General features: G+C 44.3%; 2 protein-coding genes across 2 annotated transcripts; one reads left to right on the forward strand and one right to left on the reverse strand.

Annotated features, from left to right (window-relative positions):
• Positions 1-217: 217 nt before the first annotated feature.
• On the forward strand, positions 218-66,703 carry LOC117356842 (akirin-2-like). Its single transcript, XM_033936604.1, has 5 exons — positions 218-707; positions 16,475-16,618; positions 40,410-40,559; positions 48,263-48,334; positions 65,997-66,703. The coding sequence occupies exons 1-5, from the start codon at positions 515-517 to the stop codon at positions 66,005-66,007; spliced, it is 570 nt and encodes a 189-aa protein (XP_033792495.1). The 5' UTR covers positions 218-514; the 3' UTR covers positions 66,008-66,703.
• An 18,819-nt stretch (positions 66,704-85,522) lies between these two features.
• Positions 85,523-120,041, reverse strand: LOC117357609 (akirin-2-like). The gene is made up of 5 exons (XM_033938441.1): positions 119,529-120,041; positions 110,770-110,913; positions 96,219-96,371; positions 91,138-91,209; positions 85,523-86,495 (listed from the first exon to the last, which is right to left on the reverse strand). Exons 1-5 carry the CDS (start codon positions 119,716-119,718, stop codon positions 86,485-86,487), a joined length of 570 nt encoding a protein of 189 aa, XP_033794332.1. The 5' UTR covers positions 119,719-120,041; the 3' UTR covers positions 85,523-86,484.
• Positions 120,042-144,179: the final 24,138 nt, after the last annotated feature.

Genomic DNA, 144,179 nt, shown 5'->3' on the forward strand with positions numbered 1-144,179 from the left:
ATACACACACACACTCTAGGACTCAACGATTTATTTTAATGTTTTTAGTTCCCTGGGAAAGATAAAGGTGAATTTAATGTAACCCGTTCTGGGCTCCTTTGGGAGGACGGGCTAAATAAATAAAATCCGATTCCAATAATAACTCCAATCCTGTTGTTGAGACACTACAAGTCCCGGCGGGCGTCAGAGTTGTGGCGCACGCGCAGTGGCAGCGTACGTTTGCTCCGGCGAAAGTCACAACGCGACGTTTTGCGTCAGGCCGCGAGCCACTTTCTCTTTAGCCAGCCACCCAGGAGGAAGCGTCCGATCGGGCAGAGCTCCGGGGTCCTCTTAGGACGGGGCTCGCGAGCGGGAGAGAGGAGGAGGAGCAGCAGCATTAGCTGCCCGTCCAGTGAGCGCGAGCTCGGTGCCGGCGGTTGGTGGTGAGGGGAGGCCTCGCTGTGGATTGGGAGTGAAGCGCCGCCGGCTCCCCGCTCCTCCTCCTCCTCCCTCGCTCTCGGGCCGCAGCGAGGCCATGGCTTGCGGTGCCACGCTGAAAAGGACTCTGGAGTTCGACCCGCTGCTGAGCCAGGCGTCCCCCAAGCGCCGGAGATGCGCGCCCCTGTCCGCGCCCAGCGCCGCCGCCGCCGCTGCTGCTTCGTCCCCGCAGAAGAGCCTCCGCCTGGAGCCCTCGCCCTTCGGCGACGTGGCCTCGCGGCTCACAGCCGGTGGGTAGGGGGGGGGGGTTCTCTTATCAAGCGGGGTTTTAATCTTCTTTCGTTTTCTGTTAAAAAGAATGGCACCGGTCTTGCAGCTTACTTTTGTGTCTTCATTGCGGAAATCACCCTGGCCGTCAGCTTTGAACAGCCTTGACAGCCAGAGCAGCTTCCCGAACCAGTGGGGCTCACCCAGCCAATTAGCCAACTGAATATGCATAGTTTAAAATTTGCATGCTGCAGATTCCTCGGTATGCAATTCTTTTATGCATATTCATTTAACACAAGCTCTGTACTCTTATCTTACTACCCAAATAAATGTGAGTGCTGTTTGCGCACTAGCATGTAACATTCTTTTACATAGTTTCCATTTTTCTTTTCTCTGTTAGTGGGTTTTTGTCAGACTGTTTTCTGTATTTTGATTAGTAATTGATTGACACTCCTTCCTTCTGGATTCCACTCTGCTGTCAATCAGGTTCTCAGGATATCCACTGGAGGCAGCACTCAACTGAAAGGAAGCTCTGGAACAAGAGAGCATAAGATGAAGTTCTGTGAGAGCTGCTATTCTCACATTACCCCTCTCAAGTCCCTTCATTTGCTTCCGTCCATTTCCGAATACAGCTAAAACTCTTGCTGACTTACAAATGCATTCACTCTGAAGCCCCCCAATATCTCACCTTACTTATATATCCCCCTATGCTTCCCCTTCTTATCTGCACCTTTCTCTTCCACTGCCAACTCCAGACTCCGTCCCTTCTTTCTTGCGGCACTGTATGCTTGGAACAGGCTGCCTCAATCAATATGTCGTGCTCCATCCCTAGCAGTATTCAAATCCAAACTAAAAGCCCACTTTTTGGAAAATGCTAGGGTCCACTTTGGGGATTAGCGCCCAAGAAAAGGATTTGGGTATCATTGTAGACAATACGATGAAACCTTCCGTCCAATGTGCGGCGGAGGTCAAAAAAGCAAACAGGATGCTGGGAATTATTACAAAAAGGGATGGTTAACAAGACTAAGAATGTTATAATGCCCCTGTATTGCTCCATGGTGCGACCTCATCTGGAGTATTGCATTCAATTCTGGTCTCCTTATCTCAAGAAAGATATAGTGGCACTAGAAAAGGTTCAAAGAAGAGCAACCAAGATAGTAAAGGGGATGGAACTCCTCTTGTATGAGGAAAGACTAAAACGATTAGGGCTGTTCAGCTGAGGGGAGATATGATTGAAGTCTACAAAATCCTGAGTGGAATACAGCGGGTACAAATGGATCGATTTTTCACTCCGTCAAAAATTACAAAGACTAGGAGGCACTCAGTGAAGTTACAGAGAAATACTTTTATAACCAATTGGAGGAAATTTTCACTTGGAGAATAGTTAAGCTCTGGAAAGCGTTGCTAGAGGATGTGGTAAGAGCGGATAGTGTAGCTGGTTTTAAGAAAGGTTTGGACAAGTTCCTGGAGGAAAAGTCTGTTATTGAGAAAGACACGGGGGAAGCCACTACTTGCCCTGTATCGGTAGCAAGGAATATTGCTACACCTTGGGTTTTGGCCAGGTACTAGTGACCTGGACTAGCCACCGTGAGAACGAGCTACTAGGCTTGATGAACCTAAGGCTAGTCTTATGTTCTTATGCTTTCAACTCTTAACTCCCACTCACTGCTGTCAGATACCTATACTCAGTGTATTATTTCCTCTACCATTATCTCATCAACCCTGAAATGTCCTGTCTAAATTAGATTGTAAGCTCTTCTGAGCAGGGACTGTCTATTGTATGTTAAAATGTACAGCGCTGGGTACGCCTTTCATCGCTATAGAAATAATAAATAGAAGTTCAGGAGGGAGACTCCAAGATGCATGGAATGCCTCCAGGTAGAGGTGGTGAAAATGAGGACTGTATATGAACTCAAAGCATGGGACCAACATTGGATCTATTATGGGGAGGAAGAGATAGCGGATGATATGGATGGGCCATATGACCTTTTATTTGTTTTCATTTTCTGTGTTTCTCTGTAATACTGAGACTCAAGCACTTAATGGTATGTGTATACCTAAATGTTGCATTTTAGCATGTAATTTATAGTATTTTTGTAAAGTTGCATTTGTAAATGTGGGGCACACAGAACACACGTGCATTTGAAAAGAGTAAACTTGGATATGCACATTTAACAAAAATGACAACATTTAAATCTCTTAAAAAGCTCCTTTTACAGAGCCATGATAGAAGTTTTTACTGTGGGCTGGTGAGGTAAACGCTCTAGTGTCAAAATATTTTATTTTGATTTCAAAGACCTTACGTTCTGGATTGTTAAAGTTTATTTTAGTATTCTCAAAACGAAGAACAAAAAGTCAGAGACTGCAGTGATGATGTACAGGACGCCAAGACTTTATTAAGCAATCATAAAACAGTTTGTTTCCAAAAGGACTGATAAGACCGGATCCAACATGGTCCGTGTTTCAAAGAAACACTCCTTCCTCAGGGGTCCAAACGCATGTCTGAACAAAATGACCTGATGGATAACAACTGAATAAAAGCGGTATTTGTTCCCTAACCTTTTATGTCATTAGACCTTCCTTTTTTGTTTATTTTTTTTTTTTTTAGAATTGTATTTAAGCCAATTGTTGTCGGCCCCTATTTCCCTAAATGTATTATTGTAATTAGTATTAATTGTTATGTTGTTTTGTTTTTTATTTTAACCTAATTCTTAACTTATGTAAATCGCATTGGATTTGGAGTATGCGAGTAAATCAAAGAATTTAAATAAACTTGAAATTTAAATAAACTTGAAACTCTTGTGCGATGCAGGGCCAAAAGGTATCACGCAAGAGCACTAATGGTTACTCACTGCTGTTTCCAGCTTTTATTCAGTTGTTATCCATCAGGTCATTTTGTTCTGGCATTTGTTTGGACCCCTGAAGAAGGAGTGTTTCTTTGAAACATGGACCATGTTGGGTCCGGTCTTATTACCGTATTTTCACGTAGATAACACGCACCCATGTAAAATGCGCACACGGGTATAGCGCGCGGGGAACACAAATCTATGTAAAATTATTATATACCGCGCACACGGGTATACCGCGCATGCCGCCCCGACTCTCAGTTCGCCGCCCCGACTCTCAGTTCGCCGCCCCGACTCTCTGTTCGCCTGCCCCGACTCTCCTTTCACCTGCCCCGACTTTCCGTCTGTCCCCTCTTGAATGTCTGCCTGTCCCCCCTTGAAGTCTTGTCCCTACCATGAAAGCCTGATCCCCCCCCCCGACACCCGATTCATCATCCGGAAGGACCGCTCACACCCCCACCGCTCGCACTCCCACCCCGATGGACCGCTTGCACTCCCACCCAAAGGACCGCTCGCACCCCCACAGCCTCCCCACCCTCCCCCATGGAGAAGCTGTCTACCTTGTTTCCAGATGCCAGTGAGCCCAGCTGCTTCCTCTGCCAGCGGTCCCGCCCCTTCTCTGAGCCCTGCGCTACACTGCTTCCTCTTCTGGTGGTCCCGCCCTTTCTCTGACGTCAGAGAAAGGGCGGGACCACCAGAAGAGGAAGCAGTGTAGCGCAGGGCTCAGAGAAGGGGCAGGACCGCCGGCAGAGGAAGCAGCTGGGCTCACTGGCATCCGGAAACAAGGTAGACAGCTTCTCCATGGGGGAGGGGGGGGAGGCTGTGGGGGTGCAAGCGGTCCTTCCGGATGATGAATCGGGCGTCGGGGGAGTGGGAACTATGTAAAAAAAATTTTATATAGCGCGCTCACGCGTATAACGCGCAAGGTTATGCACGGTTTGTAAAATCGTGTATAACGCGCGCGTTATATGCGTGAAAATACGGTAGTCCTTTTGGAAACAAACTGTTTTATTTGTTTTATGACTACTTAATAAAGTCTTGGCGTCCTGTACATCATCACTGCAGTCTCTGCTTTTTTTTGTTCTTCGTTTTGATATTTGACTGCGGTTAAGTTGGATTTTATGTTGTTGCCTTTTAGTATTCTCACCATAAAATCATTTGATGCAGCCAGTGGTGTAGCAAGGATGAGAGGCGCCCGGGGTGATGGCACCCCTCCACCTCCAAAAGCTCTTTCCCTGCATGCTGCTTTCCTTCCTACATACCTCTGTAACGTTCCTGGTGCAAGCAGGAACCCCCAACCTGCTTTCGTGCCAGCGTCGGCTCTTCCTAGGTGCTGGTCCAGGAAGTGACGTCAGAGGAAGAGCCAATGCTGGCGTGACAAGTTGAGGGTTACTGTTCATGCCAGGAACGTTACAGAGGTATGGGGAAAAGGAAATGGTGTGCATGTATGAAAGTGGGGGGGAGAGGAGAACAGGTGCCTGCGCCCTCACCAAGTCGGCACCTGGGGTGGACCACCCCCCCTTCTTACTACGCCACTGGATGCAGTGTTCTGGCTTGTTGAAGTGTTGTTCCACAGAAGTGATATCCTGGTTGGCTTTGCAATTTTTAATATCTTTGTAAATCAGTCCTAGTGTTTAGCATCTGTTTCTCCAATGTAGCACCCTTTTTTATGCTTCATGCATTGAATGATATACAGGTAGTCCCCGGGTTAAGAACAGGTTCCGGTTTTTAAACTGTTAAGTTGAATTTGTGTTTAACTCGGATCCTAGTATTCTTCCCACATTCTCTGCCTCCTTGAGGCCCCTCTTGCATCACTTTCCAACCATCCCACTGTTCCTCTCCACATCCACCACTACTCTCTCTCATCTCTCTTTTTGCTATGCATCTCTGCCTACTACTACTTATCATTTATATACATTACATTAGTTTCTTTTATTCCGCCAATACCTTGCAGTTCTAGGCAGATTACAAAAGGAAGAGATTCTGGTCATTTCCAGAAGATTACAGGGAAGCTGTTGGTTGTAACATTTGGATTATCTCAGGACAAGCAGGCAGGTATTCTCACTAGTGGGTGATGTCATCCGACAGAGCCCCGATGCGGACGTCTCACAAGCATACTTGCTTGAAGAAACTTCAGAAGTTTCGAGATGCCCGCACCGTGCATGCGCGAGTGCCTTCCCACCCGATGCTCCGGGCGTGTCTCCTCGGTTCTTTTCTTTCTGCGGAGCTGAGAAGTTTTGCTTCAATTCTCTGCGCTGAGTGAACCCGTGTTCTTGCCTTCTAGTACCGCAGTTTTGAGTTATTTTGCTCTTTATCATGTGTTTTATTCATTTTTTCCGGAGATTTGACCGGGTCGGCTGCGTGGCTGAGGCCCCGCTCCTTCGATCTCGCGGCGGAGCTTTTTCGGCCTATGTCCCGGCCGATTACCGGTTTTAAAAAGTGCAGCAAGTGCCAGCGTGCGATTTTGTTGACGGACCCGCATCGACGCTGCCTGCAGTGTCTTGGTCCAGAACATCTTCCGAAATCGTGCCGGCCTTGTTCCATTCTCACAGCACGTGCTTTTAAGCGTCGCTGTTTCCTGTGGGAGTCGATGTTCAAGATGGAAGCTGCTAAGGAACCTTCGGCTTCAACTTCGACCAGCGCTTCGCCTGTACCTGCGAAGTCGTCCTCTACTCCTGCTGCCTCGGGTCACTTGAAGCCAGCCTCCTTCGTCCCGGCTTCGACCCCGCCTCCTGCTCCAGTGCCTCTTTCGGTCTCCTCAGATCAGGTACCTCCTCGGACCATCCCTCCGGTGGTTATCAAAGTGCCGAAAGCTTCTAAGCCTAAGCACTCGACCACTCGGGACCGCGAAGACCGTTCAGGAGGTCCCACTTCAGGTGCGGCTCCCTCCTTGTCGGCTTCGCTGCGGTCGATCATGGAGGCCCAATTCATTGATATGACCACCATGGGGTCCAAGTGGCTGGCCACGATCCAGGGTGGGCGAGCCACCCCCTCCTCCTCCCCCTTGCCGCTCGCTCTCGCTGCTCGGGGAGGAGGAGCGGCGCTCGGAGGTCAGTTCATTGAGGCGTGCTTTGTTTAGTGACATGCCGCCTCTAGAAACTCATTCCCCCTCCGGGCGAGGAAATTTGGGATATTCCTTCGGGTAGTCGAAGCACTGAGCATCGCCAGGAAGAGTTTTTCCACACTCCCTATCAAGCATGGAATGCGGCTCGAGAGGCATCGGGCCATCCTCCTCTTCGCTCTACGGCCTCCAGCCCTATCTACTCCTTGGAGGCCTCTGGGGACCCGTCTAAGCATCGCCGGTCCAGATCTCCTTCGAGACACAGGGAGGGGCATCGTTCCAGGCATTCTTCGAGGCATTCCTGTAGGCATTCTACAGTCTCGCCTCAGAAGAAACTTCCTCGTGTGGGATATTCATCTTCGGATGTCTCCCCTCCTCCGGGCCCGGAGTACGAGGATCCTTATGGCTCTTTCTCGCCCTGCCGATCACAAGTCTCCTTGGATCCAGAGGCTTCGACTTCATCCAGCCCGTCCCGCCGGCCTGTGTTGGCGGACCAATTGTCTTTTTCATCTTTTCTTAGGCAGATGGCGGATGATCTCGACATCACCTTGGACTCTGGTTCCCGATACTCCAAGGAATACCTGGATACCATGCATCTGCCTCATCCTCCTGCCGAGTCTCTTCGTCTACCTCTGCACAGACTCCTCGACCAGACCTTCATGCGATGTTTTGAAACACCGTACTCTATTCCTGCCGTTCCTGGTAAGCTGGATGCCAGGTACCGCACGGTGCATCACAAGGGGTTTGAGGGCTCCCAGCTCTCTCATCAGTCCCTGTTGGTCGAGTCCTCCCTCAAAAGACCTCATCTGTCCCAGGTGTATGCCTCGGTGCCACCGGGCAGAGAGGGCCGGACTATGGATAAATTCGGGAGGCGCATCTACCAGAACTCGATGATGGCATCCAGAGTTCTCAATTACACTTTCCATTTTGCAACTTATTTGGAGTTCTTCCTGCCTGTGCTTCGGAAGTTTACACTTTACATTGAGTCTCAGGCTTGTTTTGAATTTGAGGAGGTGGTCGCCTCGCTGTCCCAGCTGCGCCTTCAACTGATGCAATCCTCCTATGATGCCTTCGAACTCTCGGCACGAGCTGCTGCCTGCTCCGTGGCCATGAGTCGTTTAGCCTGGCTTCGAACCATTGACATGGACCCGAACCTCCAGGACAGGCTTGCCAACGTTCCCTGTGCGGGTGCTGATTTGTTTGATGAATCTATTGAAACTGTGACGAAGAAGCTGTCGGACCATGAAAAATCTTTCCAGTCCATCCTTCGTCCCAAGCCTAAGCCTGCTCAGTCTCGTCCTTCTCGACCGCCCTTGATCTATCAGCGGCATTATACTCCCAGGCAGGCTCCTGCTACGAGACAACCAGCGAAGAGACAGCCTCCACAGAAGGCTCAGCAAAAACCTCAGCCTTCTGCTGTCCCTGTGGCTCCTCAGCCTTTTTGACTCTCTGTTAGGGAACATAACCAACATCGTTCTGCTATCCCCTGTCTTTCCCATTGGGGGTTGCCTCCATCATTTTTATCATCGATGGACGGCTATTACCACCGACCTTTGGGTCCTTACCATCATCAGGGAAGGATATTCTCTTCAGTTCCATCGGGTCCCCCCGGACCACCCTCCAAGAGAGTATCCTTCCAACTTGACCCAGACCACCCTTCTTCTTCAGGAAGCTCAGGCTTTGCTCCGGCTTCGGGCCATCGAGCCGGTCCCTATGGACCAACACAACCGGGGGTTTTACTCCCGGTACTTCCTTGTTCCGAAGAAGACGGGCGACCTGCGTCCAATTCTGGACCTCAGGGTCCTCAACAAGTTCCTGGTTAAGGAGAGATTTTGCATGCTGACCCTTGCTTCTCTCTACCCCCTCCTCGAGCAGAACGACTGGTTATGCTCTCTGGATCTCAAGGAGGCCTACACTCACATTCCCATTCATCCGGCCTCTCGCAAATTCCTCAGATTTCGGGTGGGACATCTACATCTGCAGTATCGAGTGCTTCCATTTGGCCTGTCTTCGTCTCCCAGAGTCTTCACAAAGTGTCTGGTGGTAGTAGCCGCTGCACTCCGGAACCAGGGTCTTCAGGTATTTCCCTACCTCGACGACTGGCTCATCAAGGCCACCTCGGCTCCTGGGGTCATCTCGGCGACCCTAACAATGATTTGGTTCCTGCAGAGTTTGGGTTTCGAGATCAACTTCCCCAAATCTCATCTGCAGCTTACCCAGTCTCTTCCCTTCATCGGGGCGGTTCTGGATACTATTCAACTCAGAGCATTCCTTCCTCCACAGTGCCTGGATGCTCTTCTTCATCTCTGCCAGTCAGTGTTTTCTCGCCCGTCCATCTCAGCGAGACACATGATGGTTCTCCTGGGCCACATGGCCTCTACAGTTCATGTGACTCCTTTTGCCAGACTTCACCTCAGGATTCCTCAGTGGACCCTGGCTTCTCAATGGACACAGGTGTCAGATCCTTTGACTCATCACATCATAGTCACTCCTACTCTTCAGCAGTCTCTACATTGGTGGATGACCTCTTCAAATCTATCCAGAGGTTTGCTGTTTCACACTCCTCCCCACCAAAAGGTTCTCACTACCGATTCCACGACCTATGCATGGGGAGCTCATCTGGACGGTCTTCGCACTCAGGGCTTCTGGACCAGTGCGGACCGGCTGTGCCATATCAATCTTCTGGAACTCAGGGCGATCTTCAATTCTCTTCAAGCGTTTCAACATCTGCTTCACGACATGGTGGTCCTCATTTGCACGGACAATCAGGTCGCCATGTATTATGTCAACTAGCAGGGGGGCACGGGCTCAGCCTCCCTCTGCCAGGAAGCTCTCAGAGTCTGGGATTGGGCGATTCGCCACAACACCTTCCTCAAAGCTGTCTACATTCAGGGGAAGGACAATGCCTTGGCGGACAACTTAAGTCGTCTCCTCCAGCCTCACGATTGGACCCTCCATTCCAGGCCCCTTCATCAGCTCTTCTCTCAGTGGGGGACGCCTCAGATAGACCTCTTTGCTGCCCCCCACAACTTCAAACTGCCTCAATTCTGCTCCAGGATCTACACTCCTCATCGCCTCGAGGCAGATGCCTTTCTGCTGGATTGGGGGAATCGCTTTCTGTATGCGTTTCCTCCATTTCCTCTCATTCAAAAGACTCTGGTCAAATTGAAATCCAACCATGCCACCATGATTCTGATAGCTCCTCGGTGGCCCAGACAGCCTTGGTACTCCCTTCTACTTCAAATCAGCAACAGGGAGCCGTTCCTTCTTCCAGTGTTTCCTTCACTGCTTACTCAGCAACAAGGATCTCTACTCCATCCCAACCTGCAGTCTCTCCACCTGACAGCTTGGTTCCTCTCAACGTGACTCCCCGTCAGTTTTCCAAGGCGGTGAGGGATGTGTTGGAGGCTTCCCGGAAGCCTGCTACTAGACAGTGCTACTCCCAAAAATGGACTAGATTTTCTACCTGGTGTGTTTCTAATCGTAAGGAGCCTCAGCGAGACTCCCTGTCTTCTGTTTTGGACTATCTTTTACACCTCTCTCATTCTGGCCTCAAGTCTACATCGATACGAGTCCATCTGAGTGCAATTGCGGCTTTCCATCAGCCTCTGCAAGGGAAACCTCTCTCTGCTCATTCTGTGGTTTCCAGATTTACGAAAGGACTTTTCCATGTCAATCCTCCTCTCAAACCTCCTCCAGTGGTTTGGAATCTCAACGTTGTCCTTTCCCAACTTATGAAACCTCCTTTTGAGCCTCTCAACAAGGCTCCGCTGAAGTTTCTCACTTGGAAAGTGGATTTTCTGGTTGCCCTCACTTCTGCTCGCAGGGTCAGTGAGCTTCAGGCCTTAGTGGCGGATCCACCTTTCACAGTATTCCATCATGACAAGGTGGTCCTTTGCACTTATCCGAAATTCCTGCCTAAGGTGGTCTCTGAATTTCATCTCAACCAATTCATAGTTCTTCCTGTGTTTTTTCCAAAGCCTCATTCTCACCCTGGAGAATCAGCTCTTCACACTCTGGACTGTAAATGTGCTTTGGCTTTCTACCTAGATCGCACCAAGCCACACAGAACTGCTCCTCAACTTTTCGTCTCCTTTGATCCGAACAAGTTGGGACGCCCTGTCTCGTAGCGTACCATCTCCAACTGGATAGCGGCTTGCATCTCTTTCTGCTATGCCCAGGCTGGATTACCCCTTCCCTGTAAAGTCACAGCCCATAAGGTCAGAGCAATGGCGGCCTCTATAGCCTTCCTCAGGTCCACACCGATTGAGGAGATTTGTAAGGCTGCCACTTGGTCCTTGGTTCATACATTCACCTCTCATTATTGTCTGGACACTTTCTCCAGACAGGATGGACAGTTTGGCCAAACGGTATTACAAAATTTATTCTCCTCAGTTGCCAACTCTCCCACCATCCCATTGAGGTTAGCTTGGAGGTCACCCACTAGTGAGAATACCTGCCTGCTTGTCCTGGGATAAAGCAATGTTACTTACCGTAACAATTGTTATCCAGGGACAGCAGGCAGCTATTCTCACGTCCCACCCATCTCCCCTGGGTTGGCTTCTCTGCTAGCTACCTGAACTGAGGAGACATGCCCGGAGCATCGGACGGGAAGGCACTCGCGCATGTGCGATGTGGGCATCTCGAAACTTCTGAAGTTTCTTCAAGCAAGTATGCTTGTGAGATGTCCGCATCGGGGCTCTGTCGGATGACATCACCACTAGTGAGAATAGCTGCCTGCTGTCCCTGGATAACAACTGTTACGGTAAGTAACATTGCTGTCTGGCGAGTATGGAACTCCTTACCACCTCATATTAGGGCTGAACAAAATTTAGATAAATTTAAGGGAAATCTAAAATGCTTCCTCTTCCAAGACGCATAGAGGAACCGAGACAAAGCCCCCAAAATGTAATCTTTTGTGTTTAAATATGTGTTTTTGGCTCGTCTTTTGTGGGTGTGCAAGAGGTCCTGGGCTTAAGCCTCAGAGGACCAGTGGGAAATAAAATTATTGTACAATCCCTCTGGAGGCTGAACTTGTGGGTTCTTGTATGTCTGATAGCTTCTGCTGCAGGGCTACTAAAACTTGTTCCCTTCCCTTTGGGCTAACTACCCAGGAGCTTCCTGTCATGCTCAGTTTTGATCCTGCAGCTTCTCTCCATGGTTGAAAGTCTCTTCTGCTCATGATTTGTTTTCAATTCCTAATTTTTTAAAATTTATTTCGCGTGTTGGCCCACGTGCTGTGGATCAACTCTGCGAGTGATCCTTCGGCGGGAGATCGTGGACATTTTAAATTTTGTCTGCTTCTGGAGGGTACTCTTTAAGCTTAACCTGTAATAAGCCCTCTGGACAGCCTGCAGATTGGATCGGGTCTCTGGGATCGGGAGCCATCTCTCTCCTGGTTTGTCTGCAAAGGAGTAGAGCACAGGCTGCTGCGGTTCCGTGGAGGTACGCCAGGATCGTAACCAGACCGCGTGTCTTCCTTAATTTCCTCGAGGGGGACCTGGTGGTTTTGATCTCTGGTGACAGGGAAGGTGAAGCGGTCAGAAGATCTGAAAAATCCAGTTTAATCAACTCCTGAGGTACTGAGATTCTGTGGGCGAGAGCTTGTCTCTGTCCTCTTCAGTCATCCCTTCTGACGCGGTGGAATCCCCAGAGAGATGCGCTGGGGGTGATGCTGCCTTGATTGGCAGCGGCACTCAGCAGTATGATGTGGTGGTTGAATCCGATTACTCTGACCAAAGGGCTCCCTCTGCGGGTCTTGGACAGGGTGATTCTGACTACAGACGCGAGTCTCCAGATGAGGAGCAGTTTGCACGTCTCTCCTGATCCAGGGCCATTGGATGCCGAGGGAGAGCAGATGGTCTATCAGTTGACGAGCTGCGAGCGATCCAGTTTGCTCTGCTGAGATTTCAAGGGAGTCTCCACTGGAAGGCTAAACGTGTATTCTTGGACAATGCGACCGCTGTTGCCTATGTCAACCGTCAAGGGGGCATGAGGAGTCCCATGCTTGGCTCGGATGCTCTTTGCTTGGACGGAATGTCATCATTTGGCTTTGTCTCTTTTGTGTTTAAATATGTGTTTTTGGATAGTCTTTTGTGGGTGTGCAAAAGATCCTGGGCTCAAGCCTCAGAGGACCAGTGGGAAATAAAATTAATGATAATGAAAGCCAAGAGTGGTTGCATAAAGAATATATTTTATGGGGCTTAATATTACAAATATAGAGTCTACAGTTAGGTTTAAAGCTGGTTCTATATGTGTATAAGGAAATTATGGGAGGATTTTCCCAGAGCAGAGAAAGCATGTGGTGTACCTGAATGAATGTGTGCCTGGGCTTGAATAGTGGGGTGTACAGAAGTAAATAAGGCGAAGAGAGAGATTAGGAAGGGTGGAGGCAGCCGGAGAGAAGGGGTAAACTAGAGTCCAGAGAGAAAGGAGGAGGCTTTTATAGGTTGAAATCTTGTTCTAAAACTAGCCTCTTGTTAGTTTCCAGTATTTCTCTGTGACATCTTTTGTTCCGTTCAAGTATGGTAGTTTAAACATATCTTCTTGATAAACAGTTCAGGCTAGCTGGATACTTAAGGTATGTGGATTCTCTGCAGGGGCTTTTAGGGTCTATCTGCACTAACATTCCAGAGTCAGAATGTTTAATATCCCAGAGACCTTTGCTGAACCTCTGGCTAGGCCATCTCACATGCTGACAAGCAGCATTTAGTTTCACTGTCTTCATTGCTTTGAAAAGAAGTTCTTTGTATTTCTTCTTAATTTCATCACTTTAAACCCAGTGCAGACAAAATTTTGTTCCATTAACTTGATATACTGCTTAACACAAGAAGTGCTAAAGCGGTTTACAGTAAACAGTATATACTGGAAAAAAAAGTTTACAAAAAAATATAAATGCATCAACAAAATAGCAATCAAAAAGTAAAGGCAAAATACATTTAACAGTTTTAATAGAGGTAACGGAGCAATTGAACATATCACTTTTCCATATAGTCCCCATGCAAAATGACGCATAAATGCAAATTTGCTGTATCGTTCAGCTAGCTGCAGAGAAGGTTTTTTGCCTGGTCCCAAGGCCAGGTGAGAGCACTGCTTCCTTCATCATCAGAAATGAATCTGCATCCTTGCAGCATCTCCTCCAGTGGACCAAAGATGTGATAATCGCTAGGTGCCAGATCTGAGCTATAAGGAGGTTGTGGAAGATGTTCAAACCCAAGCTGTTGCACTGTCTCTCATGCCGCTGCTGCTGTATGAGGACGTGCATTGCCATGGTGCAGAAAGACTGTTTTTGCCAACATGCCTCTTCTTTTGCTGTGAATTGCAGTTCATTTTGCAGCAATGCACAGTAATATTCACTGTTTGCCCATGCACTTGGAAATGCACCAGAATAGGCCCCTTGTCCCAAAAGAAGATTAACATGACTTTCTTGGAGGAGGCCTGACGTTTGAATTTCTTTTTCACTGAAGACTGATGTCTCTACTCCATACTTTGTCTCTTGCTCTCTGGATCGTAGTAATGCACCCATGTCTCATCGCTGGTGACAATTCTCTCCAAAATACTTGGATCTTTTTCATACTGTCTCAGGAACTGGGTTGCAACTGCCACATGTTGTTGCTTGTGCAGATCAGTAAGCTGTTTGTGATTCCCATCGTGCGCAAACTTTCCTGTATCCTAAGTCGTCATGCATTATAGCAAATGTAGATCCATAGATGATATCCAAATTTGCAGCCAACTGAGACACCGTTATCCGTTTGTCTTTTCTAATCAAGGCATCCGCCCTGTCAATATGCTCTTGTATGCACCATGTTGATAGGTGACCAGAATGACCTTCGTCAGATACACCTGTTCTTCCTGCTTTAAACCTTTTTATCCACTCAAAAACCTTTTGTTGATTCCTGGTTCTTTGTCCATGCTGAGTCAATATCCGATGGTGAATTTCCACATGTTTCACGCCCAAAGAGAGCGCACTTTTGTACTTTGTTTTTTGATGGTGCAGTCTTGCAATGGAGGATCCATGTTTCTGACCTTAGTGGCGGATCCACCTTTCACAGTATTTCATCATGACAAGGTGGTCCTTTGCACTCATCCGAAATTCCTGCCTAAAGTGGTCACTGAATTTCATCTCAACCAATCCATAGTTCTTCCTGTGTTTTTTCCAAAGCCTCATTCTCATCCTGGAGAATCAGCTCTTCACACTCTGGACTGTAAACGTGCTTTGGCTTTCTACCTGGATCGCACCAAGCCACACAGAACTGCTCCTCAACTTTTCGTCTCCTTTGATCCGAACAAGTTGGGACGACCTTTATCGAAGCGTACCATCTCCAACTGGATGGCGGCTTGCATCTCTTTCTGCTATGCCCAGGCTGGATTACCCCTTCCCTGTAAGGTCAGAGCATTGGCGGCCTCTGTAGCCTTCCTCAGATCGACACCGATTGAGGAGATTTGTAAGGCTGCCACTTGGTCCTCGGTTCATACATGCACCTCTCATTATTGTCTGGATACTTTCTCCAGACGGGGTGGACAGTTTGGCCAAACAGTGTTACAAAATTTATTCTCTTAAGTTGCCTACTCTCTCACCGTCCCATTGAGGTTAGCTTGGAGGTCACCCACTAGTGAGAATACCTGCCTGCTTGTCCTTGGATAAAGCAATGTTACTTACCGTCAGTGCTCCCTCTAAGCGGGCGGGTGTTGTGGGCAAAAGTTTTTACGCTGTGCGCTACAAATATCGGGCGCCAGCGCCAACTCGCCCGATTCTCCTCTCGCCGCCCTGCCATCTCCGTACGCCGTGCGCTGTGACGTGAAACTTGTGCGCTGCGATGCAATATTTTGTGCGCCAGCGCACGCCAGCGCAGCTTAGAGGGAACACTGCTTACCGTAACAGTTGTTATCCAGGAACAGCAGGCAGCTATTCTCACGTCCCACCCATCTCCCCTGGGTTGGCTTCTCTGCTAGCTACCTGAACTGAGGAGACATGCCCGGAGCATCGGACGGGAAGGCACTGGCGCATGCGCTGTACGGGCATCTCGAAACTTCTGAGTTTCTGCAAGCAAGTATGCTTGTGAGACGTCCGTATCGGGGCTCTGTCGGATGACATCACCCACTAGTGAGAATAGCTGCCTGCTGTCCCTGGATAACAACTGTTACGGTAAGTAACATTGCTGACTAGCTCTTTAAGCCCGTTACATTAACGGGTGCTAGAGACGCTTCCTCCCTTTCCCCTCGCACGGTCTCCCTCGTGATCAGGACGGGGTAGAGGGGGCTGCCGTCTGGGGCCAGCGGAGAGGAGCTAAGCAGATGGAGGAGTAGCAGCAGTCGCTGCCTATCGCAGCCTCCGTTCTACCTGGATTTCCTTTTTTATCTGCATCGGGAAGGTGGAGAGCGGCCTGCGAGGTTCGCTACAGCGGCTGGCGAACCTCAGCAGGCCGCTTTGAAGAGCAGTGGCAGCAGGAGGGAGGAGTCTGGAACATGCGCCCCAGCTAGCACAGGCGCCGTAAGGTGTGACACAGAAGCACACCTCACGCCACCAGGAATCACGATTTTTGAAAAGCGCATGCGCGCTTAGCCTTTTATTATTATGGATGATGGAAAATCCTAGAAGATTGCCATAATACTTGGAACTAATAGTGCTATTTATACCTGATTGTCCATCAAGGAAAGGGTGTTTTTGATCAAGGGTATTGAGAGTGATTAGGTTCATAATGAGTTAGTGTTACATACAGTTATTTGATATATTATTGATTCTGTACCGTTTTGAAGTGTCCATGCGATTCTGGCTTTGTGTCAGTTTGATTCTTTCTGTTTAATGTATGTGTCTGAAAATACTTTAAATAAAAATTAGAAAAAAGTGCTGAATTTATAAGTGTTTTCTATTCTTACTTTTTAGAACAAATTCTCTACAACATAAAGCAAGAGCATAAGCGCATACAGAAGAGGAAACATTTAGATAATACTTTCCAGCAGAGAGAACCTTGCTGTTTAAATGACTCACAGTCGCATGCTTTTCTTCATGGTGGACCATCTATTCCAGGTAATTGAACTTTGTAGAATGTCACTTTGCACTTGTCCACATTAAATTTCATCTGCCATTTGGGTGCACAGTCATCCAATTTCCTAAAGTCTTCCAGCAATTTTTCAGTCTGTAGGTGTTTTAATAGTTTTTGTGTCATCTGCGGAATTAATCATCTCACTTGTTCCGATTTCCAGATCATTTATAAATATGTTAAATAGTACTGTTCCCAGCACTATTCACTCTCCTTCATTGAGAAAAAGGGTCATTTAACTCTATGCTCTATTTTCTATCATTAACCAATTCCTGATCCAGAACAGAACATTGCCGTCTAAATTTTCTCAGGAGTGTCTCATGTGGGATTTTGTCAAAAACCTTCTGAAAATCTCGATACAATACATCAACCAGCTCACCTTTATTCATATGTTTACGTTCATACCTACAGCTTTGTGAGGCAAGACTTCCTTTTGCTGAATCCATTCTGACTCTGTCTCTAGGCTGAGTTCGATCCCAGCCTGCTCCTTGTGACTTAACCCTCCATTGCCCCAGATACCACTGTTACATTGTGAGCCTGCTGGGACAGATAAGGAAAATACTTAAGAGTACCTGATTACTATTCAATATGTTGTAAACCACTTTGAGAAAATGTTTTCATGGTTAACAGTGTTCTCCCCAGAAATTTTTTCCAGCCGGGTGGGGCGGGGCAGGATGGGGAAATTTGGTGGTGGGGAAAATTAAATGTGCACTATTTTTATTAGTTAATTGTTATTAATTGCTATTGTATTTTCCAATGCTCAATATGACTTTCTTTTTTAAGGTTTGACACTTAGGCAGTGTTCCAGTAGCATTTAAGCCACCCTTGAAAAAAGCAATGCGGATCCTCTTATTCCGAATAACTACTGACCAGTATCAAACTTTCCATTTCTTTCAAAACTACTGTACTTGAGAGAGTTGTATTGAACCAACTTCAAACTCCATGTTGAATCAGTTAATGCTTTGCATCCCCGGCAATCTGGTTTTTAAGACATAGCACAGAGACAGTAGTTCCTGCCTTAGGGCTCCTTATACAAAGCTTTGATAGCAATTCTGCCACAGCAAATGCACTGAAGCCCATAGGAATTGAATGGACTTTGATGCATTTGCCATGGGAGAATTGCTACTGTGGCTTTGTAAAATGGGCCCTTACTGAATGAACTCCATAGTTACCTAGACAAGTGTTTCTCAACTTCTTCAAACCAAGTACCCCCTAAGTCTAACAAATACCAACCGAGTACCCCCAGCCCAAGCTCCGCCCCTGACCCCAACCCCATTATAATAGTATTTACTAATTGTAATGCAATTTCTTCCATTCATTTTTCATGTACACACAATATAATCTTATTAATTCATAATGGTAACCACAAATTTTTTTTTAAAAAACCACACTGTATGCAGATATAAATGATAATTAACATTTTATTTGTTTTATTTTTCAAAGAGGTCAAGACAGATGACTTTAAATTACGCAATGTCACCTCAGTAACAACTATAGAAAAATAGACAAATACAATGCAAAATATAGCAGATATAAATTCTCAAAATGGACACATTTTGATCACTAAATTGAAAATAAAATCATTTTTCCTACCTTTGTTGTCTGGTGATTTCATGAGTCTCTGGTTGCACTTCCTTCTGATTGTGCATCCAATATTCTTTCTTTCTGCTTCCTGCACGCTTCCTCTCCTCCGGACCTCATTCCATTCCCCAGCCAACATCTCTCTGTCCCTTCATGAGTCCAACTTTTCTTCCTTTCTCCTCCACCCTGCACTGACAACATGTCTCCTCTCTGTTCTTCTCTCATTTTCTCCCTTGCTGCAAAGGGAGTGGGGAGAGATCCAGAGTGCATCTCTCCTAGTCCCTCTACTGCCACATCCAACATTTCTCTCTCCTTTCCCCCACTCCAACATCTCTTTCTCTCTGCTTCCTGAATGCTTCCTCTCCTCCAGTCCTCATCCCTTCCCCCAACCAACATCTCTCTCTCCATGAGTTCAACTTTTTATTATCTGCCCTCTCTCCCTTCTCCCGAGTGTGACATTTCTCCTTCCCTATCCATCTCTCATTCTCCATGAGTTCAACAGTTTCTGCCTCCTGCACGCTTCCTCTCCTCTGGATCTCATTCCCTTCCCCAACCAACATATCTCTCTGTCCCTCCATGAGTCCAACTTTTCTTCCTCTCTCCTCCACCCCTATTGGCAATATCTCCCTTTCTCTTCCTCCTCTGTTATAATTTTGCATCTCTCTGTTCTTCCTCAGGGTCTTCCCCCCCCCCACCTCTTGTCTCTTCTGTCTGCACCTCCCATAGTCTAGCACCTGCCTCATGTCATAGAAACGTGATGACAGATAAAGACCAAATGGTCCATCCAGTCTGTCCCTTTGGTCCAGGCCTCAGTCTTTCTTCTGCTTATAACCTCACCCCTTGCAACCCCCCCAAGTCCAGCATTTGTTCTCCTTTCTTCCAGGTCTTTCTCTGCCTCTCTCTCCTTCCTTCCTCCCTCCTTGGTCTAGAATCTTTCCACCTCTCTGCAGTCTTTCTCTCTCTTCCCTAAGTTCAACATCTGCCTCTCCCCCTTTGTTTCAGGTTTCTCCTTCTATCTTCCTTCTGCTAACATTTTGAGTCCTCCCACCTTTGTTCCAGGTCTTTCTGTCTCTCTCACTCTCTTTGACAATGTAACATTATCTCACTATGTCCTTGTTACAAGCCCCAGAACTGGACTAAGGTAGTTCCCTCAACTCATATAAGCTAGGCACCTTCCTTAGCTAGTAACAGAAGATGAGACCAAGAAAAACAAACAAACAAACTATAATGCTGTGAGCCATTCAATCTCTACCCCCCCCAAAAAAAAAGGTAAAAGATAGAAATTTTCAAGAAGGTATGCCACAAGCACAGAAAATCCCAACTTATCTGATAACTGAAAATCAACTGGAGTTTATGGCACGGTATCAGGAATTAAACTGAATAAATAGGTCTTCATATTCTTTCAAATGAAAACATTACAAGATACAGTACTCATTCGGGGACCGGACTCCCCTCCCCGCGAATCCTGCCATCTCTTCTCTCTTCATCTAGCTAGTCTAGACCTATCCCGCAAGGAAGCACGTCAACTGAGCACAAGACAAAAGCGCTCCAACAAAGCTGCGCCAACAATTCCTTCCTTCGGAAGGCCAAAACCGCTCAGTTAAACTGCGCGCAGGACCGGACCTTGTGGCAGTAGATACCTTGCAGTGGTGGATTGTTTTTGTCCCGGACCTGGTGGCGAAGGATACTGTTTTTGTCCCAGAACGATCCCACTACTTTTTTTCTCTGGCAGCCCTTCACCCATACCACAATTTCTCTCCCGCTGAGGCATCCTGCCTTGTCAGAAACAGGAACTGGCGTCAAAAGAGGGCGGGTCACCGGACAAGAAAAGCGGTGGGGCGTGTCATGGACGAGCAGCACTAAGGATCAATTGATTGACTGGCACATGCCTGTGACAACCTCCACCTGAAGCCAGATGCTACTTGTAGCAGTCGCCAGCCACACCCAAGTGCAAGAAAATAGCTGATGACTTTCCATGTTGCTGCATCAGTCCAGGCAGAGATATAATGCCGAGATGACAGCCGGGCGCTCGCCTAAATTAACTGGGCGGAGCGCCCGGCTAAAACGTGCTAGGGAGAACACTGGTTAATAAAACCAAATAAATATGGTAGTAATTTTATTCTTTGTCGCTTCTGTCCCTGAGATTGGTAGCATGGGTTCTTACTATTCTTTGGAATTGTGCTGGGTATTTACAACCTGGATTGGCCACTGCAAGAAGCAGGATACTGGGCTAGATGAACTATTGGTCTGCCCCAGTATGGCTGTAAGAAATGACTGTCAAAAGATACTGTATATTTCAGTATCCTTGGCATTAATTATATAGGAACAGCCATTCCCCTTCCGGATTCTATATGCAAGGTCTCGATTACAGCCATCTTGGATTTTTATCAGTCTTTTTTTCTAAGCTTAAATTCTGCTTCAAAACCCCTCAGTTTTGCTTAAAATCGGCAGGAATGGACTCCTCAGCCCCTAATCTGTTGAGCACATAAGAACATAAGAAATGCCTGCACCGGATCAGACCTGGGGTCCATCTAGTCCGGCGATCCGCACACGCGGAGGCCCAGCCAGGCACACCCTGGCGAATATAATGGTCACTCGTATCCCTCAATGTCTTCTGCAAGAAGATGTGCATCCAATTTTCCCTTAAATCCTAGAATGGTGGTTTCCTCCACCAGCTCTTTCGGGAGAGAGTTCCAGGCGTTCACTACTCGCTGCGTGAAGCAGAACTTTCTGACGTTTGTCCTGGCCGTGTCCCCTCTCAGCTTCAGGCCATGACCTCTGGTCCGAGATTGGGTTACATTTGCCAATGTGAATAACGCTGTTTCTTGTTCACCATCCTTTCCCCCTGCTGGTGAGTGAGCTTGCTCCATTATGTCGATCCCTTTTAGCAATTTAAAAGGCTCTATCAGATCCCCTCTCAGTCTTCTCTTCTCAAGGGTGAATAGTCCCAGTTTTCTGAGGCGATCTTTGTAGCTCAAGTTCTCCATACCTTTTACTAGCTTCGTCGCTTTCCTCTGCACCCTCTCCAGTAGTGTTATATCCTTCTTCAGGTATGGAGACCAGTGTTGGACACAGTATTCCAGGTGTGGTCTGACCATTGCTCTATAAAGCGGCATTATGACCTCCCTTGATCTACTCGTGATTCCTTTCTTTATCATGCCTAACATCCTGTTGGCTTTCTTTGCCGCCGCCGCCGCACATTGTTTGGATTGTGCTGGATTTCCGGCAGAAAAGCATTTGTGTGCCGCAGTGCACTGGGGAGGTGGTGGGAGCTTCAGATATCGCCACCTCTGGGTCCAGGATCTGGGAAGAAAATCCCACCAGATGTTCATTTTGGATGATGATGCCAAGTACCTGTTTACCAAGTCAGAGAACTCCTTTCGGCAATGACATTGATTCAGTGAGACCTAACCGCTGCCTCAGTGTGTGCGTTTTCTCCGGAGTTTGTTCAGCTCTTATGGAGAATGAATTCCATGGACCAAGCTCTTTTGATGCAGCAGGTCAGCGCGTCACCACCTTTGACACAGGTCTCTCCATTGCCAGAAGTCCCTCTGCAGGGCTCCTCTATGCCAACTGCCACAGATCCGGATTGCCTTAGCTTGCACACAGATACTATGCCTCTCTGGTTAGACAGGGTTTCCATTCTGGATGATGTTATCCTTGGCGGGTCATTTCAGCAGGATAACACTGAGAGTCCTGATATGGGCGAGGTCCCTTCTATCCACAGGCTCTTCAAATCTGTATCTGTCCACCATCTCATTACAGATGCCATGACAGAGCTCAACTTGGAATGTCGACCCTCCACATTGCAGTATTTGGTCATGACCCGTTCTAATGCTTTGACCTACTTTTTCCGGCACATCCGGAGCCCATGGGCCTGATTGTGGAGCAGTGAGAATACTCCCAAGAGTTCTTTTTGTCCGACTATAAAGCTATGTCTATCCTTTGGCTTCTGAATTTCAGCAGCTTTTTGAGCAGCCAAAGGTAGATTACCAAGTGCATGGCCCTCCCTAACTCTGTAGGTGTGATGCTTTAGATTCCCAGGATTAAGGAGTAGGCATTATTTTGAAAAAGCTTTTTGATGTGGCTTCCTCAGGTCTCGAGGCTGCTGCTGCAGCCTCTTTCATGGAGCATGCATGTCACACGAGATTGCGCCGGGTGCTCTTTGCAGAGGAGGATGCCTGTCCCTAGCTAGTGATAGAAGGCGTGGATTATGTGGCTGAGTTTATGCAGTGTCGACGCACCAGACTCTTTGGATTGAGGGGTTTTGATGCAGAATTCAAGCTTAGAAAAAAAGATCAATAAAAATCCAAGATGACTGTAAATTGAAATCTTACTTATAGAATCATCCAGGGACTACCAGAAAGAAGATTATCGAAGGTAAGAACATAATTTATTCCGTGTGTGTGTGAATCTGTGGGGTTATATGTCAGTTCTCTGTACCTGGGATTTTGGAAAATTTAAGGGAGAGGGTAGTTGTGGGGAATAGTTTTGGGAATAAGGCAATTTGTTGGGTGATCGGAGTGTTGAGAGATAGTTGTTTAGGGTGGGGTACTCTGTGGATGTGTGAGGTTTGGGGGTTTTTGTATGAAGGATTAGTTTTACAGGCTGGTTGTGCAGTTGCAGTGAGGTAGTTCTTGAGGTTATGGCAATTTTGCAAGGTGTGGTAGTTGGGGTTATAGGGCAGTTTACTGGGTGGTGTAGCAGTTGTGGAGGTAGTTTCTGGGTCTTTGGTTATTGCCCCAACCTAAATATGTGTTGGGGCAATAACCAAAACGGAGGATTCCAGAAGAAACTAGGTCAACACCAATAAGTCCAAACAACTTTATTGATTTAATTCAACACACAATTCAACATGGCCATGTTTTGATGTATTCAAAATAACCTAACTAAAATTAAGTAGTAATAAACATAAATATTTTGTGTATTGATAAATAAGCTTACCCTACTTTTTACAAAACTGTGCAAAGAGTATTTTTTTAGCACCGGTTGGAACGCTCTGCGCTACTCTGATGGTCATAGGAACTCTATAACTGTTGGAGCAGCGCAGAGCATTCAGCATGCTGGCCAGTGCTAAAAACCTCTTGGTGATTTTGTAAAGGGGTGGGTTAATAATTATTTGCTTTAATATCAACACATATGTCTTCATGATATGTAATATTTTTAATTTTATAATTCATATCATACACAGGTTAAAAAATCTCATGTACATCAATACGCATAAAAATAATTTAATATAAAAACTTGTTTTTAAACTGTTGACAAATCTTTCAGGAAAGAACTTAAAACCTTTCTATTCAAGAAATTTATCAAATGATCTAACTAAACCTGATTGACCCTCCACAGATCCCGATGCATACTACATATATTAACCATGTATTCTCCCTGGAAATGCCCAGACCAACTCTTGTAAACTGCCTAGAACTGAAAGGTATTGGCAGGATAGAAGACACCAATGTAATGTTTCTCATGAAGGTAAATTGTCCACAAGAGCAGTCTGTAAAGGATTTTTTCCTAGCAAAAAAACCCCAGTAGGGCAAAAAAGATTGCCCCCACGCAAAACCTACAAAGAAGCAAAGGAGTAGGTGTCTGACACAATGTCTTCCAGTCAATCAAAGAGTAGGGGCAAAGAGATGTTTCCAGCTGGGGTCTGTTTTGCTACTTGGGACCTGGGTTGGCCACTTTTGGAAACTGGGCTTGATGGACCTTTGGTCTGTCCCAATATGGCAATTCTTATGTCTTTAGTGAAGTTCAGTAGTGCAAAAATAGTCTTTTTTTTGTAATACTGAACTTCACTAAAGACATAAGAACATAGAACATAAGAACTAAACTTCAATAAAGACCCCAGTTGGAAATATCTCTTTATTCCTACTCTTGGATTCGCTGTTTTAGCAACGTACAGTATGCTTTCCATTTTCTTGTATAGCTCCTTACAATGCCTTCCATCCAATGTTAAGTTTTTAATAAAATTAAGTCTTTTTTATCCAATGTAAAGTTTAATCAGATCAAGACTCAACATGGAGCCATGTTTCGGCTGACACCTGTCTGCATCAGGAGTCACAAATTTTACAATGAAACAAAAGAACTGTATACTCTTAAGATGCAAACAATTAAATACAATCATAAAATTTTTAACAAGGGGGCGTGGCTTAACGCGAACACGAATGGACGTGTAATCGCAAAGCTCCTCTTCATCTAGGCACAGAATATAAAAAATTATTATTCCCTTCTGGATAATTTTATCAAAGAAATAATTACTAAAGAAGCGGAACATATGATAAATGAAATAACCTCTTCTGCTGAAGTTAAAACGAAGCCTGAGGTAATAGGAGCTGGAAAGGCAGAGTGCCGTTTTTTTTTCTTCAACGGTTTTATGAGACTTGAATTGCAGCGCTGAGACAGTGAAGCCTGCGAGTGAAAAGCTGAGAGAGAGGAATGCCGGCATTTGAATTGTGAGTCGCTAAGAACAGATAAAAGTCAGTTGCTTAGAGATAATTGAAATAGAAGAAGACTACTGGAGTGAGTGTTGCTCTCCTCTATCGTAGCTGTGACTGGGCTTGAGAGAGGAGAGCCAGAAGAAAGGATTGCCGGTTTTTTTTTAGCGCTAAAACGGCGTGATATTGAAGATAAGTGACTGACAGAGCTAATAAGATAAATCTGCAAAAAATATTTGACCTGCCGTGCCTGAAACCTAAAGGAAAGGAAGATAGAAAGGGATTGGCGGTTTGAAACAGACGCTGAACCCTGAGGGCAAAGAATCGGCGAATTTTTACTTTTTGCTGAAACAAAAGGAGATTGAGGAGAAAGTTTGCTGGAGCGACGGAAAAAAACTTAAGGTGAATAATACCAGCCTAATATTATGCTTGTTATGCCTAAACAAGAGTTGTTAATTCCTTCGTGTTGAAAACTGACTAACAGTAAGATGAGAAAACGCTGATCTTGTTCTGAGGCTGCTATTAATTGATTTAAGTGACGGTTTGATTTCTCCTGCCGGTGCTGAGTTGGAGCCCTAAGGGTGGAGAACGGAGGAGACTAATTTGTCCTTTGCTGATTTCTTTTTGTGAAGAAAAACAATTAAATCATCACGATATTGAGAAGGGCTGTTAAAAATTTAAACTGAAAAAAAAAAAAGAAAAAAAACCCGACTATAATCTGAAGCCTATTGTTAATTAAATTCCTGAGCTGTGACGGTTTTGAGATAGCCCTTTACAGTCGGTATTAACCCTGGGAGATCTACTAATTGCCTGAAGACACTGAAAAGAATGAAGGCAGTTTATTAAAAATATATTAGTCAACAAAAAGTTCTTACTTACTTTGATAAAGGACTACTATCTGTCAAAGAAAAAAGGAGAAGATAAAACTCCTTAAATTAAAAACTGATTCTGGTGAGAAGAATAGTGCCTATCAATCTAAAAGTAGAAAAGACTGAAAAAAAAAAAAAAAAAGCCCTCCTCTGCAGATTTTGATGAGAAATCCTGAGGGTAAGGAGCTGATTTCTCCTATTATATAGTGTGAAAAAAATTGGTGAAAATAATATCAATTGAAACTTCTCTCCAATGAAATTAAACTGATAACCTGAAGGAAAGGATTCAAAAATTCCAAAAATCTTATTGAATACTGAGAATTGTGATTGAAACAACAACATGGCAACTACCAGACAAAACAAAAATGAAACAGGCACGTCAGCAAAAAGACAAAAACAAGATCAAATAACACCAAGCAAGATCCCACTTCCAGCAGAAGAACCTGACATATTGAGTAAAGCAGAAGTCATGGAAGAACTAAGACAAATTAAACAAATGCTTAAGGAAACTGTAACCAATATGTCTGAAATGAAGGAAGAAATATTAAACATTCATAGACAAATGGAAAGTAATAACAAAAGAACAACTGAATTGGAATCTAGAATGAAGGTCATGGAACGTGAAGCAAACAGATGCAAAAATGATAATTTGGAATTGAATAAATTAAAAGATCAACTGGAAGACTATGAGAATAGAGGAAGAAGGAAAAACATTAAACTTTTTGGAATACAAGAAAATTTAGAAGGAAAAAATCCCATACTTTTTCTAGAAAATTTAATTCCAAAAATATTACAACTAGACTTGAAACAACCACTTGAAATAGAAAGGGCGCATAGGATCCCAGTTAAAAATACAGAAAATAAAGACAGGCCAAGACCAATAATTTTCAAAATGCTTAGATACCAACAAGCATTAGAAATATTAAATGCGGCAAAGAAAGACAAAAATCTAAATTATAAAGGATCTAGAATATGGTTCTTACCGGACTTTGCCAAAAATACAGCAAATAAAAGAAAGAGACTATTAGACATGAGACCTCAACTAAAAGAAAAAGGCTTTAAATATGGTCTATATTATCCAGCGAAAATGAGAGTATCATCTGGAGACAAATCCTTATATTTTGAGGATCCAGAAAAACTAAAAGCTTTTCTTTCTAAACCAGAACCTATGATATTTTAATATAAAATTTTAAGATGGTTTTGATGACTTTATGAAAAAATTATAAAAATATGAAATATTGAAATATCTGAAGAAAGAAAAATGATACAAAGAAAAGACAATAAAAACTTATAAGAAAGAAAGAGCAAGATATAGGAAAAACATTAACAACATACTAAATATATGTTTAAGATGAAATTTCATGATGTAAATAATAATACCAAAGAAAAATAAATTAAAAACTGTTAAATGGATAAAGATACATTAATGATATGTTATGAAAATATGACTAAAAATATTAAAGATAAATATAAATAGATAGAAGGGAAATTTGATTGAATATTGAATGCCTGGAGGGGAGGAAAAGATTTGGGTTACAGTTCCAATGTGTATCCTTAAGCAGCCATTGTATTGGGTGGGAAAGGGAGGGAAAAGGAGAGTATTTACTAGAAAGATTAAGGAAAAAATAAACAAGGGATTAGATACTTTAGGGGTAAATATGTGTGTCATGAAAAACAATTTTTGGATTCTAAATATGAAAGAAGAGGAGAAAAAGATTATAATGAGAAGTATTAAAATATATAATGTCTTTTAAGTTATATTCTATTAATGTCAATGGCCTGAATCACGTAATCAAAAGGAAAAAAAGTATTAACATTTTTAAAAAAGCAAAATGCGGATATTTACTGTCTGCAGGAGACCCATCTTAATAAAAAGGAATCACAGAAATTATCGGGTGGGTGGGTAAAAGAATGTCTTTTTGCTCCAGCAGAGGGTAAAAAGGCAGGGGTAGCAATTCTTATAAATAAAAAATGTATGGCCAATATTAAGATAAAAAATTCAGATCCACATGGAAGATGGATACATATTGAAATAAGTATGGGAAATGATGCCCTGACGTTGTTCAATATATATGCCCCTAATTCGAATCAAACAGAATTTTTTAAAAAATTACAGAATATGTTGTTACCACTGGCTGCTTCTAATTTAGTGGTGGCTGGAGATTTTAATGCTGTAATGGATCCATTATTGGATAAAAAACCAGGTAAAAGTATTAAATCTTTAGGTTTAGATAATTTGGTTCAATCATGTGATTTGAAAGATATATGGCGTATTCTTCATTTTAATGATCAGGAATTTTCATTTTGTTCACAGGTTCATAAATCATTTTCAAGAATAGATTATATTTTTGTTTCAACAAATAAAGTGCAACAGGTGATTAAAGCTTCCATAGATCCTATTATTATTTCGGATCATGCGGGAGTATGGATAGAAATACAATTAGATCAATTAGAGAATGGTAGACCTCTTTGGAGATTTGATAATGCATTGCTTGTGGATGACAAATTTTTGGAAAATTTTAAAACACAAATTAACGATTTCTTTCAAATAAATTTAGTGGAGGATACATCTATAGAGAATTTATGGGATGCATTTAAAGCAACTATGAGGGGTAATATTATATCATATTCAGCTTTTATTAGGAAACAGATTAAAATACAATATTTAGAAATAGAAAAAGAAATAAAAATATTAGAAGCTAAATTGATAAGTAAATGGGAATATGAAGTTTTGCAAGCTCTTTTGAAAGCAAAAGGTAAATATAATGAATTAAATTCAAAAATGATAAGAAGAGATTTGTTTTCCAAGCAAACAATGTATTATGGAAATTCTAATAAGGCGGGGAGATTATTGGCAAATTATCTTAAAGCAAAAAAAAGAAGAACTAATATTAATGGAATTAAAGATGATAATGGTATAATAACAAATCAAACAAATATAATAATAAAACAATTTTTAAAATTTTATAAGGACCTGTATTCTTCCGAACCTTATTTGGAGAGACAAAAAGATGGAAAAAATTTTTTAGACTTAATTAATGGACCTAAGGTTCCTGATCATATAAAACGGAGTTTAGATGAACCTATATCATTAAAAGAATTAGAAACAGCATTGAGATCTCTTAGAGTTGGATCCGCTCCAGGTGGTGATGGTTATACAGTAGAATTTTATAAAACATTTCAAAATATCCTTTCCCCACATTTACTAAATTTATATCAGACACAAATTACAAAAGGTAATATTAAAGGTACTATGGCTGAATCAATAATAATTGTTTTGCCTAAGCCAAATAAAGATCCTACTTTGGTTTCAAACTACAGGCCTATATCTTTGATAAATGTTGATAATAAACTTTTGGCGAAAATTTTGGCTTTGAGACTAGCCAAAGCTCTCCCACATATTATAGATATGCATCAAACGGGTTTCGTTGCTAAAAGACATTCCTCTAATAACTCTAGATTATTGTTTCACATGTTAAACTTATCAAAAAAAATGGATGAACCGGCTTTTACAGTTTCATTAGATGCTGAAAAAGCATTTGACAGGGTAGAATGGAATTTTATGTATCAGGCTTTAGAATGGTTTGGTATAGGTTCTGGATTTATACAAATGGTAAAAACATTGTATAGCTTCCCGATTGCAAGACTAAATATTAATAATAAGATTTCTGATGGTTTTCAATTGCAGAGGGGAGTTAGACAAGGTTGTCCTTTATCTCCTTTATTATTTGATGTTGTATTAGAACCCTTATTGTTAGCAATACAGCAAACGAGGGAGATACAAGGTATTCCATATTCAGATATGGAATATAAAATTTCGGCTTATGCTGACGATATTTTACTTTATTTGAGAAATCCAGAGTCTACCTTATCTTCTTTATTGGAATTAATTGATAAGTTTGGCAAATTTTCAGGTTATAAAATTAATTGGAATAAATCTGAAATTATACCCTTGAATGTTCATTGTGTAAAAGGATTATTTGATACTTTTCCATTTATATGGAAAGAAGAAGGATTTAAATATCTTGGCATTCAAGTTAAAAATACAATTGAAGATACAGTAAAAGAGAATGAAAAATATGTATTAAAAAAAGTTACGGAGTTATGTGAACAATGGAACCCATTACATATTTCTTGGTGGGGAAGAGTTCAAACTATTAAAATGATGATATTACCTGTAGTTTGCTACCAAATGAGTATGATACCTATTTATTTTCAGGGGTCCTTTTATAAAAAACTTAATAGTATTTTAATAAAATTTCTTTGGCTTGGTAAAACACCTAGAATAGCTTTAGTAACTTTGCAAAAATCAATTAAAGAGGGAGGGGTAAATTTTCCAAATTTCTATAGGTACCATCAAGCCTATATTCTACGTCAGGGTATGTATTGGATCCTCCCAGAACTTATGGATAATGCACCGGATTGGTTATATTTGGAATGGCGCCTTATGTTTCCCCTAAATTTAGTTCATTTGCCAAGTATTAACATACCTAGAAGATACAGAGAAAATAAAATATTAATGGATACTTGGAAAACATTGAGGTTTATTGATAAATTAACACCTATCCCAATAAATAAATCAACTAATCAATCTATATGGATAAACTCCAAGATCAAAATAGGCGGAGCTCAAATCCTTTGGAAGAACTGGATTATTGCAGGCATTAGATCTCTAGACGATGTTATTTCAGAAGGTAAACTGCTGGATTTTTCACAATTGCAACATAGATTTGGTCTTAATAAAAACACAAAGTTTTAAATGGTTGCAATTGAAGCAGGCCATTCAGGTTGGGTTCCCTGAATGGAAAACATTAAATAATCAATATAGTTTAAAGTTCTTATGTTTTCAAACAGACTTCCTAGGACATCAAGCCGCATTGTGGTATAAATTAATATCTGGATATTTGAATAAAAAACCAAAAAATGGTCTAAGAGATATTTGGAGCATTGAGATTGGACATCAGATTAATGCATCTCAATGGCCACTAATTTGGTCTTGGAGAATGGGATGTACAGTGTCAGCATCTATGAGACAAACTTGGTTCTTTTTATTACATAGAGCTTTTTGGACCCCTACACGTTTGCAAAAATTAGACAGTTCTAAGTCCAATAAATGCTGGCACTGTAATCTAGAACCAGGAACATTAGATCATTTATTGTATCATTGTCCCTATATTAAAACTTTTTGGAATTCAATTTGGCCACAAATTAATAAATTGATGGAAAATCATATTGCAATATCATATGATACAATATTATTTGGAATGATGATGAGAAAAAAAAGTCAAATTTCACCAGAAAATAACAAGCTTTTATTAATAATGACAGGGGTTGCCATTCAACATATAACCAATAATTGGAAAAATTATAATAACCTAAATTATACATTTTGGTGGAATACAATATGTCACATATTTAAAATGGAAAGAACAATAGCAATACAAAGAGGGACATATATCAAATTCATAAAAATATGGGGGCCATTGACAAAATACTGCAATGAATAAATATTAAGATTTCTCTTCTTCTTTTCTTCTTTTAAGTATCTTTTTTATGACGCACATAGAGGGGGGATAATGAAAATAATATTTACATAATATGTTATAATATGTTATACAATATGTATGAATGAAAAATAATAAAAGGGTGGGGGGAGGGAGAGGGGATATAAATATATTTAGAATATAATGTATTAGATATAAAAATGATATTGTGTATTTATTTAATTGTAATTTAATATTTTGTACATTTTATGTAAAATTTCAAAATTAAAAATATTATATTAAAGAAATAAAAGGGTGGGGGGAGGGAGAGGGGAAAAATCAAATTCAGATATATAATGTATTAGATATAAAAGTGATACTATGTATTTATCAATTGTATTTTAATATTTTGTACACTTTATGTAAAAATTGAAAATAAAAAATAATGGGAAAAAAAAAAATAATAAAATTTTTAACAAGTTACATAAAAATGTACCTTTATAACATATAAAAATTAAATGATCCCAACAAAAATGGGAAAACCTACAAAAATAAATCACTCATACTATAAAAAGTCCTGTGGAGTAACTATAAATAAGGAGGAGAAAGGACCCATGGAACAAGATATAAGGAATGCGTAATGAGACTGTAAACTGCATTAATTATATAATTAAGAGAGGACAACAAAGTGAAACTTATAAGCCAATAAATGTCATACATAATATGCTCGTAAAATCAACAGATGTTTAAATCCATTCAAGTACACAATACAGACACTCGGTATATAACCCATTTACAACTTAAATTCACATCAGTAAAACTGAACCAAAATGTAACACCCCCCCCCCCCAGAAACCTCCCCCTCTAAAAAAACACTGCTTATATCCAAAAAGGGGGCTAACAAACTTATTTTTAAAAAATGCTCATGTGCACCAAAAAACACAATATAAATACGTGGAGAGGCATAAATAAAAAAAAAAAAACGAGGTCTAAGTCCCCTTTTGGCATAAGGCTCTAAGCGCACAAAGTACGCAGCAGGGAAATGTCCATTCCCGAAAAAAACGTCCCAAATGTGGGGTTTTTTCGTGAATGGCCTACCTGTACGTTCAGCAGTTTAATTGCTCAAACCTTCACTACGTGTATGTTTAGAACACATTCCCGACCAAAAAAATCACCCCAGTCCCAAACCCAAGTAGAACCGTCCTCCCGCAACAATTGTGGCAGGAGAGATGCCCATTCTCTCCTGCCAGACACCCCCCCCAAACCCACGCAATCTTCACCAACAGGAGAGATGCCAAGTCTCTCCTGCCGGAACTCCCTCCCCCCCCCAAATCCATACGATCTTCACTGGCAGGAGGGATGCCCTGATCACGGCAGCCGCCCGATTTGGAACTTATACCTGTTTTGACTTTGTCTAAGTCAAAACGTATGAGTTCCGTCTGGCAACCTGTCAAACTTTTAGATTATGGCTGCCATACATCTAAGTCTAGGTCGGCCCACCTCCCACCCTATCCACTCTCTAAAATCGCCCCTTTTTGCTCTGGGCGCACAGAGACGGTGAAAAGGTCTAAGCTCGTTTTAGATATGTCTAAAACCAGTTTTATTTATCGGTACTTGGACAATCTGTCTTTTTTGATTGTCCAAGTACCGACTTAGGCCAATTTTTTTTACTTTTTATTTTTTATGAGCCCCTAAGCATACAAGTCACATAGCATGATTATAATAAGCCAAATCAGTAATAGTGAAGTATAAATATGGACAAACAGCTCCACTAAAAAAAACAGAGGATAGAAAAATATATATATCAGCTCATGCCAAAAATAAGTCATCTTAGTCCAATAAAACAGTGAAAAATTAAAAATGCTTAGTGATGATCATCTAGTCAACTGTAAATGCTAAATAATGTTTAAGTGTATAATCTATACTGATAAAAGTCAGATGAATGTCCATACCTAAGGCTATGGGGTAGAGACACAGCATTGCTACAAAGAACAGCAGCAATGCATGAACCTGCCAAAAAACTACAGTACTACATGGGGCTCTGGGTGGGGCACGTCGATTATTGTGTCGCAAGCTTGGGCTGGTGGCTCGTTAATGCATTATAAAATTTTGTGACTACCAAGTGAGCCCCCAAGGTTTTGGTGTTGGCGGGCTGATGTTTATCAACTGGCCTGCTGGGAAGCGAGGGATGCGAGGGGATCCAGTTACATCCTAAGGGCCGTAGTCTCATTTTGAATACCCTGTGAGTGTTGTGGTCTGCGACTGATGAGTTTTGCTTATGAGGGGGCTGGGCTTGTGGTGGGTCTTTGGATGGGGGTGCGGTGGGTGCAACGGAGATAATAATATAGCTTGTCTTGGGAACCATGTGCTCTTCTGGGATGGGATATTTTGAACTGGGGGGGGTACTTCGGAGCTTTGGGGGGGGGTTGCTACTGACCTTGAAGGTGTATTGTGGTGGGAGGCGGGGTATGTTCCTGGGTCCCATTGTGGAATAATGGTTCGGGGATTATCAGAACACAGATCACCGAGCCTTCTTGTGGTAGGCTTGCTGGTGCTGGGATGCATCTTCTGGGTGAGTAGTAGTAGGGGAGAGAGGGGTGGGTGGAAGTGGGGAGGGGGCTGTTGTTCATTGTTTTGTCATGTTCTTAGAAACATAGAAACATAGAAAAAAGCAGCAGAAAAGGGCTATAGCCCACCAAGACTGCCCATTCCAAGTATCCCCTCCCCTGAATTTACTCCCTTAAAGATCCCATGTGAGTATCCCATTTTCTCTTAAAATCCGTCACGCTGCTGGCCTTTATCACCTGGAGTGGGAGTCTGTTCCAATGATCCACTACTCTTTCGGTGGAGTTTTGTTCCTTGACAGTTTAATAAAATGTTTCAACACTAAACAGTAATAAATTTTAAGGAATGAAAACTTGGTATAAAAAAAATCCTCAGCAATTTGAAAATCTCTCGCTGTGCTTCTCAAAGAAGCATCCTGCAACAGCAAACGCCAGACGAAAAGGGAAGTACCCACATTAACAGCTATTATAAATTAACTTAAAGACTTTACCCAAGAAGCAAGTGTATATAATTTGCATATTGAGTAGAAAAAGAAACCTCATTAGCAGGATTAAAATTCTAAAAAAAAAAAAACTCATCATGATTTTGAATAAATACAATATAAGTATTCCATAAAGAAAATTTGTATGATTACCCTGATGTAAATGTTATAAGCTTATGGGGGTATATAACAATATTATTGCCAAATTGGTATTGTACAGTATTAGCAATCAGTAATACCATGTTGCCCTCTAAAAGGTAGAGCATTAAAAAACACCAGAGCATTTAAAAAATACAGTATCTATAATAATAATCCTCTTTAGCGCATATGCGCACTTAAGAGGCTGTGGGTAGCTGACAAGTGCTGTGGCCGGTGGCTTAAGCGCATGTGCCAACTTGGCGCACCAGAGAGCAAGATGAAGGCGATGCGGAGCAGCGCTGGCGGTGGCAGTGTCCGGTAGGGAACACGTCCACGACTCCCCCCTCCCGCACCAATCGCTGCCGCTCCTGTTTGAAGCGGCCTGCTGAAGTTCGCGGCTGGCTGTAGCGAACCTCGCAGGCCGCTCTCAACATGGAGCATGTTCCCTCTGACGCAATCGCGTCAAGAGGGAACATGCTACCATATGGAGAGCGGCCTGCGAGGTTCGCTACAGTCGGCCGTGAACCTAAGCAGGCCGCTTTGAACAGGAGCGGCAGCGGCGGCAGCAACCATGGATGGATGGAGGGAGGGGAAGAACGGGAGGGGAAGCAAAAAAAGAAGGGCTATGGAGCAGGCAGGAAAGGGGGCTGCTTTGGGGGGAGGGGTGTGCTGGGGGCAGACAGCAATCGGGGGGGAGGAACAGAAGGGAGGCCACAAGCAGGCAGGCATTGCACAACAGGGGGAGAGGAAAAGGGGGCTGCTTTGTGGGGATGGATGTGCTGGGGTCAGACAGCAATCATGGGGGGGAGGAATAGAAGGGGGCCACGGAGCAGGCAGACATTGCACAACGGGGAAAGGGGGCTGCTTTGGAGGGAGAGTTGTGATGGGGGCAGACAGCAATCATGGGGGGGAACAGAAGGGGGCCACGGAGCAGGCAGGCATGGCACAACCGGGGGGCAGGGGGAGAGGGAAAGGGCTGCTTTGGAGGGAGGGGTGTGCTGGGAGCAGACAGCAATTGGGGGGGAGGAACAGAAGTGGGGTCACGAAGCAGGCAGGCATTGCACAACAGGGGGAGAGGGAAAGGGGGCTGCTTTGGCAAGCAGGGGGGCCAGGGAGACAGACAGAAAGAAAGACGCACAGACAGGGGACCAGGGAGAGACACAGACACAAAGAATGACAGACAGCGTCCAGAGAGAGAGAGACAAATAAAAAACACAAAATCAGACATACAGACATCTACTCTAGCACCCGTTAGTGTAACGGGCTTAAACACTAGTGTTAATATAAACAATTATATAAAACACAAATCAAAACCATAAGTCTTAACTTTTAAAAGTGAAATAAAAAGAATACTTGTATGTAAATATCATGTCTGCATGGTCAAAAACCTATTACCAAAATAAGAATAAAAACATTAATATACAAAGCAGGGACATTCATTAATAGTTAGTATTTCCAATTGCCTAAGTGATCATCATTAATTTATTTTAATTTTTCACTGATGTTTTATTGGACTACTAACTTATTTTTGACAGGAGCTGATATAGTATTTTTTTATCCTCTCAGTGATTTTTTTTTTGTGAGTGTTTGTATCGTGTATTTGTATTTGTGATTTTATGAGCATATTGTGTATGACATTTAATGGCTTGTTTTTTCACTTTGTTGTTCTCTCTTAATTTTGGTATTTATGCGACGCCATGTTGAGTTTTGATCTGATTTAAACTTTACATTGAATAAAAAAAGACTTGATTTTATTAAACTTTTCATTTGTTGGAAGACATTGTGTTGACTACTAAGGATGCAATGTATGGGACAGGGCTTCTCCATTTTTCAAAATGGCAGCATCGAAGGCAGGAGGAGTGTGGGCATTGCTTAGAGGGGAGGGCTCAGTGGGTGCGACTGAACGCCAATAATTTTTTTGTTTGTTTGTTTTCATTCTGGTCATTTGACCACAAGCATGCATTATTTTGGTTTTGTAGATTTTGTTTAATATTTGGTACAATTAATTTATCATGCTAAAATAGATTCCTTAGCATCAAAAAAGATGAATCCAGAAACTGATGGATTATGTCCATCTACCAACAGATAAAAAGAGAGCAAATACTGAAACACCAGGAGCCTTGCCATCCTATATGAAAGAGTTCAGTTCTGTACTCTGTCAGCAGGAAATGGATGGTCTCCCATCTGCTTCTGGATTTTTTGCTGCAGCTCCTGTTCCTTTGGGGGGCTTCAGGCTCTTGCTAATGCTGGTCTTGAGATTTACCTGGTGGTTCCAGGTCACCCCCCTCTTTTGCTGCAAACTTTAATTTTTTTTTAATTTTTATAGTTTTCAATCGTTTACATTGTTAAAATAACAAAAGAAAAAAAGGCATTCATTCAACTTTAAACGTACACAATCAATTCCATACATAATTCTTTTCCAAGTCCACATTAATGGGGAGACATGCTATAATTTCAAAACAAAGTTATATAGGTAAAGAAAAGGAATAAATTCATGATCCATACTCATGGATCTCGATGCATTCCTTACTTAATAGGGTTTATTTAATTTGTGCTCTTATTCTCAGTAGTGGAACAAAACCACCCTTCATAAATAATAAATCATTTCTGATCTCTAGCAATTAAAAATTGTAATTGTATGGGTCCCAGAATACAAATTCAATGTCTTGTAACTTAACAAGTCTCCAATACTTCACCCAACCTCCGCAATATCCAACATCCCTCTCCACAAAATTACAAGTTGTTCCACATGCTCTCATATATTTCAAATCTGACAAAATGTGGCCTCAGGTACACCTCCACCCTTAGTAATGTTTTTATTCCTCATTGGCCCACATTCTTTTATTGCAGTTATTTAGGTAAACTTTTTTTTAAAACTTTTTAACTTTTTTATCCACCATAATCTTTTTAGAAGTTTTAGATGTTTCCTTCCTCCCATGACTAACACCCCTCCCCCATAGAGGGACTAGATCAATGTGGCCCATTCAACCTCAAAATTTAGGCCGTTTGGAGCCACCGTACCCAATCGGTGAATCCAGCCCTGCTTTTTAAAGTTTAAAACTTGTTCCATATTACCCTCCATCCCCCCCTCCACTGTTTCAATCACACACCATTTCATATCTTCAACTGTGTGTTGCTTACGTATCCAGTGGTGTACCAATGGTGCTTGCTCTTTCTGAGTAACTATACGAGATTTATGTTTATTCAATCTGGTTTTCACTGTCCTGCTGGTACGTCCTATATATATCGGTGAACAGGGGCAAACAATTGCATATATTACCCCTATAGTATTGCAGTTAGTGTTACATTTTGCCTTGATGGTATATCCCTTATTGGGAACTATCCAAATACTGCCCTCTATAGTTTTATTGCACCATTGGCATCGGCCGGTATGCAGATAAGTATCTTCCCCCCCTATTATTCCTATTCTTGTTAAGATGTAACCTTTGGCCTATAGTCTTACCCCTGTTGTAAGCTACCATTGGAAATTGTTTCAGAGGGGGGTATAGATCCAGGACATGCCAATACTTCCTCATAATCTGAATAAATTATCCTGCTATTGGTAAATATGGGATAACGCATACTAGACTATCCTGAGCATTCTCCTCTTCCCCTTCCCTTTTCTGTAATAAAAGTTCACGCTATGCAAAGCGTGCTCTCAAGTATGCCAATCTAATGGACTTCTTAGAGTAACCTTGTCAAACGCTTCTCCAGTGATCTGGCTTGAATTTTGTATTCATCAAGGGTGGCACATAACCTGCGTATTCTTAAAAATTGACTAACTGGCAGGTTGAACTTCAATTTATAGGGGTGAAAACTGTCAAAATGTAAAAATGTGTTCCTAGTGACAGGTTTTCTATAAAGTGTGGTAAAAAAAAAAAAACCTTCACCCAAATGTATAGACAAGTCCAAAATTGGAATCCATTCACGGCTGGAAGCCATAGTAAACTGGACTTGTCTATCTCTAGCATTTTGATATCAACAAATTCCAACATCTGCTGAGTGCCTTGCCACAAAAAGAATACGTCATCCAAAAATCTAGTCCATAATAATACCTTTTTAAAGTATTCCACCGTGTATATATATATATATATTTAGCCATAAAGAGGGTGGCCACCGAAGGCGCCAAAGTGGCCCCCATGGCCACCCCCTGGACTTGTTTGTAGAAGTCCCCTTGATATTGGAAATAATTTTCACAAATGACCAATACGGCCAAACATGAGAAAGTCAGTAGATATACGTTGGGGAATAGGTCTACTATCAAGGGTGGAGAGAATGAATTCCAGGGCCTGGTCCTGTGGTATTTGAGTGTATAAGGATGTGACAACTAATCGTGGGTCGGAATCACTACCGATTGCAATGTACGCAAAAAAATGAGAAGTGTCTTTCAAATAAGATTTAACCTTGGCAGCTTCCTTGTTTAGAAAAACATCGATAAATTTGGAAAGGGGTTCCAATACTGATTGACTAGTATTAATGATGGGCCTCCCAGGCAGGTTGCAGAGGGTTTTGTGTACCTTCGGGACAAACCGAATATTGGGGGTCCTTGGATATCTCTCAATAAGAAACACACATTCTTTTTTTGTAATCATCCCCTGTTTGTAGTGATCTTCTACCCATTGTATAATGTTCTGTTGTAACCTTTCTGTGGGGTTACTCCCCAATAGCTCATAGGCCACTCGGTCTTGTAACTGTCTTCTTGCCTCTTGATCATAATCTTTCGTATCCATAATAATCGTCACCGCCCCCCCCCCCCCCCCTTAATCTGCTTTAGTTATCATAGTGTCCCTGTTATGTGCTAGATCCAACATGCCTTGATATTGTGAACATGTAATATTGGCTTTATAATCTTTGGAAGTCTCACCCTCCTCAATCATTTGCACTTCTCCCAACATCAAATGGTTTGGATGACTGGATTCATTGGTCTGGGGGGACACCATCTAGATGGAGCTTTACAAATGGACCCCCCTATCTCTTCCATGTCCAAGTCTCATCTCGGAGATCCTCAAACTCCCCTCCCTCATGATCCTCCTCGGACCCAACCGTTGGCTGGTAAAAGAAAACTTTAGTTGCAACTTCCTGATGAATTTGTAAAAAAGCAATCTTTAATCTGAAAAAAATCAGTAGGCGAGACACCACAAAACCCAAACCCAATCAAGTAGGGCTAGCTGTTGTCCCGTCGGGACGTAAGAAGAGAGATTAATCACTGAAAAGTCCTATTTCGATCGGGGTCCTGACGTTCCCTTGGACCCCTGTTATGACCCTCTGCCCCACTGTAGTTGGCGACCGCTTCCCTCTCATTTGTGTATTCCTGACACAGTCTTCCCCGTCCCCCGATGGTTTACGTGAACAAGGAGGGTGTTACTGGACTCATCACTGTATCCATCTGTATCAGCAGATGAGCTATCAAATACTACTTTCATCCTTGATCCTCCCGGTGTGGGTTCTTTTATTCCAAGAATAAACCTTATCAGTCTGATAGTCTCTCTTATCTCTCCTCAACTTCCTAATTTTTAGTTTGTTTAATGTCCTCCCGGAATTGTGTCAGGGTTTTCTGTAGTTCCTCCCATTGTTTTTTATATTCATCCTGTTCCATATGTTCTTTAAGTGTCAATTCCACCATTCCAACTTTTGTGCATAGTTCTTTTTCAGTTGCCAACGTTGTTTCCACTAATAAAATCATCAAATCTCTTGAACAATGGTTAAGTATTGCAGTCCATTTATCTTGGAAAGATTTATCTGTGGTAACCATCTTGGGTTCCTTCAAGATGCGGCATTGGAAAGATTTATCTGTGGTAACCATCTGGGTTCCTTCAAGATGCGGCATTGGAAAGATTTATCTGTGGTAACCATCTTGGGTTCCTTCAAGATGCGGCTTGAAATATGAGAGCATGTGGAACAACTTGTAATTTTGTGGAGAGGGATGTTGGATATTGTGGAGGTTGGTGAAGTATTGGAGACTTGTGTTGTATAACTCCCAACTATTAATGAAACTGAGTTAAATAGTGCCATCTTTAGTGTGATTGTAACTTAACAAGACATTTACACGGAAATTTTAAATAAAACGATGCCTCGAGAGCTAAGACTCTAACTTTTAATTTCAAAAATTCTTTCCTCCTTAATTGAGTAGCTCTAGAGACATCTGGAAAAATCCTAACCAAGTCACCACAGAATTTCATTAATCAAAAGATCTGACTTTTATAAATTCTCTATTCCATTGTTCAAAGGCACCTCACCTGCATCATCACCACCGCTGAAAAAGGAGCAACCACTATTTACCCTAAGACAAGTTGGAATGATCTTCGAACGTTTGCTTAAAGAACGTGAAGAAAAAGTTCGTGAAGAATATGAAGACATTTTGACTACAAAACTTGCAGGTATGCTATGCAAAACAGGATATAAATTAGAGTAGTAGGATATATTGATTAACTGATAACCTAATTTTGCTTTTCTAAATTGAAGGTAAGTGCATTTAAATTAATCTGACAAGTAGAATTATAAATAGGTCTGCATTTTGATTAAAATTTTTAGTTGTTATTAATCGTGTGATTAAAGGTGGGTCATAGCTAGCAATCCTTGGAGGGGGAGGCACAGAAGGGGACTGGGCAGGAGCAATTCCTCAGTCACTAGTGTATGTACTATCTCTGACTTCATCATGGTGGGGCTAACATGGTTTCACAATAGTACCATTAGAAACAAGTTATCTTTAAAAGTTATCACCAAAATAGGGAAGATAGGGCATCCTGATAGGTTGCAGACTGATTTTAAAGATTGCAAATTATCGCTGTCAACTGCTGAGCAAGTTTATGTTTTATTAACATTTGATATACCGCTTAAGCATATTACAGATCTAAGCAGTTTACAATAAACAGATAAACTAGGAAAGGAACTCCAGGAAAGCTAGAGATAAAAGAAAGGATATATATATTATCATAAGTGGCTCAGGTTAGACTCATTGGCTGGAACTATGTACTAGATGCAGTTAAATAAAGAGAAGAAAGTGTAGAAGAAAATAAAATAAAGTCTTTGAAGATGAAGTCAACCTCTGCTTAATGGAGAGACAGTGCCCAAGATCAGATGCCATCAAATACTGCCATTTGAGACAGCTATGCAAGTCCACCGAGGCAGGAGGAGTCCAAATAGTTGAAGAAAGCATTCTGAAGAAAGAAGCCAGCCCACTGGAGATCCTTCGATGGAAGGTGCAGTGAACCAACCTCACCAGAGAATAACAGCTGGAGCAGAACTCCGCACTGCAGTGCCAAGAGATCTCCTCGATTGCCACAGGGTCCTTCAGTCAAGCGGGCCGGATCCCGAGCAGAATGACTGCATCGCTTTTGGCATGCAGGACTCATGTAGTCGATGTTGCTGCCGGTGATGAAGGTGTGGGGCAGCATTCCAGCGTTGGGAACCTAGATCTCTTTCTGCCTGCCGATTCTGCCAGCCTCCCCGATTCCTGCAGACTACAGCACTGAAAATAGTCTTGGTGGAGTATCATCTGTATGAGTTGACTAAGCACCCAATTGATTTAAAACATAACTACAAACTCTTAGTGCCAGGGACTGAACATATTGTCTCCAAATATAGTTAAAGAGACATTTAGACTTAAGTTAAATGTTTATGTTTATTGAGAACTTCTATACCACTACTAATGACTGGGGAGTCAATTCAGAGCAGTTTACATGAGCTTCTGTAGAGATGTTACCATATAGAGTTACAAAGAGTTTCTGCGAGGTGTTGCAATACATGGGCTTTCAGTTCTAATAGGAGTAAGTTGTGTAATTTATTTATCCAATGTCAAAAGGATGGATACCTTCTGTATTGCTTGCAGTGGCGTACCTAGGGTATGTGGCACCCGGGGCCCATCATTTTTTGACACCCCCCCCCCCCCCCTCATGTAAAATTTTTTTATTTTTTTTTTTTTGCAATAACCATGAAATGGAATAAATGGTCAGAATAGAAACAGGCAGTGAAAATTTTCTTTTTTTTTTTTTTTTTTTTTCCAAAGTATTTTTATTGAGAATGGCAAAAGGTCCAGACAAGCAACCATGGTCTGTACAGAAACTTATACATTATCAAAAAGAACACAGAATGAGAGTAACAGCAACAACAAGCATGAACAAGCCTCTCCCAAGAGAAAATTGCCAATGAGAGGCATAGCAATACACAACAAAAGGCCAAAACTAGGGGCAAGCAAACAAAACCACCCCAGAACCCACAAGAATAATAAGCCGGACTAGACCCTCAGCCATATTTTATAATGAAAAAACCCCCCACAAGCAACAACACCCAGACCGCTCACCAGACACACCAATCCGCACAACAAGCACCCAAGAAACACCCAGCCACCACCCAGACAAAACTACCAGACACACCTACCCCACCAAGCCCAGACCCAACCCCCCCTCCCCAGAGAGTGCAAGCGCAAAGTGGACCGTGAAAAGGGCAGCTGCAGAAGTGGAAAGCCCCAGATAAGTAGGTTAGCTAAAGAAAGCCCACAGATAGAAGAAATCAGGATAACAGAAGTTCCAACAAATGCTCCCACAGAAAATTTTCTTTTATTGAACCTCATTTATGTAACCATTATTCCAAACATAACATAACATAAATTATGTCTGAATTGTCATGACATCAGAAGTACATATGGAGTAGTTGCAGGTGATGCTTGGGACAGTTCTGATTATGTTAGTTTGGTTTTATGTGTTTTTTTAATAGAAGGGTTTTTATTTCTTTTTTTAAGGTTTTGTAGTTTGTGGTCGAGGTCAATAGGTTGTAGAGTTGGGGGTCAAGTGTTGCAGCTCGAATGGCTAGGAGGTTGTCGAACAGTTTTTTTCTTTTGACGTTTTTGGTTGGAGGGTGTGTGAATGGTGCGTGAGTTCTCCTATGTCTGTTTGAAGTGGATTGAATTATTTAGCTGAAGAAATTAGTTACCCCCCCCCCATTCCACACACATTAATTCTCTTCCATTTTTGTTCCCATTATAAAAAAACACTGATAAGTTCCCAGGAAAAAAAATACATTAAAATAAGAAGTGAAAACAAAGGCCCCTACAGATGAGAACATAACATAAGAATAGCCTAACTGGGTCACACCAATGGTCCATCATGCCCAGTAGCCCATTCTCATGGTAGCCAATAGTGCTGCCCGATTCAGAGAAAAATATTTCATTCGATCCGATTCACCCTGTTGAATCGATTTTTCGATTAGATTCACTGTTAATGACACCGCTTTTTAAGTTTAAACAAAGTATAACAATAAATTTCACAACAACAATAAATTTCACAAAGTACTTAAAAAAAAAAAAATCACATTTTTCCATTAAAGCAGTTCTGGAGACATTTGCTTGAACAGTCTTTTTTCCCAGTCCATAAGCAAGCAATATGAAAAAGATTTCCTTAATTATCTACTCAAACATTTTTGCTATTTACTTTCATTGTACCTATACTATTATTCAGTAGAAAAAATGGACTTAACTGTGCAGGAAATGAATCTCCTCATACACCCACCATATAGTGCAAAAATGTGCAAAGGTCTGTTTTTTTCTTTCGATCACTACATAGCCTAATGCCACACAAGCAGCGCTGTTACAAACATATTCTGAAGGTCAATGCTAAGGTTGACAAAGTTTCCTTCCTTGGACCAGAAGGAGATACTGACAAACCACTGGAAGAGATTCTAAAACAACTACCCAGAAATAACACCCAAAGACCCACTCAGTGTGTGAACCAGTTGAGTGGAGTGGACTAACTGGGGGTGGAAATGGGCCCAGAGTTTGCTCAGCAGAATTTCCCAGACTACCTCTTCCTCTCAACACACTGACATGCTACCACCACCACCAACACTAGGAACACTTCACCGAGTATGCCAGCAATGCTTATAAACTTTATAAAACACATTATTATATTTTCTTATAAAGCATATATTTTAACTGAACTCAGCCTTGCCATTCACAAAAATAGAAAAGTTCCCTTTTCAAGCTGTCTCATGTACACTTTTCAAATCTAACATATTGTAATCACAAAACAGAAAATAAAATTATTTTTTCTACCTTTTGTTCTCTGATCAATATTCAAATCTTGTTGGTCCCAGGCTCTTGTTGTCTTGCTTGCCAGGGTCTCCTTTCTCCGTGCTAACCATCCGTCTGCCATCTCTGTTCTCCCCTTCCGTTTCCCTTCCCTCTCCCGGAGATCTGGCATCTTTCCTTTTTTTTGTCTCCATCCACAGATTCACCTTTTCTCAACTCCCCACCACCCCAGGATCCACCATCTCTCCCTTTCTGTTCCCAACTATCCTCCTATCCAGTATCTCTATCCCCCCTCCACACCATCCCCTGTTTCCAAGTTCTCTCCCTTTCTGTTCCTTCCCTCCCTAAATCCCATTATGCACCATCTCTCTCCCACTCCTCTGTTTTTAGACCCATTATTTCTAACCCCCAAAGTCTGGCATATGCATGTATCTTTGAACCCCCCCTTCCCTCTCTCCCTCTGTGTACTTTTACACCAGGACCCCCCTCCCCCGAAGGTCTGTCCCCCCTCCGAAGGGCTACACCCCACCCCTGAAGACCTGCACCCCCCGAAGGACTTTACCTCCCACCCGAAGGTCTGTCCCCCTCTGAAGGCCTAAACCCCACCCCTGAAGGACTGCACCCCCCCCCCCGAAGGCCTGCACTCCCTTGAAGGTCTGCACCCCCCCGAAGGCCTGTCCCCCCCTTGAAGGCCTGTCCCACCCCCTTGTAGGCCTGTCCCCCCTTTAAGGCCTGCCTGCCTGCCTTTCCCCCCCTTGAAGGCCTGTCTCCCCCTTGAAGGCCTGCACCCCCCTTGAAGGCCTGCACCCCCCCTTGAAGGCCTGCTCCCCCCCCTTGAAGGCCTGTCCCCCCCCCTTGAAGGCCTGTCCCCCCCCCTTGTAGGCCTGTCCCCCCCCTTGTAGGCCTGTCCCCCCCCCCTTGTAGGCCTGTCCCCCCCCTTGAAGGCCTGCCTGCCTTTCCCCCCTTGAAGGTCTGCACCCCCCCGAAGGCCTGTCCCCCCCTTGAAGGCCTGCCCCCCCCCCTTGTAGGCCTGTCCCCCCTTTAAGGCCTGCCTGCCTGCCTTTCCCCCCCTTGAAGGCCTGTCTCCCCCTTGAAGGCCTGCCCCCCCCTTGAAGGCCTGCACCCCCCCCTTGAAGGCCTGTCCCCCCCCTTGTAGGCCTGTCCCCCCCCTTGTAGGCCTGTCCCCCCCCCCTTGTAGGCCTGTCCCCCCCTTGAAGGCCTGCCTGCCTTTCCCCCCTTGAAGGCCTGCACCCCCTTGAAGGTCTGCACCCCCCCAAAGGCCTACACCCCCCCCCGAAGGTCTGCACCCCCCTGAAGGCCTGCCTGCCCCCCTTGAATGTCTGCACCCCCCCCCGAAGGCCTGTCCCCCCTTGAAGGCCTGCCTGCCTGCCTGTCACCCCCCTCCCCCTTGAAAGCCTGCTTGCCTGCCCGCCCGCCCCACCCTGAAGGCCTGATGCCCCGACCCACCCCGAAGGACCGCTCGCCCCCCTGGCCTCCCCGCACCACCTATGAACAGCCGCAGCAGGATCGCGAAGTCAGCGTCGGGTACCAGCCCTAAGGGGGTGTTCCCGGCCTTGCCGTTCAGTCCCCCGCCACCCCCGAAGGACCGCTCGCCCCCCTGGCCTCCCCGCACCACCTATGAACAGCCGCAGCAGGATCGCGAAGTCAGCGTCAGCGATCCCTGCTGCTTCCTGCGCCACGGTCCCGCCCCTCCTCTGACGTCAGAGGAGGGGCGGGATCGCGTCGTAGGAAGCAGCGCAGGGATGCTGACGCTGACTTCGCGATCCTGCTGCGGCTGTTCATAGGTGGTGCGGGGAGGCCAGGGGGGCGAGCGGTCCTTCGGGGGTGGCGGGGGACTGAACGGCAAGGCCGGGAACACCCCCTTAGGGCTGGTACCCGGGGCGGCCCGCCCCCCCCCCGCCCCCCCCCCTAGGTACGCCACTGATTGCTTGATAGACCGGTATAGTTCCTTACGGATGGGTATTATACCTCACTGCTACCAGCAGGTGGAGACTTAGATCAAACTTGTATATCAGTACAGCTTCCCCTCTACTGATCCAGTCTTCCTTAGTCTCCGGTAGCAGAGTGGTAGGCTAAGTTCGGCTCCCCTCTTAGCACTGTTGGATTTTTGTGTTTGGACTCCTGGTTCTGGATAGAGCTTGGATGGATCCTGTTTGGGGATCCGTCTGACCTTGGGGGTGTTAAACCTGGTGGGTCTCATGCTGGGTCCCTCCCTCCACCTCCCCATATTTTTGTAGAGGTGCCTCAGCAGGCGGCCTGGCCCCCTGGTTGGTCAGCCCTCCAGCTTGAGAGCCACGGAGTCTGTTCTGATTGAAAAAAAAAAAAAATCTGGAGGTGTGCCAGTCTACAGGGTTCATTTCCCTGTACAACTGCCTGTTTATTTTGTGTTTTTCTCATCTAACGGGCACTTTTTTATCTCAGCTAGGGTGTTTTCCGGCACAATGAGCAGGCCGGAGCAGTGGGGCAGCCTTGTCGGCAGTGGTGGCAACCACTCATGATATGCCTCATGAGTCGGCTTCAGATCGCGGGGAAGCCCAGGCTTCCCCTAACACCCACGGTCTGGAAGAAAGGATTCCCTTACTGCCGGTCCGGCTGGGGATTCCTTTTTTGTGTCAGTTGGTTCCTCGGCCTCAGTGTCGGGAAAGTCCCAGGCTTTTCAGATGCGGTAGGCCGCAAGAACTCAGATTTTGACGGCTTCGGTCCATTTTCAGCGGGAACCTCCTCTTTCCTCTCAGTTACCTCAGGTGACCTTCCCCCTGTTCTGGTAATTCAGGGGGGTCCCCTGCTGGGGCAGGAAGTCCCTTGGGGCCAGGGTCCTTTCCCCCTGGATTTATGTTAGCACTTTGAAAATTTTATGTGCTGGTGGCAGGAGGTTCCGTATCCATTCCGGGGAAGGGGGGGGAGGTGTTTACCCTCGACATATTCCCCGGTGTAGCCCTACTCAGTTGCGGTTTTGCCCCCCTCCTCTCTCATCCAAATGCTCACAATCTAGCTAAAGTACCTGAGAAAACAATTATTAAATAGTAAAGATATAACAATTCAAATAATAAAAAAAATAAAAAGAATAACATTAAAGTAAATCAGAAACCTCAAACACCCAAAGTAGTCCAAGCAGGACAGAATAGAAGTCCAATTGGGCTCTAATCAGTGTAAGGCAACAGCAGGATACAATGGCCGAGAAGAACCCTCGATGATAGTCTATCACTGGCCGAAGATGATCTCTAGATCCCAACCGTGGGCAAGGGCTAAGAAAGGAGGAGGCAGGCACAGCTGATCCACCGACCACAGGGGCGTAGCACACAACATTCGTGGGCTCTCCCTTGACATCCTCTCCAACAACTGACCAGCAAACTCCAGTTCCCGATCCTCCTGTTCGGGGACAGGCCAACGGCTAGGCAAATGCTGATTTATGTTTTAAAACTGGTAGATAAGCCGCCCCATGGTATTGGCTGCGGCTTACCTTACCGGTACCTTTTTAAATCATCCCCCTCTTAAATACCTACCTAGCTGGACGGCTGCCTCCTCCAATCTCGTGGCCAGCGGTGCAGGGCAGGAGCGATCTTTTCGATCTCTAGCCTGTCCCTCGCCGCTTCCTGAATGGCTGCCGTCAGTTCTCAGGTCACAGTGTAGAAATCTGCCTGGCACTAATTCTAATTCCCAACTGTTGGAGTTGCCATTGTATCCCTCTCCTACCCATCCATAATCGGGACCCAGACCATAAGTCTGCTCTGTTTGTCTGTATTTGGGACACAGACTAGAAATCTGTCCAGTGCTGGCCTTCCATTATAATGTTCTCGCCTAGATGTTGAGCCATGCTTGTGGAGGGAATAGAAATGCAGAACCCACCCCGCCCCCCACCCCCAGTGTTTTGAAAATAAAGCTGATCATAATTAGGACATATTTTTGCCAAAGAGGTATCTTTTTTCCTTTATCTCTGAAGATAAAATAGTTCTGTCTGCACAGGGGGAAACAAGCTTTTAATGAATTAAGTTATGTAGCGAATGACTGTTTTGTCATTAATATTTCATTTCTCCATAGAACAATACGATACGTTTGTGAAGTTCACACACGATCAGATTATGCGACGATATGGAGAACAGCCTGCTAGTTGTAAGTATTTAAATTACTATAAGTACTTGCATGAATAAGAATTAGTGTGTTTAAAAACTATATTCACACCCCCTTGAAACTTTTGCCATTTCTTAGGGATCCTTTTACTAAGGCGCGCTACGCGCCAAAAACTAACACCAGCTCAATAGAGGCGTTAGCGTCTAGCGCGCGTGCTAAAACCGCTAGCGCAGCTTAGTAAAAGGAGCACAATAGCATTGCCCCCTCCCCCCCCCGTTTCTAAATCTGCTATTTGCCATCTTATTCTGGAACATATTCCATTATTGAACCAAGTTGTTAAAAGATTTGGGTTACATTTTCTAGATAACTCTTTCTTTTATTTAATATTTTGAACAGTAGATCAAAACCAGACAAACTGCAGATAGAAAACTTTTTTCCCAACAGCATAGATGGATGAAAATGGCCCAACTTCAAAACACAATTGACAAAGAAAGTAATCCAGTCAAGCATTTCTTAGTGGTGGGGAGGAGAGTTTCATTTTACAAAAATGACTGACGGATATCAAATTTACAGTGAGGATGTTGATATAATAATGGTTTAAGTGTTCCTCAGTGACAGGCCCAAATGTAGACCAGATTTTGGCTACCAGAATACTGACTAATTCGAGGGATGGTGACATCTCTCTCCAGTGTTGAAACAGCTACACTGGTTGCCTGTTATGTTTAGTTTTGAATACAAAATTTTCACAGTTATACATCATGTGAAATATGGAGAAGCACCATGGTATTTAATACAAGTTCTAAGTATTTGCCGGCATATAAGACGCTCTTTTTTCCCCTCAAAATAAACTTAAAATAAGGGGTGCATCTTGTACACAGACTAGTGTTTAAGCCTGTTACCCTAACGGGTGCTAGAGTAGATGTCTGTATGTCTGTTTTTGGGTTGGGTTTTTTTTTGTCTCTCTCTCTCCCTGGACGCTGTCTGTCTGTCATTCTTTGTGTCTGTGCGTCTTTCTTTCTGTCTGTCTCCCTGGCCCCCCTGCTTGCCAAAGCAGCCCCCTTTCCCTCTCCCCCTGTTGTCCAATGCCTGCCTGCTTCGTGGCCCCCTTTCCTGCCTGCTCCATAGCCCTTCTTTTTTCGCTTCCTCTCCCTCCATCCATCCATGGTTGCTGCCGCCGCTCCTGTTCCTGTTCAAAGCAGCCTGCTTAGGTTCGCGGCCGGCTGTAGCGAACCTCGCAGGCCGCTCTCCATATGGTAGCATGTTCCCTCTGATGTGATCGCGTTGGCGGGAACGTGCTCCATGTGGAGAGCAGCCTGCGAGGTTCGCTACAACCGGCCACGAACCTCAGCAGGCCACTTCAAACAGGTGCGGCAGCGGTTGGTGTGGGAGAGGGGAGTCGTGGACATGTTCCCTTCCGGACACTGCCGTTGCCAGCGCTGCTCCGCACCGCCTTCATCTTGCCCTCTGGTGCGCCAAGCTGGCACATGCGCTTAAGCCGCCAGCTTCGGACGGACACAGCACTTGTCAGCTACCCACAGCCTCTTAAGTGCGCATGTGCACTTAAGAAGATTATTATTATAGATAATCTAAATTATGAAATCTGAACCATGTCCGTCCTACCTCTTCTGCTGCCGGAATCCCTGTTGGTCCAGAGGTGCAGCGGGCAGGAGCGAGCTTTCTGTGCTCCTGCCCGGCTGCTAACCCGGTGGGTCGCTAACTTGGCCCTCCTGCTCGGCACTGAGCGGCTTCTTGACTGCACCTCTGGACCACCAGGGATTCCAGCAGCAGAAGAGGTAGGACAGATGGATGGACAGGGCAGGGAGGAGGGGACAGGATGGAAAGCCGGGAAGGGAGTTTTGAGCAGGACCTGGCAGAGAGGGGGCTGGGTGCAGAACCTGCCAGGGGAGGGGGCACTGTACCAGCACATAAGTATTTTTTTTCTTAAAAACTGGTTTTTAAAAGGAGGTGCGTCTTATACACCGGCAAATAAGATATTTAATAAATCATTCCATGCACTCACAATCAATAATGATGTTATCGTTTAAGCATACACAAGATGTACACTATATAAAAAAAAAAAAAATTTAAACCCATGGATGGCAACAATTTCTTTGGCTGGTCCTCGGTTATGGAATGCTCTGATGGTTCATTTATGCTATGTCAAGATCTGAAGTCTTTCAAAAAAAATCTCTGAAAACGCATTTATTTGTTAGAGCATTCTTTTAGACTAAACTACTAGAGGATGTTTAGTTTTAGTTTTCTGCTAAGTCTGTTTGATTATTTGTAAAGATGTGCTATTGTTTCATTCTGGAGTTGTGTATGTGATTATCCCAGGATAAGCAGGCAGCATATTATCAACATGTGAGTGACGTCATCTACAGAGCCCCCTAGCAGACGTTTTCACAAGCAGACTTGCTTGAAGACCTTCAAGCTTGCGATTGGCCCGCGCATGCGCGCGAGCCCCTCCCGCCCGACCTAGGGCATGCGTCTCCTCAGCGTGGCCTCAGTTCTATGTTTTCCGTGGAGCCAGAAGCACTGCTCCCTTGCTTCGCGCGATCTCATTGTCCCTCTTGCACTGCAGCTTTTTTATTTTCTTTCAGTTAAGTCGCTGTGCTCGCATCTTTATTTTCTTTATATTTTTCACGTTCGAATATTTTGACAGGGTTCCCCGGTCTTCGTCTGGCCGCCTGGCCTCGCGCGGTCATCTCTTCTCTTATGTCCCGGCCTCGTTCTGGGTTTAAAAACTGCACTTGATGCAACCGGGTTATCTCTATTACCGACCCTCATCGCTGGTGTGTAGAGTGCCTGGGTGCGGAGCACCGCGCTGAATCATGCCCTTGTTGCACGACTTTGCAACCGCGGGCTCTTCGTCGAAGGGTGGACAAGATTCTCCAGCTTTTTGGCCCCATGGATCCTGCGGAACAGGCCACGAGCTTGGCCTCGATGCCCTTGTTGGGTGTCCCGGTCTCGGCTCCTCCTGTTACTCCGGCTTCGGGTAAGTCTCCTCTTGCCTCCTCAGGTGTGCCGACAAAGAAGCCTACCTCTGAGTCTCATGTAAGCGCCGCCTCATCGGCGTCTTTGAGACATCATTCTAAGCATGCCTCCTCACGTAGGGAATACTCTTCCTCGAGGTTGCCCCTGAAGGAGTGCACTGCTGCACCTACGAGCCAACAGCCCTTGGTCTCTGTGCCTATGTTCGAGCTTTCCTTGGTGGTGAGCTAACTTGTCCCAACCTTGACGCCTCTGACCTCGGTCTCGACCCAGCCTCGGTCTGACCAGCCTGAGCGTCCTTCTCTCGGGGCCATGCCCGCAAGACTCGTCGAGTTCCCTCGAGCGACTCTTTCTCTCCCGACTCCCTGGTGACTTTTCGTGAGTCCAGGACGGTGCTTGCTTCTCGCCCACTACTTTGTCGAGGCTTGGCCTTCATTAAAAGCTCCGGTCTTCTCCGCCCCTTCGAGGCAGATCTCCGACCGCGAAACCTTCCAGGCACACGCTTATCCTAGAGTTGAAATCCAGTGTGCATTCCCCATCGAGGCAGATGCCTGTCTCTAAGGGATCTTCTTCGAAACTGGTGGAGGACTTTTCCTTTGCCCCGTCTTCTCTGAGGCTCAAACAGTTGATTCCTCGGACTCCAGGGTCCTCCCCGGTCCATCTTGCACGGGGCCGTTCCTCCACACACCCCTCCCCCCACCCCGCCCGACACTTTAGTTGAGCCTCTTCCATCTCCCATTCGCAGGATTCCGTGGCCCCGGCTCACTATTCGAGGGAAATCTCTCCCTCCTTCTCATCTGCCCTCAGATCTCGCTCGGGGTCTCCTCCAGAGGATGAGTCTTCTTCTCGACACTCCTCCTTTACTCATTTCATCTCTGCCATGGGTAGGGCCTTGAATCTGGACCTCCAGTCTGAGTCCCGTTATACCCAGGAATTTCTGGCGGAAATGGGAGTTGATCTTCAGTCCCGTGAGGCGCCTTGCTTGCCATTGCACCAGGTTCTCCAGTAAACATTTCTTCGGAACCTGGAGACCCCCTATGCGGTCACGGCCATTCCCTCCAAGATGGAATCTCGCTACCGGACCATCCCGGTTAAGGGGTTTGAGAGTTCTCAGCTCTCTCACCAGTCTTTGGTGGTTGAATCTTCCTTGAAGAAGTCCAACCCCTCAAAGGTTTACGCTGCCGTCCCTCCGGGAAGGGAGGACCGTACAATGGACAAATTTGGTCACTGTCTTTATCAAAATTTGACGATGGCGAACCGTGTCCCCTCAACTATAACTTTATCTTCATGTCCTACCTCCAGTTCTGTGTGGAAGCCCTCCACTCGTTCCAGGAGGATGTCCTGGAATCTTGGTGGCAAGAGTTTCATCTCCTTGAGGAGACCCTCTCCCAACTCCGCCTCTATATGTTTCAAGTGGCCTATGATGCCTTTGAATTGTCCTCGAGGGTCACGACATTTGTGATTGCCATGCGTCGCCTTGCTTGGCTCCGGATTGTCGACATGGATCCGAATCTCCAGGATCGTTTGGCCAATCTCCCTTGTGTGGGTAGTGAGCTGTTTGATGATTCCGTCGAGGAGGCCACTAAGCGCCTCTTGGAGCACAAACGGTCCTTTGCGTCTCTGGTGAGACTTAAGCCAAAGACCCCTCCGGCTCAGCAATACAAAATTCCTCTCCGGAGGTACCCGCAGAAATCTACTCCTGCGTTTTCTCGGCCTCCTTCGAAGCAGCCGCAATAACAGCAGCAAGCTAAGGCCCAGCCTTCAGCTCCGGCGAAGCCTGGACCGTCTTTTTGACAATTCCAGTCTGAGCCTTCGGGTTTCCTTCCTCCTGGAGCCCTCCCCCCTCCCCATTGGGGGTCGTCTACATCATTTCTACACCCTGTGGGTAAGTCTTACCACCAACAGTTGGGTGCTTTCCATCATCCGGGAAGGGTACTCCTTTCACTTCAGTCAAGTGCCCCCGGACCTTTCTCCAAGAAAGTTTCCTTCTGCCCAGTCTCAGCTGCCTCTCCTGCAGGAAGCTCAGGCCCTTCTTCGCCTTTGGGCGGTGGAAGAGGTTCCTCCGGACCAGTGGAATTCCGGATTTTACTCCCGGTACTTCCTGGTACCCAGGAAGATGGGGGATCTGCGTCCGATCCTGGACCTCCGTGCTCTGAACAAATTTCTGGTCAAGAAATGTTTCCGGATGCTCACCCTTCCCACCTTGTATCCCCTCTTAGACAAGGGGGACTGGCTGTGCTCACTGGACCTCAAGGAGGCGTACACGCACATTCCGATACACCCGGCCTCTCGCCAGTATCTGAGATTCCAGGTGGGGGATCTCCACCTCCAATATCTTGTCCTTCCCTTCAGCCTAGCGGCCTCTCCGAGGGTTTTCACGAAATGTCTCGTTGTGGTAGCTGCGGCCCTGCGTCTCCGAGGCCTGCAAGTGTTTCCCTACCTCGACAACTGGTTGATCAAGGCCTTGCGCCACGAAGTTCTGCGAGCAACGAATCATACAATCTCGCTCCTGCAGAGTCTTGGCTTTGAGGTGACCTTTCCCAAGTCCCACCTCTGTCCGTCCCAGTCTCTGGAATTCATCGGAGCGGTCCTGGACACGGTTTGTCTCCGCTTCTTCTTGCCTCGGCCTCATTGAGAGGCCCTTGTTAGCTTATGCTGGAAGGTGACCCATCTGTCCTCGGCCCTGGCTCGGCTCTTCATGGTCCTCCTTGGTCACATGGCCTCTTCGGTTCACGTGACTCCTTTTGCCAGACTTCACCTCCGTATTCCCCAATGGACTCTTGTGTTTCAGTGGAACCAGGATCGAGACCCGGTCTCTCGACTCATTGTCGTGACTCCTTTGTTGAAGAAGTCTCTCTGGTGGTGAATGCTCTCTTCCAATCTTTCTAGAGGTTTTCTGTTTCATGCCCCCCTTCCACATAAGGTCTTCACGGCGGACTCGTCGACCTATGCTTGATGGGCTCATCTGGACGGTCTTCGCACTCAGGGTCTTTGGTCCAGGGCCGACCGTCTTTGTCACATCAATCTGCTGGAGTTTCGAGCGATTTTTCTCGCCCTGAAGGCTTTTTGTCATCTGCTTCGCGACCGAGTGGTGCTGATCCGCATGGACAACCAGGTCGCTATGTATTATATCAACAAACAAGGCGGCACAGGGTCCCTGTCCCTGTGCTAGGAGGCGATGCGGCTCTGGGATTGGGCCATCCGCTGCAACATATTCCTTTGAGCAGTCTGCATTCAGGGCCAGCACAATTGTCTGGCGGACTGGTTGAGTCGTCTTCTGCAGCCTCACGAGTGGTCCATCCATTTGTTGACCCTGCGTCAGGTGTTTGCTCGTTGGGGGACTCCGGACGTCGATCTGTTCGCTTCCCCCCTCAATCACAAGTTGCCCCGCTTCTGCTCCAGGGTTTACACCCTTCTCAGGCTCGAGGCGGATGCTTTTCTGCTGGATTGGATAAACCTGTTTCTGTATGCGTTCCCTCCATTCCCTCTGATTCTGAAGACTCATCAGGCTCAAGTCCACGAGTGCCACCATGATTCTGATAGCTCCTCGGTGGCCCCGACAACTGTGGTTCTCCCTTCTGTTGTAACTCAGTTCCAGGGAGCCTCTTCTTCTGCCTGTTTTTCCTTCTCTGCTTACGCAGAGTCGAGGTTCTCTACTTCATCCCAACCTTCAGTCTCTGCACTTGACGGCTTGGTTCCTCGAGACTTAATGCTCTCGTTCCAGTTCTCACAGCCTGTGCTGGACGTCCTGGAGGCATCTCGGAAGGAGTCCACTCGCCAATGTTACCATCAGAAGTGGACCCGCTTTTCTTCCTGGTGTGCTTCTCGACAGCAGGAGCCGCTGTCCGCCTCCTTATCTGCTATCCTGGACTATCTGTTGCACTTGTCTGGCGCTGGACTCAAGTCCTCTTCGGTTCGTGTCCACCTTAGTGCCATTGCTGCTTTTCATCAACCGATTGACGGGAAGCCTATCTCTGTTCATCCTGTGGTTTCCCACTTCATGAAAGGCCTTTTCCACATTCACCCGCCCCTTAAACCTCCTCTGGTTGTTTGGGATCTTAATGTGGTTCTTGCTCACTTGATGAAACCCCTGTTCGAGCCGCTAGTGCAGGCTCACTTGAAGGTTGTGTTTCTTATTGCTCTCACTTCTGCCCGACGGGTAGTGAGCTTCAAGCCTTGGTAGCGGACCCGCCTTTCATTGTCTTCCATCATGATAAGGTGTTTCTACGTACCCATCCTAAGTTCTTGCCTAAGGCTGTTTCTGAGTTTCACATCAACCAATCCATTGTTCTTCCTGTGTTTTTTCCGAAGCCCCATTCTCACCCTGGAGAAGTGGCTCTGCATTCTCTTGACTGTAAGCATGCGCTGGCCTTCTACTTGAAGCGCACCGCTCCTCATCGTTCTGCTCCTCAGCTCTTTGTCTCCGATCCTAATCGCTTGGGTCGTTCTGTTTCTAAGCGGACCATTTCTAACTGGTTGGCCGCTTGTATTTCTTTCTGTTACACTCAGGCTGGTCTCTCCCTGCCGGGTCGAGTCACAGGCCACAAGGTCCGAGCGATGGCGGCGTCTGTTGCTTTCCTCCGCTCTACTCCACTTGAGGAAATCTGTAAAGCTGCCACTTGGTCCTCTGTTCATACGTTTACCTCGCACTACTGTCTGGATACTTTCTCCAGGCATGACGGCCATTTTGGCCAGTCCATATTGCAAAATCTGTTCTCCTAAATTGCCAACTCTCCCTCCATCCCATTCTGGTTAGCTTAGAGGTCTCCCACATGTAGAGAATATGCTGCCTGCTTGTCCTGGGATAAAGCACAGTTACTTACCGTAACAGGTGTTATCCAGGGACAGCAGGCAGATATTCTCGCAACCCACCCACCTCCCAGTGGTTGGCTTCTTTGCTAGCTATCTGAACTGAGGCCACACTAAGGAGACGCATGCCCTAGGTCGGGCGGAAGGGGCATGCGCGGGCCAATCGCAAGCTTGAATGTCTTCAAGCAAGTCTGCTTGCAAATACGTCCGCTAGGGGTCTCCATAGATGACGTCACCCACATGTTGAGAATATCTGCCTGCTGTCCCTGGATAACACCTGTTACGGTAAGTAACAGTGCTTTATTGTAATCCGCTTGGGTTATAAGTGGAACAGAAAATTTTTAAATAAATAAAAATATTAAATTAACCTTTTCTATAAAATAGGTGCCAAGTTCCTATGCATTAATGGCTGCTTAAATTGTATTGATGGTTCAGAAACAGTTAATGAGTTCAAAAAAAATTTTAAAGGCAGAATAACACTGTCTGGTCTGGGTTTACAATACCAAAATTAGATTAATCTTTGTGAATCAACCTTGTAGATATGAGGCCAATACTTAGCCAAAATCTCAATGTTCAAATTTAGCAGTGAGAATGTAGGAATGTTTTCCCCCCCTAAAATTGTATACAACTCTATATTGGAGAGGGTTTTTTTCTGTTATTGATAATGAATATGATTGTTGGGCAGACTGGATGTACCATGCGTGTCTTTATCTGCCGTTAATTACTAATTTACACAATATTGGAGGGTGACTAATGTTACACCGATTTTTAAAAAGAGTTCTGGGGTGATCTGAGAAATTACAGACCTGGGAAAAATAGTTGAAACTATAATTAAAAAAAATAAAATTACAGAACATGTAGACAAACATGGTTTAATGGGACAGAATCATCAGCATGGGTTCAGCCAAGGGAGGTCTTGCTTCATTTTTTTTGAATGTGTGAATAAACCCGTGGATATTAAAAAAGGTGGGTAAATCAAAAACTGTATGAAAATAGCAATGAAAATTAACAAAAAAAAGTAAAGATGGAATGAGTGTGGTGCAGTGGTTAAAGCTACAATCTCAGCACCCTGAGGTTGTAGGTTCAAACCCACGCTGCTTCTTGTGACCCTGGGCAAGTCACTTAATCCCCCCATAGCCCAGGCACATTAGATAGATTGTGAGCCTGCTGGGACAGGGAAAAATGCTTGAGCACCTGAATAAATTCATGGGAACCGTTCTGAGCTCCCCTAGGAGAACAGTATAGAAAATGGAATGAATGAATGAATAAATAAATAAAGGTGAGCTGGTTGTTATATATCTAGACTTCAGAAAGCTTTTGACAAAGTTATTCATTAGAGGTTGCAGCAAAAATTGAGTCATGGGATAGGAGGCAATGTTCAGACTGAAGATTTTTCGAAGTACAGAAGCCTGAAGCCAGGCTACCTTTGTCTGGCGGCAATGGAAACTGTTGCTATTCTGGAAGAAGAATAAGATTGAAGGTGAGTTCTTCTGACTTATTTAAATAAGGCAGCAATGAATGGAAAGACTGTCATTGCAGAAACTAAGGCCTGGTAAAGGGAGTGCTAGAAATGCAGAACTTGAAACTGATGAGCTGCGATTCTGGAAGTTAGCACTTGGAAAAACTTTACAGCCTATGGTGATTCTTGGCAGGGAGATACTGAGAGCAAGATTTGGAATGCTTGGTCTTGTTCATAATCCCCTTTAATACCTCCAAGATATAAGGGAGCAGTAGCTTTTCAAATGCTGATGCTGGATATACTTGGTATTTATTTTAAAAAATTTATATCCCGCTTATCAACTAAGCGGGTAACAGTTGATACATACATTACATTGCAAATTAATGCATTATTGAATAAAAAGCTCAATAAAAATTGTCAGCTTATCTTCAAATATTTTTATTTTATTTATTTTAAAAATTTCTATATCGTTTTAAGCTAAAACAGTTTACAAAAATGTTACATACATAAAATTTTATAACAAATAAAACAGATGAACACAAATAATAAAATCTTTCAGGAAAATCAGCGAACGGGGAAAATCACTACTTATAGAAACTTTTAAATAGTTTTCTAAATGTGCTCCAATCACTACATTTCTGTATTTGCCCAATGAAGGATTTCCACAATCTTACCCCTGCACAACAAAAGGTCATTATGTTGGTTTCCACATATTTTGGATTAACATTTGCTTTCAGAGTGCAATGAACTAGTCATCTTGTTCTTTAAAAATTCAGGGATCATACCGTATAAGAATTGATGACAAATCATCACTGCTTTATACTGAATTCTAAATGCAACTGGCAGCCAGTGTAACTGTCGAAGATAAGGTGTAATATGTTGATATCTCGATGTTCCCGTTATCAATCTGACCGCTGCATTTTGTACCACTTGCAATGCCCTGCTCTAGTACCACTTGCAATGCCCTGCTCTATTAGCTCCTAATCAATCATAGTAGTCCCTAGTATCTACTGTATTTTTCGCTCCATAAGACACACCTGATCATAAGATGCACCCACCTCTAGAGGAGGAAAATCCAAGAAAAAAAAAAATTCTGAACCAAATGGTGTGCCCTGTACCCTGTCCCCCCTCTGGTGGTCTAGTGGTAGGCTGGGACAGGGTAAAGGGCACATCTAGTGCTGCTCGAATCACAATTTGAATCGATTCACCGATTCAAATCAGGTGAACCTATTCAAATAGATTCAGTTTTTAAAAAAATCGGCCTCCCGATTCAATGACCGCCACCCCCCTTACCTTCCTAAAGCAGGAGCGGCAGCACTGCCTCTTGCTGGCTGTCCGCTGCCGCTCCTGCTTGAGGGGGGAGGGTCAGTCAGAAAGGCCTGCATCTTCCCCCAGCTTCCCCGCTCTTACCTTAAGGCTAATACGGTCAGCTCTGACGGGCAGGATCGCTGCAGAGAGAACGTGCCGCTGAGGACAATGGGCAGCTGCAGGGATCACTGTAGCACCAGGAATCCTGCAGGCTGGTGTATTAGCTGCTTAAAGTAAGTGCGGGGAAGCTGGGGGAACATACAGGCTTGCGGGGAGAGCAGGCCTTCGCGTCAGGGAGGTTGAGGAAGAGTGCCTTCGCGGCGGGGGAGCAGGCCTTCGGCAGGGAAGAGGAGGAAGAGTGCCTTCACAGCAGGGGGGGAGGGCAGGCCTTTGCAGGGGGAGCAGGCCTTCGTGGCGGGAAGGAGGAGGAAGAGTGCCTTCATGGCAGGAGGCAGGCCTGTGCAGAGGGAGGAGGAGGAAGAGTGCCTTCGCGGCAGGAGGCACGCCTGTGCAGAGGTAGGAGGAGGATGGAGTAAGAGAGGGGAGGGGATATGCCAGACCTGAGGTGAAGTGAATGGAAGAGAGAGACCAAAAAGAGGGAGAGGAAAGCAGAGGAGAGGTGCTGGACTAATGGAGAGAGGGAGAGAGAAATGCAAGACCACAAGGGGAAGGGTACAAGAGGGACAAGATACTGTTCCAAAGTAGGTGGGCAGGGTGCAGGATGGCAGGAGAGATAGTAGGAGAAAGCCTGTACCTATGGAAGGGGATACAGAAGGTAAGAGGTAAGGAAGAGAGAAAGAAGAAGCTGGATAAGGGGAGAGAAAAGATGCTGGGCATGGAGGGAACATAGGAACAGGGACACAAGGGGGACAGTACTGGAGATGAGAATAGGGACAGGACACAGAAGAGAGATGCTGGATGAAAGGGTAGTTGAGAAAAGGAGAGGTGGTGGATGGTGGGAGTCCATTGCTGCAACTGCGGAGGGATGGAGATGAACCAAAGGAAAGATGCCAGACCTCCGGGGGAGGAAAGGGAAACAGAAGGTGAGGACAGAGATGGAAGCTGGATGGTTAGCATGGAGAAAGAAGGAGAGCCTAATCAGAAGACAACCAGACCAACATGGGACCAGCATGATTTGAAAAATGACCAGACAACAAAAGGTAGGAAAAATAATTTTATTTTCTGTTTTGTGATTACAATATGTCAGATTTGAAATGTGTATCCTTCCAGAGCTGGTGTTAGACCGCGAACGTGAGCTAGGATTTAACAGAGAGGAAAAGTATTTTTTGTTTGTTTATTTTGTTTACACCACAGGACCAGTGTGGGTAGGAGAGGGCAAAGGTGGTGAAGAGGCTATAATATCCACCAGGATGTTAGGGAAAAAACCACCCAATTGGGCAGGAAAATCGAATCAAAAAATCGATTCAATAGGCTGAATCGAATCGAAATTTTTCCCCTGAATCGGGCAGCACTAGTGGGTACGTCTAATGGTAGGCAGCCCCAAGCCAGCCCTCCAGCCCCGCTCCAGGCCAGCCAACTAGCCCCAGGCCAACCAGCCAGCCCTAAGCAAGCCCCTCGTACCTTTTAAAATTGTGCCACCATCATTTCCAGCTGGCTTTGCTCCCTCCCTGCCTGTCGTGGCAGCCTTCACTCTTCTGGGCTCCTCATTTCCCGTCCAGCGATGAACAAATCAGCAGTGTGGCCGTTGGGAGCAAGCTTTATACTCTCCTGCTCGGCCCCTCGCTGCTTTCCGATTGGCTGCCGTAAGTTCTCGTGAGTCCCACGAGAACTTACGGCAGCCATTCCTAAAGCAGCGTGGGGCTGAGCGGGAGAGCGTAAAGCTTGCTCCTGACGGCTGCGCTGCTGATTTGTTTCGCCGCTGGCCGGAAAATGAGCTGGCTGAAAGCTGGACCATCAGGTAAAAAACGGGGAATGGCAACCGAAGATGGACCGGGGGGGAGTTTAAAAAAAAAAGGGTGGTGCAACGGGCGGTTGGATTTAAAAAGGAGGTTCAGTGGTAGTGGGCGGGTTTAGAAAGGTGGTGCAGCGGGTGGGTGGGTTTAAAAAGGAGGTAAGTTTGGCGGAAGTGGGCGGGTGGGTTTAGAAAGCTGGTGCGGAGGGTGGCTTTTACAATGGTATGGGGGAGGGTAACAAAATTTGTACCTTTGCTTCATAAGATGCATCAAGATTTCTACCCACTTTTGGGTGGGAAAAAAGTGCATCTTATGGAGCGAAAAATATGGTAATCAATCAAGGAAGGAAAAATCTCACAAAAAGAGGTCTTTAGCAGTTTCTTAAAAGATTTGACATCTGTGCAAACTCTTAGGCCCTGATTCTATAAAGGGCGCCTAAGTCATGCCTAAAGTTAGGTGTGCTTTAGGTGTCCAACCTAAGTAGTTAATGAGCCCCCCCCCCCCCCCCCACTGTACTTTATACAGATCGCGCCGCGTTGTGGGGGGTTTGGGGGGGTTGTAACCCCCCACATTTTACTGAAAACTTAACTTTTTCCCTGTTTTTAGTCTTTTTCTTCGGCGCACACCTCCGCGCTGCGCTCAGTTGTCTGCTCGTGCCTTTGTCCCGGCGCGCTTTTGACCTGACACCTATCTTTTTGGTAAACATCATGATTAATTTACTGTATTTATTACATTTCAGCTTTTAGATAATTGTTGGAAATATAATCTCTGGTAAACTTTGATTGTAATCTACTACGTTGTTAGTAATTCTTGACTTGTAAACTGCACAGCACTGTGAGGTCGTTGCGGTATATAAGAATCAATGTAATGTAATGAAATGTCTAATGATACCATGCAAAACGTTTTCCCTTCATCTATACCTCTCCAGAGCACTAAAGTTTCCACCCAGTGACCTTTCCATACCGATGTACCGTATTTTTCGCTCCATAAGACGCACCCTAGATTTAGAGGAGGAAAAACCAAGAAAAAAATATTCTGAACCCAGCCCCCTAGAAAAATAAACAAATATACTGCAGCAAACAGATTTTGATCACTAAATTGAAATTCTACCTTTGTTGTCTGGTGATTTTTGGTTGCACTAGATAGTTCTTTCTTTCTTTCTTTCCTTAGGCCCAACAATTGTCTCTTTCTAATCCCTCCATCCCTTCTTCCTTCCTTCTCGAGTTCTTGCCCCCTCCCCCTCACTGCCTTCCAGCCTTTGTCCTTCCTCCCTCCCGAAGCCTGACAGCCTGCCTCCCTCCTACACTGAAGCCTGCATGCCTTCCTCCCTGCCACACCGATTCTTCCTCCCTAGTCCGCCAACAGACACTGCCACCGCTGCAGAACGACCCCTCCCTCCCCTGGAACCAGACTTTTTAACAGGTGCCATAAGAAGCACAAAAAACCCCTTCACCAAACCCTGGTAAACCCCAACCTACCAACACCCCACTACCCCAAATAACCAGAGGGTCACCTCCCAGGCCACACACCAGTACCACTAGCACACCCGCACCAAGCTACACACACACCACACACACCTTGCCATAGATTCACCTCTCACGATTCACCTCTCACGAGCCTGAAGATCAAAAGCCGCAATGCATTCAAAACGAGACTCCTGGACCGTAGAGCACACCCAACACTGCTGCCGACAAGGCAAAGTAGCTGCCTACTCCTGTGCGCAACTCCATGAAGGGCCGGTGGCTTGCAATTGGGCCCACAAGCCTTCCTTCAACGTCAATTCTGACGTCGGAGATAAGGTCTGGGCCAGCGATTGGCCGACGGGAATTGACATCAGGGCAAGACTTGTGGGCCCAATTGCACACCGCCAGCCCTTCTCTTCCTTTCTTGCAGTGGTGAGCAAGTAAGAGGTCGGCGAGGGGATGGCGGGGAGGCAATGAGCAGCAGCAGAACGCCCGGGGGGGGGGGGGGGGGCAGAGGTATATTCGCTCCATAAGATGCACCCCGTTTTTGGGGGTGGAAAAGTGCGTCTTATGGAGCGAAAAATTGGTATGTCTAAACTACTATTTTCCTCTATAAATTCCTTAAGTTTAGCCAATACAATCCGTTCAGTTATTTTTAGTATAACAGGCATAACTGAAATTGGTCTATAGTTAGCCATATTCTCTCGATTTATATTTTCTCTTTAGAACTGGTTTTATTGTCGCAGTCTTGCAACAATCGGGCACAATTCCTTGCTGAAGCGACTTAACTGTCTTTGTTAATGGTATAGTTGTATCATCAATTATTGGTTTTATCAATGCTGATGAGCAAGGGTCCCAAATTGATCTAGTAGGGAGTTAATCCTTTAACCATTCCCTTCATCCAGGCGTTTGGAAACTGGCTATGTGGAATATGGGTTTTGCCAAAACTATGGAGGCTTTGCAAAACAGAATGGACTGGTACAGCTACTGGCCCTTTTAGAGTATCTGTAGCTTTGATAATAGCTTCAAAATCTTTTTTTTTTTTTTTTTAATCCATATTGCCAGACTCTTATTCTAGTGCTAAGTCCTTAAGAATTTTTAATATGAATTTTTAATAATTAAGGTCTTCAAAAGGGATTGCTTGTGTAAGTAAATCTGGTTCTACTTTTGCAGTTCCTTGTCTGTAGAAGGAATAGGATCCTTTTGCTGTGTCTCTGAAGTTTTGTCTTCCTCTGCTGAAGAGTGATGGTGGTGAGATGATGCAAAAGCAAAGGAGTAGGTGAAGGATCATGAGGCTGAGGTAGTAAGGACACTAGTGGTTGAGGTGGCATAGTGAGTCAACTGGAAGAGAAAGCTGCTAAACAAAACAAATTGGAACAAAAACTTGCTCAACTCTGATCTAAATGATGTGTGCATACTGAGACAAGTGTAGCAAAACCAGATATACCGATATCGCTTAAAACAGGAACCTGTGAATTTCAAACACCCAGACACCCAAACTGGCAGATGCATGGCAGGGGTGACAAAAGGTTGATTGCAATTGACCAGTAGATCGCAAAGGCAACATGAGTCGATGGAGGAGCCCGGGATGGGCTCCGCGATTGACTCGTGTTGCCTTTGCATTCTGTTTTCCCTGCTTCCCTGACGCCAAGCCAGATGCGTAGAAGTTTTGGGCCACAGCTTTCCACCCCCCCCCCCCCCCCCGGAAGTTGCGGGCCAGTCAGTCACTGCGTTCACAGAGATAATTGGAGTATCATTTATAGTGATGGGAGATGTGAGCTGTAAGTTAACTTTCCATGGAAATAGCAGACATTTGGTTTTTGATAAGGTAAGTAAGTGACAGCATATTTTCGTGAAACCATTGACTTATTTTATCTAATTTACAATTGATGAGAGACTAAAGTTGTTGGAGCTGGAGGCATCGATAGGGTAAATGATTTGGATGTCGTCTGCGTAAGCGGTAAGACCAATAGATTGGCAGAGTGTCAACAGAGGGGCCAAATAGATATTAAAGAATAAAGAGGACAGTATGGATCCTTGAGGGATACCAAAACTATTTTGGATAGCTGATGATGTAGAGTTATTGAACGAAACAACGGATGTGCGGTTTGTGAAATAAGAAGTAAACCATTCAAGGACCTATTCAGAGATCCCTGCTGCAGCTAACCTTTGAAGCAGGAGTTGGTGATCTACTGTATCAAATGCCACTGAAAGATCTAATGAATGATAACTGATTTATGCTGATCCAGGAAATATTGTATGGATGTAGTTAAACCTATTAGTGCATGTTCTGTAGAATGACTTTTCTGAAAGCCAGTCTGATTGGGATGGAGAGCTTGAGTTTTGTCAAAATAGTCTGAGATTTGATTAAATATGATTTTTTCCGTTACTTTTGTGAGAAAAGGAAGGGTTGAGATTGGTCTATAATTGGAGCAGTCTTGATTACTGTCATTGTTATTTTTTTTCGTGGAGTATATAATAGAATGTTTCCAAGATGCAAGCTTTTGCAGTCCAAATTCAGCATTTCAAACATCTGTGCCTCACAACTGTCTGCCGACATTTTCCAAGCTTCCAACGTTGTGAGGGTATAGAGCAGCCAGAACGTTTGGTATGGTGAGAATGCACTGACTGTTTAGAAGAGATATTTGCTTTATCGCTGGAGTTATGACAATTTGAATGTGAATGTATTAGTGACTTACTATCTGAGCGCTGTGAATGGTGCTCTGGTTTCCTCTTCAAGTCCATTTATCGATTTGGTTGGCCCAGGAGAAACCAGCTGTTGTACAACAGGTTTCACTGTAGTTAGTAAACCAGAGCGCTTAAGGTCATGTGTGCTGAGACCCTTTGGTGCTGACTGGGAGCTCGCTGAGTCTAAAACGCTAGGTGTGCTAGAATTTTGAAGTCCCACTGGTACCTGCATGAGGCCCTTTGGATTGCCATTTCCAGTGAAATTATTCTTGTATGAGAGAGAAAATACCACAACTTTTCCTCAGAACAGGAGAGGGCTATGTCCTATGAACAGAGCGGAAAATAGTAAAACTGCACTCGACACGCATGTACAGCACGAGAAGGACATCTCGGAATCTGATTGTCTGAACAAGCTAGAAGGCAGTTTTAGAATGGCAGCCTATGGTAAATTATAACCTGTGTGTCTACATTGGCCTGTGTCCAAAGAGAATCTGATTTACTCTGTAATGTGTGACCTGGGTTGGCCACTATTGGAAACAGGACACTAGGCTCAATGGACCTTCAGTCTGTCCCAGTAGGGTAACTGTTTTGTAAGATGTTAACTATTTTTTTCATTCATTACTTTGTATGTTCTTAATTTTGACTATTTTGGATTTCTACCACACTTTTGCAGGGCATATGTTTGTAAATGTTAAAAATTCAGGATAAAAAAGAAAGAATGTAATAAACATTGTGGTTACTCAGAAGCTCAGAAGGATTTGAGGGTGGAGCAGCAATTGTCTATTGTGGTTCCTCAGCCTGTTCGGAAGGACCCCCAGCCATTTGGGTTTTCAGGAATTTCTTCATGAATGTGGGTGAAAGATTTAAATACCTGTTGCACAATTGAGGAACCACAGCTTCAGCCCTGCTTCATTGTTAGCTTTAGTTTTAATATATTATGCATTTTTTTCCTCAAAATCTTGGACACATCTGTACATTGCATAATTTGCTTTGCTTCGCTTCAGTAGTAGTAGAATTTTCAGTGTAAACTAAAATATATTCTTATACTAATTGTAGTTTTTTTTTCTCCTCAGATGTATCATGAATCATATTTTCTGCATTTTTGGCCCAACTTTTCCTGGTTACAAGATATCGCACTTAAGACTTGTGACAAATACCATAATATCTCCTGTGACTACAAGTTCTATTAAACTTTTCTCAATGGTAATCGCTCTGTAGCAACAACTGGTTTTGGAGTGCTCTCTGATGTCTTTACCATCTGGATCTGGACCTACTGCTTACCTATATTTTTATACCAGTGGCCTCATTTGCTCTATCATTGAAATTTGGCAGCTTCTGAATGTATAAACAAGAAAAGGATTAAAGCTGGTGTTCTAGAACTTGCCATTCACTGGTGCTGTAAATAAAACTGTAGAATTGTACACGATAACTGGCTGAAGTTAATGTGGTTTTTAACTGCGCTGCAACTTTTCTTAACCATGTTCATTTAGGTTAGAATGTAACACAGGATACATTGAGGCAAATAGCTCAAGAGTGTATTGCCTGTGAAGGGTAAAGGAGGGCAGGTCTGTATTCCAGGACTTTCAACATTAAGGATGAGTTTATGATTTGCCTTTTTGGTTGTCTTTTTATTTATTCTAACTCTGTTTTAACACATGTTCTTTTTTTAATGTTTTATTGCCCTTGTAGGATTGGAATTTGATTTGAAAAAAATCAAACTTTAAAATTTTGTTTTAATGTGCAAATAAAGGTGATCTGAGTAAAAATCTTTTATATAAAATTTCCTGGACATATATTTTGGAGGTTCTGTGGTGCATAGGTGCATAAAGAGACATTTATAAATTTTACAGCAACAGTTTTACAGACGATTTGTATGTTTATGGAAGCTAAATGAGCACTAGTAATGAATTTTTGGGGTTAATGAAGGAGCAAAATGGTAGGAAAATATTAATGTTCTAGATCAGGGGTAGGCAATTCTGATCCTCAAGAGCTGGAGCCAGGTCAGATTTTCAGGATCTCCACCATGAATATGTATGAGATGGATTTGCATGCACTGCCTCCTTGAGATGCAAATCTAACCCATCCAAATTTATTGTGGAGATCTTGAAAACCTAACCTGGCTCCTGCTCTCAAGGACCGGAATTGCCTATCCCTGTTCTAGGACAAAGGAAGATGAGGATTTAAAAGGTAGAAATTTTACTTAGTCATATTTAGAAGCAAATGTATCCTAACTTTGTTTAACTGCTAGTAAACAGGTACAGTAATGCTGACAGGTATACAATTTGTTATTGGCAGAAGATTTGGGAGCTGTTTGCTTTCTTTTTTAGTGTGTTCATACTTCTCAACATTACAAAGGCTGCAGTGATGGCATCAAGGTCATCTCCTGTGCATTCTTAGCCTCTCTCTGGAGAGAGAAGGAATAGACTAATATATTGTAACTGCCTCGCTGCGTCTTGTCAGAAACCAATGTTTCAGCTTTCTTCAGGGTATGCTGTTTATGCTGTTTGTCTTTATATAGTAGGTCCTCAAACTCAAGGACCTACTATGTAAAGACAAGTTACAGACCTCACAGCATACCCTGAAGAAAGCCACAGCATAATGGTTGAAATGTTGGTTTCTACCTGACAAGATGCAGCGAGACCCGGAAACATGCAGCAAGCATGTGGAAACCCTGAGAGAGCATTGGTGATACCAATCCTCTGCTATGGTACATCATAGCTTCTCAAGCTTTTAACCTTCATAAGATCATGTTATAATAAGAAAACTTTAGTATTCTTTATACATTTCCTTCCTAAATAAAATGCTTCTGTGCCTGGCCACTACAGCAAAAGTTGGTAGAGGAGGATCATAAAAGTTTGAGCAGTGAACAATATTGTTACTATATGGCACGTGCCTGTCATTCCAGCTGCACAATGCCTCCTCTGTGGAAATGCATGCCTGTCCTCCACTGGTGCTTGTTGATGTGGCTGCTTTATGATATCATTCAAGTTCTTAGTACGTTTTCTGCTGGTGCAGAGTCTGAGCACCGAATGCTTTGGACTTTCTTTGGATGAGGATGCTGCCTCGAGGATCCCCTTCATTGGCCATCTTTTCAAGGTCCAGATTTTTGTTGGTGTAGGTCTGGGTGACCTCTACTCAGGTGTTGTAACATAAGAACATAAGTAATGCCTCTGCTGGGTCAGACCAGAGATTCATCATGCACAGCAGTCCGCTCACGCGGCGGCCCATCAGGTCCAGGACCTGTATAGTAATCCTCTATCTATACCCTTTTATCCCCTTTTCCTTCAGGAAATCATCCAATCCCTTCTTGAACCCCAAAACCGTACTCTGTCCTATCACGCCCTCTGGAAGCGTATTCCAGGTGTCCACCACTCTCTGGGTGAAGAAGAACTCCTAACATTGGTTTTGAATCTGTCCCCTTTTAATTTTTCCAAATGCCCTCTCATTCTTGTAGTCTTCGAAAAGTTTGACGAATCTGTCCCTCTCCACTTTCTCTAGGAAGAAGGGGAAAGCCGACAGAGAGAGAGAGAGAGAGTCAATGTTCGGGAACCGGTATACCCAGAGGATACTGTGCAAGAAGATAGAGGGAAAGACTCACCGGATTACAGGCAAGAGAGATCGAAAAGAACACAAGAGGGAAGAAAATGCAAGAAAGGAAAAAGCTGCAAACTCAAGTGTATGTACACAAACGCAAGGAGCCTTACAAATAAGATGGGTGAATTAGAAGCCATAGCACAAAAAGATAACGTTGACATCACGGAAACATGGTAGACTGAGGAAAACGTCTGGGACACTGTGCTACCGGGATACAAACTATACCGCAGAGACAGAGTGGCTCAAAAAGGTGGGGGCGTTGCCATATACGTCAAAGAGGAAATTGAATCTGCTGGAGAGAACACGCCCACAACTGACGGATAAGTTAGAGTCTCTATGGGTTAAAATTCCAGGAACAAATGGCCTGGAAACGAAGATCGGCATCTACTACCGACCCCCAGGGCAGTCCAAAGAAATTGATGGAGAAATGACAGACGAGATTAAACGCAACTGCAAGGGAGGCAACACAGTTATCATGGGTGACTTCAACTATCCGGGAATAGACTGGAACCTAGGCATCTCCGGCTGCACCAAGTTCTTGGATGCTGTAGGCGATTGCTTCCTGGAACAACTTGTCAAGGAAAATACTAGAGGAAATGCAATTTTGGACTTAATTCTAAATGGCCTGCGAGGACCAGCACAAGATGTAGAAGTAGAAGGGACGCTGGGAAGCAGTGATCACAATATGATCCACTTTGATCTGGACGCAGGGGAGAAACATCGGTCCAAAACGACAGCCACGGCACTGAACTTCCGAAAAGGGAATTACGAAGGGATAAGACTCATGGTAGGGAAGAAGATTAAGAAGAGGATAAGCACTGTAAAAATGCTAGAGCAAGCTTGGTCCCTTTTTAAGGACACAGTCACCGAGGCGCAAAATATATATATACCGCGTATCAACAAGGGATCCAAGAGGAAAAAGAACAAAGAACCGGCGTAGAGGTGAAGGAAGTGATCAGAGACAAGAAAACTTCATTTAAGGAATGGAAAAGGTCAAAAACGGATGAAAACTGGAACAAGCACAAACAACATCAACGCAGGTGCCATAAGGTGGTAAAAGGGGCCAAAAGAGACTAAGAGGAAAAAATAGTCAAGGAGGCGAAGAACTTCAAGCCGTTCTTTTGATATATTAAGGGGAAACGACCTGCAAAGGAAGTGGTGGGACCGTTGGATGAGCATGGAATAAAGGGAGCACTAAAGGAGGACAAAGCAATCGCTAACAAACTGAACACATTTTTTGCATCTGTATTTACCGAAGATGTACACAGCATACTGGAACCCATCAGGCTATAAGCTGGAAACGAAGATGGAAAGCTGACAGGATTGACAGTCAGTCTAGATGAGGTATGTAGGCAGATTGATAGGCTTAAGAGCGATAAATCCCCGGGACCGGATGGCATCCATCCGAGGGTCATCAAGGAACTGAAAGGGACCATAGTTGAACTGTTTCAACTAATAGCCAATCTGTCGATCAAATCAGGAAAGATTCCGGAAGACTGGAAGGTAGCGAATGTTACACCTATCTTCAAGAAAGGTTTGAGGGGAGATCCGAGAACTACAGACCGGTGAGTCTGACCTCTGTACCGGGAAAGATGGTAGAGTCACTGATAAAGGACAGCATCATTGATCACCTTGACGGAAACGGGCTGATGAGGACCAGTCAGCACAGTTTTAGCAAAGGTAGATCGTGTTTGACAAACTTGCTGCACTTCTTTGAGGGAGTAAACAGACAGATAGACAAGGGCGATCCAGTCGACATTGTATATCTGGATTTTCAGAAGGCGTTCGACAAGGTTCCGCATGAACGACTACTTCGGAAAATTGCAAGCCATGGAATTGAGGGTGAAATACGTGGATTAAAAACTGGCTGGAGCATAGGAAACAGAGAGTGGGGGTAAATGGACAATACTCGGATTGGAAGAGCATCACCAGTGGGGTGCCGCAGGGCTCGGTGCTTGGACCCGTGCTCTTTAACATCTTTATAAATGATCTGGACATAGGTACGACGAGCGAGGTGATTAAATTTTGCGGATGATATGAAGTTATTTAGAGTAGTAAAGACGCAGGGGGATTGCGAAGATCTACAACGTGACATAATCAAGCTTGAGGAATGAGCATCGACATGGCAGATGAGGTTCAACGTGGATAAGTGTAGTGATGCATGTCGGTAACAAAAATCTCATGCACGAATACAGGATGTCCGGTGCGGTACTTGGAGAGACCTCCCAGGAAAGGGACTTGGGAGTTCTGATCAACAAGTCGATGAAGCCATCCACACAATGTGCAGCAGCAGCAAAAAGGGCAAACAGAATGCTAGGAATGATAAAGAAGGGGATCATGAACAGATCAGAGAAGGTTATCATGCCGCTGTACTGGGCCATGGAACGCCCTCACCTGGAGTACTGCGTCCAGCACTGGTCGCCGTACCTGAAGAAGGACACGGTACTACTCGAAAGGGCCAGAGAAGAGCGACTAAGATGGTTAAGGGGCTGGAGGAGCTGCCGTATAGCAAAAGATTAGAGAAACTGGGCCTCTTCTCTCTCGAACAGAGGAGATTGAGAGGGGACATGATCGAAACATTCAAGGTACTGAAGGGGATAGACTTAGTAGATAAGGACAGGTTGTTCACCCTCTCCAAGGTAGGGAGAACAAGAGGGCACTCTCTAAAGTTGAAAGGGGATAGATTCCGTACAAACGTAAGGAAGTTCTTCTTCACCCAGAGAGTGGTAGAAAGCTGGAACGCCCTTCCAGAGGTTGTTAAAGGGGAAAACACCCTCCAAGGATTCAAGACAAAGTTAGACAAGTTTCTGTTGAACAAGAACGTGCGCTGGTAGGGCTAGTCTCAGGGTGCTGGTCTTAGACCAGAGGGCCACCGTGTGAGCGAACTGCTGGGCATGATGGACCACTGGTCTGACTCAGCAGTGGCAATTCTTATGTTCTTATGATCTTGTAAGTCTATCATATCCCCTCTAAGTCTCCACTTCTCCAGGGAAAAGAGCCCCAGTTTCTCCAATCTTTCAGCATTGGAGACATTCTGGTTCTACATTTGGTCACCCACTTCTTGTGAATTCCCTTTTTCTAAATGGAAAACAGAGTACACGATGCTAGATGCTGTCTCCAGGGAAGTTTATAATGTCCTTGGATCTCACAGAGGTTTTCTTCCATATTTCATTATGGCCAGAGCATCGCAGGTTTCTGCGTTTCCATGTTCTGCAACAGCATTTCCCTTTGGGCTCACGACAGCTCCCTGCACTTTTGCCAAGGTGATGGTTGTTGTAGCAGATCTTATGATGGATGCCAGCCTGCGGGTTGGGGAGCTCTCTGCGGGGACTGCTCTATTCAGGGACAGTGGACTCCACATCAAAGGCGTTGGTCAATCAATCATCTGGAACTTTGGATGATTCAGCTGGCATTATTTGCTCTCCAGCCCACTCTGGAAGGAAAAGCGGTGTGAGTATTCTCAGACAACACCATGGTAGTGGCATATGTCCATTGTCAAGGGGACACAAGTGCTCCCTTTGGCCAGGAAGCTTGCCAGCGGTTTCGCAGGGCTGAGTTAAATCTCTGTCTCAGCTGCACATGTGGCTGGAGTTGACAACGTACCAGCAGACTTCCTTAGTTGCCAGGTCCTGAACCCTGGGAGAATGGTTCCTCTTGTGAAAAGCATTCCATCTGATCATACAGCGCTGGGGTCAGCCCCAGATGGACTTGATGGCTTCAATAGAGAATTTGAAGGTCAGGCGCTTCTTCAGTCGAAGAATAGAGTGTGGAAGCTTAGGACTGGATGCCTTGGTTCAGCCCTGGCCGGCTCACAAGCTCCTTTATGTGTTCTCTCCATGCCATCTGGTTGGTCAGGTCATCTGCCAGATAGTGATGCATCCCAGCCTCGTAATTCTAGTTGCTCTGGACTAGCCTCCTTATCCATCTTCAGAAGGACAGGATGCTCAGACTCTCTCTTCATCGCACCTTTCTCAGTCAGGGTCCGGTGCCCATAGCGAACCCACTGCATCTTGCTCTTGAGCGCTCAGTCTTGTTGAGACACGATTATTCAGATGTGGTCATTGCAATGCTTTTGAAGGTGAAGAAACCCTCTACTATGGCTTGTTATGCCAAGGCCTGGAAGGCTTTCCAACAGTGGTATGCTAAAGACCAAGTGGAGCCTGAGCGGGCTCTCATTTTGGTGGTCCTGGCTTTTCTTCCAGCAGGCTTAGATAAAGGTTTGGCAGTGACCTCCCTTAAAGTTCAGGTAGGAGGCCTTTTGTACTTCTAGACACATAGGCGTTCTGGTTCACTCACTACTCATCCTGATGTTATCCGGTTTCTAAGGAGGGCTTTTCATTTACAGCTCCCTTGCATCATCCTTTTCTTTTGTGGAATCTTAACATTGTTCTTCAGGGCCTTGTGGAAGCCCCATTTGAGTCACTAAAGGATGCTACTTTTCTGTACCTGACGATCAAGACCATCTTTCTAGTCACCAGTGTCTTGGTATGGCCTATTTCAGAGCTTGAAGCTTTTTTGTGCAGAAGTAGTTCTCCATACTTGTACCTACCTTCCTTTCTACCGAAGGTGGTTTCCGCTTTCCATGTCAACCAGGAAGTTCGTATCGCTGCATTTCATTCCACAGGCTTGGAGGGAAAGGATCAGATTTTATGCAGATTAGACATTGAGTTTTGCTCTATTATTTGGGGAGGACTAATGATTTTTGACGGTCTGCTCACCTCTTTGTCCTGACTGCCCCGCCTTGGTGTGGTAGGTCAGCTTCTAAGACCTCGATTGCCCATTGGATTCATATGGCCAGTTCCATGATTTATGTCACCTGTGGCAAGCAGCTGCTGGTTTCCCTTAAGGCCCACTTGACTAGAAGTGTTGCTGCTGCATGGGTGGAGTCTCATGTGATTCATCCAGATGAAATTTGCAGGGAGGCTACTTGGTCCTCTCTTCATACCTTTACCTGGTTTTCTGGGTACATGTGGAACTTTGGTATTGTAGGCAAGCTCTTCTGTCGCTCCCTAGATGCTGCCATTGCTTTGGAACGTCACTTAGTATAGTGAATCCAGAAGAGATATAACAGAATGGAAGATTAGGTTTTTACCTTTGATAATCTTTGTCCTTGTAGGATTCAGTATAGTAACATAGTAGATGACAGCAGATAAAGACCCGAATGATCCATCTAGTCTGCCCAACCTGATTCAATCTAAAAAATTTGTGTGTGTGGGGGGGGGGGGGGGTTCTTCTCCTCCTTAGCCATTTCTGGGCAAGAATCCAAAGCTCTGTCTGGTACTGTTCTTAGATTCCAACTACGAAGTCTCCGTCAAAGCTCACTCCAGTCCATCAACACCCTCCCAGCCATTGAGGCCTTCCCCAGCCCATCCTCCCCCAAATGGCCATATACAGACAGACACAGATCATGCAAGTCTGCCCAGTGCTGGCCTTAGTTCTTCAATATTTACTATTATTTTCTGATTCTAGATCCTCTGTTTTCATCCCAAGCTTTTTTGAACTCTGTCACCATTTTCCTCTCCACTACCTCTCTCAGTAGTGCATTCCAGGCATCCACCACCCTCTCCGTAAAGAAGAATTTCCTTACATTGCTCTTGAGTCCTGGGGCAGAGCATAGGGAGAGATGAGATATACTAAGGAGCCTTAGAGTGAATACACTTGTAAGTCAGTAAGAGGAATTTGAACCATATACAGAAATGGATAGGGAAACAGTGAGGTAATTTAAGAAAGATAACTTGAGCATAATTACCCTGGTGGAATATGAAGCATGCAGCAGCGTTCTGACCAGATTGAAGGCGAGAGAGATGTCTTACCTGAAGACCTGTGAGGAGCACATTGCAGTAATCTAGGCATGAGGTAAATGAGAGCATTGATGAGGGTCTTGGCAGTGTGCTCAGAAAGGAACGGCCAGATTTTAGTGATGTAGAGAATTGACAAGTTTTTGTAGTCTGCTGGTTATGTGAAGAGAAGGAACGAGATGAGTCAAAGATGACCCTGAGGTTGGAAGCTGAGACAGGGAGGACAAAAGCGTTATCAACTGAAATAGAGAATGAAGGAAGGGGAGAGGTAGGTTTAGGAGTAAAGATAAGTTCATTCTTGGTCATGTTTAATTTTAGGTGGTGGTGAGATATCCAGGTGTCGATATCAGACAGGCAGGCTGAAACTCAGGCCTGGGTTCCTGTAGAAATTTCAGGCATGCAGAATTAGATTTGTGTGCCATCCCCATAGAAGTGATACTGAAAGCTGTGAGATAAGATTAGAGCACAAGGGAAGAAGTGTAGATGGAGAAGAGGCCCTAGGACAGAGCCCTGAGGTACTCTGACCAATAGCGGAATGACAGTGGAGGATCCTCCAGAGCTTATGCTAAAAGTGTGACAGAAAAGATAGGAAGAGAACCATGCAATAACAAAACCCTGAAACTCAAGCAAGGACATTGCATGAATGAAGAGGCGATGAGCTACAGTGTTAATATTCAAATGTATTTTATTGAGCTAACAAGAACAGCAACAGGATAACAATCATAAAACAGACAAGCTCAACAGTTTCCAATATCAACACCCAATAAACCCCCCCCCCAAACCCACCCTCCCAAAAAAACCCACATCCCCGGGTCCTCCTTCCAAACAGAAAATTACCAAGGAAATGAACATGAAATTATACAGGTATGCCAAGAGCAACAAAATGGAACAGAAACACAAAGTCAACAGTTAAGCAAATGACTGCAAGCCAGTGGAGTCATGGTTGTCCAAAACGGTTCCCAAGTGCGCTGAAAGATGTGACCCGAAGGAGAAGAAAGATCAGTCACATCCCTCCTCTCCCACATCAGGAGAGTAATCATCCTACAGCGCCATTGTAACAAAATGCATTTCAGGGCAACGAGAATAGACCACTTGAGGAAGGCTGTAACTCCCTTTGTACGGGGGAAATAGTGGGGAACTACTCCAAATAAGAGCAAAGGGGAGCAACGAATAGAAATCTTCCAAAGGCTCTCCACAAAAACAAAAACAGCAGTCCAAAAGGTTTGAACATTAGGGCAAGTCCAAAACATGTCCCAAGCCTGCTTCCGGAGCTTGACATCGAGGGCAGGCAGCAGACTCACGCAGTCCAGAGAGGTACGCCCTCTTAGGGGAAATGTACAGACGGAATACCAACTTGTAGTGTTGCTCCCAAAAGGTAGTATATTTTCAAAATGTAGGCAGCCTATGTACCGCCTGTAAAAGCACATCATCAGACAATTCCACAGCAAGATCACATGCCCAAGCAGCACTCAATTTAGAATGATCAAACAAGGGGGATTCATCCTTCAAGTGGCGATGATGGAATTTAAGGGGAACAGGAAGTTGGGAGCCGATGGTAAAAGCTGTGGACAGCAATTCATGGCAGGAAACTTGTAAAGAAGAAGAGGGTAGTGAGGAAATGTAATGTTGAAGTTGCATATAAGCAAAAAAATCAGAGGAGGGGAGATCAATCTCATTACGCAACTATGTAAAAGGCTTCAGGGTACCATATCAGCAACCACTTGAAACACATAATGAATATCCCCTGCTTCCCATCGGGCAAAACAAAGGCTATCAATCCCAGGCAAAAAGGAACTATTGAAACGAATAGGAAGGAAAGGAGTAACAGCAGGAGACAGAGTGTGATATTTACAGACCCAGCGCCAAAACTTCCTCAAGGGACAGTGAAGCACCTTCATAGGGAGAGACTCTGGCAAGAGAGAAGAAAGAGAATGTAGATATGCACTAAAGTGAGTAGAGCGGAAACAGGAAAGCTCCAGAGAAGTATTAGTAAATATTGAAGTACCCCTAAAAAAGTCATTGACATGGCGCATGCCACATCCAACTGTCAGGTATCGAATGTTCAGCAACCCCAAGCCCCCCTTGTACCACGGCGATGCCGTCCATCTATAAGGCAAGCGAGGTCGCTTCCCAGCCCAAAGAAAGCGCTGAACCAAGCTCGAGAGGCGACATTCATCTCAAAAGGTCAAATAAAGGGGAAGAACCTGGAAAACGTAGAGCCAACAGGGGACAATCAGCATGTTATAAAGATGGACTCTACCCAAAAGTGAAAAGGGAAGAGTTCCCCACAACTGGAGTTTATTCTGAAGAGCCCTAAACAACGGGTCCACATTCAAGAGATACAGGCTACCTAAATCCTGTGGAATGGTGACACCCAAATATTTCAAGGAGGTGTCAGCCCAACGAAGAGGAAAGACACCCCTCCAAGTCGTCCGCAACTCAAGGGGAAAAGGCATGGCAAAGGACTTATCCAAATTAAGAGACAAGCCAGAGTAAAAACCAAATTCAGAAATGAGGTCTAAAGCCTTCAGTAAAGAGTCCTCGGGCCTGGTAAGAATCAAAAACATGTCATCTGCAAAGGCCAAAGTCTTCAACTCCACCCCCTCAATGTGAAGGCCCTGAACCGCCACAAATCCCCAAAGAGTGCAAAGCAAGGGTTCCAACGAGAGAAGAAACAGCAAGGGGGAGAGGGGGCAACCCTGACGAGTGCCACGAAGAATGGGGAAAGAATCCGTGCGAGTCCCATTGATCAGAAGCGAAGCTCTCGGGTTAAAATAAAGAGATTGGATCGCCTGAAGATAAAAGCCCCACAATCCAATGTATTCCAAAGTACTGAATAAGAAAGACCAGTGGACACTATCAAACGCCTTAGAGGCATCTAAACTGACAAACAAAGACGGGATCTGGTGAGAGTGACAGTGAGCAAGGGCAAAAAGAACTTTGCGGACATTACAAACAGATTGGCAGACATTACAAACAGATTGGCGTCCACGGACAAATTCGACCTGATCAGCATGAACACGAGCTACAGTGTTAATACTGCAGATAAATCCAGGTGGATGAGGACAGAGTAGAGGCCTTTGGATTTGGCCAGGAGCAGGTCATTGGAGACTCTAGCAAGGGCAGTTTCCATAGAATGAAGAGGGCAGAAGCCTGACTGAAGCAGGCTGAGGATAACTTGAGATGAAAGAAAGTCAAGACAATGGAGGTGGACGGCACATTATAGAAGTTTGGATAAGAAAGGGAGGAGAAAGATGGGTCAACAGTTGGAGGGGCAAGTAGAATCCAGTGATAATTTTTTGAGGAGCGGCATAACTATAGTATGTTTGAAGGCATCGGGTACAGTTGCAATGGAGAGTGATAGGTTGAGGATATAGCAGTTAGAGGGGATGACAGTAGGAGAGATGGTGATGAGTAGACGAGAGGGAATGGGATCAGGTAGTGAGTTTAGAGGAAGAGAGAAAATGTGCAGTTTCCTCCTCCATGATCTCAGCGAAGAAAGAAAAGGTGGCAGGGGTTGATGGAGGGTTGATAGGGTGAATGTTAGGGTGGAGGCAATTCAGTTAAGAACTCAAGGTTGATCTTGTGAACTTTGTCATGGAAGTATTCTGCCATAGTCTGGGGAGAAAGCAAAGGAAGAGTTGGAGGTGAGAGCACTTTGAGTAGAGAGTTGAGCGTGACAAAGAGACAAGGGTTGGATCCAAGAGAATCAGTCAAGCGGGCATAATAGGGCAGATTGGAAAGAGGTGAGCAGGAATTTGAAGTGTATGAAGTCTGCATGAGCATGGGATTTCAGCCAGTGATGTTCCTGATTGGGCACAGGAACATAAGTACCAGATTTAGGTCAGCCAGGGCTGGGGTTTGGCATGCTTTACCGAACGTAATGGAAAGAGCAAGGGAATTAGGAGCAGAAGAGATAATAGTATTAAAGGAAGAGACTGCTTCATTGACAGATTTACATAGCAGAGTGTTAGAGAGGAGGGGAGAAGACAGTGGTGGAAAGAATGCAAGGGTCAATAGCCTGAAGATTCCTGAAAGTATTGGGGGAGGATCTGTCGTGATTGGAGGGGGGGGGAGGTGGATGAGTTGTGAAGGTTATGAGATGGCCAGAGAGGGAAAGAACTGAGATGATGTAGTTGACAACTGAGCAGTCATAGAAGAGAATAAGATCATAACAGTGGCCATTCTGGTGCATGGGGATACTGAAGCACAGCTGAAGATAGAACGATGATATTAGAGCAAGAAACTTTGAGGTATAGGAGTCAGAGGTGTCAGCATAAATATTAAAATCAACAAGGATGAGGGAAGGAGATGAAGGTTCAAGAAAGGAGAGCCAGGACTCAAGGTCAGTGAGAAAGATAGGGATTTACTAGGGGGTCAATAAATGACTACTACTCAGAGAGAGGGGAGTGAATAGATGGACAAAGTAGACTGAAGGAGGAGAAATGGTAATATTGGTGTAGAAGTTGAAATCTACAGGAGGGTGAGAGTAGCAGCCCAACCCCTCCTCTATGACCAACTGGGCAAGGTGTATGGGAGACGTGGTAATCATCATAACATAGGGCAGCAGCTGAAATAGAGCCTTGAGGCAGAGCCAGGCTTCAGTTAGTGCATATAGATGCAAAGCATGACAGATGAAGAGGTCATGGATATAAGCAAGGCTCTTGAACAAACTTGATGGGCTGAAGTTAGGACCCAAAGGGGTAAACTGGATTAGAAACTGGTTGTTGAACAGATGCCAGAGGGTGGTGGTTAATGGAAGTTGCTTGGAGGAAGGAAAGGTGAGTAATGGAGTCCCTCAGGGTTTGGTGCTGGGGCCGATCCTGTTCAATATGTTCTTGAGAGACATTGCTGAAGGGATAGAAGATAAGGTTTGCCTTTTTATGGATGATACCAAGATTTGTAACAGAGTAGACACCGTGGAGGAACTGGAAAACATGAAAAAGGATCTACAAAAGTTAGAGGAATGGTCTAATATCTGGCAACTAAAATTCAATGCAAAGAAATTTGGGGGATTAATAATCGGAAGGAACCATATGTGCTGGGAGGTGAGGCTGATATGCATGAATGGGGAGAGGGACCTTGGGGTGATATTGTCTGAAGATCTAAAGGTAAAAAAGTGTGACAAGGCAGTAGCTGCTGCCAGAAGAATGCAGGGCTGTATAAAGAGAGGCGTAACCAGTAGAAGAAAGAAGGTGTTGATGCTCCTGTACAGGTCGTTGGTGAGGCCCCATTTGGAGTATTGTGTTCAGTTTTGGAGACCGTATCTGGCGAAAAACATAAGAAGACTTGAAGCAGTCCAGAGGAGGGTAACTAAAATGATTGGAGGTTTGCGCCAAAATATGTATGAGGAGAGACTGAAAGCCCTGAATATGTATACCCTAGAGCAGGGGTGTCCAATGTCGGTCCTCGAGGGCCGCAGTCCAGTCGGGTTTTCAGGATTTCCCCAATGAATATGCATCGAAAGCAGTGCATGCAAATAGATCTCATGCATATTCATTAGGGAAATCCTGAAAACCCGACTGGATTGCGGCCCTCGAGGACCGACATTGGACACCCCTGCCCTAGAGGAAAGAAGGGACAGGGGAGATATGATTCAGACGTTCAAATACTTGAAAGGTGCTGATAATCGAACCGGGTTTTAGATGTATTTAAAAATGACCTAGGCTTTCACAGTGCTGAATGACCAGAGCTAAAAGGGGCATGTCAGGAGTAGTGTTGAGGGCGGAATTTGGGCGGGATATGGGCCGTCCTAGACTTAAGTCATACTGAATTTATAACCGAAAGTTTAACAACACTGCCAAGACGGAACTTGGACATTGTGACTTAGGCCATCTAAAACCAGGTCTAAGCCCACAAAAGGTATCCAAAGTGACCAGATAAGCACTGCAGACACACAGTACAGACCCCCACACACTGCCCGAGTCATCACTGCCCTCCCCCATAAAAATCGTAATGCCAGCTTTACATATCTGCCTCCAGAACATCAGCACCTGGCAGCCTGGCATAGGAAAGCCTAGAGCTGCACAGAGGTGGCTTAAGTGGTTTTGGGGGTGGGTTAGTGAACCATGGGGAGCTGGACCCAGGCCCATAAGCCACTCAAATCACTGCACTCATACAGAAAAATGTGCATCCCCCAAAACCCTTTTGTACTGCCATATAAGTGGCTCCTGCAGCCCTGTGGGTTTTTGGAGTGGTAGATAGCTGGGTCTAGTAGATTCTGGGGGTGTTTTGGGGGGCTCACCATGACCTATAAGGGAGCTTTAGTGAGATGTGTATGTGGGACCCTTTTTGTGACCTTTACAGCAGTGTCCTGAAAGGTACCCCACTACTTTGGTGCCATGTCTGGATGTCCATCACTTTTCTGGCCCCTCCTGCACCCAAAAGGTCTTTGTCTAGGCATTTGTGACTTGGACAAAAATGGGGGTATAAAGATGGATGACTTAGCGGTCTGGGTGATCAGACGGCTAGACGTACAGTTGGACAATTTAAAAAAAAAAAAATGCTGGACATATTTTTCAAAAATGGACCTTTTCCTGTGTCTGACTTTGGGTGACTTGCGACTTAGGCCCAAAATGGACTCGGACTTTTCTTTTTTTTTTTGTAAATCTTTATTGATTTTTAAACTTTAATAGTGCACTATTAACTATACAATTAAACAATCATTTTCTCCCCTTATCTTAATTATTAAAACAATAATACATATGATATGATTTTAATATTATAATGAAATAATTTAACTCCTCAAAATACACATTATGTACACATTCCAAACCAGAATTAGGAATTAAATAGTTGTAATTAGTTCAGATATCCTGGGATCCTCCTTGTTGGATCTAACTGCAAATTTCAAAAATCCAGGTTTATTGGTGAATGATAGATCTAAACCTAAAATTGAGTTTTCTGATGTGATCACTTGGGTTGTGCTATCCAACAACTTCCTGCCTAGAGCTAGGGCTTAAGACTCCTCTGGAGTGATGTCTTTTTCCTGAGTCTACCCTCCAGGAAGTTTAAGAGCTAATCTTGCTTCTCACATTAGCCATGTGTCTTCTGGAAACCAGTTTCAAAGGTGCCTGAATATCTGAATCCACTCTCTCGTTCACCTGGAAACCCAGGTGCAGTCACAGATATGAATCTTAGAAGAAAATTAGAAATGCTTGAGAATAATTCATGGAATAATAACCTGAGACTCATTAATTTTCCTAGACTAACAATGGTAACTCCTAGGGAGATGCTTAGGAGATACTTGTAGAAGTTCTACAAGTCCCGGAAGATACATTACCCCCATTTTCTCAAGTGTACTATTTACCTAATAAAAATGGGCCTCAACCACAGTCAGAAAAACCTGATCAAGCATTACTCAATGTATCGTAAATTTTGGAAACATCTGATAAGGACATTATAACACCTTCTACATTGATACTAACTGTAGCTCTTTCGATTGATAAAGTATGGTTATTGAGGCTTTTCTTTAAAAATAAACAGTTTCTTGGATGTAAAATTCAAATGTATCCTGATCTCTCAAGAGAAACTTTTTTTTTTTCAAAACTTACAATAAGTGTAACATTAAATACCACATTTTATACATCAATGACATACTTAATATACTAAAAAACATTGTTGAGAATTTCTTCTTTTGAGACCAGGGGTCACTTTATTGGGGGCTACATTCTATTTAAGATAGCCATGTAAGTGTATTATTTGCCACCACTCAGTTAAAAATATTTTCTTTGAACCTCAACAGTTAACTGATTTCTTGGCCTTGTCCTGAATATTTGGGGAAAATCAATCACGCAATAGTTTGAATATGTTGCTCCTACCTCAGCACCATGTAGTTTATTCTTAGATTTATATTTTCTTTTTTTCTCGCTTATGGGATATCTTGGATCCAATTTGGAGGACTTGAGTTGTGTTAGTTGAACTAATATTCTTTTGTTTTATGGAATATCAAGGTATAAAATGTTTGTTTTGCTTTGGAAGTAATGTCCTGTCTAACCAACTTTCTGTACAAGTGAGCACAGTTACTTATCGTAACAGGGACAGCAGGCAGCTATTCTCACATATGGGTGACGTCACCAATGGAGCCCTGATGCGGAAGCCTCGCAAACAGACTTGCTTGTAGAAACTAGAAGTTTTGAGTCAGCCACACCACGCATGCGCAAATGCCTTCCCACCCACACAGGGAGCGTCTCCTCAGTTCTCAGTTTTCCACGGAACCGAGAAGTTCGTCTTTGACTCTCTGCGTTTAACTTTGTTTCTTCATGCCTTCTCTCACCAGAGTTTGTGTTTATTTTCTTTGCGAATCGCTGTTACTTTCTTTCTTTACAGTTTAAAAAAAAAAAAAAGACATTTTAATTTTTTCTTCAGTGACTTACTGGTGGGCCCTTCAACTTCACAGCGGCTCTCTTCCCTTCTATGTCCCGGCCAGTCACGGCTTCCGCATCAGGGCTCTGTCAGTGACGTCACCCATATGTGAGAATAGCTGCCTGCTTGTCCTGGGATAATATACTTGGTTGTAATTTAAAAATATATAAATAAAGAAGAAAAAAAAAAAAAAAAGGAAGTCCCTGGTTGGCTGAGATGCCTCAGGCCCCTCCAAAAGGGAGGAGCCTGAACCAATCAGGGCCTTAGGCCCCTCCCCATATATCACATGATGGGGAGGGGCCTAAGGTCCCCAATGCTGACAGTGGAGGAGGCGGGACATGTCAGGAGGGAGTGGGTATTGTTCCTGCCATACTTAAGTTTTTCAGCATGGGGGGGGCATCAGGGGGATTGTATGGTAGCAGGCAGGAGTGGCATCCCTCCTGCCATATTTTTTGGTTTGGGGAGGGAGGGGGTACTTTGTCAGGAGGCTTTTTTTTTTTTAATTGGGCAGATATTTTGCATGTGTAATACTCACAAAATATCTGTGCCATTAAAAAAAACACAAAAATCCCCAGCAGAAGCCCTGACAGGAGGCTTCTTCTCCTGTCATGGCTCTGTGCATGTCTCAATCTCTCACTGAGCGATTGAGTCAGTGGGTTTGCATGCAAACTTAATAGTGAATCAATCGCTGTTGGAAAATTGGCCAACAATTGAGTCGCTATTGTTAAGTGAATCTAGCCCATAGTGACCAGAACTGAACACAATATTCAAGGTGAGGCCACACCATGGAGCAATACAGAGGCCATGAGAGAATAGCACTGGTCCCAGAACAGAACCCTGCAGCTCTTCACCCTGAGAAAACTGGCCACTTAACCATAGCCTGTTTTCTCTCCCATAACTGATTCCTAATCCATAACAGATCATTGCCTCCTATTCCATGACTATGTCTCAGGAGTCTCACATGAGGAACTTTGGTATCAGCTTTCTAAAAATCTAGATCCACTATATATCAACCAGCTTACCTTTATCCACATCTATTCACACCTTCAAGGAAATCAAGGAAATTGGTAAGGCAAGGCTTCCCTTGGCTGAACTCATGCTGATGCTGGTCCATTAAACCAGAGGTTCTTAACAGACACATGTCTCCCACCCTCTTTCCTCTTGAACCCCCTGCTGGAGGTGCTACTGTTGTTGCTGTCAGCTCCGCAATTTTAGCTCCTGTGTTGGGGCGCAGCTGAACTTATGCAGTCCCTGAAGCTCCTGACTATTCTCTCTCTTGCTTCAATAGGTTAAAAGCAGCAATTCATACATGCTTCTTGCTGCCAACCTGGAGGCCTCTCCCCTGCCATGTCCTGCCCTGTCAGAATGCAAGAGAAGAGGTTTCCAAGCTAGCTCCTGGCAGAGAGTATGAATCGCTGCCACTAACCTGTTGAAGCAAGAGAGAGCAATGCATATTAGTTGTGTGGTTGGAGAGGAGGGAAGGAAGGAAAATTGTTGCAAGAGGGAGAAAATGGACAGAGGCTGAAGGGGAGGGAGAAATGGTGTGAGTGGGGTTGGGGAGGAAGGAAAATTGTTGCAGGAAGTATGAGAGTGGGGAGAGGAGAAAGACATAGGGAGTGAAGAGAAGGAAGAAGTGGACATGGGGTGGAGGGGAGGGAAAGAGGGAGAAAGAAAGACCTAGGAGGTGAAGGCGAAGGAGAGATAATGGACATGGCAGAGTAAGTGAAAGAATGCTGCATGGGAGAAAGAAAAATGTTGGACCTAGGGAACAAAGGAGGGAGAGAGATGTTGAACATTGGGATGTATGAGAGGGAGGGAGAGATACTCAGCAGGTGGAGAGGAGATGATGTATCCAAGAGCAGAAGGGAGTGATAAGATAGATGCCAGACCATGGGAGTAAGGGATGGGAGAGAGCAGGAAGAACAAGTTAAGAGGGGAAGAGGGAGCAGATGCTGGGCTAGAAGTGTGGCGTGAGGAAGATGGTGAAACCCTATTGGAGAGGCCGGGAAGGGAAGGAGAGGGGTAGCAAGGAAATGAATATGAGGATAGTGATTAGAAGGTAGAAAGTGGTAATGGAGAGTAAATTAAGATGAAAGGGCATAGAGAGTTGAGGAAGGAGTGAGATGAGGAATGGGAAATAAATTCTGGGTACTGGTGGTCTATTTTGGGCAATCTAGTGATATATTTATTTTTTGATGCTTTTGTTTGCTGGATCCCACTTCATACTTTATGGGATAATTAGGTTATTACAACAGAATAAATCAAACGGTTTTCTAGATAATTACTGTACTGAACACTTATGAAGTATGAATTGGTTTTATGATCAAGGGATATATGAGAATAATGTATTAGGAAATGGTTATAAGATAGAATTGGGGAGATGTTAAAATGCATTTTAGAACATGTGAATGACCTCACATGAGCAGATGCTATCTATGGTCAGCTTGTGTTTAACTTAGAATAAATCATCAGCAATTCTGTATTGTCTTCATAAATAAGAAAAAAGAAGCAAAACAATACAAAGAAACCTCCTGCTAATTTTCAAAAAATTTTATATAATTGTTCTCACATACTTAGGGCCCCTTTTACAAAGCTGTGGAAGTGATGCCGCTGCAGTAAATGGACCAAATCCCTTAGGAATTGAATGGAATTCGGTACAGTGACTGTAGAAACATTGTTCCGGTAGTTTTGTAGATTGCATAAATCGATTAATCAAAAAGCCCTCGTTTAATACATTTTGGATTATATTTTTCAAACGGAAGGAAAATGTCTTGCAAAACTTTTCACAAGGTAGAGTCACTCTTCTAGGAAACTTTGCATGAAAAGTAGGGCGATAACAGAAATGAACATTTAAGTATTTTATTTGGAAGCAAACTTTGTTCCATGTAGAGTTCTGTTCCTTTGTATTTGGAAAGATTAATGTCTGCATACATAACAAGGCAATCTTATTTTTTTTTTATCTTACTTTGTATTACAGCAGCCCTTTGCATACAAAAGATTTCAGACCAGTTCAAATGACCATTTTGCTTCTTCATTAGAAAACAAAATGGATACACGTTGTGGAAAATCATTTCAGCTTCCTCTCCCATTCTGTTGACATCCAATAAAGCATTTTAACCAACTCAAGATTATGTTTATTATACAGCGAAAATTATTTGTATATTGAAACCAAATTATAATGAAAAGTTTTATTTTAAGGGCACAAACATGGAAAACGCACTGAAAAAATGAAGCTATAAAACATTTTGTTAAATTTAGACTCAGAATAAATAAAAGCTACAAAAAAGGCAAATCATAAACCCATACTTAAAGGCAAAACAGTCCGCAAATATAACGGCCCTCCTTTAACTTTCATAGGCAGTGTCCTGGAATTACATTCTACCTCAAATGGCTGTAGTTAAAAGATGTGTTGTACAGGGTTATGACACCACACTAACTTCAGTCAGAAATACACCATGTGCAATCTACAGTTTTATTTACAGCATTGGTGCAGTGAAAGGCAAGTTCTAGAACACCAGCTTTAATCCTGTTTTGTTTATATGTTAACAGAAGCAGTCAAATTTCAATCATACGACAAATGAGGCTACTGGTATATTAATGAAGGTGAGCAGTAGGTCCACATCCAGATGACAGACTTCAGGGAGCACTCCAAAACCATTTGTTGCATAAAAGTGGTTGCCATCAACTAAAGCAACTGTAGTCTCGGGGGTGGGTGGAGAACGGTATTGTTTCAAGTCTGAGGTGGGACACCCTGCAACAAGTGACGGGGGAAAAAGGGCAGCCCACTAATAGAAAAAAGTTTGATTCAAGATACATCTGAGGAGAAAAGAGAAGAGATTAAAGAAATGGAAATTTATCACACTAAAGCTTTAAGAGCAACTTATGTAAACACGTTTACTTGGCAGGGATTTCAGAAGACAAGATTGCCTAGAAATGTAGTTTGCACCTAAATTGGCTTTTAGCAGCTGTACTCAAACACATTTGTCATACAATAAGACATGACAAGCTACAGTTGCCATTTCTGTTTATGGTAGTAGGTAGAGAATGACAAAGGGACAAGATAGATCCTACGGGGACAATCTCCATCCATGTGAGTTCTGTCCCTGTCCAATCCCTGCAAGTTCTGTCCTCATACAAGCCTCAAACACTTTAAAATCTTAAGTGTTCGAAACTTGTGCAGATGAAGCCAGAGCTTGCAGGGATGGGGCAGAACTTGCAGGGACTGAGACGGATCCTGTGAGGACAGAGACAAATTTTTTCCCTTGTCATTCTGTAGTAGTAGGAATGGTAGCTATAATTCCTTCAGCCATCATATTAAAAGTGGACACAAAATTAAAAGCAGCATTTTGTACCTTCCTCAAATCCTGAATAGCTTTCCTAGAATTTTACTGTTGAATTGAAATTCTAGGGAAGATATTCAGGATTTGAGGAAGGTGCAAAATGCTGTTTTTAATTCCTGTGATCTTCCAAAAAGAAACCCTTAAGTATTACTCTACTACTAATAATTATTTCTATAGCGCTACCAGACACACGCAGCGCTGCACAGAGTCAAAGAGTAAAAAAAAATGGAAGACAGGTCTTCCACAAAATTTTCACAGAAACTACATTAAAAAAAAGAAACAACGTAATAACCCTTCTAAATGATATAGGAAATTCAAAAAGCTTTCTTGATGACTTGATCAGTAAAAGAACACTTTGTAGAATGAGATGCTATGCAGCAGCCAAACAATGATAAAAACTGAAGTAGGTTTGAAGCAATGAAGCCTGCATTACAGATTTCTACATTTAAAGAAACTCAACTGTAAGTACTTAAGTTTACTTTAAACCCAGCAAACTCAATAGTTTGTTTGTACAGGATCTTTTCTATAATACTCATATACTTAAACTGATTTCAGTATTCAAATCTAGGCTAAAAGCCTTTTTCAAGGCTGTTTAAACTCCTAACTCCCACTCAGCTGGAAAGTCTGTGTTTTTATCATTCCGTCTGTGAGAAATTCCTTAACCCCTTGAATAGGTTTACACAGGAAATCCAACATAACAGCACTTACCTTTAAAAAAGGAGAATGGTAAAAAAAAAACAAAAAAAACACAATTTAACATCAGGCATGAAAGTTATTTAAAAATACTATCCTGAAAGCTCAGACTAGATAATATTCCATGGGCTAGATTCACTAACCTGCCTGATCGCGTCTGATCCGTGTGCAATCCGCAGCAGGCCGACTGATCCACAACGGGTCCATATTCAAATGGGGGCAATTGGAGGAACGCCCCACACTGACCGCTGCTGAGTGATCCTATCGCATGCAAAGACCATCTTCTTTGCCTGTAGATGGTCTGCGCATGCTCACCAGCCAGGGAGAGGCGAGAGAAAACTGATCAAGAGTAGTGCTGTACAAGCTAGCTAGAGGTTTAAAAACCAGTTTGTACCACACACAGCTGCCTCAATCCTGGGAGGCCTTCTCTTTCCGCTGACAAAAGGAAAGCGAGCGCCACAAACAACTAGCAAATCAACTAACTCAGGGAGCACAGAGAAGGCTAGTATTGCCTATTCCAGCACAGTGGAAAGAGGCTGAAAGGAAAGTATAATTTTTTCGAGCCCGTGGTTTTAACCTGTGGATTTAAACAGGACTGCACTGCAGCGTGTTCTGGAACTTAACAGAACACATTGTAGTGCAGCCCCACTTTAAACCCAAGGGAATCGCGGGCAGCAGAGGGATGGGCCATTTTTGTTTTCATCTACCATCATTCACTGTATTACCTTGACACATTTGTGCCCCCTGATCAAACAGTTCTGCTAGGGAGGTAAAATTCCTAGACGTCATAAATGACTGCTTCTTGGAGCATCTGGTCCAGGAACCAACAAGAGGGGAAGCTATTTTAGATTTGGTCCTTCGTGGAATGCAAAGCATAGTACAGGAGTTAACTGTGCTGGGTCCACTGGGAACAGTGATCTTAACATGATCAAATTTGAGCTGATACCTGGAGTGATGTCGCAAAAGAAATCTTCTGTAGAGGCATTTAATTTGCAAAAGGGCGACTATGATAAAATGAGGAAAATGGTTAAAAAGAAGTTAAAAGGATCAGTTGCAAAGGTTAGGACTCTAAACCAAGCGTGGATGTTATTTAAGAATACCAAGTGGAAGCTCAGACCAGATGTATTCCATATATTAAAGGTGAAAAGAAGAGGGAACGAGAGCCAGCATGGTTAAAAGGTGAAGTAGAAGAGGCTATTGGAGCAAAAAAAATATTTTAAAGAATGGAAAAAGAATCTGAATGAAGAAAATAAGAAGAGACACAAGCACTGGCAAATTAGATACAAAGCACTGATAAAGAAAGCTAAGAAATAATACAAAGAGAAACTTGCCAAAGAGACAAAAACTCATAATTATTTTTAGGTACATCAGAAGCATAAAACCTGTGAGGGAATCTCTGGGACCGTTGGATGATCAAGGAGCAAAAGGGGCACTCAGGCAGGATAAGACCATAGCGGAGAAACTAAATGAATTCTTTGCTTCGGTCTTTATGTAAGAAGATGTAAGAGATCTGCCTGAACCGGAAATGTTTTTGAAGGCTGATGATGCAGAGGATCTAAAAGAAATCTCGGTGCACCTGGAAGATGTACTAAGCAAAATCAACAAGTTAAAAACGTGATAAATCACTTGGACCAGATGGTAAAGATCCCAAACTCAAACATGAAATTGCTGACCTGCTGTTAGTGATCTGTAACCTGTTGCTAAAATCATCTGTAGTACCTGAAGATTGGAGGGTGGCCAATGTTACACTAATTTTTAAAAAGGGTTCCAGGGAAGATCCAGGAAATTCTGGTAAGCCTGACTTCAGTGCCGGGCAAAATGGTGGAGACGATTATAAAAAATAAAATTGTGGAACACGTAGATAAACAATTTAATGGGACAGAGTCAGCATGGGGTCAGCCGAGGGAGATCTTGCCTCACTAATTTGCTGAACTTCTTTGAAACATGTGGATAAAGGTGAGATGGTTGATGTAGTGTTTCTAGATTTTCAGAAAGATTTTGACAAAGTTCCTTATGAGAGGCTCCTAAGAAAATTAAGAGTCATGGGTAGGTGGCAAAGTTCAGTTGTGGATTGGGAATTGGTAGGTGGCAAAGTTAAGTTGTGGATTGAGAATTGGTTATTGGATAGAAAACAGAGGGTATGGTTAAATGGTCATTTTTCTCAATGGAGAAGAGTAAACAGTGAAGTACTGCAGGGATCTGTACTGGGACCGATGCTATTTAACCTATTTATAAGTGATCTGGAAATTGGAATGATGAGTGAGGTGATTAAATATGCAGATGACACTAAACTGTTCAAAGTTGTTAAAAGGCATGCAGATTGTGAAAAATGACAGGCATACCTTAGGAAATTGGAAGACTGGGTGTCAAAGTGGCAGATGAAATTTAATGTGGATAAATGCAAAGTGATTCACATTGGGAAGAATAACCTGAATCACAATTATCGGATGCTAGGGTGTTTTTGTAGACAATGTGATGAAACCTTCCGTCCAATGTGTGGCAATGGCGGCCAAAAGCAAACAAGATGCTAGGAATTATTAAAAAGGGATGGTTTACAAGACTAAGAATGTTATAATGTTTCTGTATTATTCCATGGTGCGACCTTACTTGGAGTATTGCATTCCATTCTGGTCTCCTTATCTCAAGAAAGGTAAAGCGGCGCTAGAAAAAGTTCAAAGAAGAGCGACCAAAATGATAAAGGGGATGGAACTCCTCTTGTATGAGGAAAAGCTAAAAAGGTTAGGGCTCTTCAGCTTGGAACAGAGACGGCTGAGGGGAGATATGCTTGACGTCTACAAAATTCTGAGTGGAGTAGAACGGGTACAAGTGGATCAATTTTTCACTCCATCAAAAATTACAAAGAAAAGGGGACACTCAATGAAATTATGGGGAAATACTTTTAAAACCAATAGAAGGAAATATTTTTCACTCAGAGAATAGTTAAGCACTGGAATGCATTGCCAGAGGTTGTGGTAAGAGTACCGGTAGATAGCATAGCTGGTTTAAAGAAAAGTTTGGACAATTTCCTGGAGGAAAAGTCTGTTATTGAGAATGACATGGGGGAAGCCACTGCTTGCCCTGGATCGGTAGCATAGATTGTTGCTACTCCTTTGGGGTTTTGCCAAGTACTAGTGACCTGGATTGCTCACTGTAAGGACAGGTTACTGGGCTTGATGGACCAGTATGGCTATTCTTAAGTTCTTAATAGCTGGGCTAATTTTAGTTAGTAGATGAACAAGATAGACTCAAGTTCCACAGACCCAGGAGGAGTTATTCCCATTAGTTAGATGATCCAAGTAACAGGACAAAATTGTCAGTGGTGACTACTAATGCTTGTTTAATAATAATAATAACAGTTTATATACCGCAGTACCGTGAAGTTCTATGCGGTTTATGCTATTAATTAAAGCAATTTAAATACTTACAACTAGCTGGCTGTTCTCCGTATCGTCGCATAATCTGATCGTGCGTGAACTTCACAAAGGCATCGTATTGTTCTATGGACAAATGAAATATTAATGACAGGACAGTCATGCTCTCTAAATACTTATTTTTTAAAAAATGGCTTCTAACTGTACAAATCCATTTTGCCTTTGAAAAGAAAAAAAAAATATGCCTCTTCAGCAGGGATACATCCTATGAACAGTTTTATTTTTCACATTTTCTGTTTCTGCATTTCTTTTCCCTTTACCAGAAAGCTACGCTATGTGTCGCTCTCATCAGTAGGGACATCCATGTAGCTGCATCAGTGTGGCATTGCTCAAGTAGGGGTTGGTTCAGCTAGAAATGCAAAGGGAGGAGCTATGGTATTAAATAAAAAATTAGTGGATGTTGAGGTTAAGATTTCGCCTTACTGCTGAAGCCTAAACCTCTCAAGGAAACTAACAACTCTGGTGGAAACCAGTTTAAAAAAAGGATTACTCTTAGAATGTGGCTTTTTATGTCACCTAGAACTAGAGGTTATGTTTTAAACTAAATTTTATATATGCATACATCTAAGGCTAAGAAAACCCAATGATTTCAGATAATCTGAATAAGTACCAAAATCTCTTTTGAACTGAATTACACCATAACCTCCAACTGTTTTCTTCAAAAAGTTAGAAAAACACAGTTACTTACCTGTAATGGATGTTATCTGCAGACAGCAGGCATTCTCACATGTGGGTGACATCATGTGAGAATGAACGCCAATGAAAAAAAGAATCCTATTTGAAACTTTTTGTATGGTCTATAAGGCTGTATTATGGAGAAAACTCACAGGGACTAGTATCTGATATTAAGAATACATGCTACTTCAGCTATTTGAGACAAACACCACAGCAGTTTAAATTGGCTTTTCCACCTCCCCTATAAATTAGCTGAAAGAAATTATTTGATTCCATGTTTGAATTTCAAGGTCTCAAGGTTTGGAATACCTTGTCACTATGCCTGTGTCAGATATTCTCAGGTAAGCTGTGACTACCACAATCACTTTGGTGAAGGTGCACAGAACCGTTGCTAACCTGAAGGGTAGAGCCGCAAATTGGAAATTCCACACAACCTCAGCTATCTCCTCTGGGCCAGAAAGATGGGAATATGAAGGGACGCCTCCGTCAGATCAGGGAGGCTAGGAACTTGCCCAGTGCCACCACTGCAATTAATGACCGGACTATCTCCATTTAGAAGAATGGTACCTTCAGGGCTGCATTCACAGATTTCAGGTCCTGAATCGGTCTCCAGTCTTCAGTGCCTTTTCTGCCAGAGCCTGCTTCTTCATCAGGAACTGGTTCTATGGCTTGAATATCTAGGAGCTTTTACAGTTTCTCTCGAACCCTGGCCTCCTTTTCCATCCATCCAGCTGAAGAATCCCCAAATAAATCTGGGGGAGGTGATAGAACTATTGATGTGAGACTCACCTGTCTATAATTTTCACCCTCTGACCTGCATCCCTTTTTGTGGAGCGGGATAACGTTGGCAGTTTTCCAGTCCAGGGGTACTTTTCCCTTGCTAAGGGAAAGGTTGAATAGCCCGGCTAACGGCTCTGCCAGGATGTCACTCAATTTTTGAAGTACTCTAGGGTGTAGATTGTCCGGGCCCATAGCTTTGTTTACTTTTAATTTTGATAGCTCTTGGTAGACTTCGCTCGCAGTAATTTCCATGTCCCAGAATGGGTCCTTTGAACTTCCCTTTGTCTGTAGCCGAGGACTGGATCCCGGCACTTCGCAGGTGAAGATTGAGCAGAAGTAGCTATTGAGTATTTCTGCTTTGTCTGCATCCGAGTCTTTAAAGCTGCCGTCAGGTTTCTTTAGGTGCCCAATACCACTTATGCTCTTCTTCCTGTCACTAACGTATTTAAAAAAGGATTTCTCCCCTTTCTTTACCTGCCTAGCTATGTTTTCTTCCATCCTGAGTTTGGCCTCTCTGACTGTCATTTTAACTTTTCTGGAATTAGCAAGATAGGTTTCTTTAGCTTCCGGTCGTTGTGATTGTTTGTAGGTAACTAAAGCTTTCTCTTTTTGCTTTACTAGTTCTGAGATCTCCGCGGAAAACCACTGTGGTCTATTGTTTCTGCGTCGTTTGTTCACTGTTTCTATGTATATGCTAGTTGCTTCATGCAGGGTAGACTTCAGAGTAGACCATAGTTCCTCTACATTGTCCGTCGTGCTTTGGTTTTGCAGCACTTCGTAGAAGTAGTCCCCCATGCCCTGAAAGTTAGTTCCTTTAAAATTTAGGACCTTAGTCAATGTCTTTGACCTAGTGTTCCTTTTTGGAGGCGGAATCAAACCATATTGTGGTCACTGGATGCCAAGGTGTCACCCACCGATACCCCTGTGACACTGTCTCCGTTGGTGAGCAACAGGTCCAGGATTGCCTGGTCTCTGGTGGGTTCCAGTACCATCTGCTCCTCGCATGGAGGCTAGTAGCCTCTTGCTGCCGCTGGATGTAGCGGAAGGTTTGTTCCAGTCCACATCGGCCATATTAAAGTCTCCCACCAGCACTGTGTCCCCACTGTGACCGATCTCCAATTCTCCCAAGTCCTGGTTTGCATGGTCACTCAGGCTGAGAGCCGGATTCCTTAGTGATGGGGAGGTCTCCCTCTCTGGTCCAATGCTGGAATGTCCACAGGCAATGCAGAGCATCCTGGATCCATTAAATAAGTTTTCCACAGGGCATCCACGAAGACCTGGGTAAACCCCTGAACAGAAGGCCCCACAGTCCCCTGCAGGACCTCAGACTGGCATCTCTTGGGCTCTGCTGCTTCCACACACTTGTGCTTCATGTAATCACTGTTTGGGATCTCCTGGAGGGATTTCTTCCCAGTCACCCAGATCCATGGTGGTTCCCTAGAAGACTCAGAGGAGGCTAACTCGCCATCACTTGCCCTGCGGTACATGGATGCTTCTCGGTTGGTCATTCAGCACAAAACTGGCATGATCTGGGGGCTGTGGAGTCTATCCCAATCAATTTTGAGGCAAACTGAGGAGTTTTGAGGCAGATGGAGGCTTTAGAATAAAAGATCATTTAATAAACATTAAAATGATAGAATAAAAGATCATTTAAAATCCAAGATGGCCACCACCATCGAATATGCATTAAACATGACCTGCGAGGGCTCCCTTGAAGATCAAAAAATTCAAAGAAAGGGGTTTTGGAGGTGGGACTCTTATTTCTGGTCCCAAAAACCTCTAAAATCCAAATTTTCAGACCCACCTGACTGAATGTTGCAGACTTTCTGCCTCAATTCCTGTCAAAATGATCCAAAACTGGAGATTTTTGGGTTGCTACTCAGTCCAGTATCAACTGCAAGTTCAACCCCCTTGAATTCTCATGTCATGATAGGGGGGAGTGAAAAATGCAACCGGTTCCCTGAAGCCCAAAGGACTAACATAGGGGCTCCACAGCCTCTGCTCAAGTCTCTCATCAATCAGAAGGCGAACTAGTTACTAGGGAAACGGTCCCCGAGTTTCCAAGATGCACAGAACAGACTGGCTTAGCAAATGCACCTGGGGGTTGCCGCATGAGCTGCAGACCGCCCGCATGGAATCTGCATCCTCTCCCAGGCAGAGTAGTCCAAAATTGCACCTAAGCCTCATGAGATGAATAAAAACGCCCAAATATAATAAAACCAATATTATTTGGAACAGCAATGAGAACACAAAGTCCGATTTCAGCTAATAATAATAAACTTTTATTAATTTTAACAGGGGTCGCCATACAGCAAATTACTCAGAACTGGAAGGATTACACTAAATTGAATTACACTTTTTGGTGGAATTCAATTTGTCATATATATAAAATGGAAAAAGTATTGGCATTACAACAAGGTTATATTAAAAAATTTAATAAAATATGGGGACCATTGACAAATTATTCTACTGATCAGATATAACAACACATGTATAGAACATATAGAAGGGGTAGGGAGGGAAAACTATTGTAATATTAATATGATATAAAATTCTGATAAAGGGTTTATTTAATTCACATTGTAAGAACATTTAATAATAATTTCAAGTGTTTTTTCATAATTGAATATATTACATGTATTTCACTTGATGTAAGAATTTAAAAAAAGAATAAAAAATATTTATTAAAAAATAAATAAATAAATAAATAAAACCAAAAGAGTAGATAAGAACACACCATCTCAGTTCATTTGCAGAAGGAAAAACTGGAGAGGGCACTATACTCTACCGGTGAAGGAGGACATCCTTCCACAACAGTTCATGACCAGAGGATATTCACCTAGAGTACAGACTCCTATGCTTATGTTACAAAAAGGCACCAAAAACCTATTTGGAAAATAGCTTACCTCCCCACCCCACAAATAGGCTATGACCACCAAAAAACAAATTCACAAATCACCTCTCTCTTGATAGATGACCAGTCTCCCTACACACAGGAAAGTGACACCCATATCAGAACCCATAATATGAAGACTACAATACCAGATATAGGCAATCTTCTCTCCAAACCATATGCCATAATCATACACCTAAACAAACATAAACCAAGTTATATGTGTCATGAACCCTAATGAAATAATGTAATCCCTGGATATGGCCAGACTCTTCTAAATTGTAAATCACATTGAAATCCTCCTGGGGCATATTAGCGGTCCATAAATACTAATGTAATATCTTATTCTGGACACTGGAGGGGGGGGGGGTGCAAACAGGATGGGGACTGCAAAAAATTTTCAAGGTGGTCTTTAACCTCTTACTCTGTTTTACTCCTGAGCTTTCAGCTTCAACTTTACTCCTTTTCTTCAAAACAGATTTCCATGAGGGGAAGATTACTTGAAAATCAGTTATATAAATCAGAAAGACATTTACAAAAACAAGAGTATATCAAACAAATCAAAATATTCAGATTAGCAATGTCCTATGGTATTCATAATCCTAGAAAATCACTCATTTAATCTTTCAAAAGGTATTTAATACATGGCGATATGGATATTTAATACATGGCGAAAGGTATTTAATACATGGTGATAAAGAAATTAGACGCAATAAGCACAGCATACCTGCAAGTTTTGTGGTCAAAATTTCTTCATACTCTTCACGGACTCTCTCTTCACATTCTTTAAGCAAACGTTCACATATCATTCCAACTTGCCTTAGAGTAAACAGTGGCTGTTCTTTTTTCACTGGTGATGCTGACGATACAGATGAGGTACCTTTACATATATAATTTGGAAATTAACAAATCTTTTCATATTTTTGATTAGTTGTCATTAATATATTCTAAACACTATAAAATAAGCTGCATGAAAAATGTACTTTCTTAAATGTCACAGGTTCTCTGTAGGCAGCACAGAAATGCAGCCAGCACAAAAGGGCAATGCATCACGATGATGGCTGCAGTGCGAATAAACAGATAGTTAACACATACTCCCTATATTGTAGTAACCGACTTCGCTCAACAGTTTATATCATAGCTATAACCTGAGGAGAGTATGAGTGAATGGAGGTTTGGAGATGGGGTGGGGAGCGAGTATGGCTGCTTTTCCCTACTACCGATGGGGAAAGCACAGTTACTTACCGTAACAGGTGTTATCCAGGGACAGCAGGCAGATATTCTTAACACATGGGTGACGTCACCGACGGAGCCCTCGGTACGGACCTTTTTAACTAGAAGTTTCTAGTTGGCCGCACCGCGCGTGCGCGAGTGCCTTCCCGCCCGACGGAGGAGAGCGTGGTCCCCAGTTAGTATAAGCCAGCTAAGAAGCCAACCCGGGGAGGTGGGTGGGACGTAAGAATATCTGCCTGCTGTCCCTGGATAACACCTGTTACGGTAAGTAACTGTGCTTTATCCCAGGACAAGCAGGCAGCATATTCTTAACACATGGGTGACCTCCAAGCTAACAAAGAGGGAGGTGGGATGGTTGGCCATTAGGAAAATAAATTTTGTAACACAGATTGTCCGAAGTGTCCATCCCGTCTGGAGAACGCATCCAGACAGTAGTGAGTAGTGAATGTGTGAACTGAGGACCAAGTGGCCGCCTTGCAGATTTCCTCGATGGGCGTGGAGCGGAGGAAAGCTACAGAAGCAGCCATAGCTCGGACTCTGTGGGCCGTGACAGTTCCTTCCAGTGAGAGACCGGCCCGAGCATAGCAGAAAGCAATACAGGCAGCAAGCCAATTGGAAAGTGTCCGTTTGGAGACAGGACGACCCAAACGGTTGGGATCGAAAGACAAAAATAGCTGAGGGGATGTTCGGTGAGCTCTGGTACGATCAAGATAGTAAGCAAGGGCACGCTTACAATCCAGCGTGTGCAACGCCTGTTCCCCAGGATGCGAGTGAGGCTTAGGGAAGAAGACGGGCAGCACAATGGACTGGTTGAGGTGAAAAGCTGAGACCACCTTGGGAAGGAATTTAGGGTGGGTACGCAGAACAACCTTGTCATGGTGAAAAACAGTGAACGGTGGGTCGGCAACCAGTGCATGTAGTTCGCTAACCCTCCTGGCAGAGGTGATGGCAATCAGGAAAAGCACCTTCCAGGTAAGGAGTCTAAGTGAAGTTGTGGCAAGAGGCTCGAATGGAGGTTTCATGAGGGCTGAGAGTACCACATTCAGGTCCCAGACGACTGGAGGAGGCTTGAGGGGTGGTTTGATATTGAAGAGCCCTCGCATAAATCTGGAAATCAGAGGATGAGCCGTGAGGGGTTTTCCGAGAATGGGCTCATGAAACGCAGTGATGGCACTGAGGTGGACTCTGATGGAGGTAGTTTTGAGGCCAGCATTGGACAGCGAGAGCAAATATTCCAATACGGTTTCCACCGCTAAGGAGGTGGGTTCCTGATGATGCCGGAGACACCACGAGGAGAATCTGGTCCATTTCTGATGGTAACATTGGAGGGTGGCCGGCTTCCTGGAGGCGTCCAAGATGAGGCGGACCGGCTGAGATAGGTTCTCTGGAGAGGTCAGCCCGAGAGAAACCAGGCTGTCAGGTGGAGCGAAGACAGATTGGGATGCAGTAGAGACTGATGCTGCTGCGTAAGTAGAGTAGGAAACACAGGAAGTAGAATGGGTTCCCTGGAGCTGAGTTGGAGCAGGAGTGAGAACCAGTGTTGGCGAGGCCACCGAGGTGCGATAAGAATCATGGTGGCGTGGTCCTTGCGGAGTTTGGACAAGGTCCGCAACATCAGAGGAAGTGGAGGGAAGGCATACAGGAACCGATCCCTCCAATCGAGCAGGAATGCATCCGGAGCCAGACGGTGAGGAGAGAAGAGTCTGGAACAGAATTGGGGCAGCTGATGATTGTGAGGTGCTGCAAAGAGGTCCACCTGCGGAGTGCCCCATCGAGCAAAGATGGATAGCAGAGTCGGAGGGTCCAACGTCCACTCGTGAGGTTGAAGGATGCGGCTGAGATTGTCGGCCAGAGAGTTCTGTTCGCCCTGGATATAGACCGCCCTGAGAAAAAGATTGCGGTCCTTGGCCCAGGTCCAGATGCGCAGAGCCTCCAAACAAAGGGGGCGAGATCCGGTGCCGCCTTGCTTGTTTATGTAGTACATGGCGACTTGATTGTCTGTGCACAGGAGGAGGACTTGAGGACAGAGAAGATGTTGGAAAGCCTTGAGGGCGTAGAACATGGCTCTGAGTTCCAGGAAATTGATGTGATGACGACGCTCCTGTGGGGTCCAAAGTCCCTGGGTGCGTAGATCTCCTAGGTGAGCTCCCCACGCATAGGGGGACGCATCTGTGGTGATGATCATAGAGTGGGGGGGCAGATGAAAAAGTAGACCCCTGGAAAGATTTGAGGAGTTCAACCACCATTGGAGAGATTGCTGAAGAGATGATGTCACAGAGATGGGATGAGAAAGAAGATCCGTAGTCTGTGACCATTGGTTGGCGAGAGTCCACTGAGGCGTACGAAGGTGGAGACATGCCAGAGGAAGGACATGCACCGTCGAGGCCATGTGACCCAGGAGGACCATCATCTGTCGGGCAGGAATGGAGGGATGCATGAGCACCTGATTGCAGAGATGGAGCAGGGTCCGCTGGCGGTCGGAGGGGAGAAAGGCCCTCATTAGCGTGGTGTCCAGAACTGCTCCAATGAATTGAAGACGCTGGGTGGGAAGCAGATGCGACTTGGGGTAGTTGATCTCGAACCCCAGGAGGTGGAGGAGAGAGATGGTGTGATGAGTAGCTTGTAGCACGAGTTGAGATGAAGGTGCTTTCACCAACCAATCGTCCAAGTAGGGGAACACCTGGAGGTTGTGAGACCTGAGGAAGGCCGCTACCACTATAAGGCACTTGGTGAAGACCCTGGGGGAGGAAGCGAGGCCGAACGGTAGCACCTTGTACTGATAGTGGTGGTGCAGTACCTGGAACCGCAGGTAGCGGCGAGAACTCTGATTGATGGAGATGTGAGTGTAGGCCTCTTTGAGGTCCAGGGAACATAGCCAGTCGTGTTGAGAAAGAAGAGGGTAAAGCTTGGCAAGGGAGAGCATTCTGAACTTCTCCTTGACCAGACACTTGTTGAGGTCCCTGAGATCGAGAATGGGACGGAGGTCTCCCGTCTTTTTGGGAACCAGGAAGTAGCGGGAGTAGAATCCCTGACCCCTTTGATCTGGAGGTACTTCTTCGATGGCATTGAGAAGGAGGAGGGATTGAACCTCCCTCAGGAGGAGGGGGGTTTGAGATGAGTGTGAAGCAGACTCTACGGGAAGGTTGTCCGGTGGAAGAGTCTGGAAGTTGAGAGAGTAGCCGTGGCGGATGATGTTGAGGACCCACTGGTCCGACGTGATGACTTCCCAACGGCTGGAGAAAATGGTGAGACGACCCCCGATGGGCTGTGGAAGAGGTAGCAAGGGTGGATGACTGGCTATGCCCTGGAGAGAAGAGTCAAAAGGGCTGAGATTGTTTAGCAGGCTGAGGAGGCTTAGAGGGTTGAGTGGCCTGAGATCGAGCCTGGGCATGGTGCTGCTGTTGACGGGGTCGCCGAGATTGCTGGGGAGGCGGATTGAGTGGCCTGGCTGAGAACCTCCGCTGATAAGATGATTGAGGCCGATAGGGTCGGGCAGGCGGAGCCTTCTTTTTCGGCTTGATCAGGGTGTCCCACCTGGTCTCATGGGCAGAGAGTTTCTGGGTGGTGGAATCCAGCGACTCTCCAAAAAGTTCATCCCCGAGACAGGGGGCGTTGGCCAGACGATCCTGGTGGTTGATGTCCAGGTCGGAGACTCTGAGCCAGGCTAAGCGACGCATGGCTACGGCCATGGCAGAGGCCCGGGAGGTGAGCTCGAAGGAGTCGTATATCGAGCGGACCATATACTTGCGCATTTGGAGAAGGCCAGAGATGTGTTGTTGGAAAAGCGGGACCTTGCGCTCAGGAAGGTACTTTTGGAGGGCAGACATTTGTTGGACCAAATGTTTCAGATAGAAAGAAAAATGGAAGGAATAGTTGTTTGCCCTGTTGGCAAGCATGGCATTCTGGTAAAGCCTCTTGCCAAACTTGTCCATGGTCTTACCTTCTCTGCCAGGAGGGGTAGAGGCATAGACACTGGAGCCCTGAGTCTTTTTTAAGGTGGATTCAACCAGAAGGGACTCATGGGGCAATTGAGATTTGTCGAATCCAGGAATAGGGATGACACGGTAAAGGTTGTCCAGTTTACGGGGGGCTCCCGGTACCGTGAGGGGACTTTCCAAGTTTTTGTAAAATGTTTCCCGCAGGATGTCATGCACGGGAAGCTTGAGGAACTCCTTAGGAGGTTGCTCAAAGTCTAAAGCCTCTAGAAAGGCTTGAGACTTCTTTGAGTCAGATTCTAGGGGAAGGGATAGGGCAGCAGACATTTCCCTCAGAAATTTAGAAAATGAGGACTGCTCTGGTTTAGAGGTGGCATCGGGTGCCGATGGTTCCTCATCAGATGAGGAGGGCTCCTCCTCGGTACCGAGAGGAGTTTCCTCCCATAAGTCAGGGTCCCTGATCTCTGGTGCATGTCGAGACACCGGGGTGGAGGGCGCGGTATGGCGAGTCTTGGACAAAGACTTTCCAGAGCGCACCGAAACGGTACCAGGAGAGGACGACCGGCGTCGATCTCGGTCCCGGGAAGAATGCCGTACCGCCTGGTGCCGAGGAGGATCCAATGTGGCATGGGAATGAACCACCGGATCGACATGGAGTTGTTCGGCCGAAAGGATCGGCATGGAGGTGTTTACCGGTACCGAAGGGGTGGACACCGGGGGCTCGGGCCGGTCTGGTACCGGAAGGAGCGGTGCCAGGATAGTGGGCAACAGGTGTTCAAGTTGTTGCTTTAACTGTTCCTGGAGTTGAGCTTTTAAGATGGCCGAGATACGGTCATCCAGGGGTGGCATCGGAACCGCTTTCTTTTTCTTCGGTTCCTTGGATGCCGCTCCACGCCCCGGCGATGAGGAGGCCGATGACGAGGCACTCACCGAGATCGGGGCGGAGCGTTTGCGGGACCGGTGCGATGCCGGTAGGGCTGGTGTCGCCACCGTAGCCGGAGGGCGCTCAAGGGAAGAGGAAGGCTTCTTAGCCGGCTTACCTGGCGCCAGCGACGCCGATGTGGGGTCGGTCGGTGTCGAGGTCGACGGTGTCGATTTTTGAGGTACCGCCGTTGAAGATGAGGAGTCCATCGCCGACTCGGTGCCGAAGAGAAGAGTTTGTTGAATTCTTCGGTTTTTAAGGGTTCTCTTTTGAAGAGTGGCACAGCGGGTGCAGGAGTCCGCCCGATGCTCCGGACCCAGACACTGCAAGCACCAATTGTGTGGGTCAGTGATGGAGATCGGGCGTGCACACCGCTGGCACTTCTTAAAACTGACCTGCGGGGGCATGAAGGGGAAGATAGCCTCCGCAAAATCGAAGCCCGAGGCCTGTATACTGGCAACAGGCCCCGCCGGGGCAAAAATGGAAAAAAGGGGAAAAAAGCAAAGTTTTTTTTTTTTTTTTTTGCAAATCAAAGTAAAATAAACCCGAAGGTAAAGAAAGAAAAATAAGGAAAAAAAGCGCGAGCGGGAAGGCAAAAAAGTGGTTTCAACGGCCGTTGAAAAAACACACGCGTCTTCTTCGCTCCGCGGAAACGAAGAAACTGGGGACCACGCTCTCCTCCGTCGGGCGGGAAGGCACTCGCGCACGCGCGGTGCAGCCAACTAGAAACTTCTAGTTAAAAAGGTCCGTACCGAGGGCTCCGTCGGTGACGTCACCCATGTGTTAAGAATATGCTGCCTGCTTGTCCTGGGATAAACACCATTACAGGTAAGCAACAGTGCTTTATCTGAAGACAGCAGGGGAACATGCAGCCATCAATAAGGGACTCTCAAAAATACAGGGAAATCAGGTGGTTGGTGTGGTAATATAACTAATGAGGTTCTGAAGGATAGATTATCCAAATACACTATCAGGACTCAATGAAATATCTATGAATTTTTGTGAAATTGTAGATTTGGATGGGCGATAGTTTCAGGTTTTTCTCAGGAAAAACACAGACTAATCTGGTGTAGAAAAGCAAATTTTGCAGCATTATGGTATAGTTAACAAGTGAGATGAAGGAAGCTATTAAATCCTTCAGAAAAGTGGAAGAAGCTAAGAAAATCCTTCAGAAAGTGGAAGAAGAATCAGACTGAAAATAGGAAACAGCATAAGAAATGTGGCGAATCAAATGTAAGGTGCTGGTAAGGAAGACAAAGACTAATCTTGAAAAGAATATTGCGATACAAGCAAAGCACATATAATATACCTAAAAATGGTTATTAAGTCAGAAACTAGCGAAATAATCAACTGGACCATTAGATGACCAAGGTGTAAAAGGGGCATTCAGGTATGATGAGGCCATAGTGGAGAGATTAAATGACTTCTATGCTTTGTTATCCAACAGACCAGCAAAACCTATTTCTTTCTCTGCAATATTGCTAAAACCCAGCCTCTCCTTTCTGAGCATGCTACTAAGACCCTCATCCACACTTGTCACCTCTCACCTGAAATTACTGCAATGTGTTTCTCACAGGTCTTCCACTATACCATCTCTCTCCCCTTCAATCTGTTCAGAATTCTCCTTCATAAGAATGTAATAACCTTACTGGGTCAGACAAATGGCCCATATAGCCCAGTAGCCCTTCCTCACGGTAGCCAATCCAGGTCACTAGTACCTTGCAAAAACCCAAAGAGCAGCAACATTCTATGCTACCGATCTAGGGCAAGCAGATGCTTCCCCCATGTCTGTCTCAATAAGAGTATGGACTTTTCCTCCAGAAATCTGTCCAAGCCTTTCTTAAATCCACTTTTACCACAACTTCTGGCAATGTGTTCCAGAGCTTAACTATTCTCTGAGTGAAAAATTATTTCCTCCTATTGGTTTTAAAAGTATTTCCCTGTAACTTCATCGAGTGTCCCCCTAGTCTTTGTAATTTTTGGCAGAGTGAAAAATTGATCCACTTGTACCCGTTCTACTCCACTCAGAATTATGTAGACTTCAATTATATCTCCCTTCAGCCATATCTTTTCCAAGCTGAAGGGCCCTAACCTTTTTAGTCTTTCCTCATACAAGAGGAATTCTATCGCTCTTCTTTGAACCATTTCTAGTGCTGCTATATCTTTCTTCAGATAAGGAGACCAGAATTGAATGCAATTTTCCAGATGAGGTCGCACCATGGAGTGATACACAAGCACTATAACATCCCTTTTTTAATAATTCCTAGCATCTTGTTTGATTTGTATCCGCCGCCACACATTGGGTGGAAGGTTTCATCGTATTGTTTACAATGACACCCAGATCTTTTTTTGGGCGCTAGCCCCTAAGGTAGACCCTAGCATCTGGTAACTGTGTTTTGGGTTATTCTTCCCAATGTGCATCACTTTGAATTTGTCCACATTAAATTTCATCTGCCATTTGGACGCCCAGTCTTCCAATTTTCTTAGGTCCGCCTGCAATTTTTCACAATCCGCATGCGTTTTAACAACTTTGAACAGTTCTGCAAATTTAATCACCTCTCTCATCGTTCCAATTTCCAGATCCTTTATAAATAAAGTTAAATAGCACCGGTCCCAGAACAGATCCCAGTGGCACTCCACTGTTTACTCTCCTCCATTGAGAAAAATGACAATTTAACCCTATCCTCTGTTTTCTATCTGATAACCAATTCCTAATCCACAACTGAACTTTGCCACTTATCCCATGACTCTCTAATTTTCTCAGAAGCCTCTCATAAGAACTTTGTCAAAAGCTTTCTGTAAAATCTAGATCCATTATATCAACTGGCTTTATCCACATACTCTTCCAATTGGCTGCAAAGCCTCTTAATGCAAATCCTATGTGCATGTCATGTGCCATTACTGCTGGTACAGTTATGACAAGTGGTTATGCCAAAACACAACCCATGTTGCGTCTATCAATAAAAGGAAGGTTGATCTCCTCAAATTTGAAGGCACTTGGGCCCAGATTCTCTAAAAGTGCGTCCCGATTTTAGGCAGCTGTAGACGTCCTACAGCTGTCTAATCAGCCAATCGGGATGCACGTTTTTTTAAAAAAAATGCTCCCCAGGCAGGCCTGAAGGCGCCTCTGGGAGCCTAGGGAGACCCGCAAGATGCCTAAGCTCGTCTAAGGGCCTTAGGCTGAACCTAGGCGTCTCCCTAGTAGATGAGAAGCTTAAAAATGTAGGCCAGCAAAATGCTGGTCTACATTGTAAGTAAGTCTAAGGTCTGATTGGCCAATCAGGCCTTAGATTAAGTGGGGATGGGCGGACCCGCTATGCCTAAGGCCTGATTGGTCCAGGCTTCGGCGGGATGGGCCGGGAAGGGGCGGGCCCGCCTCATTTCGACGAGGCGTGTCTGCTTGCTCGACGTGCAAGACCCATCTGTAAGAACAGGTTTGGTGGAGTGGGGGTTGTTAGCGCCGGGGGGGGTGCATCTTCGGGCAGGAGGGATTGGGCACCCTCCTGCCAGCGACCGATATTGTCGGGGGGGGATCGGTAATGTCGGGGGGGGGGGGCGGTAGTGTCGGGGAGGGGGGGGCGTCTTCGGGCAGGAGGGTTTGGGCACCCTCCTGTCAGTGATCGGTCAGGGGGCCACGGCCCGCTATACTTATAGCGGCAGAGAGATCCCTTGCCACGATAAGTGCAGCGGGCCGTGTCTAATCTAACCCGATTCTCTAACCTGCGTCTGTAACATGGACGCCGGTTACAGAATCGGGGTTTAGTTTAGGCCGATTCTGAATAGGACGCCTCTCCCGGGCGTCCTATACAGAATCAGGGCCTAGGTGTCTTGCGGGCCTCGCCTTCAATATAGGCGGCCTGCCTGGGAAGCATTTTTTTTTAAAAAAACGTGCATCCCGATTGGCTGATTAGACAGCTGTAGGACGTCTACAGCTGCCTAAAATCGGGACGCACTTTTAGAGAATCTGGGCCTTGGTGCTTTTTTTTTTTTAAATAATTACCACATTTACTCATGGGAAAAGCACTCAAATTCTCCTTAGGCATAAATAAAATGGACAAAAAAAGTACCTTCAAAATTTTTGTTTCAACGATGTACACGATGTACTTGAGCACGAGTCGATGGCACCTAACTAACTACAGTTGAGATAGCAGGGTAGATAAAAATCAATGATTTAAAGAAAGAAAATCAGATGTTTTTTGATTTAAATCAGATTTTTTAAATAAATAAAATACCTTTATTTTATTTATTTTTAAACATTTATATTCTGCATATCCTGCAATTCTAATCAGCTAAAGACAGGGTAATGCAATTTAAATAGGAGATAAGTAAAGTGCTTAAAGTCCAAACTATAAGACTTACTCCATCACATATATATGGGTAAAATACTGTATTTCTCAGCAGATTGATTGGATTTCTAAACGCTCAGAGATTGATCACAAATTTATGACGCTATGACTGGAAGGTGAACTCCTCGGGGGCTTCGGCTCTATATTAGAATTTCATATCTCTGAGCATTTAGAAATCCAATCAATCTGCTGAGAAATACAGTATTTTACCCATATATATTGTGACAAACCCGTAGCCAACTTTGTCTCTGTAATGGATAAAAGCAGAGCATAGTCCCTGGTCAGGAGAACTGACCAGGTTAAAAGTAAGGATATTGAAATAGCTGACTACCCCTCAGACAGTGAGGTAGAGCAGGAAGGGTTTAAACCTAAGAATATACATCAGAGAATACCATATCAGAATAAGTTTATCCGAAAGCCTGATAGGACTTTTACTGAGAAATGGAGACCTAGTCCTGCAAGGTATTCACACTATCAGCCTAGGAGAAACCAGATTTATTTCCTTAGGGATTTCCTGCCCAACCCTCCTGCTCCTAGGAGAGAAGGGTGGGGCTATGACACATGTAAAAGCAGAGCCCTGAATCACAGAGAGGAGGGCAGGAACGGAGGTGAAGCTGATGAATTAAGGCAAAGGCACCAGCAGCATAGCAAGCAGGCAGATGAGGAGAGAAGTCTCCCTCCTCAACCCCACAGCAGTGAGGATGTGGATATGACGGAAGATTTCCCAAGCTTGAGCCCAGCTGCTGAGAAAGCTGAGGCAATGGACACTACTGAAGTGTATCTGGAAGCTGACTATAACCCAGAGGGAATGGAGGTTAGTCCATAAGCTAAAGGGAAGCCAAGTATCTGTCTCACTAAGCTGCTTTTGAGTGCTGGCTCTCTGTAACCAGACCCCAAGTGTCACTGATTAGGGAGAAAAGGAAAACCTCTCCTTTTCACTCTGGGATTGCCCAGAGGTCATTGTTTGCTAAAGGAACTGTATCTTTGATAGTGTGAAGCCTCTGTGTTAAAGCCTTTGTAAACCTAACAGCTTATCTAATACCCTGCTGTGCTCGGTTGGCTGGGAAGCTCAGCTGATGCTAATGAGCCAAGGAGTCTGCTCTGGAAACTAGACAGGTTGCCCAGCAAGGTTAGCTGGGAAGCTTGGAACTTTATTTCTAAAGTTTGCTACTTCACTTACCTGCTTTGTTATGCAGTTTACCTTCATTGTTTGGAAGTTTATTTTCATGGCATGGCTGTTTATTTGAACCCTGGTGAAGAGGACTATCTTTTAAGCAGAGAAAGTCCAGGGGAATGCAATTGTATGCCATACTTGGACTTTAAGCCATTCTGACAATTCTGACAACTGTATGATTTTTTTTTTGCTTTATGCTTAATTTTTGCATTCCATGAGGGTGGCTGATATTATTCAGACCACCGGTGTTCAATAAAGCCTAAGAATGAGAATTTGGACACACCTGAATTGTGTCTCCCTTTTTATTGGCAAGGTATGCAGGAGCCTAGGTGTGTTTTACCTGAAAAGCCTTCCTCTTTCCTGGGGAAGCCACGCCAACAGGTCAGGATTCGGCACAGCTAAAGCGCCTGCCAGTCAGAGCAGGGGATAGCTATGCAACAATATATGATGGAGTAAGTCTTATATCCTGCAATTCTATGCAGAGTACAGTAAAACATCCATAGATTTTTCTGAGAAAAATCTATTTAAAGATAGTTTTCTATGTAAATACATTATAGTCCAAAAGTTATTTATCATGAAATAAGGATTTAAATCTAGAGATGGCCTAATTAAATAATTAAAGTTTGCTGATGACACAAAGGTGTTCTAAGTTGTTAAATAACAAGGGGATTGTGGAGAGAGGAAGTGACATCACCAACCAAGATGGCATCCTAAGCCTGATGATCCTTCTGTAACACGATAAATCTGTCTTGCCAGTGCAAATTCTGCTGTGTGTTGGGGTTGCTCATGCTCTGCTGCGGTAGGAGCAGTGTTGGGGCTCCTCTACATGGTGAAGAAGTTTGAGGCAAGATAAGGAAATTGGGTCATTAGGGCATAGACAGGGGGTAGGTAAGCAGAGTGAGCAGACTTGATGGGCTGTAGCCCTTTTCTGCCGTCATCTTCTATGTTTCTATGAGGCAGGGCACACCCTGAGTTGAGGCATGGATGGGGCAGTGGTGTGGATGTCACGTGCAGCAGAGATGCTGACTTAGCCTGATGCGGGAATGCCCGTATGAGCGGGTGCCTCGGGGAAGATTTCGAGCCAACACGGAATGGAGGAGACATTGTCTGAGCCTTTAACTAAGGCGGACTTGGCTGCTTGGATGGCGGAGATAAAAATAAATATCTGCAGCGGCAGTACAGGTGCATGAAGCGATACAGGAGCTCAAAAATGGGTGTGCGTATTGATGTGGTGGAGACCCATTACACATGTGAGGAGACAGTGGCTGGGGCCCAGAGAGAAGTGGAGGAGGTTTGGGAAGATCTACAGGTGCTGCTTGATAAGGTGGAGGATCTTGAAAACCGCACTCAATGCAATAATGTTCGGGTGCGGGGAAATCCCTGACACTCCTGCAAATAAAGACCCCCCTGGAGGCCTTACTAACTTTGCCCATTGGCAGAGGACTCTGTGGAAGTGGGCATTAAAAGAGCTCAGTTGTTAGGTACCCGCTCTGGAAAGATACCTCGCGACATTATGGTGTGCCTCCAAAGTTTTGTTCTGAAGGAGTGCCTATTGCGCAGAGCACGGGAGTTGGGTTCATTGTCCTGGAATGGTTGTTTCGGTGGAGCTGTATCAAGACCTGGCAGCTAGTACTTTGCAAAAGTGGCATTCTTTTAGGGAGGTGACTGGTCTCCTGGCTAAAGCAAATATCCACTAGAAACATAGAATATGACGGCAGAAAAGGGCCATAGCCCATCAAGTCTGCCCACTCCAATGACCCACCCCCCTGACTTTACTCCCCTAGAGATCCCACGTGAATATCCCATTTTCTTTTAAAATCTGACACGCTATTGGCCTCAATCACCTGCAGAGGTAGACTGTTCCAATGATCGACCACCCTTTCTGTGAAGAAGTATTTCCTGGAATCACCATGAAACTTCCCTCCCCTGATTTTCAGCGGATGCCCTCTGGTGGTCGAGGGTCCTATAGGACAGAAGATATCATCTTCCACCTCGATACGGCCCGTAACATACTTAAACATCTCAATCATGTCTCCCCTCTTTTTTCGTTCCTCAAGTGAGTACAGCTGCAATTTATTTAGCCTTTCTTCATACGCGAGATCCCTGAGCCCCGAGACCATCTTGGTGGCCATTCGCTGAACCGACTCAATTTGCAGCACATCTTTCCGGTAGTGTGGTCTCCAGAATTGAACACAATACTCCAAATGAGGTCTCACCATGGATCTGTACAGCGGCATTATCACTTCAGGTCTCCTGCTGACAAAACCCCTGCGGATACAACCCATCATTTGCCTTGCCTTGGAGGAAGCCTTCTCCACTTGATTGGCAGCCTTCATGTCATCGCTAATGATCACCCCTAAATCACGTTCCGCCGTGGTCCTAGCCAAGGTCTCACCATTTAGTAAGTTCTGCATGGATTCCTTTAGCATTGAAGCTGAGCTGCCAAGTTGATGACCACTGTTCCAGTAGTAGTAGGTCCTGCGTCATACTATCAGGCAACATGCTTTTGCCTACTATGTTGCATAGTTTGGTGTCGTCGGCAAACAAAGATATTTTTCCTCTAAGCCCTTGGGTCATATCTCCTATCTCCTAAGTTAAATAGAATCGGGCCCAAGACCGAGCCCTGTGGCACTCCACTGGTCATGTCTGACGTTTTGGAGGGGGTACCGTTTACCACTACCTTTTGAAGTCTACCACTTAGCCAATCCCTAACCCATGCAGTTAGTGTGTCCCCTAATCCCAGCGATTTCAGCTTGTTCAATAACCTGCGGTGTGGGACGCTACTGTTGGACTTTTCCATTTTGCCTCCTCCTGGCACTTAATGGAGTGCACCATCGAGTCACCATGACGGGAGAACAGGCCTTACTCCAGAAGGAAGGTATCCAGCTTACAATGGAGTCCGGAAGGAACTCAAGGGCCCACGAGATTTGTCAATGACTATCCAACTTTTGTTGGCAGAAGGTAGGTCGATGACCGGGTCCTTCGGCGAAGCCAGCTGGATCTAGAGCACCTCGGATTGAGAGATGCTGTTCCTGCATTTTCACCTCACATTGTCATTCTGTTTATTGATTTGACATGGATTACCCCACTTGCAGTTTCTGGAGGGATGTGTAAGTAAGAGTGTGTATAGGGAGGATTTTGTTTGCTTTGGTGATAAAGCCGCTAGCCCAGCGGGTCCGTAACAATGTCTGCATTCGGGGGGGGGGGGATGTTTGGGGGTAGGATTACAAATTAAACTTATTTGCTGATGACTTGTTGTTTACCCATACCCATCCTCAGCAATCGCTCTCTGCGGTTACTGAGGAATTTAATAATTATGGGTAAGTCTCTGGGTTCCGGGCCAATATGGCTAAATCTGAGATCTTAAATGTTAATCTGCCCCCTGATCAGGTAGGCATTTTGAGAGGTTTTTTTCCCTTTCGGTGGATCAGCAAATTACTCCGATATTTAGGGATCTACCTTGTGCCCATTGGGGTACCTCCCTGATTTAAAACTATATGCCTACTTTGCAGACGATTTATAGGAGTTTGGATATTTGGTAGAATCTATGCTTCTCCTGGATTGGCCGAACTGAAATTATCATAATGATTTTGCCCCAGCTGCTTTTCCTTTTCCAGACACTCCCCATATGCAACATTGAGCAGTAACCTTTAGATAGAAATTCTTACCTGACACGGCTGGTGCACCAAGGAGAAAAGCACGTGATTGTAAATCATTAGAACAACAAGAGTCTGTCTGCTGGAAAGTACATTCCAAATGTTTCCTCTTCTGCATACATTTATATTCTTGTTTTATGCTGTACAGAATTTGTTCTAAAAGCAAAGAGAAATTTAAAAAACAAGGAAATCAAACTAGTTCTACACAGGTTCTCTTAAAATCATTTGAGATTTCATTAAAAAGTTCATCTGTAAAACTTATAGAATAGGGAATTTTCAAATAAACCACTGCAAAGTTTTATTATAAAAGGACTCCTAGAATATTCTTAATGCAACAATTGTTGCCACTGATTTTTACCATGTTCTATTTAAGTAGGCCAAACTTGCTTAACTTTATATTATCCAACTGTACCTGTATATATTAAAATCTAATTGTGACCAATTCTTCATTATGTAAGTTGCCTAGACCAGTTTCTCAACACATGCCTACCCTTAGGGGTATGCAGCAATACATGGGTCTCCTGCCCCCTTCCTCCTCAATGGACATCACCGTCACTGGGGATCCCATACCCCCCCCCCCTCTACCGAAGACAACTTGGAAGGCTTCCCCACCCCAATGTCAAAGCTGACGTTTGAGGGAAGCCTTCTGGGTCAGCAGGGGATCCCAGTTACTTCCTTCCAGGTGGGCTACTCCTTCCTGCCTTCAGCTGCACTTGTGGCAGGGATGTGTGTAGTGGCTCTTGCATGCTGCATGTGGATAACTTGGAAGCCTTCCCTCTGACATCAGAGCTGAAGTCCAGAAGGAAGGCTTGTTGTTCAGCCAAGTGCAGCATGTAAGAGCTGCTGCCCGCATCCCTGCAAACAAGTGTAGCTGAAGGAGCAGACCAGCTGGACAGCCCTGAAGGGAGTGAGCAAGCGAGTGCGTTGTAACAAGGAGAGAGAGAGAGAGGATATGAATGTGGGATAAAGAGAGAAAGGAGTGGAGGAGAGGAGCGCGTTGAGACATGGGAGGGACACAAATTTGGGACAAAGGTTGGAAAGCAGGGAGAGAAGCATGAACTCGGGACACAGAAGGGAGGAAGAAAGGGGGCACTAACTTGGGACATAGGAGGTAGGGAGGGAATAGAAAGAAATTTGCAATTGAATTCTAATAGTCACAGCAATGTAACTAAAAGTATTAATTGTATTTGTCATTGGAAGGTTCTTCAAATATTCAAGTTGAACTATGAAAGAACTTTACACCACACATAATTTACTGTTTATTGTTTGCTTTAAAACTTAATTGTGGCACAGAGCTAAAAATTGCCAGGTACTAAAAATGTTGGTTAGTAGTAAAGGAATTGTGTTAAGCATACTACATATGTATTTAATAGTTATTAAAATATTGTCAAAACTTGCGTTGGTCCATGGTGATTTAACTACTGCCAGTTTATTCAAACTGACAACCCCATTGCCAAGCGGTCACGCCCGTTAGCCAGGCAACTCCAGCCACAGGTGGGTGTGTTTCTTTGCCAAGGTTCCCAAGCCTTAAGTGAGTCTCTTTATGGTTCCCAAGTCATAGTCACACTTTATTTATTGCGTAATGCTATGAAATTTATCTTCAATGAGTTGAATTGTTGATTTTGTAAATGTGTATTGTCAATCAGTTACTGTGCTTGGTGCAGACAGAATTGCAAAAATGTGGTTTCAGAAATCCTACAAATGTCCTTCCTAGGAGGCCAATGAAATGAGTGAATTGGTCCACGAGGATGCGCAAAATTTATGAGTGCATCATGCTCTTCAATTGATGTCTTACAAATGTTTCCAACCCACCATTTCTTATCATAAACACATGCTATGTATTGTCCAGGTTGAAGATTTTCTATCTTTAGAGAAGCATTAACTGGAGAGTCATACAGTGAACCAATAGTTGCAATGAATGATGAACAATCATTTGATACTAGACTCACACGTATCTTATGTATCCCATTAGGGATAAACTGATGATTTTCACAAGTTACAGCAATTACAGAGGCAGTCCCAAATCTTCTTTCTTGACTGAGTCTAGTAGACTCAATTTCTTCTTTTGGAAACAAACAAAAACTTGATTTTTGTCAAATTTTGGTCACTAAACTTAAACAGTTACTTGGTGAAAGAATTTGGTTTTCTTTTGGCCGTTATAAGCTTGCATGTGCTGCTAACCTTTTAGCAGTTCCGCCAATTCCATTGCAGGGTGACTTACTATGGCTTTTGCCAAAGAAATTCCACTCAGAATGAATACCAAAGTCAGAATAGTGATACCAGAGATTAACAAGTTTTTAAAGATTTTGTATTGTGCAGCAGAGCCATCACTGAAATATCTTATATACTTAACATTGGCAGAAAGTAAGGTTTTTAAGTGAAGAATCAACTTTTCCAAAAAACCATGCACTGCCACTGCATCATGCCTTAAGCTGTCACTAATGATACAAACACTCATGCCTTTTCTTTGATTGTTAAGGTAGACATAGACAACAAAAGGGTTGAAAGTGGCTTGGCTATTTTCCCAATGGAAACCCTGAACAGCATCTTGAACAAAGGAATAATTTTCAGCAAAATCCATTAGAATAACAAGTTCACCAGGATTTAAATTTTCTTTGATTGTTTTCAAGTAATGTGCTTGATGTTTCGAAATGTAATGATGTATTATTGGAAGATCTGTAATCTTTTCAGCAAGCACAGCTATAAAATCTTCAACTGCCATTTGGATCTGTTTGGATCCACTCATTTCTTCAGGATCAATACCCTTGAATTCAATGAAAAGGTAGGCTTCAAGTGCACCTTTACCAGGACACTCATCACACTTGTGGAGCATACAATTTTTTGACTCTAAATTGCAAACTGTTTTTTCCCATTAAATCCTTATAGTCATCCTTGACTATGCTGCTTGCAAGCATCAGCTTAACATTCTGATGTGCAGAGCATACACAAACCGAGTGTATTCCAGATGAACCAATAGTATCACACCACTTTGGTCTTAATTCACAGAAATTTGAGAAACTCAACTCTAGGTCATTTTTTATTGTGATATTCAACAAACATCTCTTTCAGATTGCTTTAGCAGAAACCTCTTTTGCTTTTGAACTTTCCCCCCCTCCCCCCCATCAACTGTGATTGAAATATAGTCCTTTTTTCCAGGACACATCTTCATAAAAGTTGGACACCTTTTTTATCACATCATCTAAAATTGATTCTCCTTTCTTTTTACTTGGCATTACTAGTATGCCACTTTCTATTTTAAGCTGTCTTGCTTGTCTAACCATTCTTGTTGAAATGCCGAATTCAGAAGATGTTTTTTCAATAGACCAGCTCTTTGGAGTTAGTGTAAGGATTTGTAATTTTTCTGCACGACTTGAAGTCAAGTTTAGTTTTTCTTTTAAGCAAAGTAAAAGTTCAGCATAATCTGAACAGATTCGACATCGATGACTGCAGTTACTGCAAGGTCTTTGCGAAACTTCATCATGTTCATAACTACCCACAGAGGCAATATGATGACTCAGTGAGGCTTGAGAAATTTTACGTTTCACATAACCTCTGGAATCGTGTTTACTCATTTTCTTCAGCTTTAAAGGAGACCCCCCCCAAGTGCCACCAACTAGTATTAACTTTTTCAATTTTTGCAATTGGTTCTTCATCAGATGATAGATCAGATAATGAAGCAAACCTAGCATGATACAGAAGTAGGAAGGCCTGAGGGTTCCATCCCTATTGATTTTAAGCAAAATCAAGAGGTTTTGAGGCAGATGGAGACTTTAATAAAAAGAGATCGTTTAAAATCCAAGATGGCTGCCGCCAATAAAATTGCCCAAAACAGCCCGTGGAGATTTCCCTGAAGTAGAAAATGCAGGGAAAGAGTTTTTGGTCTTTTGTTTTTTTTTTAAAAGAGAGATGGAGAACCTTGGCTCTGACTTCAGAAACATTCAAACTCCACTTCTGGAGACCCTCCCCTCCCAATTTACCCCATAGGCTATAATACTCATGGTACCATGTGCCTGCCTGCTTCAGCTTAGGTGTACAGCTGGGACAAATGGAGAACAACTTTGCCTCACAGGTTTGCAGAACAAACTTGGTCTTCGGGCTGCCAGTCGGACCGAGCCTCAACCCATGGAAAACCTCACGCAAACGAAGAGGGAGAGGATGGTGCAGCCGGCTCACTATTAATCCCGGTCAAGCCAGAAAGAAGCCAAACACCCTGCGCTCAAACTCCAAAAGAAGGATGGCTAGCTGGGCTGATCCTTCTAGCAGCAGACTTCCACAGTGCGAGTCTGCGTCTTCTCCCAGGCAGAAGTTCCACAAGTGGGAACTCTAGGTGCCAAGCCTCCATTTGAACCCAGAGAAAAAAATACCGCAAAATAACAAAACCGCAGAGCAGAAACACTTCCAAGCAACTAGCTTTCAGAAAAATAACTAAGGGGGCATGGAAGGAGGCAGAGTTCAAAGATAATTGGCAGCATTTTGCAAGCAACTTGCGGGTTCAAATGCATATTATGGTTCAGGATTACTAGACACATTGCACTAGAACTATGAATATTTTTGAATAACATGGTCATCGTGAAAATCAGGTAGGCCTGATCAATATCTGAAGTTATAAAATGAACCTTTAATGCCCTGAAACAAAATAAATCATCATGCAAGGACCTTTACAGGCAATGCATGCCATTAAACATCAATAAATTTATATACTTTAATTCCCTAATCTGACTCATTTGTAAACGTACTGCGATGTGTAAAGCTCACTACCAAAATTAAGGATAAATTCTTAATAAAACAGGCTTCATGTTTTTCTTTAAAAATTCTTACCATTAATCTGTATCCTGCCATAAGAGTGGCCTTACTAGGACAAACTGAAGGTCCATCAAGGCCATTATCCTGTTTCCAAACAGTAAAATATTTTATGCTGCTTATCCTAGGAATATGCAGATTTCCATAAACCCATCTTACTATGGCTTGTGGATGTAAACCTTTTTAAAAACCCTGCTAAGCTAACTGCTTTCACAACATTCTCTGGCAATGAATGCCAGAGTTTAATTATGTATACGCTGAGTGAAAAAAATATTTTTTCCGGTTTGTTTTAAATGTACTACTAGCTTCAATGCATGCCCCCTAGTCCTTGTATTTTTGAAAACAGTGATTCACAGTATTTCATAGACCGGGGTGTCAAAGTCGGTCCTCGAGGGCTGCAATCCAGCTGGGTTTTCAGGATTTCCCCAATGAATATGCATGAGATCTATTTGCATGCACTGCTTTCATTGTATGCTAATAGATCTCATGCATATTCATTGGGGAAATCCTGAAAATCTGGCTGGATTGCAGCCCACAAGGACCGACTTTGACACCTGTGTCATAGGCTATCATATCTCCCCCAAGCCATCTTCTCGCCAAGCTGAAGAGCCCTAGCCAATTTAGCCTTTCCTCATAGGGAAGTCATCCTCATCATCATATTATTACTGATCATTTCTAAAGAGCTACTAGATGCATGCAATGCTGTGCACATTACATACAGATACGTTTTCTGTCCCTAGTGGGCTCACAATCTAAAGTTTTTGTAGCTGAGGAAATGGGAATTGAATGCAGGATCTCAGGGCAGGAGGCACAAAGCTCCAGCAATGCATTTAAAAATACGGGGAGCAATTTTGGTTTTCCAGGACACGCTCAGCACAAATAGCATGCAAATTATGCATGTTATTTGTACTCAGTAGTTCAGTAAAAGGGGGAGAAACTGTGCCTGGTGTTTGTGCACAAAAGCTAAGCGGTTGACACAGCTCTTCTGTGCAGGTCCAGTACCGTTCCCTATCACGGAAGCTACAGAGCGATTTATAATGTTTTAGCTGCGATATGGACACAGCTGTTGTGCATGTGTTGTGGGAGTATATTCTGACCACAGGTGTGGGAAATACATTCACATAACACACACACAAACAGCTACCGGCAGTTTGAGACCTGCTGGAAAATTTTGCCTGGTAAGAGGCATGTGCTCCCTTCTGTGCATTACAAGGAGTGCTTGTTTTAAGAAGAATGAGCTCCTAGTAATGTATTTGCATAGAATTCTCGCTGGCTGCTACCGTGATTAGTAGAAGATCCTGAGAACTCTTCTACATATCGGAGGCTGAGCTATCTTGCAAGTAAAACTGGCTACAACCAGTCTTACTTCCATGGCAAGCTTCTGGGCATCTCCCCCTCAGTCTGTAACAGTAACTGTTAGGCTACTCCTCCACTCTGTACCTTTTCTACTATCACTATATGGTTTGGTTTTTTAGATGCGGTAACCAGAATTGCACACAGCATTCAAGGTGTGGTCGCCTAGGATAAAAAGGCATTGTAACATTCTTATTTTTGTTTTCTATTCCTTTCCTAACGATTCCTATTCTCTTTGCTTTCTGCAGAGGGTTTCAACATCTCATCAACAATAACACCTACAGTAGGTCTTCTTCCTGGATGGTGATTGACTCTCGCATGTTGGAAAGAGGAACCCAAACTACAGTTATGTGATGCAAAACTTTACACTTGCTTACATTAAATGTCATCTACCATTTTTCACAATCCTCTTATAATTTAACAACTTTGTGTCATCGGCAAATTTACCTCACTCATTATTCCCATTTCTAGTAATTTATAATTATGTTCAAAAAAGAAATAAGCAGCAATCCCAGTACAGACCCCTGGGGAACTTCACCACCTACCTTTCTCTAATGAGAATACTGACCATTTAACCCTACAGTGTTCCCCCGAGAATTTGCGGTCCCAGTCATTTGCGGTATTTTCCAACCGCGAAGGGGAGGCAGGAGAGGGCAGCCGGAGTGCCGGCGAGTGAAGGAAATTACTCGCGGTATGCTCTGACCGCCTCTTCCTGTACTAAAGTCGGGCCTCACCAATTAGGAACTGCGTGTCAAAGCAGCTCCTGATTGGTGAGGCCCGACTTTAGTACAGGAAGAGGCAGTCGGAGCATACTGCGAGTGATTTCTTTCACTCGCCGGCGCTCCGGCTGCCCTCTCCTCTCTCTTCTGCCTAAAAACCATATTCGCGGTTTTCAAAATTTGCGGGGGTTTCTGGAATGGAACCCGGTGAATATCGGGGGAGTACTGTACTCTGTTTTCTTTCTTTTAACTAACTGGCTTATTTAATCCATAACTTTTCTCCACCACAGTGGTCCAATACTTATTTTTCTTGCCTATGTTCCGGGATTTTTATTAGCGACCGATTACAAATTAAAGCTAATGCTAAGCAACTAGAGATACGGACCCCAGGCTCCACAAAAGTTTCTGCAGGCTGGCCAAACAGGTCCCCAAGGGATTAACCTTTCGTTTCAGACCCAAGTCTGTTTCTTCTCCAGGCAGGCAGAGCTCTGGTGCACCAAAAGCCACAAAAAACTGAAAATAATAAAGACATATGGAGCATATGGACACAGGGAGCAGCAGAGCCCTCTGGAGAAGGAGGGTGAGTTGAAAATCTGGATTCCTTCTACATGGATCGCGGGCATGGGGAGAATACCCTACTGTCCAGAATGACATACCTATTTGCATTAGAAACTGAGATTAGACTCCCCTTCGTATTCTCTCAATTATATCAACATAAAGAAAAAGAGGTGGCCTAGCCATTAGAGCTGCTGCCTCAGCACTCTGAAGTTGCGAGTAGAGAACGACACTGTAATAACATTCCCATGGTAAAATTGCAGGAACAGGAAAAAAGTTGAGCCATTTACCATGGGTACGGGAGCAAAGTTTTTCACTGCTCTGCGTGAGCCCTAAAAAGCTGTGCTCCTGAGGGGGGGGGGGGGGGGATGAGACACACAGAACGTGCTTACCGCTCCCCGAGCCTCATTATGGAACTGAGTAAAATGAGGAGCCTGTGAATTCCTTGGACCTTACGGATCTCTACTGCACATCTAGCTCCTGTGCCAAGGAAGTGATGTCAGAGGAAAAGCCGACACTAGCTTGAACAGCAGGTCGCACACCAAACATTAAAGAGGTACAGGGAAAGGAATGTGTGAGGGCGGAGTGCCACCATCCCGGGTACCTCTCACTATGCCACTGGTCAGCGAGATCTGCGAGAGTTAAAACAAGGATCCCCGTGGACTCCATGCCCGCTTTCTTTTTTAAGGTTGGGCAGTAGAGATCCAGGTCTGTGGGGTTGGCCGGATCCTTGTTTTACCCAGCCCCCCCCCCTTCTTTCTTCCCTCCCTCCTGCCAGAATATAACTTCAGGAGCCCAATGATCCAACAGAGGCCTGGTCTTGGCCTTCCCGTCTGCCAGGTCTCATCCTTATGATGTAACCATCCGTATTTGTGATCGGGGGGGGGGGGGGGCAGGGGCTGTGACAAGCTTTGTCCCCTGCCGTTCAATCCCCCCAGCCTGTTCCTTTTTGATTTTGAACAAGTCACTTAACCCGCCACTGCCCCATGTAAAGGTCAATAGGAAAATACTTGATTCCTATTCAATGTATTGTAAACCGCTTTGGGTGAATCTCTTCACGAGAAGGTGGTTACTAAATCCCAAATCTAAACCCCGCTTGATAAGAGAAACTCGTTCACCCCCTCCCAGGCCAGGGTCTTAATACTTTTTTTTATATATATATTTTTTTCTTCCTTCCTAAAATTCTCCGCATTCTTTTCTACTTTCTGTATTTCCTCCACTAGATGCCTTCAATTGCTGTCTTTTTACTTAACTTGTCCCGTTTGTATCTTCTCCAAGTGAACTCTCGGGTATGGCGGTATAGAAAAATAATTTTTTATTATTATTATTATTATTCCTACCCACCGGCTGTGAGCCGCGAGGCCACGTCGCCGAAGGGCGAGGGCTCCAGGCGGAGGCTCTTCTGCGGGGACGAAGCAGCGGCGGCGGCGGCGCTGGGCGCGGACAGGGGCGTGCATCTCCGGCGCTTGGGGGACGCCTGGCTCAGCAGCGGGTCGAACTCCAGAGTCCTTTTCAGCGTGGCACCGCAAGCCATGGCCTCGCTGCGGCCCGAGAGCGAGGGAGGAGGAGGAGCGGGGAGCCGGCGGCGCTTCACTCCCAATCCACAGCGAGGCCTCCCCTCACCACCAACCGCCGGCACCGAGCTCGCGCTCACTTGGACGGGCGGCTAATGCTGCTGCTGCTCCTCCTCCTCTCTCCCGCTCACGAGCCCCGTCCTAAGAAGACCCCGGAGCTCTGCCCGATCGGACGCTTCCTCCTAGGTGGCTGGCTAAAGAGAAAGTGGCTCGCGGCCTGACGCAAAACGTCGCGACTCTCGCCCCCTCGTCGCTTTGTGACTTCGCTTTTTTTTCTCTCCCCCCCCCCCCTCAATATGGCGTCAATAACACCGGCGGCGGCTTAAGCGCCGGCTTTTTTTTTTTTTTTTTTCCAATTGCCATTGCGCACGCGCCGCACCTCTACGGCCCGCCGGGATTTGTAGTGTTCGGGCAAGAGGTTCTCAGCCGACTTCGGCTATCTTGCCGGGAGCAGGGACTTCAAATCCCGGCGTGGGCTGCGCCCTGAAATTAAGCTTCCGGGATCGAATTTAAATCCCCCCTTATGTTTCCCTTTGAATGAAAGGAGGAAAAAAAATGTTCTGGTTTCTTAATACAGGAGTCAGAGTGTTGTGGACTGTGTATAGCTTGCTCTTTCGGGTGTTTTTAGGTTTTAGAGTTTTCAGTGTAAAACTCTGCTTCCCCATTCATGCTAGTGAAAAATTGATCATTTTCACTTGATATAATTCTGGATAGTAACGAGGGGGTGCTGAAAAGTTCTCAGCCCAAACAAGAAGAGAATGAGGTGGATATGGTTCAATCAGTAATGTAAAAAAAAAAAAAAAAGAGTCAACAACAGAGAACTACAGTAGAAAATAACGCTCAGAATTTAAAGAATGTGGACTGAGAATTTAAAGAATGGCTGGACTGAGAACTACAGTAACAACATTTCATGCTATATCCCAGCCATCCCAGGACAAGCAGTGGCTTCCCTCGTGTTCTATCTCAATAGCAAACTATGGACTAAGGACTCCTTTTATCAAGGTGTGGTAGGGGTTTAATGTGCGGAATACCAAAATGGATTTCCTGTCCTATTAACCCTCTTTCTTCCTCCCCTCTTAAAGTCAATCGATTTGTACCTTTGCTTAATCTTTGTAAACCGCATAGAACTTCATGGTATTGCGGTATATAAGCTGTTATTATTATTAAACCACCTGCCGCACTAGCCACTAACGCCACAAGGCGTTAGTATTTTGGCTTGCCGTGGGGTTAGTGTGTGATGAAATGTCCGACACACTAACCCCCGTAGCGCACCTTGATAAAAGGAGCCCTAAATCTCAAGGACATGCTAACCGCTGTTACCAAATCCTACTATTTGTTTTAAAAGTATTTGCATGTAATCTCACTGAATGTCCCCTGACCCTCTTGTGTATATAGATAGATATAGGGTCAATTGAAAAGTTTCCAGTGTGACCTAGAAAGAGCAAGAATAGCATCACAATTCTATAGCTGTCCAAAAGATGGCATTGAAAAACATCTATTGCTAGATTTTTAAGTCAGTCTAATGTCTAGTTTTGTCATGTCAGCCTTTTATTCCTTCATTTATAAGGAAAAATCACCTACAAAAATTAAATCTGAGTTAGACGCAGGGTATGGTGATGCATCTACTTCATTTTCAATGGTGAAAGTATGGGCTGTTGAGTTTAGATGTGGCTGGACAAGCACTGTTGATGAAGAATGTTCTGGACAGCCAAAAACAGCCACAACCAACAAAATGGTTGATGTAGTTCACTGAATCGTGATGGAAGATCCTAAATGAGATAGCAGAAGCTGCTGGCATTTCATCAGAACATGTACACACCTTCCTACACAAATATTTAGGTATAAGGAAGTTGAGTACACAACGGGTACCACATTTACTAACCATCAAACAAAACGAGTTCAATTGAACATTTCCAAAAAGTGTCTTTTGTATTTTAAGTGCAATAAGATTGACTTTTTGTGTCGTTTTGTGACTGTGGATGAGACTTGGGTTCATCTCGTACTCCTGATACAAAACAACTGTCAAAACAAAAACAACAGATGAACAAACTCCAAAAAAGCAAAAATGGCTCTGTCAGCAGGGAAGGTGATAGTGACTGTCTTTTGAGATTTCCATGGAATAATTTTAATGACTATCTGACACACCTTTCCGGGCCTAGAATACATGATATGCTCTCTACTAGATGAAACAGATAACCTCCCCAGTACTGTAGGCATCCTGCTAATAAACAGCGGAAGACAGCGTATCCAGATTGTTCCCGAAGAGAGGCAGCGTGGGAGCCCTGCTCCGCCCCTTTCCCTGACCGAAAGGGAACATTTAAAAGAGCACAGCAGCCAGCCGGGCCCCCTTTCAGGCCACCAGCGGGAGACAGCGTATCCAGATTGTTCCCGAAGAGAGGCAGCGTGGGAGCCCTGCTCCGCCCCTCTCCCTGACCGAAAGGGAACATTTAAAAGAGCACAGCAGCCAGCCGGGCCCCCTTTCAGGCCACCAGCGGGAGACAGCGTATCCAGATTGTTCCCGAAGAGAGGCAGCGTGGGAGCCCTACTCCGCCCCTCTCCCTGACCGAAAGGGAACATTTAAAAGAGCACAGCAGCCAGCCGGGCCCCCTTTCAGGCCACCAGCGGGAGACAGCGTATCCAGATTGTTCCCGAAGAGAGGCAGCGTGGGAGCCCTGCTCCGCCCCTCTCCCTGACCGAAAGGGAACATTTAAAAGAGCACAGCGCCAACGGCACTCAGCCGTTCGGCGCGCGACAAGTGCGCGTCTTTGTGAAGCGCCTGCAGTGACGACAGTTGGATTCTGAAGCTAACAAAATAACAGGCTCCAATCAGGTAATCACTTAGATTTAAGCACAACTAACTTGTTGCTATACCTTACCATACCTTGTTAAACTTAATTCGTGGGTAAACCTTGTTATACTTAATTTGTAAAACCTGTCCCCCGCCAGGATCAGGTTATCAGTTAGCTTCATTCTCAACTAACCTGCTGTACCTAGTTATATTTAACAGTTGGTATACCTTGCTATACTTAATCGGTTGGTTTTAACTTGTAATATTGTATATTACCTTGTAATATTGCTATACTTAATTTTGTTGGTTGTACCTTGTAATATTGTAATTGTTGTATTCATCTCACACTATCCTTTTTAAACATCTAAGAGCACTAAGAACAACTCTCACCACTCAGGCATAGGCAATCCAAAGAGACAGATAACACCAATAGAGCAAAGAACTCCAGAACCAACACCCCTTTTTACAGACAAAAATGGCAACATGCACATTTAAACTCATCCTAGTCCTACTACTGCTCTCCCTACTCATAGAGAAATGGAAAACTGCAGGATACCACACACATTCTATACCCATCCTCACAACAACACACAGACTGGTTCAACCCAACAGGAAAGTCCAAACCCCCAGAACCCTGACACCTTGTCCATCATCCAACCTCGAAAACATTCTCACAATCTGGGGAAAAAGACCCCCAACAAAACCTAAGACAAGATCACAAAAACTTCAAACACCTTCCAGAACACTAATCAACACACTAACTACTCACCCTCTCATAAAATTCACATCAATAGCATGCGCATATATGAATATACGATCTATCAACCCAAAGACAGAACTAATCAAAGACTGGCTGATCAAAGATAATCTAGGTTGCCTCTTCCTAGCCGAAACCTGGCTCACTTCTGACTCAGACCCTAGCATTACTGAATTCTGCCCAAACGGATACAAACTAAAGCTAGTATGTAGAGAAAAGAGAAGTGGAGGAGGTCTAGCAATCATTGCAAAAAACAACTTCAACATTAAAGTTCTAGCCATGCACTCCACCCCCCACCTAGACCTTCTAGCCTGCCAACTTTCTGACAACACTCTCACAGGAACTCTGAACTGCCTTCTCTGCTATGTCACACCAGGAAAATGGAACACCTCTAAACAAGAACTCGAAGAATTTATCCTCCAGCATTCCCTCTCCTCCACACATAACCTGATCCTAGGAGACATCAATCTCCACTTAGAAGACCACACCTCCAAACAAGTAGCGGACATTCTTTCATACCTCAACACCCTATCTTACCAGATACTCAATCCCGAACCCACGCATGAAAAGGGCCATCAACTTGATATAGCCGCTTACACTTTCCCCAACCTTAACACACAAAACATCCACATCACCAACGGCTCATGGCATCCCACCTTATGGTCTGACCATTACAAGTACACCTTCACAATTAACTGGGTGCAGAATAACAACAAACCCACGCCACACACAACAAGCTTCAAGTCCAGAAAGAAAATCAATCCTACCACATTCTGGGACACAGTAGACCCAGAAATAGACCTAAACAATCCCAAAGGATTCATAAACACCTGGCGCTCCACAAGTGAATCCGCTTTAAACAAACTAGCACTATTAAAAACAAAAAATAAAATATGCAGACCATCAGACAAATGGTTTGACGCCGAACTCCTACACCTAAAAAGACAATGCAGACAATTAGAAAGGACATGGAAAAAACAGAAACAAGACCACACCAAAACAGAATGGAAACACCAAATCAAACAATACAAAATCAAACTGAAGGAAAAAAGAACAGACTACTACTCCATTGTCACCGATAAACCGGACACAAAAAAACTTTTCAACCTTGTCAGAAATCTCACTGATACCAAACCCCACCTCGCCACCCTAGGAAACCAAACTCCAACAGCCTCCCAACTAGCGGACCAGTTCAAACACAAAATCATCACAATCAGATCCACATTTAACAACTCTCGAAACATCTTAGAAGAGATACTAACAAAACGCACAAAAGACGAAGCCACCTCAGCAGATAGGATCTGGACCGACTTCCCAACGACACAATGGTCAGACCTAGACTGGCTGTATAAAAAATACAGCAAATCTTCATGTGATTTGAACAATTGTCCTCCTTATCTACTAGCTACAGCGTCCACTAAATTCACAGCTGGTCTCACGCTATGGCTGCAAACTACCCTAAGGGAAGGTCAGTTCCCCCCGGAACTTGGCGAAATCATAATTACTCCCATACTAAAAGACCCCAAAGGCCCAATAGACAGCCCAACAAATTATAGACCAATCGCTTCTATACCTCTATACGTCAAACTCATAGAACATAAGAACATAAGAACTGCCATCTCCGGATCAGACCTTCGGTCCATCAAGTCTGGCGATCCGCACACGCGGAGGCCCTGCCAGGTGTACACCTGGCTTAATTTATAGTCCACCATATCCTTATATGCCTCTCTTAAGGAGATATGCATCTAGTTTGCTCTTGAAGCCTAGGACGGTCGATTCCGCAATAATCTCCTCTGGGAGGGCATTCCAGGTGTCAACCACTCTCTGAGTGAAACAGAACTTCCTGACATTAGTCCTGAACCTGTCCCCCCTTAGCTTCATTACATGTCCTCTAGTCCGTGTCAAATTGGACAATGTAAATAATCTTCTCTGCTCTATTTTGTCGATTCCTTTCAGTATTTTGAAGGTCTCGATCATATCCCCACGCAGTCTCCTTTTCTCAAGGGAGAACAATCCTAGTGTTATAAGTCTGTCCTCGTATTCCAGTTTCTCCATACCCTTCACCAGTTTTGTTGCTCGTCTCTGCACCCTCTCCAGCAGTTTTATATCCTTCTTTAGGTAGGGAGACCAATGTTGGACGCAGTATTCCAAGTGTGGTCTGACCATTGCCCTATAAAGCGGCATTATAACTTTCTCCGATCTACTCGAGATTCCTTTCTTTATCATGCCCAACATTCTATTTGCCTTCTTTGCCGCTGCCGCGCATTGTGCCGACGGCTTCAGGCTCCTATCTATCAGTACACCCAGGTTCTTTTCTTGTTCACTCTTCCCCAGAGTTGCACCTGACATTGTATACTCGTATTCCTTATTCTTATTGCCTAAATGCATTACCTTGCATTTCTCCACATTGAACTTCATCTGCCATTTCTCCGCCCATGTTTCTAACCGATCTGATTGCCCGGCATAGTTTTGTATCGTCTGCAAACTTGATGATCTCACTGGATGTTCCTTCCTCCAGGTCATTGATATAAATATTAAAAAGGATCGGCCCAAGTACCGAGCCCTGGGGTACACCACTAGTCACTTTCTCCCAGTCGGAGAACTTCCCATTTATGCCCACTCTCTGCTTTCGGTTTTCCAGCCATTTGCCTATCCATCTTTATATATCCCCCTCTATGCCATGGCTTTGTAGTTTCCTGAGAAGTCTTTCGTGTGGAACTTTGTCGAACGCTTTCTGGAAGTCCAAGTATATTATGTCCACCGGCTTCCCACTATCAATTTGCTCGTTCATGGTCTCAAAATATTGGAGTAAATTCGTCAAACATGATTTCCCTTTCCTGAATCCATGTTGACTGGGTTTCATCAAGTCGTGTGCGTCCAAGTGCCGGACTATGCTATCCTTGATCAGTGCTTCAACCATCTTGCCGGGGACAGACGTAAGACTCACAGGTCTATAGTTGCCTGGTTCCCCTCTCGATCCTTTTTTGAAAATTGGGGTGACGTTCGCTATCCTCCAGTCGTCCGGTATCTGTCCAGTTCTGATTGTCAGGTTTAGTAGCACAATATCTCGCTAATTACCTAGAAGACCACCACATCCTACACCCTACTCAATCCGGATTCAGAACCAATCACAGTACTGAAACACTTCTGGTTTCCCTACTAGACATAGCCCGTCAGCACCTCAGCAAAGGAAATAAGTTACTAATCATCCAACTCGATCTTTCAGCAGCATTCGACTTAGTTGACCATTCCATACTACTCCAGATACTAGATGCCATAGGAATATCAGGTAATGTTCTCAAATGGTTCCAAGGATTCCTCAAAACAAGATCATACAGAGTCAAGTCAAATGATCTTCTATCCGACTCATGGTCAAACCCCTGCGGAGTTCCACAAGGATCCCCTCTATCGCCCATACTTTTCAACCTCTTCATAGCATCCCTAGGCACGGCCCTAGACGCCCTAAACATTACATCCTTCAGCTACGCGAATGATATAACCATCCTCCTCCCCTTCGACATCCAAGACCCCACCTCCAACGGACGCCTGAAAACAACATTAGAAATTGTAGAAAAATGGATGACGAACCACAAGTTAAAACTGAATGCGGAGAAAACCAAATTCCTACTACTAGAGAAGGAACAAAAACCATCCCTAACAGAACTAGATGTAAACACAATCAAATATCCAATACAGAATACTCTCAAAATTCTGGGAACACACCTAGACAGAGGCTGCACAATGCAAACACAAATACACAAAACCATAAAAAAAGCATTCTTCACCATGCGAAACCTAAGAAAAATAAGAAAATTCTTTTCCAAAGAACACTTCAAGATCATTGTACAATCCCTCATACTCAGCTCCTTAGATTACTGCAACAGCCTCTATCTACCTTACCCAAATACTATGATAAAACAACTACAGACCGTTCAGATCACAGCTATCAGACTCATCTACTCGCTCAGCAAATTCGACCACGTCACATCCGCCTATGTAGACTCTCACTGGCTTCCGATAAAAGCAAGAACTCAATTCAAACTCTACTGCTTACTTTTCAAAGTAACCCATGGTATGGCCCCCAATTACCTGAACAACCGTCTTTGCCGCTACCGACTACCCAGATCAAGAAGAACTCAGAATCTTTTCACCTTCCCCCCTCATAATGGTACCCGACGTAAGAAACTTTACGACAGCCTTCTAGCAACTCAGGCAGCGAAAATTGACCCCACCATCACCAAACTGATGATCAAAACAACAGACATCAAAGTGTTTCGGAAAGAAATCAAAACATTTCTTTTCAAAAAACACGTCCTTACTTAATATTCCCCTCCCCAATCGCACATGCACTCTCCCCAGCAAATAACACACTAGTCATCCCCTTGAACCTCATTTACAAAAAATATCCAAACTCCTAAATAAGCATCTCCCTTAGGTATCCATTTAACCTTCTCCTAAAAAAGCATCTCCCTTAGGTATCCACTTAACTGATTCCTTCAAAGTTAGGTATCTTTCTTCAGTTGCCTATATTGTTTTCCCCACTGAACCTTGTAACTACTTGAACCCTGTCAAGTTATTCTATTGATAAATCCAGATATCTTATACTTGTATTTCTATACCACAACATGTAATTTACTTAAATCGTTGTAATGTAATTCTCTCGGTAATGTCCTGATCTCTTTTAACTGTAATCCGCTTAGAACCGCAAGGCACAGGCGGAATAGAAATCACAAATGTAATGTAATGTAAACCGACCTCACGGGCAGTAGTCTCTCAAGTACCCCAAGTTGAAGGAAATCATCTCCATGTTACATGCCATTTCACTAGAACATTCATCCTTGGTGACTTCAACTTACCCTCCATAATCCTGTAGGCTAAGACTACAAATCCTTCCTCAAGCATTCACCTACACCTAGTTCCTTCTGGACCTACACATGACAAGGACCATGCGATTGACTTCAGAGCAATCAGCTTCATTTTCCCAGTCATCAACCTCAACTGGACTCCTGTCCCTTGATCTGATCACTCACTACTGTCCTTTATTGTATTCCTCTACTAGGGAAGTATAACAAGCCAGCAACCCAAAAAATCTTAAGCAGAGGCAAAATAGACCCCAAACAATTTTGGTCCACTGTACTTACCCATCTACACAAATCATCAACCATGTGCAGCCAAGAGAATGGGACAATGCAACTCTCCAATCATTAGACAAAATAGCACCACTACATGCCCAGAATATCAGAACTTCCAAACAATCCCCATGGTACAATGACATCTTAAAGGCTGAAAACAAACCCGCTGTCATTTGGAAAGGCAATGGCAAAAAACTTCCACTCCTGATTTTAAGGCCAAATGGGATAGACACGTGGGATCTATTCATAGAGAAAGGTAGGGAAGGGTCATTGGGGTGGGCAGACTAGATGGGCCATGGCCCTTATCTGCCGTCTATTTCTATGTTTCTATGTTTCTAAACCACAAACAAGAATGGAAAGCGGTGATAAAATGCTACAAACATCAAGTTGCTGAAGCCAAAAAATCCTACTTTGCCTCAGAAATAGATGATCAAACCATCAATGTCAAGAAGTTATTCCAACTTGCACGCACAACTTCTGCTCTCCTTGAACTCATTGCTCAAAAGCTAGCCATTTATTTCCAAGACAAAATAAAGAACGTACAAATAGAGATCAACAAATCATCAAACACCATACATTTAGAAACCAAATCTATCCTTGTAACCACTGGCCATGTGGTAGATCAAATCTGGAGCACCATTGAACCACTCACCCCTGATGAAGTGCTTCCCTAACTAATCAAACTATCCTCCAAAAGCGACCTACTAGACAAATGCCCACCACTCATACTCCCACATCACTATTGATCTCACTCATTGGCTGACCACTGATAAACAACCTCTTGCAAAATGGCAAACTACCCACCCAAATGGGTCGCATTGCTGATTTAAGGAGCTGATTTATCCTTACCATCCAATTTCAGACCCATAGCAGGAATACCTCTACTCACCAAACTTCTAGAATCACTAGTCTGCAAGCAATTCACAGCCTATCTTGATGAATTTTCCTGCCTCCACACTTCTCAGTATGGCTTCAGATCCAATCACAGCACAGAAACACTCCTACTCACACTAACCACCAAAATCAAGCAGATGCTCAGCAAGGGACAACAGTCTCTTCTCCTCCAGTTCGACATATCTGCTGCGTTCGACCCTGTAGACCACGAGCTCCTGCTACATAGACTCAGCAAATTAGGCCTGACTGGAACTGTTCTCCTCTGACTGATTCCTCTACTTTAAACTAATGATTAGAGGTTGAGGTCTTATCTAATATCTTTTCATGTTTTGTGAATATTTTTTGTTAACTGAGTTGAGCCCTATTGAAGGATGAATCGGTATATAAAACCAAGGAATGGAATGGATTGGAAAGAGTTCATGTCAAATAGAGAATACTGCATATGGAAAGGAGGGTCCTTCTCCCAAACCTGGAAAGCAGTCTGCGGAGTACCTCAAGGATCCCCACTCTCACCATTGCTCTTCAACTAATCCAAAATATCGCAATCAAACTTATTTATAAGGCCAAAAATATGATCATGTTACCCTGCTTCTTTGAGTTACACTGGTTACCAGTCTCTCACCGAACTACATACAAAATTCTTCTTCTAACTTTTAAAATTAAGACCTCCCACCTCTCTGTTTTCCTAGACAAATATCTCATTCCACATACCCCTCCTAGGGTCCTTAGATTTACGAATCAAAACTTATTGACAGTACTTATTGGAACATTGGTCCTCGACCTGGCAGCTTAGCTTCAACGCTAACAAATGCAAGGTCATGCACCTGGGCAACAATAATCCGTGCAGAACGTACACATTAAATGGTAAAACCTTAGCAAGGACTACAGCAGAACGGGATTTGGGGGTGATCATCAGTGAAGACATGAAAACGGCCAATCAAGTGGAGAAGGCCTCATCCAGGGCTAGGCAAATGTTGGGTTGTATCCGGAGAAGCTTTGTTAGTCGGAAGCCCGACGTCCTAATGCCCTTGTACCGAACCATGGTGAGGCCTCATCTGGAGTACTGCGTACAATTCTGGAGGCCACATTACCAAAAAGATGTACTGAGAGTCGAGTCGGTACAGCGGATGGCCACCAGGATGGTCTCGGGGCTTAAAGATCTATCATACGAAGAAAGACTGAACGAATTGCAGCTATACTCTCTCGAAGAACGCAGGGAGAGAGGAGACATGATTGAGACGTTTAAGTATGTCACTGGTCGTATCGAGGGAGAAGATGATATTTTCCTTCTTAAAGGACCCTCCGCCACAAGAGGACACCCGCTGAAAATAAAGGGCGGGAAGTTTCATGGCGACACCAGGAAATACTTCTTCACCGAAAGAGTGGTTGACAGCTGGAACAAGCTCCCAGTGCAGGTGATCGAGGCCAGCAGCGTGTCGGATTTTAAGAACAGATGGGATGCTCATGTCGGATCTCTAGGAGGCAAAGGTCATCAGAGAGTGATTAAATAGGGGGGGTGGGTCAGCGGTGTGGGCAGACTCGATGGGCCTCGGCCTTTATCTGCCGTCACTTTCTATGTTTCTATGTTTCTATGTTACCCTCAATCAAGGACCTTTACTATACCAGAAATTCTATTTTTTTCTGTAGTCGCACCCTCGCTCTGGAATTCACTTTATCTCCGCAACAAAAATTCCCTAAATAAATTCAAAACAAATGTTAAAACATTTCTTTTTAAAGATGCCTATTAATAAGTTGGGGGGAAAATAAGTTTTTAAGAAGTGCCATCCTGTCTTCCTCTCGTTATTCCATATCCCTCTATCCTTCCTTTTTATTTTTATTTACACATTGTAATTAAAACTTCCCTATCCCCTAGTACCTTTCGTCTCTAATAAATCTTAATTTGTCATAGTTTTAGTTTTACCCTCCTCTTATTTTATTTCAACTAAATCTTAAATTTTATTAGATTTTTCTAATTTTTAATATTGTAAACCGTCCAGATACATGTGATGGGCGGCATATCAAGCCATAAATAAACTTGAAACTTTATGAGCACACACATCTTCACTGATGGAGAATTCCTGTTATCCTAAGTTGATGACATATTTCTTCGAATCCCACTTCACCCGGATGCTAGTGATCACCCCGCAAAAGTCTCCAACAGCATTAAATAAAATCCACTCCTGGGCAGTCTCCAACAAATTAAAACTAAACACCAACAAGACCAGGCTACTCTGGTTTCACACCACCACACAGACAGTACCCACAATCCTAACCCTACACATAGGCGAGACACTGACTGAGAGGACCTTCTGCTAGGAATCCTGCTGAGCTCCACACTCATATGAACCCAAACTTTCCAACATCTGGAAAAAAAACCTTCTACAGTTTGAGACAACTGAGATTACTCAAACCTTACTTCCACTGCAACCACTTTGCAATACTTGTACAAATGTGTGCTCTAACACAACTTGACTATTGCAATTCCCGCTATGCAGGCTTACCCTCCTCCCAAATGCACAAACTACAACTGATCCAAAACACTGCACTCTGACTCATCTTTGGCCTAAATAAGTATGACCATGTCACTGCATACTACTGCATGCTTCATTGGCTACCTATACAAGCATGCATCCTGCTTAAACTGTCATAAGAACATAAGCATCGGCGCTGCCGAGTCAGACCATAGGTCTATCGTGCCCAGCAGTCTGCTCCCGCAGCGGCCCTCCAGGTCAAAGACCTATTAGTGATCTTTTACTTAAAACATTTTAACTTGTATAGTATCTCTCTAACCATACCCCTCAATCCCCCTTTCCTTCAGGAATTCGTCCAATCCCATTTTGAACCCCAAAAACGTACTCTGCTCTACCACCTCCTCTGGAAGCGCGTTCCAGGTGTCCACCACCCTCTGAGTGAAGAAGAACTTCCTAGCATTTGTTCTGAATCTGTCTCCCTTCAATTTCTTTGAGTGCCCTCTTGTTTTTGTTGCCCCCGCCAGTCTGAAGAATCTGTCCCTCTCTACCTTCTCTAAACCCTTCATGATCTTGTAAGTTTCTATCATGTCCCCTCTAAGTCTCCGCTTTTCCAGGGAAAAGAGCCCCAGCCTCTCCAGCCTCTCAGCATATGAAAGGTTTTCCATGCCCTTTATCATTTTTGTTGCTCTTTTCTGAACCCTCTCGAGTATCGCCATATCCTTCTTAAGGTACGGCAACCAGTACTGAGTGCAGTACTCCAGATGCGGGCGCACCATCGCCCGATACAACGGCAGGATGACTTCCTTGGTTCTGGTAGTGATACCTTTTTTGATAATGCCCAACATTCTGTTTGCCTTCTTGGAGGCCGCTGTGCATTGTGCCGCCGGCTTCATTGTTTTATCCACCATGCATTGTACACCATGTATTGGATGCCACAGCACCAGAAGACTTAACCCACCTGTTCTCTTCCTCCCTCTTCGACTCAACTAGGATTCATGTAACCCACCAACCGATCATCCCATCTCCTAAGGGGGTAAGGTTCAAGCGAATATTCAACACCCTCTTTACATACATTGCTTTCAGAACCTGGAACACACTTCCAACAACCTTGAGAAATGAACAGTCCCATTTCACCTTCAGGAAACTATTGACAATCCACCTATTCAACAAATTTCTCTCAACGTAATGTTATCAGCTCTCTCCTAGAGAAAGGAGAAGTCCTATATAGTCCATCATGATTTTTCCCCTCTGAATAAATGTATCTTCATCTATAATATATTGTAGCCTCTTCTTACTATACTAATGTAATTTTCCTTTCTCCTCAAGATGTAATTTCTCCCCATGATTCTGCATGGGCTTCTCTCTTTGTGAATCGCCTTGAACCTGCTCTGGGAAAGTGCAGTCAACAAATCCTGATTAGATAAAAGGGAAAAATCATTAATGGTGAATACTATGTTGGCTTATTACAATGTTTAAGTACTGACACCAAGACGAAATGTCCTCACTGATCTGGCCCTTTCTTATATTATGTATAGAACTGGAAACAAAAGGGAGCTCTGTGGGACACAGGAGGGGCCTTAAGCAAACTGGGCTAAGCTGAGCCTTAGGGCCCCCCCACCCTCTCTAGCGCATCCCAGGATGCACTGGGAAGGGGAAAGCCCACCATTTTCTAAGAGGCAGGCCTACCTGCTGGAGCAGGTAGGCATCCCTTCGGCCAGACTTCTTGAATAAGGTAGGGAGGGGCAAGGGGGACGTTGGGGGCACGGGGATGTTGTCATGAAGGTTGGATGACAGCGGAAGAGAGTAGGCATCTCTCCCACTGCATGTATGTGTGTGTGTGTGTAAAGTTGGGAGCACAGGGGGAGTTGTAAGGGGGGGTTGGGTGATGGTGGAAGAGAGTGGGCATCTCTTCTGCTGCAGTGGGGGGGGGTTAGCTTTGTTGAGTTGGGTGATTGTATGACGTGGCAGGAGAAAGTGGGCATCTCTCCTGCCAATCTTCAATTTGGGGGTTTATTATTTTTAATTTTAATTTGCATGTGTATGGGGAGGTCTGAGCTGTCAAACCTTACTTTTCTGTCAGTGCCTGAGACAATCAGCGTTCAGGCATTGATCAGAAATTAAGGCTACGACAGCTCTGACCTGTTGGCAAATTTTGGCCGCTAATGTGGCACAACAAAGTTAGGGAATCGCTTAGAGTGCTCATTTCCATGGCAGTATCGGAGACTGCTAGAAAACTCGGAAAAGAACATGGTAAGTCGTTTTAACAATTCACCACTATGATACATGCACGCTAAACCTTAAGTTTTGAGAATCTGGTCCTGAGTGATTCTCTTATCAATAAAGATCCCATACGGAAGCATCTTGTTCATTCCCACTCCATTTTGTTTGTGATTTTCATCTTCATGGGGACTCTGTGTCACTCTCCTCTGTGATTTCTAATTTCATCATACCAACTAATTTAGTCAGGTAGAAAGAGCTGTTTCTATGTAACATAGTAACATAGTAGGTGACGGCAAATAAAGACCCGAATGGTCCATCTAGTCTGCCCAACCTGATTCATTCTAAAAATTTGTTAGGTTTTGGGTTTTTATTTTTCTTCTTATCTATTTCTGGGCAAGAATCCAAAGCTCTGCCCGGTACTGTTCATAGGTTCCAACTACTGAAGTCTCCATCAAAGCTCACTCCAGCCCATCTACACCCTCTCAGCCATTGAAGCCCTCCCCAGCCCATCCTCCCCCAACAGCCATATACAGAAACAGACCGTGCAAGTCTGCCCAGCACTGGCCTTAGTTCTTCAATATTTACTATTTTCTGATTCTAGATCCTCTGTGTTTATCCCACGCTTCTTTGAAGTCCGTCACCGTTTTCCTCTCCACCACCTTTCTTGGTAGCGCATTCCAGGCATCCCGTAAAGTAGAATTTCCTAACATTGCTCTTGAATCTACCACCCCTCAACTTCAAATTATATTCTCTGGTTTTACCATTTTCCTTTCTCTGGAAAAGATTTTGTTCTATGTTAATACCTTTCAAGTATTTGAACGTCTGAATCATATCTCCCCTGTCTCTCCTTTCCTCTAGGGTATACATATTCAGGGCTTCCAGTCTCTCTTCATACGTCTTCTGGCGCAAGCCTCCTATCATTTTTGTAGCCCTCCTCTGGACCGCCTCAAGTCTTCTTAGTCCTTCGCCAGATACGGTCTCCAAAATTGAACACAATACTCCAAGTGGTGCCTCACCAATGACCTGTACAGGGGCATAAGAACATAAGAACATAAGCAGTGCCTCCGCCGGGTCAGACCATAGGTCCATCCTGATCAGCAGTCCGCTCCCGTGGCGGCCCAAACAGGTCACAACCTGTCTGAATCACCAGAAGGGGCCCCCTTGCCACCTTGGTTTCTCATTGAAGTCCTATCTTCCTATCAAAGTCCTAACCCTCCGGTCTTGCACATGCACGACCTGGTTGGCTTTCTATACTTATTACCTGGTTAGCTTTCTATACTTGTGTTACATCCCAGTACCTCTCTCAGTATCCCACGATCCCTTTATCCCTCAGGAATCCGTCCAATCCCTGTTTGAATCCCTGTACCGTACTCTGCCTGATCACTTCCTCCGGTAGTGCATTCCATGTGTCCACGACCCTTTGGGTGAAGAAAAACTTCCTTGCATTTGTTTTGAACCTATCTCCTTTCAGTTTCTCCGAATGCCCCCTCGTACCTGTTGTCCCCCTCAGTCTGAAGAATCTGTCCCTATCCACTCTCTCTATGCATCAACATCTTTTTCCTTCTACTGGCTATGCCTCTCTTTATACAGCCCAGCATCTTTCTGGCAGCAGCCACTGCCTTGTCACACTGTTTTCACCTTTAGATCTTCAGACACCATCACTCCATGGTCCTTCTCCCCGTCTGTGCATATCAGCCTCTCACCTCCCAGCATATACGGTTCCTTCTGATTATTAATCCCCAAATGCATTACTCTGCATTTCTTTGAATTGAATTTTAGTTGCCAGGCATTAGACCATTCCTCTAACTTTTGCAGATCCTTTTTCATATTTTCCACTCCCTCTTCGGTGTCTACTCTGTTACAAATCTTGGTATCATCCGCAAAAAGGCAAACTTTTCCTTCTAACCCTTCAGCAATGTAACTCAAACATATTGAACAGGATTGGCCCCAGCACCGAATCCTGAGGGACTCTACTACTCACCTTTACTTCCTCCAAGTGACTTCCACTAACCACCACCCTCTGGCGTCTGTCTGACAGCCAGTTTCTAATCCAGTTCACCACTTTGGGTCCTAACTTCAGCCCTTCAAGTTTGTTCAAGAACCTCTTTTGAGGAACCGTATCAAACACTTTGCTGAAATCTAAATAAATTACATCTAGCATATGTCCTCGATCCAGTTCTCTGGTCATCCAATAAAAAAATTAAATCAGGTTCGTGTGGCACGATTTACCTTTTGTAAAGCCATGTTGCCACGGATCCTGTAACCCATTAGATTCTAGGAAATTCACTAGCCTTTCTTTCAGCAACACTTCCATTATTTTTCCAACAACCGAAGTGAGGTTTACTGGCTTGTAGTTTCCCGCTTCATCTCTGTGACCACTTTTGCGAATAGGGACCACATCCGCTCTCCTCCAATCCCCGGGAACCACTCCTTTCTCCAGAGATTTGTTGAATAAGTCTTTAATAGGACCTGCCAGAACCTCTCTTCGGTCCCTCAGTATCCTGGGATGGATCCCGTCCAGCCCCATCACTTTGTCCACCTTCAGTTTTTCAGGATGTTCATAAACACTTTCCTCTGTGAACAGCGCAGAATCTACTCCTTTTTCTCATGTTACTTTGCCAGACAATCTCGGTCCTTCACTATTTTCTTCCATGAATACAGAACAGAAGTATTTGTTTAGCATGTTTGCTTTTTCCTCATCACTCTCCACATATCAGTTCCCAAAAATGAGTCGAACTGTAGTATTTTAAACCACTCTCAATTTTTTGAGAATTTTCGAATAGGCACCTAAATATATATTATAGTAGTTGAGAATGCTTAAGATAGAAGACTGCACTAACAAACGAAAAGAGGCTTTCTCAAAATATTTCTTAAAAGTGCAAAGCTTCAAAAGCACCGAGAAACATTTCTTAAGTAATAAATCAGTATGTTGTTCCAATGTAAGATGTCTATCTAAAGTCACTCTCAATATTTTTATAGATTGTTCTATATTATAGTCCAGACCATTCACATGTATCGTAGTTTCTTTGATCTTATCATTAGGAGTTGCAAGAAAAAATTTAGTTTTTTTCAAAATTTAATTTCAATTTAAAGGCAGTCGTCCAGAGTTCAATCTGACTCAGAATGGTCGCTAAAGAATTTGTAAACTCAGATGACAAGCAATTTATCGGGATGACTATAGTAATGTCATCCGCATAAATATAAAACTTAAGCTTTAAACTTTGCAAAAAATTTCCCAAAGAAACAAAATAAATGTTTAACAAAGTGGGGGACAGAGGCAAACCCCACAGGAATTTTCCCAACGATAGGACAAACTATTGTCCTTGAACACCTGGTACGATCTTTTACCCGAGAATCCATGAAACCAGTTCAAAACATTTCCTGTAATACCAATAGATTCCAAACAATCTAAAAGAATGGTATGGTCTACCAGATCGAAAGCGCTGCTCAAATCTAACTGTAAAATCAAAGCGCTTGTACCTTGACTAAATAGTGAATGTAGATAATCTAACAGAGAAGCCATGATTGTTTCGGTACTAAAGCCTGACCGAAAGCCAGATTGGTTATCCTGTAAGATATTAAACTTATCCAAGTATGTAATTAATTCTGCATTTACCACACTCTCCAGTAATTTAATAGACAGAGGAATGCTGGCAATGGGTCTGAAATTAGATGGCATATTGGATGATTCTTTAGGATTTTTTCAAATTGGTGTAATCAAAATTTGACCCAGTTCCTCTGGAAACTTCCCTATAGACAGTAAGAAATTAACCCAAATCTGCAGTTTAGCCTTAAATGTAATAGGGGCACTGATCAAAAGGGAAAAAAAACCTGTTTGTGATTTGCATCTTCATGGGGACTCTGTCGCTCTCCTTTGTGATTTGTAATTTCATCACGCCAACTAATCTAGTCAGGTAGAAAGACATCCTGTCTACCTACACTGACATCACCAAGGGCAGAGCTGCTTCTATGTATCTCCCAGAGGCCTTTGCCTAACTCTCTGGGTAGGCCCTGAATCCTCAGGCTAACTTTCAGGCTACGTCCTGAACAGCACTGATACTGAGAGCGATTTCTCTGCTTCTTTGTGCCTGGATTAATTTTTTGCACCAATTTTGAGTGAATTATCCCATCAGTTAGTAACTAATTTGTTTACTTTTATATGCCAAGATGATTTGATATTCTGTGCTTCATAGTAATTTGTATTAATTTGAGCTTGGGTAACTACTAATTTGATGAATTTGGACAAACTAGCTCTGCAAATTAGATTAATTTTGATGAATGTATAGATTATTTGTATTTGGATGAACATTTTCTTTCTAGGATCTTGGCTTATATTCTAATTTTCCACATACAGAGTCTAAATAATTTAATAACCATTCTCTGTGTTCAATAGTTGTTTTGTTCTGCTTTGAAAGCCTAATGGAATTACTTGTAACATTTTTTTTAATTCTAGTAATAAGAATGTTCCTCTATAGATTTCTCTGAGAGCAAATACTGTTTCAGATTTTTTATTGATTATATTATCTATTCAGAGATGGAAAAAATTTCGGGCTATGTGGGCTCCTGTTTGGGACAGTTTGTCTCATAGAGCTTTTGACACTGGAATGCTTGGGTGGGTGGGTAGGGAGCGGGGGTTCTTTGGTTGATATTGTGGGGATCTTATAGTCTCTGCGAAGAAACCACACGGTAGACTTTTCTTGTCGTTTCATTCTAAGTTGTGATTTGTATTCAAACTGTTGTATGTAGTGTTTTGTATTTGCAAATTTCTAAATAAAAAATTTATTAATAATACTATGTATTCAGTATTTGTGTTGGCCTGTTCATTTTCTTAAGTACAGTACAGATTTTCAAGTCAAAGGATTATAGATGAGAGCATAGAGGGCTGGATGGGGAGTGGATTGAATGAGTGAGAGGATGAAAGGAGTGAGTGTTCTGTTCCCAGCAGCCTTACACTAGTTTTATGGCATGGCTCTAAGATGTATTGATGTTAGTCTCACCTCCTTGAATTAGTGCTGCCTTCATTTCCTGCCATGATGTATAAGCAATGCATTGTGTGTAATGTAGTCTCATGCATGCTGCAGCCACTCTTCCTTTTCTATATAAGCTTCACTGCTAGTGGTCCTTTCTCTTGCAAAGACTGTCCCGTTCTCTCAACTGAGCTTGGAATCGTTGTCTCCCTGCTGTATTTCCTGATTACTTCTACAACCTGTGTCCTGATGTGTCAGCAAAACTATGACCTCTCTCTGCTACCTATTGCCAAACTCTGCTCCTATTGGTCTCTTCTCGTCACCCCCCTAGCATTATGGTCTTTGACCTAGGGGCCGCCATGAGAGCGGACTGCTGGGCACGATGGACCACTGGGGCTGACCCAGCAGCGGCAGTTCTTATGTTCTTATGGGTGTTCCCTCAGATCCTTTTTCTCAGGGTCAGTCATGCTTCTTCCACCAGAAGCTCATGGTTCCCCATACCCTTTCCAAGCAGTAGTAGTCTTTTTTACCTTAAGTTATCTGATCACATGCATAAATGATTCAGCCTTTCACCTCTGGAATTACCTTAATCTACCGGATGATTCTTCAAATTATGCTATAATTCCTTCTGTCTCTCAAGTTTCCATTTCATCTCTTGTTGCAACATTCAGAACTATGGATTCTCCCTCTCTGGTTAGTCTAGTCCTCTAAATTTTCTCTTCATTTTGCCTCTTCCCTCCACTGGAGTTCCTTTCTACCCTAACTCTTGTTAACATTGTCGAGCTTTACGAATGTAGAGATGATGCGGTATACAAACCTAAGGTTTAGATTAGATTAGATTAACATAAGAACATAAGAATTGCCGCTGCTGGGTCAGACTATCGTGACCAGCAGTCTGCTTACGTGGCGGCCCCCAGGTCAAAGACCAGTGCTCTAAACGAGTCCAGCCTCACCTGCATACATTCCAGTTTAGCAGGAACTTGTCCAACTTTGTCTTGAATCCCTGGAGGGTGTTTTCCCCTATAAAAGACTCTGGAAGGGCATTCCAGTTTTCTACCACTCTCTGGGTGAAGAAGAATTTCCTTATGTTTGTACGGAATCTATCCCCTTTCAGCTTTAGAGAGTGCCCTCTCGTTCTCCCTACCTTGGAACAATCTGTTTTTATCTGCTAAATCTATTCCCTTCAGTATTTTGAATGTTTCGATCATGTCCCCTCTCAGTCTCTTCTTTTCAAAGGAGAAGAGGCCCAGTTTCTCCAATATCTCACTGTACGGCAACTCCTCCAGCCCCTTAACCATTTTAGTCGCTCTTAGTAGTACTGAGTCCTTCTTCATGTATGGTGACCAGTGCTGGACGCAGTACTCCAAGTGAGGGCGCACCATGGCCCGGTACAGCGGCATGATAACCTTCTCTGATCTGTTTGTGATCCCCTTCTTTATCATTCCTAGCATTCTGTTTGCCCTTTTCGCTGCCGCCTCGCATTGCACGGATGGCTTCATCGACTTGTCGATTAGAACTCCCAAGTCTCTTTCCTGGGAGGTCTCTCCAAGTACCGCCCCGGACATCCTGTATTTGTGCATGAGATTTTTGTTACCGAAATGCATCACTTTACTCTTATCCCTGTTGAACCTCATTTGCCATGTCGCGGCCCATTTCTTGAGCTTGATTATGTCATGTTGCAGATCTTCGCAATCCCCCTGTGTCTTCACTACTCTGAATAACTTTGTATCGACTGCAAATTTAATCATATCATTGTCGTACCCAGTTCCCCATAGCATAAGTAAATGAATTTCTCTGGCTCTACCTGTGATGCACGTGTTTTTTTATACAGAGAAATTCTTCCTTTGTTTCAAAAAGCACATCCCCAAACTCTGGTCATGTATTTCCCTATTGGTACAAAAAATGTATACATAGTAACATAGTAACATAGTAGATGACGGCAGATAAAGACCCGAATGGTCCATCCAGTCTGCCCAACCTGATTCAATTTAAATTTTTTTATTTTTTTTTATTTTTCTTCTTAGCTATTTCTGGGCAAGAATCCAAAGCTTTACCCTGTACTGTGCTTGGGTTCCAACTGCCGAAATCTCTGTTAAGACTTACTCCAGCCCATCTACACCCTCCCAGCCATTGAAGCCCTCCCCAGCACATCCCCCACCAAATAGCCATATACAGACACAGACACAGACACAGACGTGCAAGTCTGCCCAGTAACTGGCCTAGTTCAATATTTAATATTATTTTCTGATTCTAAATCTTCTGTGTTCATCCCACGCTTCTTTGAACTCAGTCACAGTTTTACTCTCCACCACCTCTCTCGGGAGTGCATTCCAGGCATCCACTACCCTCTCCGTAAAGTAGAATTTCCTAACATTGCCCCTGAATCTACCACCCCTCAACCTCAAATTATGTCCTCTGGTTTTACCATTTTCCTTTCTCTGGAAAAGATTTTGTTCTACGTTAATACCCTTCAAGTATTTGAATGTCTGAATCGTATTTTCCCTGTCTCTCCTTTCCTCTAGGGCGGGGGTCGGCAACCTGCGGCTCCAGAGCCGCATGCGGCTCTTTTCCACCTTTGCTGCGGCTCCGGTAGTGTGTCACGCAGGCATGCAGTTACACGTCCGGCGTCGCGGCGGGAAATAGCCATGCTGAGCAGTGAGCTCAGCACATACACAGATGAAAGCCTTGCTTGTTGATTGGTCCGGCGGCCCCGCCCCGCCGTGCCGCCGGACCAATCAGCAAGCAAGGCTTTCATCTGTGTAGTGCTGAGCTCACTGCTCAGCATGGCTTGGCTATTTCCCGCCGCGACGCCGGACTTGTAAGGTGCACGTCTGAAAAAGAAATCATCCTGGCCGGGGTCGGTGTCATGCTCCGGAGACCTACAGCCTTCCTATCTCCCTCTCCCTTCTACCTGCTTCCGGCCACATCCCCTGCTCCGCCTCTCTCTTCGGCAACTCAGCAGCAGCAATCGACACAAGCTTCTGACGTCGGGGCCTACCCTCTGCGAGTCCCGCTTGTTTCAACTTCCTTTTTCCACAAAGGCGGGACTCGTAGAGGGAAGGCCTCGATGTCGGCAGCTTGTCTTGATCACCGCTGCTGACGAGTTGCTTAAGAGAGCCGCGGAACAGGGGGGTTTTGCCAGGTGCAGGTAGAAGGGAGAGGGCCAGATGCAGGACTCGTGGGTGGGGGAGCAGAAGAGAGAGAAAGAGAGAGGGGAGGGAAACAAAAGGAAATATTTCATACTGGGCTGGGCCGGAGTGGAGGGAGGGTGGAAAGATTCTGGCTATAGGGTGCATTAACAAAGGAAAAGGGAGGAAAGCTGAAAATGGAGATAGTGACACAAAGAAGAGAAAGAGTAAGCAGGACCTACTGAATAAGGATAGAGATACAGAGGGGACATGAAGAGGAGGTGAAATAGAGACATAGAAGTAATGCTGAAAAAGTGTGTGGGGGGGGGGAGATAAAGACATTGAAAGGGCAAATGGTGAACATGGGGTAAAGACAAGGACAGAGACAAATGAAGATTCTGAAAAAGTGGTGAGATAGGGATATAGGTGAGATGGACACAAAGAAGGGTGATGCTGGAAAATAGGTGGAATGGTAATTCTGACAGACACAGAAGGGAAATGCTGGATCAAGGAGAGATGGGGCTCAGGCTGGATGGAATGAGGAGAAATGCCTTGTTGGCCCGGAACTTCCTCTCCTATGTCAGAATTGACGTCAGGGAGCGGAATGCTGGTCAGCGCAACACTTCTGCAGGGAAAGCTTGGGACGGTGGTGGCTTGGGGGCTGTTCCCCGATTGCGGTGGCAGCAAACCGAGTGGCTTGGGGGACGGCACGGAGACAGAAAGAAGGGGGAACAGGGAGACAGAAAGAAAAAGTTGGGGGAGAGAATGAGGTCTGGAGGAGAGGAAACATACAGGAGGCTGAAAGAAAGGAAGAAAGATTGGATGCACAGTCAGAAGAAGAAAGTGCAACCAGAGACTCATGAAATCACCAAATAGCAAAGGTAGGAAAAATGATTTTATTTTCAATTTAGTGATCCTGTATATAGCATTAAGATAAGAAACAATATATGCAGTGTTAGATTTGTTTTATAATGGTTTTGCGGCTCCAAGTTTTTTTTTTCTTTTCGAAAACGGGTCCAAGTGGCTCTTTATGTCTTAAAGGTTGCAGACCCCTGCTCTAGGGTATACATATTCAGGGCTTCCAGTCTCTCCTCATACGTCTTCTGGCGCAAGCCTCCTATCATTTTCGTCGCCCTCCTCTGGACCGCCTCAAGTCTTCTTACGTCTTTCGCCAGATACGGTCTCCAAAACTGAACACAATACTCCAAGTGGGGCCTCACCAATGACCTGTACAGGGGCATCAACACCTTCTTCCTTCTACTGACTACGCCTCTCTTTATACAGCCCAGAATCCTTCTGGCAGCAGCCACTGCCTTGTCACACTGTTTTTTCGCCTTTAGATCTTCGGACACTATCACCCCAAGGTCCCTCTCCCCGTCCGTGCATATCAGCTTCTCTCCTCCCAGCATATACGGTTCCTTCCTATTATTAATCCCCAAATGCATTACTCTGCATTTCTTTGCATTGAATTTTAGTTGCCAGGCATTAGACCATTCCTCTAACTTTTGCAGATCCTTTTTCATATTTTCCACTCCCTCTTCGGTGTCTACTCTGTTACAAATCTTGGTATCATCTGCAAAAAGGCACACTTTTCCTTCTAACCCTTCAGCAATGTCACTCACATACATATTGAACAGGATTGGCCCCAGCACCGAACCCTGAGGGACTCCACTAGTCACCTTTCCTTCCTTCGAGCGACTTCCATTAACCACCACCCTCTGGTGTCTGTCCGACAGCCAGTTTCTGACTCAGTTCACCACTTTGGGTCCTAACTTCAGCCCTTCAAGTTTGTTCAACAGCCTCCTATGAGGAACTGTATCAAAGGCTTTGCTGAAATCCAAGTAAATTACATCTAGCATATGTAACATAGTAACATAGTAGATGACGGCTGATAAAGACCCGAATGGTCCATCCAGTCTGCCCAACCTGATTCAATTTAATTTTTTTAATTTTTTCTTCTTAGCTATTTCTGGGCAAGAATCCAAAGCTTTACCCGGTACTGTGCTTGGGTTCCAACTGCCGAAATCTCTGTTAAGACTTACTCCAGCCCATCTACACCCTCCC

This window comes from Geotrypetes seraphini, chromosome 3 (assembly GCF_902459505.1).
Source record: "Geotrypetes seraphini chromosome 3, aGeoSer1.1, whole genome shotgun sequence".
Taxonomy (NCBI): domain Eukaryota; kingdom Metazoa; phylum Chordata; class Amphibia; order Gymnophiona; family Dermophiidae; genus Geotrypetes; species Geotrypetes seraphini.

Excerpts from the sequence above, each read along its gene's own strand:
- LOC117357609 (XM_033938441.1), bottom strand. The coding sequence starts at position 119,718 with ATGGCTTGCGGTGCCACGCTGAAAAGGACTCTGGAGTTCGACCCGCTG. Across the intron at positions 110,914-119,528 it reads GGCCTCGCGGCTCACAGCCG|AACAAATTCTGTACAGCATA; the intron begins GTGGGTAGGAAT and ends CTTTGCTTTTAG. Across the intron at positions 91,210-96,218 it reads TTTGACCACAAAACTTGCAG|AACAATACGATGCCTTTGTG; the intron begins GTATGCTGTGCT and ends ATTTGTCCATAG.
- LOC117356842 (XM_033936604.1), top strand. The coding sequence starts at position 515 with ATGGCTTGCGGTGCCACGCTGAAAAGGACTCTGGAGTTCGACCCGCTG. Across the intron at positions 708-16,474 it reads GGCCTCGCGGCTCACAGCCG|AACAAATTCTCTACAACATA; the intron begins GTGGGTAGGGGG and ends CTTACTTTTTAG. Across the intron at positions 16,619-40,409 it reads TGGTGGACCATCTATTCCAG|GCACCTCACCTGCATCATCA; the intron begins GTAATTGAACTT and ends CATTGTTCAAAG.